Source organism: Gambusia affinis, linkage group LG21 (assembly GCF_019740435.1).
Source record: "Gambusia affinis linkage group LG21, SWU_Gaff_1.0, whole genome shotgun sequence".
Taxonomy (NCBI): Eukaryota; Metazoa; Chordata; class Actinopteri; order Cyprinodontiformes; family Poeciliidae; genus Gambusia; species Gambusia affinis.
Window position 1 is genome coordinate 15,298,949 of NC_057888.1, and position 125,955 is coordinate 15,424,903.

Here is a 125,955-nt window from a genome sequence, read left to right on the forward strand (position 1 = left end):
GGCATTAAAACCTGTAGTTGAGGTCGAAGCAGAACGAGGTGAAATATTTTTATCCTTTAAATCAATCTATTTGTACTTTGCTTTTACTACTCTATTTTTTGTGTGCTTTTGAAAGACACGCTATGAATCTTTCTAACTGCAGGCTTACACATTATATTTACCACAGCTGACCTTTTGACCTTAGCCACAAGCTATCATCTATTGTTGTAAATTGGTTAATTTGTGAAATGACAGACTTTACGAGTGAAGACCACTTAGACCTAATGGCGGACTCATCTACATGCTTACAGGAGGGCAAGAGCAGGGCAGCGGTGGCACCAGTCTACGCTGAAGCATACTGTATTTGCAAAATTAAGCCGCTTCAAATAAGCCAGACATCAGTCCCTCTCGCATCAATATGAATAGTTACGACTTTCCCTACTTCCATTAACTGGCCATTTGTTATCCCTGTGTGCTGTAGGCTTTTTCTCAATTATAGCCATTCATGGCTTTTGTAGTAATTACATTAAACTCGAGTTAGTTACCTGTGAGGTGTGTTCTACTGTAAATTAATTTGGAAGTTTCTGCCTTGCTTCGGTTTCATTTGAAAGTAATGGGTTCCTCTTGTTCTTGTGCGAGACAACCAGAGGGCTGAATGAATTTGGAGGCAGGAAACTGACCTCATAAGAGGAGGTATAGACTTCCAGGAGTTCACAGCAGTTTCAATTAAGGCTGAGAGCCTGAGCGTCATCTGAGAGAAATTATGTCATTCCAGACAGCTGTAATATGCCAAGCGGATAGGTACAGAAAAACAAAAAAAAAACAAAAAACATAATTCAAATATTTATTGAGTGAAATGTATAAATGATGTGTACCATAGTGTGCATCTTATTATTTTATTTTATTTATTTTTTTATGAACAAACAATGAAGTAATAACTTTAGTTACAAAATAGTTCTAACTGACATTAAACAGGAAATCCTTGGTTTGGTTTAATAGAGGGTGATTAAAAATAGGTTTCGTCTGTATATATGGGGATAACTGAAAACCTAAAGTATTCCTATACTGACTTGTCTGTTTTCTCCAATTTGTACATTGAATATTTTACTATCTCAGCTACCTTCAGCATATTTAGCCAGTCCTTCATTTGCACTCGTCGTTTAGGCTAACAGCTTATTCAGCCTGTTTATAGATGGCCCCTCAGAGCAAAATTAATAGAAGAGGCTTTGGGGACCAGAGAGGAAAGTCATAAGCAAGACTGTAATGCTCATTTGCAATGTAGAAGCTAATTACCAATTTGCCACTCTCCAATCTTGTTTCATAATATGTTCACGACTCAACTTCTTTTGTGTTTTGGTGCCTGCAAGCGATATATGACTTTTATACAACAGAGAATGCTTGCTCCTGTCTTCGCTGTGGCTTCATGTGCAGGAAATATTGAGCACTTACAATGTGCCCCACACAGACTCGCATTTACCATTTGGTCATGTGAGCGGGATGCTGGGACTTCCTTAGTCTTTAAGCGATCTCTTCTGTCTCTTTCAGTTCATGGTTAAAGGTTGAGTACAATTGAGTCTCATGTTCAAATAAACATCATGCACTTCTTACACTTGTTACCTCTGTCTATCCACTAGGACTCGGTGTTGGAAGTGGTCCACTGGGAAGGGAGCTTCATTAAGAAGTTAGAACTTCACCAGGTGTTGCCACTTCTTTGTGTGTCAAAAGATGCAATGTAAATTTGTCCATATATCACTAAAACCCAGTGGATGAATTTGACACACAACTGATTGTCTTTATATTTTTTGAGGATAAACAATAGCCTAATGTCAAATGTGGTACATCAGAATGCATGAAATGAGACATTCCAGTGGTCCTTGTGCATTTGGTGGTTTGAAAGTCATACATTTCTAATAGACAGATTTTGTCATTTCCCCAATTTTCTTCTTGGGCCGCAATCAAACAGAACTGCCTAAATTGGCAACTAGGATATCGTAAAAGTTGCCTTAGTTCCCTGAGCCTCAATCTACTTCACCATCTAATGGCTAAAGTGTCCAAGAATATTGTGTGCTCAGTTGCTCTGGTGGGGTTGGGGCTCACATCTTAAGCACCCTACAAGTAAAGTGGTGAGAAGGACTATGGAAGTGTTATTAGACAGCTGAAAAGATTTAAGATGTTTATTTTCCTTGAAACAGGAGGGTCAGTAATTAACAGAGAGTAGAAGAGAGTAGAAAGAAGACACACTAGCTACATCAGATGGTACAAGAGGAGATCAGTTTACAGGTGAGCGAACATCAACACTATTTTTCAGATTATTCTTGCTAATGATAGCTGACAATTTTGTTTCAGAACACCCAAAACTTCTTAAAGTCTTAATTTTTTAAAGGCTATAATGCTATTTTTCTCAACAGACATATTAAGCTGCTTTAAGAAAATCCAATATATTTTTTTGAAATTTCTTGGTATTCTAAATTTAACTTTCGTCTGTGATGATTTACCTAATGGGGAAAGCAACCACTGATACAAACATAGTCTTTTACTACTGTATCAGTGTGGCTCTACAAACACTTTTATATATTTTTTTTACCTTTTGCAGCAGCAGCACAAGTGCTTTATAGTGTCCATGCAACATATATTTTATGCGTTTTCTGTACAGCCCAATGTTTATTAACTACTAACAAAGTAATTCTTTCAGCATATACAAGAATGCGAAGTGTCTGTTCTTGACATTAAAGTGCTGTACCTGAAAGGTTTGAGCTAATGTGCAAAATACCTTGCCGCCAGTTAATATAATTATGTATCCCTAAGCTACTCTGAGAACGTACTTCAATAGCTCCAGTATTGACTCAGGCCTTTCGTGTACTTTTTATCTTTCGTTGAGCAACATTCACAAAGTGTCTCCTAATGCTGATTATCTCACTGCAAACCAAACATAGTCTGAGGATTATCAGGCTTTGGAGTTCGCATTATTTAAAGTCCCACAGTCAATGTTGTGGCTCTGGACCTTCAACTAGAGCTTTACATATACAAATTATGTGTCATCACATCTGTTCAAAAATATTTACTGAGAATTACTTTGTGCTGTATTCTTTCTTCCCCCCCCTTATCTAAACACAAATCACACTAAGTTTAGCAGCTTAACAAATAATTAATGAGAAAATAAAGAGAAAAAAAAAAGAAACAGGGAGAGACTCAATTCTATATTCTCAACACTTGGTTGAGAATATAGGTGGTTAATTACAGAAATAGTATTACCATAGCAAAAAAAGAAAAGAAAACATAAAACTAGGTAAATGATTTCCTCCTTCTGGTAAATACTGTATGTAGATAAAATGACTGCGGTGAAACAAACACCATCTTTAATTGGGGAAAGCTGTGCAGCATTTTGTGAAATGCTCTAGAAAATATGTGAAAAAAGACGACATGCTGAGGCTGTGTTGCTTTTTTGTTTGCTATGAAGGGCCTTCACTGTTTTAAAAGTTGTTTTGCAAGAGCACCAGCAAAATTAAGTAGTCTGCACTCAACAGGTAGAATTATACAACTTACTTAGCTGGACATTTTAATCTGAGTGTAATATTTTTCAAAGAAATATACAGAATGTACAGAATTATTTGTCTTGTAAACTTTTGTATTTGTATTGTAAATTGTATGTTTTGTCCATGTGACACTTGAGTTTCCCCACTGTGGGAAAATAGTACATTTCTATTCTATTCTATTCTATTCTATTCTATTCTATTCTATTCTATTCTATTCTATTCTATTCTATTCTATTCTATTCTATTCTATTAAAATACTGACATGAATGTGCATTTCAAAACACCCTGCAAATTATATGGCTGTGTAAATAAAAATGTACTGCATGAACCTATTTGAAAAATGACATGAGCACAGATTTACCTCATTTAACGTCTAAGTCCAGAAGTGTCCTTGCTTCGCTTGTGTGTTAATCAGTGCATACGCACAGTAGTAAACGGAGTGTTGAATCATTAACTGTAGGAAATAGATCATTAAAAGTTCAAACAGGATCTGGGTTAAACTCACAGAGTGAACATTATACCCTTTAAAAACTTAAAAGGTAAGAAGCAGAGGACACAAAGTCTATGAATACCCTAATGAGTTTGCTACTGCCTTAAGGGTCAGCGTTGCATGTCCACTGAAGAAAAGTTGAATTGAGTTGGTCATTGGACATTTACATTTCAAAGATTTGCCTGCATGTTTAGACAGCAATCTGGGTTAGGGACTGGCCTCTGAGAACATAGGTTCCAGCAATCAGCAGCTGTTTTCCTGGACTTCCTTTAGAGTATTACCAAATGGATACATTTGTATCCATTCAGAATGTATCATGCAAAATAAAAAAAAATAAAAAAGAGTTTTTAAGCTTTCTTGGGGAAAAACATATTTCTGACCCTATAAATGCAAACATTAATTGAGTTGTATTGATTCCTCGACTTATGTGAAATGCAGATATATAAGAAAAGAAGATGCAAGTTTCTGATTAAATCATTGGGCCCTTGGCTGGGCTATTGGTCTGCACTCTTACTGTGGGACTCTGTGCAGTTTGGCATGGCTGGTTGCCACTCTGGGTTGTTGGTACCTGAACCTCTAAATATACTGTAGTGTATCCATATACACTACAGTATATTTAGAGGTTCAGGTATTCTTGCTTATTCTTGCTAATGATAGCTGTGCAAGTACATCTATGGTACATCTATGGTGTCCTTTCTTGTGTGTCTTTGTGTTAGGTGTGTGGGTATAATAATCTGTATTTGTGCTCATGAGGGTGGGAAAGTGTGATTTTGGCTGTATGTGCCTGTTCATCTGTCAGATTGGGTGTCTGGTTCCTTCCTCTTCTAGATAATCTCATGGCCCCCACCAAATGTGGGGTCTATTACTCCCCCCCACATCCCCCCCATCACATTACCTGCTAGTGGGTGGTACCTCCCCCTGCCGGTGAGATGGTGGTTCTCGGTATCTGGGTCTGGGTGCTCGGGTATAGGCCAGCTCTCTCCTGGCTCACCCCAGGTGGTCCCTGCTGTGATTTTCCATGGGGCTCTTGTGCTCTGGGGGCCCTTTGGGGGTCTGTGGTTGTGATTTTCCCCATATCTGCCTCCAGTCCTGGGGTAGGTCTGTGGCTCTATTGAGCATGCATATGGAAAAATCTTTTATATGAATATTCACTCAGACAAACACACACCCACGGGTGTCTAGGTCCAGGTAGTTACAGACACAATATATACTAGAATGCAGTGTCCACTAACTACATCTTGTATTATATCATGCCGTGTACTTTACAGTTCTTCCTGTGGTTTATTGGTTCTCTGTTTTTTCTCTCTCTCTCTACAGGTGTAGAAGCAAACTTCTACGCTTATTGTTCTTATCTCCTTCTTTCCCTTTTATCAATTTGTCCCATCTCTTTTTTTTCTCTACTTCCATTTTTTTTCTGCCCATTACATTTGAAATAAACCCAAAATAAAGTTTTCTTTTACATATACCAAGATGAGAATGATGGATTTCAATATAATGGTGCACTTGTAAAAAGGAAATCTGTTGGGTGTCTCTCCAAAACTGATGCATGACATTTTTACAAATCTGAAATTCCTAATTTTTTTTTGATGTCTGACTCCATAAAAGTTTACTTGGTAAAAATCATCTGGCCATATATCAGAAAGTTTGAAACCAAAAGACAAAACATGATATTTTGCTACTACGCATCTATGTATTGATATCATTTCAGACATGTTAGATTTTGGATAATATTGCTACTATCGTTGATGACCACTACAGGAACAACAAACTTATATTATTATTTAACCACCACCATCAGATTTCAGCCTCCAAACTGGTACACAAACTGCAAATTTGTAAGCTAATTAGCTTAGTGCACAACCACTGTAGAACCTTTATATGACATTGAAAAAGGACATAAGAATGCAGTATCACTTTTGAATTATTTGAAATTAAAGTGCTGATGTGCACCCATTACACTCAGTATGTCTGAACTAAATGTACATTATATGTTGTTCATATATAACCTTTGAGCCACTGACACATTCCTGCCTCTGGTCACTTGCTCTTTAAAAAAAAAAAAAGTTCATGAGACCTTTATCGCACGATGACATCACCCCAGCTCAAACTAAATGACAAACTAAATAAACGAGTTCATTGTGTAAAGTTTAATTCCAACAATTGTCTAATTTCCCCAAGCATTTTATGCCTGAACTTTCAGTCAGTGTGCTCATCAGCTGAGAAGACGCTGCCTTTCAAAAAGTACATAACAAGGCTTTGTCATGAAGAGTCAGTGGCATGCAAAACAGCTCTTGTTGGTCAGGAAGATGTTTCTCAAACACTTCGCCCTTGCTCTCAATTTCTCTGAAATCATGTCCTAATGATGACCCAAGGCCCACTTTTAATCACTATTTGCATTGCCCTTTTTAACAATCATTCCACTTTGCTGCACAATTCTAACTGTGGAACGATGAGATCCACTGATGAAGTTCCTAGTAAACACAATAATTTGGGGTAATATTAGTTCTCCTCAGCGTATGACAAATTCTGATGAAATCGTGCAAAATTTTAACTGACCCTTCGATGACTTCCCCTTTCTTTTCTGCATCACATAAAGCAAGTTTATTTCTACAACATCTGTTCCCAAGTATGATGAAAGGAAAGTTTAAGCTTCACACAAACCGTTTTTGAATCTTGGAAAAAAAGAAAAAAAAGAAAACGCCACTCATTCCCACTGTTACGAGGCCTTACAAACTCTGTGGCCAAGGAGAAAGCAAAGCAAAAGGAATCCAGAAACAACACTGACTGACAAGTAGATACATACACTTTTTGACAAAATTAAACTAACACTTCATCCATCATCCAGTTTCTGTACTCATATTGGCCTGTTCAGGGTTATTAGTGAAGGTTAGAGCCTTTCCCAGCAAAGAGATAGGGTACACCCTAGTCAAAATGCCAGTCGATCACACCAAATTTCAATATGACACTAAAATATACTTTCTTAAGTGATATGGTGATTCATAAAATTCTTCCTGAAGTAAGTAGAAAGTCTGCCATTGTTTATTGATAAGAGTCGTGATAAAAAAAAAAGGGGGGTGCGTGATCTCTTCAGATTTTTAAAGGGGTAGTATAATGTATGTAACATCTCCCATTTGGAAAATATATTCTAAACTCAGCATAAACCAACTTGATGAATATTTTTATGCTCAGGTTAAAAAATAGGTTTCTACTGCTGCAAAGCTTCAATGGTGTTTGAATAATCTGCATGTGAATGATAAAGTAGCCTTCAAGGCTTATGTTTTTTTATTTATTTATTTTTTATTTATTTATTTATTTATTTTATGGGTCATGTTATTAATAGCCTAATCTTTCTTTTTTGCTTTAAATACAGGATGGAATATTTTGACAAGTCCACAAGGGGCCCCGGCCAAGTAAACATTTATTTTAATCAATCATTTGACAGTGAACTTAGTTAACAGTGCACATTTCTTGGTGACTCTGCGATCACCATGAGTGTGCTGCTGCTGTGAGTCCATCTGTATCTGTTTTGGATATTTATGGAGAATGATTTTTTTTTTTTTAACTATCAACAATAATTCTTGCGTCTGCCCTTGTGAGTGAACAACAAAAACTGAAGCGATCGATCGCTACCCTCTGAAGATTTTGTGTTTTGGAACAGGCAGTAGGGAAACAAATGGAAGCAAAGCCAGATGAACAGCTGTATTGAGATAAACCGTCACCCCATATGCTGAGGAAAAAAACATTCTCTGCGCATTATGGAAGCTGAAGATGAAAAAAAAAAATGCTTAATCAACTAACATTGATATTACTTCTGGCAATTAGGAGCATGCTGGTAATGATATGAGTTTTCAGCTGTAAATAATTATGCTGCCTGCGGGCCATGCTTTAATTCTCGGCTGTATCTATAAACAATAATCAAACCAACAGCAGCAGGGCTAAAAGTTGGAGATTTGCGATTTGCTGAGCAGAGATTTAGGAGCAGCTTATTGGAGCCCTGTGGTGATGCTACAAGTCGGGGTCACCTTTGGGTGCTGTTTCTTCTGTACACCAGCACACTAATGTTATTGATCAACCCAGATTTGTCAAAGTAAAACACACTCATGCATGCACAGGTCCTCAACAAAACATATTAAATCTTTCAAGCATGTATTGTTGTACAAATCGAGCTTCATTTATTCTTGAGGCTTAGAAAAATATCAATTTTTTAAATAGTCTCAAATCAATAAATCAAGTCTATTTTGATCAACAAACAGATGTCAAAGTATTCAAAGAAATCCAATAAAAGTAATTTCAATACTGATGCTTTTTTCATCTAAAAAAGTGCAAATTATTTCTGATAGAAAATTCTCTTGCCTCATTTTTACAAAACTGCAACTCCACGCAATGTACTTAGTCAGTTTCAACTTTATATCTTTATGTCAAAAAGGAAGTGTCAGCGTGCTGCTCTGTATAGACTTAGATGAAGTGCATAATTAAAGAAACATATGAAAGCCAGCAGTGGGCCTGAGATTAATTAGGTGCATGTCAATATCCTCATCAATATCCGATTAACCAATGACACATGGCCCAATGAAGGGTATTGATCTGTTCCAAGTGTGCGGCGTTAATAGGTTGAAGCCAAGAGTCAGTCACAGAGCTCATGGCAGAAAACTTAGTGAATTGTGGAAAGTGGTCTTCATAGCCAAATCGTAACGATCGTGTGGTGCAGACTCATGGGAATAAATTTATTGCTATGGCCACAACTGAACTTAGTCAGCTTTTGCTCGAATTTCCATCCTGTTACTGATAATTAAAAATGACCCCAAAGGATCATTCTCTCCCAAAAAGACTCAATCTAGATTAATGGTGGCGAAATGGCCAACATAAGTTAGTCCCTTTATGATAATGATTATAATGATAATAATGAGAGCTTGGATGAAGGATGAACAATCCCCTGTCCTGGAGTTGAATCCCTATACAGGTTAATTAGGTAAGATAACATCATTAGCCACTCTCATGCCTGCACTGAAAATTAATTGGATAAGATGGAGATTTAGGTCTCTGTTTAAATCACATAAACGATCAACGACAGCTTTGGCAGAAAATGGGAGGGCCAAATCAGCGAAAATCTTATTTAGATTGCATTAAACCAGCTTAATGAGGAAGAAAAAAATATCCCAGTGGTTTGTTAATATAGGTGCTGCAAGGGCCCTTTAGGATGCACTGAACAGATTAAAAAGTGCATTAATGATGTATTGTTGTGCCTTGTTAAATCCTGATTGTTTTCAGCTTTGTTTGATAATCAAGAGGAGATTGTGACACGGGTCACTAATCAAAACATTAAGATAAAGCTAACTAGTGTGCTGCAGCTGGTACATGTCAAAGAACAAATGAGCAATATTATTTGTCAATACTGTACCTTGCAAAACTATTCCTATCCAGTAACAGTTGCAACCATCCACATTTACCAACCCTTTACTCTGGCAACCTAAATAATACCCACAGTCCACCTGTGTGTTATTGATCTCAGTATAAACACATTATTAGAAGACCTTGGAGGTTTGTTTGAAGACAACACAAACACCACATAATTCAGGGATGACATAGTGAAGTAACATAAAAATTTCCAAAGCTTGGAACACACTCACAGAGCAACTTTCCATGTTTCCTCAATGTCTCTCATCTCACCATACAAACGCATGTATCTTCTAAAAATTAAAACACTATTGGACAACTGCAAAATCCACCAAGTTATGACTGAGAAGTGAGGGAAGGAAAAACAATCAAGACCCTTGAAGTCATCTCTGGGGGATGTGCAGAAATTCAAAGCTCAGGTGAGATATTCTGCTTAAAACTTAGCTAGTAATTCTGTATCCAATATTCTTCCATCATGTGGGAGAAAGGAAGCAATCACTGAAAGAAAAGAATGAGAAATCCCCCCTGCAGTTTGCCACAAACCCTGCAGGAGACCTGCAAAAATTTACAGCAATCAGTAAAATTTTTTGCTGATTGCTGGGTTTCAGACGGCGTAGCACCAGCTACACAGTGGTGTACAGTTGGTGGCGGTATGCACATTAAAGTTGCTTGCGATCCGTCATAATAGAAAAGAAGAAGAAGACTATCTCTGACATCACCCAATGCAGATGGAGGGCAAGAAGTTCTGTTGATCCAGCATCAAGATGTCTAAAGTCTGTGTCATGTATGGTTTTTCCAACTGTTCTAATAGAGAGAAAGATAAATGCTATTTTAGTAGGTCACGAGGGAGTTAATAATAATAAAAAAAGACTTATAAAAAAAAAAAAAGAGAAGAAAAATGGATCAACAAACAGGAGATGTGGAAACTAACAGTGCCAGAGTTTGCAGCGCCCACTTTCTAACAGGTAACTATCACATCATTTAAATTGTATTTTTAGATGTTTTATTGGACAGTAACTTAGAAGAGCAAGCATTCATGTGTAAGGTAAAATATATATTTTTTTACCCCCTAGCTTCTTGGTAGTCCCCAGAGAGCTAATGTTGGTAGCAGCTAACTCAGTGCCGAGTTCCAGACAGAAAAATATAATGTTTATTCAGTGGAACTTTCATCCGGGTCACGTGTCCAAAAATCAGCAATATGTAAAATTCAGTGAGACTTATGCAACATCTGTTAATTTTTTTCTTGGAAGTTGAGACTTGGAACAGAACATGGCTGAATGTAGAGAGGTTCAATATGTGTGAAACCATGTGCGATTCTCTCATATGAACAATCTCCCTTCCTTTTTCTAAAAGGCCACCAATGCCCTGATGACTTTGTAGTCATAAATAAGGCAGTCTGAATGTTTGTTGTAAGGGAACCTTTAGCTAGTAGCTCATGATTTCGTTCCAAGGGGGACATTAGTGTTATTAGTGCCAGGCCAATCCACTGGGCATTCTCTTACTATTCCTCACTGCAGCCCCAGAGCTTGTCGGCTGTCTTCAGCAAAGAATTATATTTGTGTGTACCTCTCCATTAATAATGCATGGTGCTACGTTTGTGTGAACTGTCATATACTACATAATAGATGCTAAAAAGGCACCGGGAAAACAGTTTAACTTCAGTTTGGGGAAGTTAACGGAGAGTGGGAGATCACAAAGCAATCAGTTATACCTTTGGTGTCTGTGTTTCTAGTGAAACACTAAGTAAACACCTGGTTAAAGGAGCATCCTGCCACAACTTCCATTAATAATTCAGCATAGCAAAGAACACAAACATTAATATAGTATTGCCATCTGGTAGATTAAACTTGTTCTTGCCAACTTGAATGTTGATGTTAACGTTTCTTTTCTTTTTTTTATTTTTATTGCCACCAATTGTTCTTTTTAAAATGTCTAATCAAATGAATCTAATTCCGAATATCTATCATTAAAGTTTATCCATGCATAATTAATTCAAGACTTTCCCTTGTTCTTGTATTTCAGTCAATGAGAGTGAGTGGGAGGAGGTTATCTGACACCATGTGTGTTGTGTGCCGCTTAGAAATGCCTGCCCACTGTTGGCCTGACGACTGAAGAGAAGCTGCCCATGAAAAGGCAAAAAGTCTGGCTTCATAAGGTAATATTCCGATTAATCCAAAGGGATACTGCATATACAATAAGCAATATAATGTGTTACTTTTTTTCATTGTAAGATACGTTGTTCATTTATTCTGACCAAAGTCTGAAAGAAGCTGGTTTAGAGAGGCAATACCTGTTGAAGGTTTTTACACCGCTAACAGCAAGAAAATACATTTTACATTTATTATCTTAATAACACACTAACCAAATGCAACACACTTTGAAATATTCACTTCAGTACAATTAATTCCCATTTACGTTACTAAATTAAAACGTATCTTTGAAAATTATGTTTAATGCTTGGGTAGTGTGTTTTTGAGTGCATATGGATTTAAACTGTTCAGCATGGAGGCAATGCAGCTTTTTGTACGGCTGAAATCGCTGATGTGAGGAGGATTAGGTGGTGTTGTACATTAAGAATGGACCTGCATTTGTTGCTGCACCATAGCTTGGTCTTATCGTGACTATTTAATTATTTACCTGATCTGTGTGCAAAAAAGAAAAAGACGGCCAAATGAGGATTTTAGGTTGAATCACACCATAAAAAACAGTAAGTTAGAAGTGGATGGAGCTAAATACAAGAAACTCCAGGTGGAAAACCAATGACAGGGTTCACCTTCCAGGTTAGCAAAAAACCCCAAACATACTACCAAAATCACAATGGTTTAGTTCAAAACATATTCATGTGTTAGAATGGTCCAGTCAAAGACCAAAACCTAAATCCAACTAATGATCTTTGGCAGGAGTTTAACACTGATTGAGCTTGGGCCGTTTTGGAATGAAGAATGGGCAAAAAGTTAAATATTTGGGTGAATAAGATTAATTTCCCAGAAGACTTTTATGGGAAAAAAAACAAGAAAACACTTGAGAGTTATTTGTGAACCTAAAAAAAAAAAAAAAAATCTGTTAAGAGACTTTAAATTTAGGGCATAAGGGGATGAAATATGCCAAAAGTGCAAGGGGTGTGACTGCATTTTGTTGATGGTCATTATTTATAGGGTTTATCATAGTTTATACAAATTTCTTCAAGCAACTGTCTGGTTTGCAAACAAACCAAATGCTGTGATATAAACAAAAGTCTGCTAAAAGTCATGAAGAGGAATCTTAGATACATTTTAGCTGCAAAATTCAACACAGCAATTAACTGAAAGAAAAGAGAGAGGCTGTGTTGTTGAACTCTGAGCAGAGCTGTTTTTTTTTCATATCTGAAAAATAAAACACCATTGTACAGGTCAAAAAACAAACACATTAACAGAAAACCCTTGTATGTATAATTTAAGTAGGCACACATTAAATAATTCAGTACACCACTGAACTCATACATGTTAATATTGCTTATCTGATTCTAACTCAGATGCAGCGAGCGCGCCGAATTCTCCTGGACCAGAGTTTTTTCCAGCGTAGCTGTTGTGTTCAATAACTACAAACCTTTAGCAGAAAAGTGAACCAGTCATTTATGTGGTTCACAACAGTGTTGGCAACCTCTTTGTTTAGAGAGTCAGTGTTTGGCAGGAGGCTTGCAGCTTTAACAATTAATAGACTTCTCACAGCATCACAATTTTACAACCTGTGTAAAACGTTCACACACGCAAAGGCACACACAACTCTTTAAATAACCCAGAAAAACAGTAAAACAAACCAAAAACAGGAAGGTTTTTGGCTTTTGGTGTCTAATTTAATATAATACACATGTAAAGGAAATGCTGCAAAACATCATCTGTGTCTTGAAGTATTACCCCTCTTCTGGTGATAAGTGCCACTGGGTACAAATAGAGACAGCTGGAAATATGGCTAAAGAGTTTTATTCTCCACATTTGTTTACATAATCAGCTTTTTTTTTTTGCCGGCCATGATAAGGCTATTTGGATATCCTAGTATTACCCCTCTTCTGGTGATAAGAGCCACTGGGTACAAATAGAGACAGCTGGAAATATGGCTAAAGAGTTTTATTCTCCACATTTGTTTACATAATCAGCTTTTTTTTTTTGCCGGCCATGATAAGGCTATTTGGATATCCTGTGGTCTTTGCCTGCTTAATGTGAGCGGACCGCACACTGGCTTTTGCTTTCTCTGAGTTATTACGTCGAGTGTAATTCGAAACAATTACAAAAAATAATTGTTACAAATGATATTATCAGATGTAAATGAACAAACAAACGGATTCAATAGCTTTACATGTTTTTCAATCACACCCAGTGGAGCAGTGTTCAGTGTGAAAAAGTGTAGCATTTCATCCTAGCTCGCATGGTATGGGATAATCTTTCACATTTTGCCCGGGGTTTGTTTTGCTATTTCAGCAGAAACTTGCACGAGCCATGCGAATTACCACGGGAAAAAAATGATAAAAATACCAAATGATATTGTATCAGATGTAAATGAACAAACAAACTTGAATAATCGGGGCAAATAATTTGTTATCTATGAAAATAAAGGGTGTTTATTATCCTTTCTTCTCAAAGATGCATTGCAGAGGTAATAGTTTTAAACATACAAGCAGAAAAGAGATAGTGTGGTATAGCTTGGAAGGAGTTTTTTTTTTTTTTTGCACAGTAAGCTCCTATGACACAGGGGAGAAGCAAAGCATTGAGGACATCCACTTTTTTTTTCAAAAGAAGGAATTGTAGTTAAGATGTTGACATGAAAACTGCACCAAATGTTACTAATCAAAAATAATCTGCACATACAAATTAGTTCATAAATTATGTGCAAAAAGCGAGATTTCACAGAGAGCAAGAATTGATTAAGAGACCTGAACATAGAGGAAAACCTTTGTTGGTGTTGTCAGCATCAGGGAGTCTCCTTCACGGTGAACCCAATCCCATCTATTAATCAAGAGGGATTTTTAGCCACATTCTCCAAACAAACTTACTTCAAATTTTGAAGATGCTGCTGGTCTCTTCTGTGCAGGCGCAGCATGGATTATATAGTCCTTTTAACTGACTGGGCCAGTCCAGCAGCTTTATTTTCTGTCCTTGGCTGTGTGTTTGTTTGGGATTATTGTCTTGCCAAACAAAAAGCGCTTCATGTTTTCAGATTTTTTTTTTTTTCATTTTTATCAAAAATTCATTTATATTTCAGTTGCATTATGTCTACCTGTACCAACAAAGAATCCACACAAGTGATGTTACTGTTTCTCATAACACTGTTGATGTGTTGTTTGTAGGTAAGGGTCATTTATGGCATCACATCCAAGGATTTTGGTCTAGTCTAAATAGATTATATCCTTCTAATGTTATATTAGCTTGTCAAAAAGTTCAGCTACAACTGTGAAACTCATTTCTGCATGCTTTTTCTTCAGCAGTGAAGTCTTGTGCAGCATGGATTATATAGTCCTTTATTTGGAATAGCTTTATCTGCTGTTTGCAACTCTTTGTAACACTGCATGTTACTCTTTGTAACATGCAGTAAGGTCTCCTTCATGCAGTAAGGAGACCTTACTGCATGAACATTTCGTCTGATTATTATTTTGTCTCCTTTGTCTGAAATCAGTTAGAGACACCTGGGATGGTTGATTTGTAATGAAAATCTATCTTTTCCACTTCTGAAACATGACTCTAATGGTTTCTAAACATTAGGATGTTTAGATCATTTGAAAATGGGAAGCACTTGAGTGAGCACTTTGCTTTTACTCATAAAATGTTTCTTCTGTAATACCCTGGTAAAAAGAAACATATATGTATATGCTATCCATGAGGACTAAGGTAGTTGAAAAATTTTCTTCAAATGTCCAAGACTTACTTCCTGTATCATTCTATTTTCTACTTACGAAATATCATTAAGTTTGGACTTGTTTTGATATGTTTTAATTTGTCAATTACTTGAATCAATATCCAAATCTGTTCAAAAATTTTATGACAATATATAGAATAGACATATGTAGTTGATAAAGCAGGACATGGACATATTCACTTCTTTGCAGTGGTATTTTTTTCTTTCTTTTTTGTTTTTGCATTTTTAACTATAATAACTGCAAGTGTTAAAACAATACCAGTCAGGCTCATGTGGTTAAGACTGATGTCTTTATTTCGGCTATTTATTTTGATTAATTTATGAGAATTATTCTTGTTTTTCAGTCCATGGCTTACCATTGCAGAGAGGTCACAGCCAGCCTGTCTTGATCTTTGGCCATTTGCGGAGATGGACGTCTTTGGCAACGTGAGTGCAGTTCCACTTCTGTTCCTCATAACAACATAGCTGAACTCGAGAAGGCCATACCTCATACCTCGGACCCTCCCTCTCTCTAAAGGTGCTGCTGCAGCCTGACCATTGACATTTAACATTCCTCTGCACTGCCTCTGCATTCTCAATGGGGGATTGAGGAGAGCAGAGGCCAATGCTCGGTTCTCAGGGGTAAAAACAAAAAGGCTCTTGAAAATCCCAAAGAGTTCCCATGATCCTAAGAAAGACCTTGATCTGACCTGTGTTAGATTTCCATTCCATGGATTAAGGGCAAACAAAAAAGGGGCATATTTGGGTGATTTAGTTTGTCCCTTGGCCTGGATTCTGATCAAGGAAGTATCAGAGTTCTGGCTGGTTTTAAAATATGTGGCATGGTAATTTGGCTAAAATAAGAATTCATGAAATCTTTTTTATTTATTTATTTATTTTTTTAATTCTGCCCACAAAGCTTTCATAGCCTTCACTGAAACAAAGTCCCTGCAAAACACTTGTAGTGACATTTAATGGTGGAAAGTTTTCAAAGTCATTTTTCAAGGTTTTTCCACTAACATACACAATCTGTTAGCATCAAAGGAGCACACATGCATAAATAATTGACTAATTCACTTAAAGGGGGCCAGCGTAGATTAATTAAGCTTGAATACTAATTATGTTTTTCTGTCTACACCAACTGACGCAGTTGTTGTTTAGAAGAAACTGTTTGGTGGGTCACAATTACCGTGCTCGTATAAGTCTGCTCTATAAATTAAGACGCTTGCATATTTTAATGGCAGGGCTGGCTTTTTCTTTGAAAGAAAATGCTAACCTTATCTTTAGTGACGACGAGGGGGCTTTGTAGAGGTTCTCATTGTTCTTATGACATTTCACATTTCATACAGCGTTTTTTTTTTCTACTTGTATTTAGAAAGAGACTTTGTATCATTAAAACATGACAATCATTTAGGCCTTTATCAATTTTTCAAGCTGTTTGGTTTAATCCTTGAAAAAAGTTTAACCTAAGTGTAAAGAAGCAACCAATGTAGGATGATTAAAAATCTTTCATATATCACGTCAGGCCAACAGTAGCAGAGGTCGATTGTAGAAAATCTAACATTACAGCAAGAGACAACATATGCGCAGAAGCGTTCATGACGAGCTTCTGAAAACTTCTATCACTTCCAGAAAATCTCACGCCCCTGACTCCTATGTGCAGTGTTACGATTGTTTGTCTGGAAATGGTAGCTCTAAAGTGTCCTAGGGAAGACGAGCTCTCGCTGTCGACTCTCCCCTGGCAAGCAGCGTGCGCAGTGACAGAGGAAGACAGCTCAAAGCTGGGGCCTTGTTTACAGCTGTGCGGGGAAGAAAACAGGCAGACGTAAATGAGGGTTGACGGTTTCATGAAGCACAATTGGTTGACGGCAGATTCAATGTGACTGGGCTGAACTGGGCGATGATCCGTACAGTATGCAAAATTCACTTCCTAGCTGGTCTGTGCCCACCAGCCCCTAGCGGCAAGCGGTCTTCCCCAAGCCCTTCTAGCTATGCCTTTGAATGCAACAAGAACTGAACAAGGCATTGTTGTGCTCTATTCATTTTGACAACAATCACATTTAAAAGGAAAGAAAGGAAATAAGTCATGAATTTCTTTTGACACCCCAAATAAACGACTTTTTTTTTTTCTGAAGCTGAATGCAGAATTCACATTTTGGAGAAAAATAAGCATGGGATTAAAAAGGCAAAATGACAGCGGGATATTTATGCTGAGTGTAATTGCAATGGTACAACAATAACTACTTCGCACTGGGGAAATGGATAATGGGACTAAGCAGTTGTGTTTTGAACCGTCATTTCATTCTCAAAACTTTTGAATTTATTTCATAAACCTCTATGACACTTTTTCCCCCTTAGGATTAAATTCTTGCTGTCATTTTGGAAGTGCAGCATCTGCATGTTACATCCACTTACGACATATCAAGCAACAGGCCTCGTATGGTCTGAGGATGTTGTCAATGTCTCCTGAAATGCCTCTCCTTCTAGCTAACAACAGAGAGGCTAAAATGTAGATCCGATTTCTAATGACAGTAGCCAGGATGTGTCATGCAGGGTCTTGGTTTGCAGCAGGAATCATTTTTTTTGTCTATGGAGTAAAATAAATAAAATAGAAGGGAGTATCAGTTTTTTTAATTAGCAAAATTTCTATTAACATTTCTATAATTGTTGCTTCAAATATTTTAATTATAATATTCTGCTCTTGCAGGGGAGTTAATTGCAAACACTCAACCCCATGCATGTATTCATAAGATACTTACCTCAAATTTAACTTTTCTGAAAGGTTCTCACCATTTTTAAATCAAGCACTTTTCCATGACGGGGCTTAAAGTGTTTTCTCAGAAGGACGAAACAAAATAACTTCCCTGGAAAACAGTAAGCCTTCCAAATATTTAAAATACTGAACATTTTGTTCTCTTAACACCTCACCACACTTCTTCACTCAGTAACAGAATTCACACCAAAAAGTGTTTGCGCTATCTGTGAGCATTTAGGTATCTCGCTTTTGCTGATTGGGAAAAGACTGAATTTGTTAGGATTCAAATGACAGATTAGTTGTGGTCAATGTGTCATTTGTCCTCTTCTGGTCACCTGATGATTAATTTTAATTTGACGATTAAGGAATATACGGAAAATCAAAAGCAAACACAAGAATACAGGGAGACAGTCATAACCAATGACAAAATGTTCTCTCATCTTTGCTACGACACAGTACGTACAAATCACAGACGATGATTGGTACCCAGTCGAAAGGAAAATGGTTTTTAAATAAGTTACAATTAGATAAGCATTAATCTCAGTGGTATAAATGAATGTCTTGCTGTAGGGCTTGTCGAATGTAAAAACAGATTTACAAAAACCCCTCTTTCCAGATTGGTCTGGAAGTCATCCTCTGCTATTTTAATTGCTCTGTCATTTAAAACTGAAAAAGCCCCCTCTGTGCCCCCCCCAACAACAGTCTGCCCCTTGATTTTGCCTTTGAAATTAAATATTGTATACAAATACATGCTGTTCATGGGCATGAGCACCGTTCATCACTGGAATCTGCATAAAATAATGCTTAAAGAGCTCCATACGCTTTAAGCAACGGAGCTCTTTCATATGGTACGTTCACATGTAAACATATCAGTAACACAAAAACACAACTACTTATTTTCTTTCCCTCCTGCCTCTGCATTGTTTTTTTCTGCTTTGCAGAAATGAGAGAAATGTGGGAATGTGGCTTGTTTCACATGTTTATAAATTCAAAGAAGACCATTCTGGCTTTTGAATATCTTTTTTTTTTTTTTTGCAATTGAAGACCACCTACAGGGGTACTTTAAACTTACGATTTCCCCACAGAAATGTATAGATCTCTTCCTGCAAATGTGTCACATTTTATTTAAATTTTATTTGGAGGCTCTAACATAAGTCGGGAGCGTTTAGGTAGATGTACAGTGACGCAAAGAGAAGTGCAGACCGTGTCTGCGCAGCCTCACCCTATTTGGTTAAGAATGCACAATTTTCCAGGAGATACTTTTGTTGCCTCGTCGTTTTAGAAACGCGCAGGAAGTATTTTAATGTGACCTTCATTACACATTCATGTCAACTTTTCTTATCTATTTATGATTAAATTCTTTTCCACTCCTGTTGTTCAATTAGTGCTTGACCCCTTTAGCGGCAATGTAAATTAAATGACATTTCAGTGTCGTCCCATATTTAAAATACTGCGTTAGTTGCGGATCATAAATGATGATCTTCATTCTGCAGCTAATTTATTCATTTAACAATTTCCCTCCAGAAGTTACAGCAGAAGGCTCTGCAGCAACCTAAGCAGAAGAAATCCAAGTCGGCTGAATTTCTGATGGGTGAGTCCTGCTTGATGAGTTATTGCTCATAATTTGTGTAAGGATTAATTAACTAATTACAGACAAATGGCTTTGGGCTAAATTTTGCTCTTGCTTGTCAGGGCGCAATTTGTAATTATTTTAATCATTTCTTCTCCTCTTTTTTTTATCCTCCTCCTGCAAGATTCTGATTTAATTTTAACCTAATTGTGTTTTAGTATCATTTGAGGAGGATGCGCCTGAACATTTTGAGGCATAGAAATCAGTAGTAGAATTGTTTTAATAATAAATATGTCTAATATTAAAAAAAAAAAAAAAAGTGGTGAGTCATTGTGACCTATAGCTGTTGTATTGGCCTGTGTGTCAATGCCTTTCAATTTGTGTTGCTGCTTATTTTATCAGAGAGCGAGGAGAGAGCTGCTGTTGTGGGCATAGAAAATCCTGCGTTCAATGGAGAAGGAAGCGCCGCGCTTTCCAATTCTCCGAGTTGGCTGGGGAGAAAAATGCGAGGTGACAGGCCAGATAGCACCCTTGCAGCTCACCAAAAAAAATTGGAGCTGCAAGCCCCTGCCAGTGAAAGAGGTGAAGCTTCAGTCTTCATTAGCCTCAAATCTGTTGACAGTAGATGTGTTCCTGATCTAACCTTTCTCTCGCTTCCTCCTTCTTTTCTCTTCTGCTCTCTCTCTCTTGCACTCTCTCTCTCTCTCCGTTCGAGGGGCCCTTGGTCCTGGCATTCCAAAGCAAGCGTGTCCAAACAAGCACGGTCATATAACTTCTTCCGCTGGAGATCGCTCTGCAGTAGTGGGTGTTCTATCTCTATCTAGAAGTACCCTCGACACAATCAGCCTTGACTCCCACTCTCGGCTACATGCCTTGTGGTGGGCTGGAGTCATAGGAGAGTGCATTTACATATGCTACTATGTTACCGAGCCGATCCGCTGTCTGTGTGGTGTACTCACAACACCCCCGAAACACGGCTTTAGGCCAGTCAGGCATACGAATATGCCCCTTTATAATTCAGTATGTCAGGGAGAACTCTTGAGGAATGGGATGGTAAATTAGGATGCGTTCAAGGTTGCGAGCGTGCCAGTTTTTCTCAGGGATGAGTCACATTTTAGATTCTTGATTTAATGTGGCTTATTTTGCTTTGGCTGGGATGGTTAATAATTATTTTACCCTTATTGTCATTATTAGTAATGCAATGGAAATAGAATCAGACTCATGTGGGCAGAAATATTTATTCCTGAGTTGTTCTCCTAAAAGTGCAAATCTTTTACTTTGTCTAGTGCTCCTATAAAATGCATCCTGGTGTAATATTAACAACATCACTGTTTTAAAATGTTTATTTTTTTATGTACAGTGTGTACACACACACACACATATATATATATATATATATATATATATATATATATATATATATATATATATATATATATATATATATCGCAACAAATTTTGATTTGAATGTTGAAGGCATGGAGTAATTGTTAAAGCAATCCTTTTCTTTCCGAACATATGTATTTTTATGGCCTTTCACCTACAGCTGTGTAAAAGTGTTATTAAACTGAAACAACATAAGATCAACTGCTTATAACAGGGAAAAACTATTGCAATTAAAAAAGTAACATTTGTAACAAAGTTTAAGATCAAATTATGTAAAAGGTTACATTGTTAACAGTGTTAACAAATTGTAGACAATAACAAAACAATTACTTGCAATGGTTTAAAGAAATACAATCTGCAAAAAAGAAATAATTTGCAAAAAGTTGCTGAATTATAACAATATAAAAGATAAGATTTATTTCACTGCTATCAAGTAACAAACTATATGGTACAAAATATTTGTAGCATAACTAACAATTACAAACTACTTAAAATAAATATTTGCAACACTGTTTTCACCATGCCACATCATTAAAAGGAAAATAGTTAAACTATATAAAAACAGGGCTCTCTTCTTAAAGATGCAAAGAAGGGAAAAGTCTATAGCAGCCCAATAAAATAGACATGTGACAAAGATGTATTCTGATGCATCAATTTAAAGATGTTTAGATGCTGAAGTACCTACCGAATTCACAGATTTGCAAGTTCTGTCTTAATGCTTTTCATAGAACTGTTAGACGAGATGCAATATTTAGCAATCGTATTTTAGCAACACATTAAGAAATGAATTTGTTTTTTAAATGTGGTCACACAATCACCACACCAGCATATTCGGATTAAATAAAAAACGTAGTATCTAGCTAAAAAATAACCTTAAAATAGTGGAGTACAAAATATAGCAATTATCGTAGCTTGTTGAATTCTGAAAGACTCAGTAGTATTTGTGTAAAATTTGTGTGACACTTTGACTTAAAAAAAACCAAAAACTCATTATATCGTTTTTGCTAACAGTGTCTCTGGCTTTCGAGAAATGTTAGTTTCAGATACTCTGTATGTAAGAACAGATAATTGAAATTTTCATTAGAGGGATGAATTGGAGGGGAGCCAGACTATTTAGGTAAATCACAGCTATGACTCAAAAGGCGATTCACGAAGCTACTACCATTATGCAAATTTGTGTTTGAAAAAAGGGTTTCATAACCTCAGAGCTATTTGCAGAGAAATTGTTCAAACTCGTTGCTAACAGTGTAGAGGGACTTAACGTGAATTTCACAGTCAATTTATGGCGCCATTGAAAAATCAGACTGCAGCTTCTCGGTTAATAAGTATTTCCGTCCGAGTGTTTAACTTCAGAGTACGGACAGCGCGTTCAAACCCATTGCAGAAATTTTAGATGAGCTTGAAAGGATCTCTGTGAACTCTGTCATGTTTGGGTGGTGGCGCTCCAATCCAAACCCACCTACTGACAACTTTTAAGCATCCAAGCTCCAACACATTCAGATTCCTATAAAGAGAGGCCTTGTCTCAAATAAGTGTCATGATTTAATGGACCATGCCCCTACAACTTGAGAAATACAAAGTAAAGCAATTTTGGATCAGAGTGAAAAATTCAAGACTTGTAAATGAGAATGATTTGTGGTTAAGGAAGCTGCTCGGCAGTGTGTACTCTCAATGGAACAAGCCCTGGAGTCATTTGATTCCCATAAACTGTGTGGTGCAGACTTGATACCCATAGGTCAGTGATTGCTAATAAGAAGTCAATGAGACAAGGGCTCGGGTTATTTTCCTTTGGATCAGGTCCCCCAAACTTGCCTGGTCCTCAAGGCCGCTGACCTCGGAGTATTTAGAAGGTATTGTCTTTGAAATTCCAGGTACTTTAAGGCTTGTAGACTTTCTCATTAGTTTCTTTTGAACATGGCAAACATATGGGAGCTGTATTTAAGAGATTGCCTGCCTTGACCTTTTGCGGCATGCTAATTAGGCCCCAGAGCACTGCAGGCCAAAGAGAGGTGCTCTGAGAAGCCCAGCAGTCTTTTTTCCCATTTCGCTCTCTCAGCCTCGGAACTTGTCTCGTCTTGGAGCTGCCTTATCTGCTAGTCCACCGCTGCCACTGCCCTTCTACAGTGTGCGTTTCAAAATTAAAATTTTGCTTCATGTGCTTCTAATAACCACTAACCTGAACCTGTACAACTCCCTCCTTCCCTTCTCATACGCTCCCCCCCCTCCACACCCCCTGTCTCCCTTTTCCCAACCCTTCCACTCTCCCTCCTCGCTTTCCAAAGGAAATGAACGTGTTCGAAATTACTTTGACCCGCCACCGCCAGAACAGACAGACCCAAGGCAATGCGAGACGGCTGGGGTCAGCGCCGAAGATGAGCTGGAATTAAGTATGCCATTCTCTGTCATAATGGTTCTCCTCGGTTCATTAAAGAGGGGTGAGAGAGATCACTGGTAGCAGGCTGCCATTTGTGACGGCGGGACATTTTATGTAAATACACCAAATGATGGCATCGCTAGATTGGCTACCCAACTCGTTGTCATTGATGAAGGTCACGAATCATTGGTCAGTTTTCATTTCACTGTAGAGTTTCCTCTCCCCAGTCAAAAAGACACATGTAGAGCCACATCAATAGTTTGCAGCCTTCTGCTAAAATGGGCCTATTAAAAGCAAGCTCTTGGGAGCCAAGCAATATGCATGTTATAATGAAACCTGGCTATTAATGGAGAAGCTATTTCACCTGTATCTTTTGGATATCACTGCCTTGTAATATCAAAGGATTCACCAAATCAAATCTCATCACATGATGACAGGCCAGCTAACAGGCATGTTAATGCTCCTATGTCATTACTCCCGTCTGCATTTTCACCCTCTTCCGCTGCAGCCAATGTCTTCAGTTTGCAGGCAAAGATGTGGTTTAGATTAACTTGTCTGATAAATTGAAATTAACCTTGAAGCTGATAAATGTATGAGATGTTATTTTTTTTTTCACAGAAGATGAAGTCATTTTCTGAATGTTTCGGTTTCTAGAAATACTGACGGCAGATGAAAACAGACTGTATGAAAGAATGACGGCATTGCTGAATGAAGATGAAACCTTTATAAACATACCTGGTATGTATCCCATTAGTACTCTGATACTTTATCTTAGTTAGCTTTAATATTCACCACATTGTTAGATTTCATTGGTGACTTATGCTATTGATCAAAACACCGTAGTGCGTAATTTTGATGTGCTCAAAAAATACTACATGTTTAATGAATAATTTCTAGAATTTTCAAAGAATTGGCACAGTTTTCTTCAGCCTCCCTTACTCTGATACATTTAAGTAAAATCAGTTTATTCAATAGCCATATGATGTTTCAAACTTACAGAACAAAGTTGACCTGTGTGTAGGTCTGCACAATTGCTATCCCCCTAAACTGAAAGGCCAAGTGAGGAGAATATTAATAAAAGAAGCAGCCAAGAGGGCCATGGTAAATCTGGAACTGGTACAGATTTCCAAAGCCCTGGTGACACTCAACTATCTGTTATCTCCACCAACCTGCTCTTTTGCCAAGTTGAAAGAAAGCAGTTTGGGACGAGCCATATGGAGGAGACTGCAAACTGGTCACATCGGAACAAATTTTAGGTTGCATCCAAATCCATGGGATGATGCTGGGTATTGGATACCTATACACAACACAGTTTTCAGATTTATCTCATGAAAAGTTTGAAAACTTTGCTTTCTTTTCCATCCTGTTCACAATTATACACTACCGTGAAGGGTTCTGTCACATTAAAGTGCCAATAAAATATGTAGAGTTTTGTGATTGTATCACAAATGTGAAAATGTTTAAAGGTTGTAAATACTTTTGCACGGCATTGCACCCTTCTAGATTATAGTAAGACTTAAATATTCAATTCTGTATGCACAACAAGCTATACAAGGATAGGATGTACATCCATAGCAGGACTACAGACAGAAAGAACAAAGTCAAAAGGGACCCTACCTTGTGCTTTCCATGGATGGCAATTGTTTTATAGCAGGTGTGCCTTTCCTAATTAAGTCACTTTCATTTCTTACTGTATTCATCAAGGCTACACACAGATGGTTAAAGCTTGGCATTGTTCTATACTTGAAGGCTTTTATACCAGATCCTTTTGCCATGACGCACACCTACTTTGTAATTCCAGCACACGAGCGATGGGTTTAGGCCCGCTTCAGCATGGTAGAATTTAGAAGGCTTGCATTATTCCCCATTGTTTCGGATTTAGCTGTACTACTGAGATTAGTGCCCCTATTCATTGTCTTGGGATGTTCATAAAAATCCCACCGGAGAACGTAAAGAGGATCTGGGATTAACAGTTCCACGCAATAGGCTGGGAGAAAGAAACGCAAAGAGTGACACCAAAGGAGAGGAAGAGAGCTTGCACTCCTGTGCTGACGTGAAACTGTGGCGACTGCCAGTTAACACTTTACCAAGCAAACAATAGACTTCAAAACAATTACCTTATGTAGTTGTATGGTTGCCTCCCACTGGTACAGACGGTACAGTGTTCTATGTGGCAGGAGGGCAGAAGGGGAGTATGTCTTCATAGCTGATCCTGGTATTTAGTGACTGCTTCTAAGGCTTTTGTTTTTGATTTCTCAGTCTGTCATAAAAAACATGAATTTCACAAGCCAGAGAATGGATAAAACAAAATATTAATAAAATGGACAGTGGCCAGTGCTGAGGATGTTTTTTTTTTTGTTAGTTTTTTTTCTTTTCTTTTTTTTATCAAACAGAGATCCTGCAAAAACCTCTTCTGTCTGTCTAGAAATAATCTTTTTTTTAATTTTTTTTATCTTGATGGATTCTTTTGCTTTGGCTCAGCGACGTACAAACACAGAATTGGCACTCTTTTCATTCCTGTTTTCTGCGAGGCGTGAAGCAATGATAGCAACTTCTTTACAAAAAAGCATTAGGCAACGACGACAGCTTTGGCTCCTACACATGTTGGACTGCACACGTTGAATACACTCTGTGCGCTCAAAGAATTGTCATGTTTTCTATCACTGAGGGAGGACAACAAAACTGCAAAGACACACAGCGAGAAGATTGTATCTAATTCTTGCGATTAGTTGTAAAGAAAGTGTGGTTCTGCAACACTAGAGCTGCAACTGTTGGCATCTGTATTCCACTCTTAGCAAACTAAGCTTTAGTTTATTTACAACTTTATGCTGTCTATCTAAATTTCAAAAGAACATTGTCTTAAAAAGTATTGTTCTGTTACTTTAGCACAAAGATTTGCAAATATATTGACATGCCTCAAACATTTTATTGTGGCTTCAGAAAGGCTAATTACAATTGCATGTCACACTTTTCAGATTTTCTTTGTGAAAAATGTTGAAATATTTTCCTTTCACAGATGTGCACAGCTTCCTGTTGTGTTCCATCCCAGTGGTGATGAAAAATGTTTTGCCCTGAGAATGAAAGCTGACAAGTTGAAAGTGCTTGTGGGTCATAAATAAATAATGAATGAGAAGGTTAAAGATTATATTTAGATTTTGATTTGTACACATCATTTTTTTTAGATGTAGTTTAAAATCTCATTTAAAAAATGCTTAAAAGTCACTATCTGCATCAATAGTCCCTGTTTACAGGCCAAATTTATACCATTCTTGAATTGTGACCAATTCACATAAAATTATTTGGACAGCCTTGATCTATCACACAAAGTTCCAATAAAATAGATTTAAGAGTGTAGTTAAAATGTGGGAACATATGGAAAAGTTCAAATTGTGTGACCACTTTTGGAAGTATATGCAGAGATTGTGAAAGTGCATGTGTGGATCTGCCTGGTTTTTTTGTTGTTGTTTTTATTATTATTATTATTCTGCATAAGTACATGACTGTCCACCTCCACGCTTTCTGTGCAAAAGCACACACATCAGCATGTGTGCGTGCGTGTGTGTGGAGGTGCGCTTTTCTGCTAAGTATGCTCATCCATCAGCATGCGAATGCATGTGCCGATGTTTATGAATGCCCATCCGCCTGTGCATCTGTGTGTGCCTGTTTGTATGCATGTGTCTGAGCGTACTCACCGATGCGTTATCTCTCCAGGTACGCTGCAAGCCTCGAGGGATGAGGAGGTGTTGGAGGTGAAGGCAGGTGATCTGGTGCTTCAGCGGCGACTGCTGCTCCACAGTGGTGGTGGTGGTGGTGATGCCTCGGGCCCCAGGCCCTCCCAGGCCCATACCATTGCCAAACCACAGGCAGAGAGTAGTGCTTGGCTGGGAGGAGAGGCTGGACTCCAAGCAGGGAGGATGGTAGCAGGCAGGGAAAGTGCTGTAAAAAGTAATGCTATTCTTTTATTTGTTTCAGAGGCTGATTTATTGTGTAGGAATACTGTTGGTATAAATAATAACACTTTTCTATGCAGTTTTATGGATTGTGCACCTTTAATGGTGGTATAGGATTTAATGCATGTTAATGTGAAAAAAATAATCTCTGTGATATTTGAAAACTCTGTAGTCTGTTGATAAAATGAATTAACTTAATTCACATCACTCAAGTAATATTCAAGACAATCTTTGGATTGTTTTATGTTTTTTTTTTTTTTTTTTTTCTTGCAGCAAGAGCAGCTGAGGAAGTGATCCCCTGCTACGCCCAGCAGCTGAGGGAGCATGTGCGGCCTGACATGATCACGCTTGGCAGCCTTTCACTGCAGCAGGTCAGTGCTACAAAGGGGAATATCTGTGTCATCATCCCATATTCACCAGCACATCAGCCGTGTCCATTATGCTGTGTATCAGAGGTTTGGCTAATGGACACAGTGTGCGTGTGTTTTTGTGTGTCTTAACACATGTTTGTCTGCTTTTGTCTCTCTGTTTGTAGACTGTATGCATAACTTGCTTTACTGATTCTTCTCTTTCCTGTTTCACCCTGGGTTGTGTGCTCTCTTGTTCTGTAATCTTTATTTTTTTCATTTGTTTCCACAGATTTCATAAAATCTCAGCTGTAATTTTTTTTTTTTTTTTTTTTTTTTTTTTTTTTTGCAAAACAAATACTCAAGGGTTTCTCCAAGGTTAGATTACTCATTCTTGTTAAGCCCAAAATTAGAACATGGATTTCAGCTTCATCCTTTATACCACATTCAATATTCTCACCTAATTCATTTATTCATGTTTTTTTTCTGTCTTTCAACTTTCAGCTATGTCTGTTGCTTTTGCTTGCTTCTTTACCCAGTCTTATGGTCTTTTCAGTAAAAATGGAGCATGACTACATATTATTTTACGACAGGGGATTTTACAAACTAGCATTTCAGATAAGATGCCTTTCTGAGAAAAAAAATCAAGTGTTTGCATGCTTATACTCCCCTAGTCAAAAGAGGAATGAGAGTAGATAGAAGAATGTCAGGGTTATATTGTCTTGGGAAATCCAGTTTGCAAAAGCATTGCAGACATTAATGCAGAAGTTCTATTCACTGTATTTTTAGTTCTAATCTCATTTGAAAAGACAGTGAGAATATTACATGAATAGCGAGCAAATGTAATATAGGAACAAAGGTACAAGCAGTGTTTCAATGTCACTTGGAAGTCACTGCAACAGTTGACTCATCTTCGCATAAGTGGATAATCAGTGGCATCCACTCTATCAGTGCTGGGATCAGTGTTATCTTATTCTGGTTAAAATATGCACGTGCTCCGTTACTGTTTGCACACCCACCTTCAAATGAAAGAACATTATCCACCAGAGATTTCACATCTATTTAAAAATTATAGCTTTTTTTTCTCTTCTCTTTCTTCGTCTGCAAGATGCTGTCACTTAGTAATGTCAATGTGTCTGAATTGGAGGGTGGGGTGGGGGGGGGGCTGTGAATGTGCTGACTGAATGTAAAACTGGCTGAAACACTCATCAAATGCTCCATGTCTTTAGGGTCTGGCTCAGTATTGATTCCCTGCAGATTGCATTACAGTTGCTCCTTGTGCTTAATTCTGCTATTATGGTGCACTGTACTGTTTCATAAGTCTGCATCCATAGAAAGTGTGTGTGTGTTTGTATTTGCATGTATTTTTAGCAACCAGATCAGAAGGGAACCCAGGAACAGAGTGAGTGGGCAAAGAGAAAAAAAAGGCTAATGGCTTTCTTCACTGGCAATGTCGAGGTAAATGCCCATGCATTGTATGGAAGCTGAATCAAGTGTATCTGTATTTTTAGCCTCCTGAGTTGTTTGCAATCTTCTTTACCTTCTTTGCTCTCTATTGTATTTGCCCTATTTATTAGCTTCAGTTTAACATTCTTTTCTGTAAGCTTAAATGCAATAACAGTCTTCTTAGCTCACCTAAAATCTTAAGCTATGTGCCTTGCAAAAAACATTCAGACTCCTTATTCTGTCACATGACAACAACACAAGATGTATTTTATATCTATCTTGTTCGATTAATCAACCCAAATGAGGACAGTGGCCCACACTGCCTATTTGCAGTTCAGCATTCACTGATTTTTCTGAGGAACATAACTCAGTATTATTCATAGCAATTTCACTTATTTGATGATTATTTATTTATTTATTTATTTATTTTTCATGAAATGCACGTGGCACTGAGAGAGAATACTATTTTACCTGCTACAGCCTGATATTTGCAAAGCAGCCAGTCCATGAGGGTGTTAAAATTTACCACGCTACTGATTGGTTGTTCCCCCAAGAGCGGATATAAGGAAGACTGTAGCTGTTAGCTTCTGCGCTACTGCTAACACTATTTCTAATGTGCGCATTAATGCATATTTAGACATATTTTGTGTTTGATTGATTATAATGGATGGTCACAAAGGTTTTCAGAGGGAATTTTAAGTAGTTGTAAATTTTAAATAATGGCTAGTGTATGAAACAGTACCAAAGAGCCCAGAGCCGTGGCTTACTGTTCATTGGAAAAGATGCAAAGAAACAGTCTAGAAGGCTAATTCAAAAGCTTCAAATTTTTTTCTATCTTTCTAATTTTTTATCAAATTTGAAGCAGACCTCAAGAAAAACCTTATCAAGATACATCAAATGAATGATCAAATTTAATCCTCCAGCAGGATAATGACCCTGAACAAACAGCTAGCACATCAAAAGTCTCATTCAGAATAATAAAAAAAAACAACTATGTTTTTGAGATAAAATGCCCTGGTAAATATCTAGACCTAAATTCTACAGAAAAAATATATTTCAAGGGTTAGATAAATAACTCAAGGAGTGAAAATATTCTGTAAAAGGCATTCTAATTTGTATCGTTACAGAATACAAACATTTTGATAAAACATTTAAACGAGATAAATCCCTTCAATTGATGTAATTTTTGAAGGAATCCAGTTCACAGAGAGACAGTGATGAAATGTTAAGACCCCAGCCCAGAGTGAACACATTGTTTCAGTGGTAAGTACAGCTCCTTTCATATCACCCCATCATATGTAAAACTGATGTCACGTGACTGTAATCATTAATTGTGTGAGAAGCATTTGTATTACCGATGACGCGCCAGATTCATATGTCCTCTGCAAGGCTTCTGCTGTCAGCAGGCATTGCATTGTGGGTAATATGGCTCAGGGGCACAGAAATCTGTCCATGTCATTGGGCTAGGAGGTGCATCAATTCTTGCTCCATCCACTTTGGTCAGGCTTCACATCTTGTGGCGAGAGCCCTGCGGGCAATCAAGCTTAGCATGTTTAAGTTTTCATTAATTACGGACTACCATGCTGGCTGAGATGATAAAAATCAAGAAACTGGTGTACGCGTCAGAACCGCGGCTTGTGCTGGCCCGCGTTATGGGTGGGTGGTAAGTCGGACACCAGCCCTGTCAGATGAATGTGATTTGGAGTTTAGCGTGATGACCTCCTCCAGACAGCCTTGAACACTGTAAATCCTTGCTGATATCAATAGTGGGTGGCTATTAGACATCGGAGACTTTCTACGCATCACCCAGGGCTACATCTGCCTGAAATGGAAAGAGAAATGATTTCACTTTTCTCTCCCTACATCTTTGAGAGAGAGAAAGAAAGAGAGAGAAAAAAAATAGAACAGACACAGAGCTGACTTGTGTTTTTGTAACAAATGTGTAATTCATTTGTTTCCACCGTTTCTGATTTAATGGAGGTTGAGTAATTGCATTAGGAAGCACATTGTGCCATGTTGTGAACTGATGAAAGCATGTGTAATACTTTTGATAGGCAAACAGAGGGGAGGGAGAGAAGGAGAGAAAAAGAAAGACCCAGCGCCCGCCTTTGATGCAGAGCGTTTATTTGCTGAATTATCCTTCCTTTAACAAGCATCTTATCCCCAGTCACAGGCAGGCCGGGGCCCCTGTGATATTGCTTTATTTTGAGGAATTAAGAGAGGTGGCGAGGAGACGAGCGAAGCAAGCGCTTATTACATTACCGCTGATAAGATTGAAAGGCAGAGAAAAGCAGGGAGAGAGAGAGAGACCCAGAGAGAAAATAGGAAAAACACAGAAGGAGAGAGCAATAGAGAGAGAGTGAGAGAGGGAGAAAGAGGGACCCAATGGAAAGTGTTTTGTTGTGCTGTTATTAGATTGAGCTGCTGTTGGCTACAGAGTGGAACAACAGAGGGCCCAAAATGCAGGTGGCTGTTAACAGGGTTAGCCCCTCGTACTGGTGTGTGTTACACACATATGTTTGTGCACTGCAGCAAAAACCTCGACAGCCTGTCGATCAGAGCGCTAGGCGAAGGCCGAGAAGAGGGGGCGCCCAAGGAGCTCCCACAATCCTCCTCTTCAGCATCACGGCCCTCGTGGCAGGTAAGGCGACAGTGGACTGAGAAACAGACATCAATTGGACTAAAAATAAGGGTGTGAAAATGGGAAGAAACACATTTCTTCATTTTTCTCTGGGTTCAATGGTCCCATTGGTTTTCACTTATATTCTCTGTAACCCGAGATTGGGACATGTTGCATTTCAAAAGCTAAAAGTAAGTCTATAAAAAGGCCTAAAAATGAGCAGATTTTTCATTATAGTTTGATTTCGTAATTAACTCTGGCTAGATATGAAATTTTGATGTTAGTTTACCCATTTCTTCTTATATTTTTTTATATTAGCAGGGATATTTTTAGGTTATTTTATGCAATCCATCAAGTCAAAAGAATCATAAGGGTCTTTATAAAGGTCATAAGAAGACCCTGATGATAAGACTCATCAGGGTCTTTTTACTTTATAAAGTAGGACCCTTAAGGGTCATAAATGTCCTACTTTATAAAGTCTGAGAAAGTTAAAATATAATTCTGTGCTGTGAGTAGCAGCTAGTAGGAAGAAACCATATTTGTCAGAATCAAAAGCCAGGCCAAGCACATGGAGTCCAAAAACCATTCAAAGTTTTCTAAGCACCATGTTTGAGACTTCTGAGCTACTTTTGCTTTCCATATGCCCAATTCGGACGATACAGCTGTAAACACACATTGCATTATTTAAAGTGGAATGCACATCAAGAGTGTTGCATCAATTGACACTTTTTTACGCATTTGATGCATTGTGTTGGAATGCACCGATTACTGGATTTCCTTTTTTAGAGCAAGTCTAAAAAAGTTAACTCAGTCCTCTGCCTTAGAGCATCGGCCACCAACAATACACACTTGATGTGATTGGTTTGATAGAATATAATAGTTGTAATTTAAAACACACACTTTAAAATACAAGTATTGTTACACCTTGGCAGGTCATCACTTAGAACAATTTCACTTTTTGTTTCACATTTACAAAACAAGTATAAATATATATATATACTTTTTATAGCATATTTAATGAATTAAGCTGATGGCTTTAATGGAGGGATGCTGAGAGAAATGGGTAAACTTTACCCAATGAGACTTTAGAGTAGGGTAGCATCAAACTTGGTCTCAATTAAGGAGAACAAAGAATTAGCAACTGCAGCGCAAAAGTATTGGAGCTGCCTTGTTGGAATCGCCCTAAGAGTGTGATGTCATGGGAAATATATTGATCCTATTTACAAATTACAAGAAGAAAACAGCTTTGTTTGTTAACCCCCCACCCCCGAAAAAATTGCTAAATGATGTAATTATATGCAATGAGGTAGTGAACAGTACGAGTGAGAGAAAGGGGAAATTAAGTGTTTCCATATGAGCATGTCTTATTCAAACAATTTGACTATTATTGAAAAGTTAATTTATTTTAGCAAAACAGTTCACTAAGTTAAAGACATTATGATGATTAATTACACTCTGATTGGTGTTTTCAAGCTTTTGTTTCTGTTAATTAAGATGATTTTTAATTTTTTTTTTTTTGCCTACGGCTAATGAAAACATGACATTTAAGATTACAATATTACATCGAACAAATAAAAAAAAGAACGTATTTTTTCTTTTTAATAAAGAAATGTGGGCTTAATTTAAAGTATGTTCAATACCTGCTGAAAGGTTGTTATTTTCAAAAGGTATTATTGTCACAAAAATAGGACTTTCCTAATTAATTGAATATAACTGTATATAGGTATTACATTACAATGAGCCAAAAGGAATCCCCCAGCCGATATGCTAACAATCCAGCTACGCTTTCTATGTCAACTTTTAAAGATTTGTTTTCTGTCGTTTTGGGAGTAGCGTCTCCCGTTTAAGGAAACATCAGTAGGTGGAAAATGCAATCTTGGAAGATGAAACCCAAGCAGCGAAAAGGGAGAGAAGAAATAAGGGGGAACCAATTGAGAAAAAGCGAGAAAGGGGACTGCAGTTGTAGCGGTAGCATCACCAGCTGTGGGAGTGAGTGTGCTGTTGTGTTGCATCTGGGGATGAGCCTGCTATGCCACCGTGCTGGCTTAAAGATGTAATGAATCTTCAGTCGGGGGCTTTCCTTCCAGGGTGACAACTGGCTTTGAGGAAGGTTGTAAATGCAGGGGAGATTGTGGTATAATTCCTCAGACTGGCGTTTGTGCCCCCCAGTCACCATTCGATTATCTCCCAAATTGCTGTGTTTCACTGAGATAAAGATTTTTTATGGCTTGCTGACTTGAAACAACTAGCGCAGGCAGAATAAGGGGGCAAAGCAGGGAGAGGCAAGACACAAAAAAAAAAAGATGGAAAGAGAGTAGCAATGGCCAAACCTGCCATGCATAGTAATTTCTTTTGGTAAATGACAAAATCTTTGTTTATATGACATTTCTTGAAAATTACTGCAGCGAGATGAATCTGAAATATAAAATGTCACATTTGGCATGCAAAACTATGAAAATATATTTCTGTGCAAAATTCATGGAGGCATTTAATTTAGAACGTGTTTAATAACTAAGGCAGCCTGCATCAGTAATCCTGCCCGGAGGTCCCAAAAAGATTGTCATATTTATTCTCTCTTTTCTTCACCCTCCTCCTTCATTCCAAAGCCAAAATATTTTAAGGGTAAATGTTCATTGTTAATTAAGATTTACTAATTAAAATGAAAATAATTAACAAGAAAGCTTAATCTCTGAATATTAGCCTATACTTAGAAAGAAAGGAAGTTTTTGTATGTGGCATTTCCTGTCTCCATTAAGAGTGCATTTTGTGTGATCAGTCAATGTGTGGAAAGCCCTGAAAAGATCTTTCAGCAAAGGAACGGCCGCTTGCCAGCAAAACCACAGAGGATCCCTCACTGGAGCCTTTGATCTCATCTGTAGGAGTGCTGTAATGTTATGGCACTTTAGGCACAACTCAGGCTCGGGGCAAACAAACCACCTCTGATATGGAAAATTGTCTCCCTTCACCTTTTACCTTCACCTTGCTGTCTCTGCTGTTTCCTATGATGCCTGCGCAATCATTTGAGCCAGGCAATAACAATGCTTCCACGACGCACACAGAAAATTAGACGCAGGTGTGATGTTATTATTTTTTATTCCTTTTTTTTTTTTCTTTTCTGCTCTCCTTCCCCACCTTCCTACTCCTTTTTCCGTCTCTTCTTCTGCCTGCCTCGTCTTCCTATGTGGGAGCTTGGAGGCCTTCCCCACCTCCTTCTAAATGTGAGACGTGTGGGCTAAACCGCTTTGCCACCAATTATACAAATTTTACTTCTGCCTGTATTGTTTTTGGTTGTTTTGGAATCCAAAGATGCTCACAGTGGGAAGATGGAGGGGATATCACTGAGAGAGTTCAGCTGCACACACCCTCCTCCTTGACTGACAGGCACTGTCATGGGTATTATGACCCTTTTCTAGCTGAAGTTGTATTGTGTCCTTTCAAAATATATATGCTTCATGATATTGGAAATCATAAGGAGAAAGTTTTAAAATCCATAAAAAAGTGTGTGTGAGACAGTGTGTATCATTGATCGGTACAGAGGGTTTTAATTGACAGACACTCAAACTATGCCCTCAGGTCCTGGTTAACATACTGTATACTTAAGCACATACAATAAATAGGAATAAGGAGATGTAATTTACAGTGGATGACATGACTGTCTTGAAGAATAGGATAGGATAATGCAATGTGATGATATAAATCTCGGTATATATGCACACTGTAAGAAACAATACATCATTATACAATGGAATAGGATGGCATTATAGAGAGAAAGGTAGTGTAGGATAGGATTGGAAAGAACGCTACATTTATTTTTTGTTTTTAATCCTACTCTTCACAGTGCAAATCAACCACCTGGTGTGGCAATAGGATTATGTTATAATTAAAATGATCAAGCCCCCTCGAAATACAAATAACTATATTTGGGGATTTTACTAATATATATATATATATATATATATATATATATATATATATATATATATATATATATACATATATATATATATATATATAAACCTGGAAAAAATAAATAGTTAATGACAAAAAGCTCCAACCTTTCTTTAGATATTGATGATTTAAATCCTGTTTAAGACTTTAAGATAAGGGATACTGTTTCCATTAACTGTTTTCTGGATGTCATACTTTATCATTTTTTTACTACCTACCCTACACTATAAAACAAGGCACATACAAGCAAAGAAAAAAAAGAACCCATCCAGTCCTTGAAAGTTCATTTTACCACCGCAGGGCTTGCATGTTGGAAATCTTCTCCTGAATGGGCAATCTAACTTTGACAGCAGTTAATGTTGATGTGCTTTGAATGAGGTTTAAAGGCTATAACCCAATGAAGCTCATTAAATGGAGAATATTAGGTGTAGTGGGATTTTTATCGATACACTTTTCGGTATTAGAGCGCCTTGTTACATTTTTCCATGAGTAAATTAAAGTTTTTGACTGATCAATCATTTTCTGACCGGTTCAAGCTTTATAATTATAATGTCAAAGTGAAAACATATTTTTCAAAAATTAATGAAAGATCAAAATTAAGTCATTACTTTGCAGAAGCCCCTTTGGCAGCAATTACAGCTTCTTGAGTAAGTCTCTGAAAGCCTTTTACACCTGGATTTAGACCGTTTACCCAAGTCTTCCTGGCAGATCCTCCCAAGCTTGGATACGCTGGATGCCATTTCAGGTATCTCAACAGATGATCGGCGGTTTAATACTGAGCCCTGGTTAGGTTTCCACATGACACATGTTTTCCTAAAAGGGAGCGTTGCCCTGTTTATTTGAACATCTCAAGATCATTGTCCTTGGTCTAGGAGAACTATAGTGCCAGGATTTGATTTTGTAACTTTTTTATGTATTTAATTGTTTATGAAAGAACTCCCAACATTTGGGTGGGTTGATCTCTGATCTCAATCAAACCCTCCCCCATCTCCACGTGACTTGCTCTGGTCCAAACCAATCATTTAAAAACATCTTCGACTGGATTAAGGCCCGATACACGAGATCGTCCCAAAAATCTTATTTTTTTGTATTTAAATGATAAACAAAGTGTTCGGTTTTTGGTGCAGTTCATGCCAAATTATATGTGTAACTTAACATTTTGTAGTAGGCCAATAACTGCTGTGGTTGCAATCCGGTGCTGGGATATCAATGTGTTCAAATAATGCAATTAACTTTGTAAGCAAATCTTATGTGGTAAGAACACAGATGATCTGTTGTCTCTATTAAAATGAAAAAAAAAAAAAAAGACATGCTTAAAAAAAGTGGAGATGAAATGTTTGCTCATCCTGGTTTTCTGCTATTTCTTCTTTATAGGGGGACCAGGGAGACCTTCCCCAATCTATAGAGGTGTCTGTATGTTGCCTGAGAGCGGCAAGAGACAAGCTACCTCGAGGTCTCTACTCTGTCAGAGTGGCACTTCAGAGCTCTTTAGGAGGTTCTTCTCTTCACCTGCGCAGTTTGAAAGAGCAAACCTGGTCGGCGTCTACTGAGCCAGTCGAGCACCGAGGCCGTTTCTACGACAATGAGCTGCATATTAACCAGAGCGTCTTCATGGTGCTGCACACTGACTTGTTTTATAACTCTATGTAACAGTGTTATAAATAGCAACATGGTGGGATTTGGTTGTAGAGAAAAACAACAACAACAAAAAAACAGTCCGAACTGTACGCCCGACTTCTTAGCTGTCTTTCTTCCTGATAGTTCTTTCAATAATGTTTGATTCATGGATCTAAGGGCTATCATCCCCGTTTACTTTAAATCTGATGTGTTCCTTGGTCATCATGATACGTTTTGTTCACTAAAGTTTACTTACAAACCTTTTAGGCTTTCACAGAACATCTGGAGCTGTATTTAGATAAAAGCGGATTTTACTTTAATTTTACTTTAAGCGAATTGGATAATATCTTACTGCAATTGTGGGCACTAAATATTTAAGGTCAAGGATGTAAAGATGGCTACATTCAAATTCATTCCTCACTTGTTTATTCTTTTTTATTGTAAAATACTCGAAAGCTAGCGTTCCGCAACACTTTGTGTTGGTTTATTCCACAGAATACTGTGACTGCGACGTTACAAGGTGAAAAAGTTCAAGCAACATCGATCTTTTTGCATGTTTATGTTAAGTTGTTAAAAATATGAAGCCCTCTTTTTCTTTTCCATAGCGGAAGAATCAGTGTGTTTTTCAATGTTGGGCCTTTTGAAGACGCGCAGCAGATTATATTAGATCAAATCTGAGCACATTTCACAATCACTTTCTTAAACCTCTTGAAAAGAAGCCATCCTCTGTATATGCATAAGCTGCTCTAATCTTAAAAAAAAAAAAAAAAAAAAAAAATACTACAGACTTATTCTGGATGGTTGATATTGACCAGTGGATTAGGTTCTGTTTATTCATTGATCGTATGTGTGCAGGACAAAAGATTCACATGCAAAAAAAAAAAAACACCCCTTAAAATAGACGCCTTTAAATTCAGTGTCCCTTCCGATCCTATATAGTCGTGTATGTATGCTCTGTTTTCTAATGGCATCTGTTGAAGGCCTATGTGGAGCATTCAGCACATGTGGACACTGTCAATGTGCTCGTGGGCGTATTCACTGAGCCCAAGCTCCCTGATAATATTGTCTCCAGCTTCCATCCAACATAAAGCATGGGGTAAAAGCTGGCATGAACTGAATGCAGACCTGGGATCTGACAAAAAAAAAAAAAGAAAGAAAAAAGAACGCTTAAGTACAGCATAGTATAAATGCCTTGTGTCACTCTTCTTCCCCTCCTCTACTCCCTAAACTGTGAGCTGTGCTTTATAGCACAACCAGCTGTTGTTATTCACATTGACAGCGGTGGAAATGCTGATCAGATTTGTATGAGACCACTAGCTTAAATGTTTTTTTTCTTCCCTTCCCTCCACTTGCCCACACTATAGCGTGCGATTTCAGGAGTACATGCAGTCCCTTCTAAGAGGAAATGAGGAATTAGTGATGGTAGAGGGAGGCCAGGAGCTTATTTTCCCTTCCTCCCTCTCTATCTTTCTTTCTGTCTCCCCCACTTTTCTTTCATTCACCACTTGTTTTGTCTGGCTGGGCCGGATTAAGGCGGAAACAGTTGAGTGTCAAGCTTTTGCAGGTGAGTGGGAACGCCTCGGTGGAATTGACAGAGTGTCTGAATTTCATTTTACGGCAAAGTGAGAATGACGTGGATGTGGTTTTAGTATTGAAGTAAACAAGCAGAGGAAAAAAGCAAATGAAAAAAAGAGCATCTTGTAGAAATCCATTCATTTGGTGTCTTCTTGTTTCCTGTGCTTTACTCAGTGAATGCAGGACTTGCGGGCAATTTATTTATTTATTTTTTTATGTATTGCCGTCATTACTGTGTTTCCATATGAGTGAACAAATGGCGTCATGAAGACCAAGGAACACACCAGAGAGGTCAGGGTTATAGGTGTACAGAAGTGCAAAGTAGCGTGATAATATGCAGCAATATCTCAAGTTTTAAACATCTCATGGGGCACTGTTTAATCAATCATCTGAAAAATGGGGGAAAAAATGATAGAATATAGACAAGAGTACTTAAAAAAAATGCAAGTAAATCAGGAGATTCTTCAGAAATACACACTGGGAGTTTTTTTTCCCAATAGAAAAACTATAAGACTACAAAACACGGTTGTGACAGTATGATGCTGTGTGGATGCTTTTTTTGGCAAGCACAGGGAAACTGGTCAAATGTCATAGAAAGCTGGAAAAAGGATCAGATTTCTGCAGCGGTTCATGTTTAATCTGTATTCACAGACTTTGATCCATCTGACTGAGATGGGGCTGTTTTGGAAAGAAAGTTAGCGGAAAATTGTTGCATCTAAACAGGTGAAGCTGACACACTGAAGACTTGCAGCTGTGATTACAGCAACGTCATCTTCTGAACCGTACTATTTTCCTTTCAGTTCACAATTATGCAGTACATCCAGATGAATTTCTTAAAGCCTGTGGTTTAAATGGTTCTTTATTCTACATGCATTCCAATATAACTGTGCAAAAGCAAGCACTTTAAGCACACATACCCACACACACTACAGAACACTTCTAGTTGAGGTCATATTTCCCACAGTAAATGAATTATATAAATATCCTCAATATTCTCAATATCTGTAATCCGTGATATTGTTCCATAAATTCATGTCTCGAGTCACACGCCACTAACCGTCGTTTCACCGGTGTGTCCCAGATTCGGTGCGTGCTACACATGATTTATGCGTTAAAACAAGTCCCCTGCATTTTCCATTACGACTAATAAAGGGATAAAATATTTCCTACTCAATGATGGATGAAGTGGGGCACACCTCACTGTCAGTTCATTTTTTAAGCAAACCCCTACCGTTCTCTGGGTAAATAAGCATGCGTGCACTTGCCGTTGACTGCTAACCACCAACACTTTTTGCTTTGTGCAAGACACCCGTAATATTATCAATTTGATTTATGGTGGCCTTACTGGATCTCTAATTCAGTAGCTGTCAGTTTGTACTACAGTGGCAATCTGAAGCTCCCCTTTCCACGCCGCCTGCATCTGTGAAACATATGCTTTTTGGCAAATTTGTTTTTGCCAGCGATTCCAGTTAGAAGGAGGCCGCTAAGAAAATTCTTAATATCCAAGACTGCCGTCCTTTCCGGGAATATTTACCTCCATTATTTTCTGTAGATAGTCTATTCGTTTAGCACAATACTGTAAGCCCATCTGTTACATTTAACTATTTAACAGTCAGGTGAAGGCTATTGGTTGCGCTGGCTTTTATTTTGAGGCATTTGGGAAATGGGAGAGCCGAATCCAAATTTGTCAAAACTTTGACAAAACATGTTTTATTTTCACATGACTATTATGTATTGTGTTAAAGCTACAGTATAAAACTTTTATTAAAATAAGAAATGTTTTTTTTTTTTTCTTTTTTGAAGCATGTGGTTGTAAAATTGCAAACTGAACGCAGAGTGTATTTGTTGCTCATGTTTCTGCAGAGCTTACCTGCCACCTCTGAAATCAACCCCTCCATGGTTTTGCTGTTCCAACTGATCAGCCTACCTGGACACAGCAGCCATTTTAGCTCTGTACTGGCCTGGGGAGTATTTCCTGTATGCAGCATGAGCCTGAGTCTGGTCCAAGGCAGGTAAGTCAATAAATAGTATGAAGTTTTCACAGTAAGTACCTTTAAGCTAACGTTTTAAGTACAGGACTGGTTAGAATTAGAAAGAGACTGGAGAACAGCACGTCCAAACTGTAAAAAAAAAAATATGCAGTTTTATTTATTTAATGCTTCAATCTAGTTGAACCATCAAAGTTTTTGGTTGCCAATAATGATGTGCTATCATCTTAGATTCAAAACTCCACTGATCAGGGGGGAGCCCAGCCCACAGCTGGACCAGTTTAAAAAAATTGAAGCTATCATCTCCTCCGATCTAGACCACTGGCTGTGCAACCTGTATTTTCAGGTGACTGATCTTTTCCCCTGGTTTGGTTCTTTAAAAGATCTACAGCTTGCTCGTTCATTTCATTATGCATTTTTATTCTTTTCATTATTCCATTGCACGTAAAACATTTAGGGCTGGTAGAATGCATGTGCGTGACGTTTAAAAATACAATCCCTGTTTCATTATTTAGGCTGTTTTGGAAAGTCCAGCAGGCGTTGGACGTTTAGATGTTTCCTATGAGAAAAAAAAGCATTTACAGAGAAATTGGAAATTGTCCCCAGACAGAAAACAAAATCCACATCTTTACCCAATAATTCCGGATGCATCTAAGCTGATGCATTGATTAGATTAGTAAACACTGTAATCAAATTAAAAAACCAGAACAATGCTCTCCCTCTTCTGTGTTTGCATCTTTATCCCTTTGACTTCGACATGCTGTTTGTATTACTCTATCATTACTGTGGTCTACTGTTGCTTTGACTCCTGCGGGTTATGTTTGCTTGTCTTTGCTAATGCAGGATACAGAAAAAAAAAGTATGCTTACAGACTTAACTTAGCAGTTATGTGGCCCACTGTCAAAAATATTAGCAATATCACATAAATTGATTGATTATAAAGGACAAAAGAAATGTGGATGAAGAGCAATGACATGTTTACTGAACTTATACTTAGAGTTCAGACAGTCTGATCATTCTGTGATTTTTTTATTTTATTCTATTTTATTTTATTTTTCTTGTGTGTATTAGGTAAAGAAAATTCCACTCGGAACATCCGGAGTGACAGAGCTATTTGTTGCACCATCGAGATCCCTCTCCAACCCTAAAATCTTATCCAAACCCGAGGATCACCATGACCTGACCCTTACCCAGCGACCCACATCCCAGTCTCAGATTTGCCCACATCCCCTTCTTCTCCAGTCCCAGCAGCATCTGCGCGTCGGCCCCGGCTGCAGAGCGGGAGACTCCACAGTCGGGCTCTCTCAACACGGTTCACCTCTCCACCTGTCAGCTGATTCCGCTTGCTCTTCAGCATCTCTGCCAGGTAGGAGTCCAAAACTGAACCTCGCGCCCCCAAACTATGCCACAGTGGGGGAGAAAATGCCACTCTAATGTCTCGAGCTGGGGGAAAAGAAGAATGGCAGTTCTTGCATACATCGACTCTGCTGGGGTGAACGTCCCTTGGGGTAAAGTTAAATAAAGAAAGGGAGCAGAGTTTGGATAAACAAATTATGTTTTCTTTGTATGATTACGTGACAAAACCCAACAGTTACAATGTGCACTTCTTTTGGGCACATATTTAGGCTGGATGCTCTGTACTGATTGTTAGTGATAGCATTCCGATGAATACCATTGCGGATTTCACCTGTGGACAAACCCTTAACACACTGACATTGAATGCCCTGGAAAAGAAGTCCATTTAGTAGTTGCTGGAAACTTACACTAAATAATAATTAGTCCGGCAGTGAGGCCAAGGGATTTATCCTTAAACACGACAACACGGAGAAGCAAACAAACAGATTAATTTCTGTTTATCGTGGATAAAAGACACTTACGGAATTTAACCAAGTATAACAAATGAAACTTTGACACTTAAACAACAAATAGGTTAGTGTCCATTCTAATACATTTTGTATTATTATGGTCCTCTCATGTAAGAAAAAGGAACAGCACGACAGCAATGTACATTGTAAATGTATTTTCAAAGGCTTTTCTCTGTGGAACAAAACTGAGATGTGCTGTACATTGTCAAAGACTGTCATAGTTTTTTAACCCTGAGAAGAAATGTGTTTGCTTGTGGCCTGCAAGCAAATTTGACTTCAGCATTGTTCTCTGACTGGTTAAATCTGGAGACAACCCTCTTAGATCTACTTTAACCTAACAGCTTAAGTTGTGTTGATCATTGGCATTGTCTGCCTCTGAGTTAGGAAGCTTATGTTGAATGCAAGTGTTAATTTTGTAACTAAACTATTTAAAGCTGAATACAAACTTTGTCACAGCAAATAGCTTTCTCTACCACACAGCTTAAACAAGTTCTTAACTTTTATTATGTTCAGCAGCTAAAAAAAAAAAAAAAAACCAAACAGAAATAAGTTAGTTTAAATTCTAACATTTGTTTTTAATATTTTAATTCCTGTCATGGTCCAAACTACCATGTTAAAAAGAAACAAAACAACTGGGATTTAATTCAGATAATAATAATAATAATAATAATAATAATCACTAACAACCACAGCTTAGATGTGCAGCTCATTAGCTGCAACTCCCTAAAGTCAGACTTTAGCTTCAGCACTGTTGCCAAATTAGTTACTTGAGGATTGAAACTTAAATTCTTGCTCCAACAACAAGAAAAACTTTTGCAACGGAAAATAATACAAACGTTTCTGACTTACCAGTAGATGATATTTGAATTCATAATAAAACAGAATAAAATTTTACTGAAGGTACATCTGATTCAAATGTTTGAGTAAATTTTATTTTGTTAACAACGCTAATATGTAAAGGTAATATGTAATACCCTTACGGTTGATCAAACTCTTTGTTGAGCAGGTCTGTGGAGGCGTCCTTTTTTCTCTTTCTTTCTCTTTTTCTCTTTCTCCTCTTTATTCACCTTTCTTTCATTCTTACTTTCTGTCTTTCTTTCTTTGTGCACGTACAGCTCATCTTTATTTAACAGTTCTCAAAAGTTTCTGGGGTGCTCTGCTTTAAACATCACACAGGCTTTTTAATTACAAATGAGTTGTGACAGGTCTGCTGGGTAGCACCCTGGCCCATTTTAAACGTGATGCCGGCTGACAGCTTGGCAGTGTTCTCCCAGCACTGAAACATGTGGAAGAAATTGGTCTTTTACATTTCACAGCTTGTCGCTTCCTCCGCTAGCTGACCTGTGACCCCCCACAGAGATCCTAACACCCACAAGGGAAGTGTCCCCAACGAACCGACTGCATTTCCGAAGAGAGAGAAGGAGAGCGAGAAACGCTCTTACTATGCGGGGATTTATGTTCAGCCACATAAGGCAAAATTCAGCAGATCTGCTCGCCGAGGAAAGCGTGCGTGCTCCCGCATGCGCACGCGCGCACCAAAACACACACATACACACCTCCTCGCAGTCAGGTGAAGAGGTTGCTTAAGAAGTGAACCCGATCCAGCGAGTGAAATAATGGATCAAAAGGTGTCCCGCACAACACCTCATCTGCGGCGCTCCCTAAGCCAATCTGACGTTTGGGCCTCATTTGCATACAGATCAGTTCAGGTTGCATTACCTCTGGAGTGAATTATGGCGTTCAGATGGGGCGATATGTCAAGGCTGAGCAGGGCGATTGGATGGACAACTTTAACCTAGCCAAAAATGGAAATCCAATTCAGTCAGGGAAAAGAAAAACGAATTATCCCCAGCTTCTCCAGTTCTTAGTCAAGTCGGGGGGTTTTCAGACGTTTCCTTTCTATTTCATGCTTCCCTGTTTCTGACGCTGATGTGTGCTGTGGTGGGATCGCTTTCCCGGCACATGTAATTCCTGGATTTTCCTTAATACCCGTTTGTCTCAGTCGGGACAAGTACATAGAGACCTCTTCCCATTTATAATGTCATAACGCACGAGGCTCGACAGTGAAACATTAAGTTTGTGATCCTGAGGCTTTAAGTTAATTAATCCCTCTTATTAAAAAAAAGAAAAAAAGAGAATCACTACACTTGTCATGTATCAACAGAACCAAACCTGACATTCCAATCTAGAATAATACTGCTGACAAGTTGTGATCAGAGAGTCAGAGCATTACTGCTGTTGTATGTGAACTCATCATTTCGTGTTGCAGGAGAACTTGTAGTTCCATAATCATAATCTGATTTACCTCAGATGACTTGCCAGAGCATAATGAAGTGTATTTAGTGTTTTGGTGATTTGCTAGAGGCACACTGGGTTAAGTGACCTTTCACATTAACGGAATGATCCAGTTACACTAGGTTTGTTTGAGCCCAAGTGACAAATTAGATCAGTGTCTCATTTCACGATGCCTGTAGTGGATCATTATGAGGATGCTGATGACGCTTTGTTGCTTTTTCAATGAATTTATCTTATCATCCAAGCCCCTCATCACTCAAGATGATATCAGGGACTCCCTTCAACTAAAGTCTTATTTGGAGCATTCCCATTTCAAGGTTCTCTCCCCTTTACTCCCAATTATCAGACTTTCAAATCTTATTGTCGTGTCGATCCGTTATTCTCTATGTGCCCCCGGCAAATCTAGTTTAAAAAAAAAAAATAAATAAGATTTTAAGGCTATTCTTGGAATCCCTTAATAAGATTATCACATTTCAAAACCTTTTTGTGATATATGCAAATAAAGCTGGAACACCTGTCATGGAAAACAAGATAAATGCTACCCCTAAAACTTTTTTCTTGCAATTTTTTTCCTCATTGCAGCCACACTCTGAACTCTTTTTCTCTAATGATAAATTGAATAATTGTTCATTTAAAGAAGAAGCAAAGATATTTGTTTGTTTTTTTAGATATATCTGCAGATTGTGGCGTGGACTTATTTTCAAGCCCCTGTTTGCTCTGATACAACTAATAAAGTTCAGTCCATACTGACTGATGCCACCAAATTAGTGGAGTCCTCTCTAACTTTTAATTAAATTGCTCATTCTACTTCCACCTGGTACTTCCTCTGTATGGAGTGCAACCACAGCTGTTCTGTGGGGGTTTGTTAGGGACTGTTGTTGAACAATTAACTTCTTGAAAATTCACGGACACTCCAGACAGGTCAGGAAGAAAGTTCTGGAGACGTTTAAAGTGGGTTTAGGTTATAAAACAACGGGAAAGTGGTGAAATGATAACCACCAGCGAAAGAAATCCCTAATAAATGCAGTTCAAAGTTTGCCAAAAGCCCTCTAGGAACCTGGCAAACATATGGAAAAGGTCCTTTGATCGGATGAGTAAAATGTTTATTTTTTTCCCTCCGTGCAACATGCTATATTCATATCACATCGCCACAAGCCTCTCATTACAGAGATACAACATGGTAGGTGTGCTGCTTTTCTTCTGCAGTCTCTCTCAATCCAGTTTCACTGTAGCTATGATACTTTGCAAAGAGATATGGACAAAAGGTGTCTCGATTTGCAAAGCTGATTTAACTTACTGCAGGTATACATAGAAATTAAATTGCAGCGAATTGGCATCAGAATATTGACTTGGAGGGGCTAAGAGTAAATGCACAGAACTATTTGTTGATTTTTATGTACAAAAAATGTCGGAAGCCATGTATCATCATCCTTCTAATTCACCAACATAACCTAGAAGAACATACTTCTGCAAAAACACTGAGCGAGAGAGCTTGAACACAAATGCACACCACACTTTTCAGATCATTTTTGTGTAAAATTTACACAAGTGAAAAATCAAATTTCACAATGCCTTTGCTTTGTGTGCGTCCTCTGAAGGTTTTTTTGTTGTTGTTGTGATGTGGCAACATTATGAAAACGTTGAAGGGGGTAAATACGAACTCAAGTGTTCAACTAGTGTCTGGCACCGTAATTAAATTCCAGTAGATTAAAAGTAAACGCATTCTTGCTCAACGCAACACCCAGCCCTTGCAGCCCTACAGCAAACTTTAGCACAAGATCCTGCTAGGGACTCCGCAGTTAATCTGCGAGTTGATAATCTTTGTTTCTCCAGCAAATCTTAGCCAGTCATCATATAAAATTATGGACCTAGGTGAGCAACGACTGGTATCTCACTCCGGTTCCATCTCACCGTTAACACAGTAATGGGGTCTCCACAGTGGTGCAGCCTTCAGGCTTTTCCTTCCCTCAACCTGACTTTGTTTGTAAGCTGTACACTCGTATATTTCTACCCTCGAAAATGTTTGTGCATATATGCAAGTGTCTACATTGATGTCTTTGCCTTTTTTGTGTGTGGGTGCATCGACGCAATGTGTTTGTGTGTGTGTGTGTGTAATGGACGAGCATGTGTACCAGTCTTAACATAGCTCAGAGCACTGGGGAAAGAACAAGGAGTTTGTTGTTGGCCTTGGGTGCCCAGAGAGGCTGGAGTTGTGGCAGCTTCAGTGCTCCGAGTTCACGGACGTAGCCCTTAGCTGTCAAGGCAGTCGATGCTGCCTCCGCACCGGTTTCGGTTCCACAGCATCTGACCATTAGCGAGCGCGGCCACGGTGTAATGAGTGTGTGCGTTCGGCTGCATGACTTTAGACGGCGTTCGAATCCGTGGGGGTCTGAGTCCGCGGAGGACGTGCATGGTTGTTGTTGATGCTGCTAATGGTGGCCGGGATTCCTGTGCGTGTTTGTGTGCGCCCATGCAAATGAAAGGTGGCGGCGGGTTGCATCACTCTTTCTCAGGTTGTCTGCACACGCACGGAGACTTTGCTGACTATAACGAAGTATAAATCAACCCAACAAAGCTCGGCGAGCATACTGAAACAGAGGATCAGGCTTTGCATGTCCCTTATTAAGGATTAATGACACCGTGTGTCTAATTTGATTCCATTCTTTTCTCAATGTGTTGTCCTCTTATAGTTTCTTTAACCTGTTTCATGGCTCTCTAAAATGTTTCAAAATTCCTTCACATCATTAAGGTATGTCTATGACAACACATAACTATGATATACTACAGGAGATGTTAAAATTGAGTATTATAACATAAGCAAAGCATAAAAACATAACTCTAAAAATAATATATATATATTTCTGTAATATGTGACTTTACAGTGCCTTCAAACTAAAAAAATTTTTGTTCTTTTTTTTTTTTATACTATTCACATGTACTACATTTCAGCTGTCAAAAAGATATTTAATGTTTAAGTCATTGTTACTGATATATTTAATCCTGTGGCAAAATAAGAAATGATATCTTCCCCGAGTTTTCCATATGTATTATATAGATGTGACTGGTTTCATGAGGGGGGCAAAAGTTTCACAGAGTGAGATTTTTACACGTATCAAGCGAAGGTTTACTTAATTACAACCTCCAGGCAAAGCAGGAACCCCTTTTTGAAATTCTGTGAATGTTAATATGCTAAATAATGCAGATCCTCGACTCTTCAAGCATGAGACACACATCTGGTGGCTTACCGTTTAAATTACAGCGAGAAAAAGTGAGACAGAAATCGAAAAAAAAGAAAAAGGGCGAGAGAATTAAAGAATGAAAAACACTGCAAATGTGATTTTTCCAAGAAAAGGAGAAAAGATAAAGGTTCGGAAACATTGTTAATTTCATTTTTTGGGGATTTCTCATCATTTCTAATTGCATATTTTAAGCATTAAATTACTTGAAGAGCTAGTCTCCGCAATATTAAACTATGATAAAATTCAAAAATAATAGCTTGTTTGTAATTTTAAGACTTCAAAACTTTTTATTTTATTTTATTTTGTTTTATATATTTTAATTATTTCCACTTGCTGGAACATCCAAAACAATGATGCAAAGTTTGGTAATCAGAGAGGATTTAAAAAAAAATAAAATCTTTAAGGTATAGGTTTTTATATTTGTAACATTTCTGGCAACTGTTGATAGGTAATCTACAGATTTTGCAGTATAAACTTTTTCATCTTATCGTCCACTTTGGAGATTTAGTATACATTCCTTTCCGTTTTGGGATACAGGGAAGAACGACTCCCCAGAAGTCTTTTCAGGAAGTGCAGTAGAGAAGACTGATCCGTGCCGGGAGAAAGCAGAAGTTGGCTTCCAGTACAAGGTACCGCTGTGATTTAAGGGGATGTGTTTGACCCTTTAAGATGAGCTGCTTCTCCCCTTTTTCCTTCCTCTACCACTTTCCTCCCTCTCCTTGCCCCCTCTCTCCACCCTTACTTGCACCTCCCCGGCTTATTATCTGAGATTTGTCAAAATACATTTCACACTAACAGGTATTTTTCAGCCTTCAAAGCCAGTTTTGATCTGCTTGACAAGCCAGAGCAGCTCAAATTCTGTGAAATCAGCAATGCCAGCCAGGCCTCCTTCCTTCCTTTTTTTTTTCTTCTTCATCTTCTTCTTCTTCTTCTCCAAAACCTTTCTTAACCTCCTTCTTCCTGTTCAACAGAAGACTTAAGATAAATTAATCAAAGCCTGCATGTTACCTGCTAAAACTTTGAAGTGGTAATTGCCAAATTACCGTGTGTGCTGATCCGGCGTCGCAGGCTCTCGGTCCGCCCCTGCCATTGTGCCTCTCTCGGCGGCCTTTTGTTTGTTGCCATGTTATTGTTGGGGCAGTAAGAAGTCTGTGAACGACATCAAGCTTGCCTTTCTCTCTCTCTCTCTTTCTCTCTCTTTTGCATTCGCATTTTTACCTCTGTCGGCTCCCTCCTCCGTGCCTTACAAGTCTTTATTGTTTCTAACCTCTTTTAGCCGATCTACCAGAGGCTCCTCAGAAGACCATTAATCAGCAATGTCCCGATAAATAAACGAGTTTGTTTATATGAGGTTTTTATTTCCCTGCGACCATTTTTTTTTCTTCTCTCTCTTTTCCGTACCACTCTTCCCCCCATCTTTAAAAACCTGGCTAGCTCCGTCAAACGTCGCGGTGTGGAACCCAGTTGTCTAATGATTAAGTGGAATGATCTCCAACCTGCCCCAGCCTGGGAGCACTAGGGATCAGATTTCAGCCCTTCAACCTGCAGTGCAGGCCTAATTAAAATGAATTTTCTCCAGGCAACCCTTTTGCCCACGGGGCAGGAATCCAACTATACACTGAATCCACTCTTAAGGTATTGCATTAAATTTATTGTGGGGAGACACTGGAGAACATTGTGGTTTATATATCTCCTGCATTTTTCTTTTCTTCTCGGCTCGCTCCTTTCCACCTTTTTATTGTGATCATCACTCTGGAATCCAAGCTTGCTTTGGCAAAGATTGCCCTATGAAAACGAATGGAGCTTTTATGGGACTCTGCCCATTTACTACTTCCTGGGCCTAGTATACAGAGACAGAGGGCAGGGAAAAAAAAAAAAAAAAGATGAAATGAAAGGTAGAATGAGGGAGGGGTGTTAGAGAAAGAGAGAGAGAGGTTTCTTATTCCAACTGTGGATCTCATTAACATACATCAGTGTGTATGTCACAACTTCAAGCAGAAAGGCACTAAGCCCACCCAAGGGCAACACAGACAGGCTTGACAGGGCCAGGGAACGCAAGCCGTTAACATGTTGGCGGCTTAAAAAAAATAATATCTGCTCCCAAGTACCTTGGTGAAAAATTTTAAATCCCACTTCCTGACTGTGTTTATGATGATGACAGTAAACGGCTTGTGTGCAGGGGAGAAGGGAGGGGGGGTGACAAAAACAAAACAAAAAAAAACTGTGCCAGCTGCTCTAACATCACGTATTTAACGCCGGCATAACTGTGCACACACTTCCCCAACGAACCCGACTTGAAGGATGGGGTGCTGTATGCAATTTCGCCGTCACTCTTGTCTCGTGTCAGTAGAGGCGCGGGTTGAGATTTAGGTGAAGCCCCCCAAAATGCCACACACACACACACACACACACACACACACGCAGGAACGCATTGTCACAGTCACCGTGTGCATCCTCCAAGATAAATTCAAAGGCCTGTTTCCTGCTTTGATTACAAATGACATCCGTATGTGTTCTCCCCGATTCCTGCTCCTCACAGAAGAAGCCAATCAAGAAGACAAATAGCTGCGGCCCCAGCATGAGCGGCAGAAGCGCGCCGCCTCTCCTGGCAGACAAACAGAAGATGCAACCAACAGTGGAGAACCTCTCCACGGAGGAGATGGAAGGATATACTTTCTTTTTACAGTAAGTCTCAATAGGTATCCATCCTTATGCTTGGAAAATCAAGATCACATCAACCAAACAAGATGATGATGAGAAAATGCACTGTGACTGGAAAAGAGAGAAAGAGAGAGAGAGAGAAAGAGAGAGAGAGAGAGATCACATCTATTTCTACTGCTGATAAAAAAATGGTTGAAACATCTTGATTAAAGTAGATTTACTCCAAGAAATGTCTGGTAAGAACATTGCAAAAACACAAAATCTTACCAAGATATTTTAGTTGAGTTTCTAGTGACAATTTTTTATAATGAAATAAGACCAAACTAACTTTCAAGTAACTTTTCAGCAAAAACAACAACAACAACAATAACAACAAAAACAACAACAATAATAATAATAATAATAATAATAATAATAATAATAATAATAATAATAATAATAATAATAATAATAATAATAATAATAATAATAATAATAATAATAACATTTAAAACACGCTATAGGATTCTTGTTCCAATAATCTGCCAACGAAAAAAGACATTTTTTTCCCGGTCATCAGTGAAAATGTCTTGTTCAACTTGCAGATTATTGAATTGTTTTTGTAGTATTTCAAGTGTACTATGATATTTGCACTAGAAACTTGAAGACAAATTTGTGGTTAGATTTTACAGTGAAATACTCTTTATTTTCTCTTTTCTCTTTCTTTTTAATCGGCGGTGAAGGAATCTTTTTAAACCCGACTATAAGTTATTGAAGACTAACGTAACTAATACATCAGAGTGTAAATAAACTTCCAGTTACATCAAACTAACTAGTAATTTCCTGTATCTGTGGCGTGTGAACATGAGGTGGCACAAAGGCCTATTTACCCTAACAACGCTTCATAATAGGAAACACAAGAGAACGTGAAATGTCAGTGAAACAGAGAGAGTTGTTGCTATAAGTCAGGAAATTACTCAAAAAGAAAACCGAGTACCTGTGAATATGTACAGTCAGAAAAACCTACAAAGATCAGATCTCCAGGAGATAATAATTATATTCCAACAGGTAGTTTGGAAGTGATACCAGAGGAAAATCTTTAATTGTCAAACAATCAGAGATGTCACAGGATTCTTGGTCATATTGCCATTTTGTTTTCTTGTGTTTTATCCTTCTGTATCATCTGCGGTCTCGGAAATGCTTCTTTGTCCCAGATAAACGCTACCAGAAAAACAGCTTAAATATATGCAACTGACAAAAACCCATGCTCTTGCTCACAGGACATTTTGCTCAAGCATCATAAACATCAGAAAATAAAATAAAAAACAATTAGGAATACATAAAATTTGAGGATTTTTATGACCCTTCCTGCATTCAATTAATTAATGGAATTAGTTTAATTGGTATAAAGTAGTCTATTTATGCTACTAACAAAATGGAAGCAGGAGGGGACTGAAAGATGTTGATGAAATGGGGTAGAAAAGGGGCAATTTTACTTGGAGTCATTTGTTAAATACTTCTATGACTTTAATTGGTATTGCATATTGGTCAGAAAGAAAGAAAGAAAGAAAGAAAAATAGAATCTGCTACAAATAACAAACAGGTGGATTTGTATCTGACCTGTATTATGATGATATAGAGAAGTACCCCACTGTACAGAGGATGATCTGAGATTTTGTGGGCCACATTGTGTTTCAAAGACCCTGGCAACCTTAAAAATAATCTTGTGGAGTGAAAATATCCAAATCACTCATTGCAAATCATAGCTATTTCAATTTCTTTCACAAAGATTCAAACTCATTTTAAGACAAGGTGAACACAATCCTTGTGTTGTATTTATTTTGTACATGAAGCTCTCGCTTCTGTCTTTGCATGTGTAGTATTTCCCTGCTCCCAAAGTACAACAAAGTAGTTTTGAAACTTCCAAGTGATTTTTTTTTTCTTTTTTTTTGTGGGGGGGTTGTCCTCAGTGTGGCTTTGAGCATTTCATTTTAATTTAAAAAATGAAAAACAAATAGACCAGAGAATTTCAAACAACTTTGGTCATGTTCATCTGAAGCAACAAGGCAAGGGCATCAAAACAGCCCAAAAGTGAAATAGTCAATTTCAACTCCAAAGTCACAGGTATTTGCTTTTCATTTGAACTCCAACTAAATTAAGGGGAGGAGAGGGAGACTCTGTATGTGCAAGAGGAACGTAAAGCAAATTCTCCCAGGAGATTTCAGAGTACCCTTGTTTCTGCATTTCTGGGCGTTTGTAATTTATAGCTGCTGGTCACATATTAAACAAGATCAGAGACTACTCCCTGACATCTTCTGAACATACTCAGGGAATTCGAATGATTACCAGCGCATCCTGCCAACAAATGACGACACAGGGACTGTCTTGCGGGGGTGTTGTGTCGGGAGGGGAGCGAGGGGGGCAAGAGCGAATACAAAACGAGCACAGAAGCCGAGCAGACTGCACACAAAGGGACACAATTAAATGGTTTTCAGGATTATTCATAGTGCGGCTTTTTACCTCTGAGCAGTCGTCGGCTGGGTGAGATGAGACATTGCTGTCAGTTATACACACGAGTTGTATTGAGTAAGAACTTCAGCTTTTCCCCTGACGCCCTGTGAAGGTGCTGGAGCTATTGATTTCATCTTTGCGAGCACTCACTTTACAGTAACTCTGAGCTAAAAGCTCCTCCTTGCCCTCACCTAATCAGACTATTAGAAAGGTACAGTGCAAGTGTTAAATTTTTACAACCAAGGCAGAGACACTGCAGTATGAAACTCAAACCATCTGACCATAATTCCCTGTGCTGCTTGAATTGCTGTGGGCTTCTTTGTGACTGTAGGGCTCACAGATACCTTGACAAAAGATTTTTGTATTTTTTTTTTTAATGGATTCATTTTATGTCTTTATTTGCTGTCATTTTATCACCGTTTATTTTGGCTTTGTCCACATGTGTATGCTTATTTTTTTTTTCTTTCTTTCTTTGAGCGTGCACATGAGAGTGTTTGCTTGTGTTTATGTGCTCTGTATATATTGTCTACATGAGTGCACAGGATACGCACATACACGTCTGCATATTCATGTGCTTTAAGTGCAAAGCGGATTCATACAGCAGTGATTGAGGGATCTTACTGCCATCTATTGAGCCGCACGAGGCTTAGCTCATCGAGATTTTTATGGGGCGTCCTGACACAAATGTGCAAATCAGGGGCTAATGCATAATTAAGCAAACACATGGAAACACGGAGATTCAGATCAGATAGCGCACAGATGACAGAAATGCGGTAAGATAATGCATTTCTATAAAAGTCAGACTGGGGACTTCATTCTGCTTGTAAAATAAATGTGCAGAGATGTATTGAGCTTAATATGCACTATAGAACCCCATGAAATATTTATGTAAGGGAATAATTTTATTGAAACTGGCCAAACAATAGTTCTAGTTTAGATAAGGAGACAAATACTTTATGAAAATAAAGACATATGACTCAAAACTGATAAAAGTGACTATCTCTGAGTAGTCATTTTCCTTTAAGAATTTTAAACTTCGACAACATATAGTATCATAATGTGTAATTGTGAACAGGAAGGAAAATTATATGTGGTTTTCAACACTTTTTCCAAATTAACATTTCAATTCCCCTTCATGATTTTTTCCCCCCTTAAATGCTATTCTGTGAAACCAACTGATTTATTAAAGAAACCAGATCACTACAAAGAGAGGCCCATGGTAATTCTGGAGAAGTTGCAGACAATCAGAGTTTAGCGTAGAAGCAGATTTATATCAAACCGACTTCATGGTTTGGAAAGGCCTAGATCTAAATCTAATGGAAATTTTTTGGCAAGACTTGGAAGCTTAAATTGACTTAGAAGTTCCTAGATGTGCAAATCTGGTAGAGCCAAACCAGACAAATGATCAGAGCTAGCTGCAGCAAAAAAAATGGCTCTACAAATTAGAACAAATGGGCCCGAATACAAATACAAGCCACGCTTTTTGGATTTTTATTTGAAAAAAAAAAAAAGAAAAGTGAAAACCGTCTATCATTTTTTTTCCACACGTTTCATAATTATGTGATGATTGGACAAATAAGATTCCAATTTTATTTACTGAATATTTTTGTATTGTCACAGCTGATCTGTGACGATACACAAAGAAAAGTTTAAGGGGTCTATTTGTGTCACTAAACAATGTTGTTCAAGATCAGCTTTTGTCAACTTTTGAATGCTTTTCATATTTCAAGGTCTAAGTTTCTTATCCGCAAGGCACAACAATTAGCCTTAAAAAAAAAGCTTGTTGTGGTGAAAGCCTAGATAACACATCTAATCCATTAAGTCCAACTTCAAAGAAAACCTTTACTGTGAGTATTGACACACACACAAAGTCAATTCTGGTCGGATGAAAAGGGTAAAAATATAAAAATAAGGATGATCCATTCTTAATGGTTAAAAATACCACGCCATTGTTATCCAATTGAACATGCGCGAGAGATTTCTGCAGACCTTCCAGCCTATTTGATGTTGGCATGTGTAACTTAACTGTCTTTTTTTTTTGTTTTTCCTGAATGTTGCCCAGAATAATCAAAGCACTTAGCTCAATACAGTTGGTGTTATTGATTTCAGCGTTTTGGTACTTTTGCAAGAATCTAAACATACTTAGACTCAGATCGTTTGCCAATTTATCAGGATTTTTTTTAACATTCTGAGTTTGACTAAAATGTATTAAAAGTAATTACCTGAAGAGATTCTGAGATATTGACTTTTTTCCCCTTTTGGTCCACTATACATCACTATATCTAATCTTCATCCATCAGAGCTTACAGTTGATTAGCTTTGCATTGTATCCCACCAATGTCACCCAACTATTTTTTTCCTTCTCTGGTTTGAGGAGAGAAAACCTGTTTTAATCAAAGTCATTCTCACATAGCAATTAGATCTAATTAGTCCAATTACCAAGATTCTAATTACATTAAAATATACCCCCTAAATCTCATATCAATTATAGTATGTGTGACGTGTCCTGGTCTGGAGACAGGAAAAGACAATGAGGAGAGACAAGAGCTCGGCGGAAGCTACAGAAAGAGGAGCATCCTTGTCCTCCAGAGGACACATGAAAGCAGGCTCCATTAATCCCAAAAACGTGAATTAGAAGACAACGTGGCCAAATGGGGATAAAAGTCACGTAACCTTTATTCAACTGTTGCCTATTCTGAACAATTTTATCACTGACTGTGATGCTATGATTAGTTACATCCTTGTTTTCCCATCTCAGTTGGATTGGTTGTGAATCGCAAGGAAAAGTTTTGGAATTCAATCGGAGTGACGCTGCAGAAGTTCAGTGGCATCAGAGTACCTTGCAGCATGCACCGGTACGCACACAAAGTCCGACAGATCAACACAGCACGTCTGCTCTGGTGCGGTGTGACTCTTTAGTTTTACCAGCAAGAACACACACATTATACACATGCGTGTTCTTGCTGTGGAGTCACAAGGAACACACTGACCTAATTTCCCCCCACTTAGCTCGCCTCGTTGGGGACCAGCGTTCCTCTCCACCCGTTTCCCCCGACTGAGCCTATCAGAGCGCTCCCCTCAGTCTGTGTCTCTGGCTCTCTGTCACTCTGTGCCCTCCATCTGTTTTAGTCTGTATCCATGCACACATACAAGATAAGAAATAAAGTGAGCAGTCACTATGCTTGGAGGTGCTTGCATTGTACTTTTAGTGGATTGGCATCATGTGCCTTGTATTGAATCTGCATTTTATTATTTTTTTTCTCTGATGAAAAATCCAAAACACTTCAAGAGAAAGTGAGGAAGGAATCACCAAATCCATGCTGTCAATCTGCTCTGGTTCACAGCTCAGAGGCAAGGGTCAAGTATTTCCACTGTAACGCTGGTAGGAGAGGTGGATAAAGACAATATAAAGACAATCTTGGTCACCTCCAAGGCTCCACTGCTTCCCAGTGCTGTTTCCTTTGCTGAGAGGGCAGAAACTCCTGCGCTTGTCTGCACGTCCAGCTACATGTGCATATGTGTGAAACCGTGGCCGCTGGCTACCTCGGCCTGGGTGCACATGTCAGGGTTTTTTTTTTTGTTTTTTTTTTCTTGTGGCCAGACTTGCCCTGGGTCAACTCAGGTCTCTCAGACATACACACACATACAAAGTCTACATGCTGTTTCCTTTATGGAAAGTAGGACTGTCAGCTCCCTGACAAACCAACGCCAAATGATTGGTTAATCTGCTGCAAGGTGGGTGTCTGCTGAGAGCTGGCTCCGGTCCCGTTGGTGGTCTGGGTCAAATAAATGTGTTTCCCACTGACATGTAAGAATGAGTGAAAGACATCGGATGGAGAATGATGACAGAAACTATTTGTAGGGATGCCTGATTAACAATAAATCACTTGAAAAAATCCAAAGGATGGATACAAATGCATTCTGTCTTCTCCAAAAAATGTGAACCTTCTTGAAAATGTGGTGATATTATCTGATAGGTGGCTTTCATGACATAATGAACAAATTATGGAATCATGTGTAATCAAGATGTGACATAGCAATTTCAGCTTATAGATTCAAAACAGAAATACAATTGAGTTCAAATTGCTCCAACAGTAATGAATATTTAATATTTTTCCACCAAAAAAATTTTTATAAACTCAAAAAATGGAAGATCATTTTGAAGTGTTCAAAGAAAAATCTTAAAACTGTGGGTAGTGTATTATTTTAGCTCCCTATAAGCTGAAGAAACAACCCTAAAAGATAAAGCTATGGAGAGGCAGGGTTATGTTATGTCATGGTCCGACCTACAAATTGGACGAGCCCCCACTTTAAGGTTTGAGTTCTTACAAAGCATTTCTTATGGGAGGACAAGTTTTTTTAGTAGGGAGTGATATCAAGGTGTTCAAAGCATATGAAGCTTTGAACATTTCTTAGAGAGGAGTTCATCATCTAACAGAGGACACAGATTAACACAGCTGCAAATAAACCAAAAAATGGTTGCCACATAAACTGAGTGCCAGCGAATGACAGTATTGATCCCATGGTTATGCTGACAGCGCAGTAGAGATCCACAGTGTGGATGATAATCTGTTGACAGTGGAACTGGTGGCCACATGCTCTAAAAGTCTAGACTAAGTAAGAGTGGCAAGAAGACATCCATTACTGTAATAAAATTCTCATGAGCCCAATTTTAATTTTAAAGGCACCTGGAAGGAGGTGCTGTGTCCAGATGAAGCCAAAAAGAAAGGTTTTTGTCCTGTGTGGCAGAAAACTAAGGCAACCGTTCCCAGCTCAAAACATACAGACAACAGCATGATGTTGTGCGGATGCTTACTGTAAGCACAGACACCTTACAGTAAGAAGGTTCTGGTTTCTTCAGGTATTTTGACTTTCATAGACATCCTAACTGCATGCATTATAGCTTAAATGCATATAGTTCTGAAGGAATTTTGAGTGTGTATGATAACTTGTCCTGTGTGTCTCGTGTGATGGACTAATGATCTGACCTGTCTCGCAAGTTTAAGCTGGATGCTGTTACATGATAAAAATCTTCACACATCACTCAGCAACCATTCAGCTATTTCCACACAATCTTAAGGATATTTTTAAAAATGACTGAACATCCTAATTATTTTTTCTTTTCCCATCTCAGCGCCACCCTGTTAATCCCAACTTTATCTCGCCGTCTCTGCCTCTAATTTTCTCAAATTTTCTCTCTCCATCTTTCCTCTATTTCTCTGGTGACAAAGTCCTGCAGTTATGAGGCAAGGTCAGAGGAGTGAAATCCATTTAAATACTGATGCAACTCTCAGGTGGCCAATACTCAGCCTCTGCAGCATCCCTCCCTGAGCACCTCACCCGATTTGATAAATGAATAGATTTCTGTAAAAGAAAATATGTATATATTTGTTTTTTTCTTTACCATTTACAATTCATTTGACGTTATACCCATCGACTGACATCATTATTCGTGTATTTTCTTTAAAAAGGTTTATGTAGAGGATTTTACTGCTAGCTTTAGTAGCCGATCACATGAGGAGTGCTTCGGATGTTCCAGCGTGTTTGTTGATCCCAGGTGCATCTGCTCCAGAAATGTTTCCTCCCTCATTTATAGCACACTAAGGGACCTGGCATTTCCACGGTTTAATTCCCTCTCATTCTAGGTCGGGGGCTCAATAAAAACACCACATGTTGCTCGGCAATGAAACAGCTACTTCATGAGCGGTTCCAAGGTGTCTGAGGAGGGCCAAAACATGTTTTCAAGGAAATTTATTGCAAAACAGTCACAACTTTTAAACATTTAATCATGATGAAGACTATTTTATATGGAGCTATATCAGAGGAACGACGCAGGACTGAGCTGAGGCTGAACTCGTGGCTTGACTCAACTTCCCCTTACAAGCTTGTCCGGATATGAAATCAACTTTTTCATTGCCAGTGTTGTAGAAAAACTAAACTGTGGAAACATGATTGTAAAAATGGCAGCCTCATTATTGAGCAGGTTAACAGTTAAGTGAATATAATGCATACTGCCAGCAAAAAAGTTTGGAAAGTAGAAAAAAAAACTAATTTAGTTTCATTGTTATGTTTCTTAGGATTAGTTCAGCTCTTTTACTTCATTTTATTGCTTTCTGCATTATATTGCTCCACTGTGACTATGCCATCTATCATGCATGTGTAGAGTAAATACAAGCTCTATGTGTGACTGGTTATTTGTGTCAATTCACTTATTGCTTTCTGAATTGCATGCTGAAAAGGTTACTTATAAAAATACTAAATATTCCAATACCAGAATGGAAAGATGCCTCTGCAACCATATATGTTAAAATGGCTTCTTCTCAAATTTTCTCTCTTAAAATGTACCTGTAATAAGCTTTACAATCAGTGTGAAACTGTGTGAAATTTGCCATTTCTGGTCTTCATAACACATTAAAATGTTATTCCCTCGTGAAGAACATACAGTGATTGCCTAAATGGCTGTTTCAGGATTCTGTGAATCTCCCATTTCAGCCATTCAAGCCAATTAAATGTTTGCTCTCACAATGTGCCGCTTATTTCCACAAACTCAGCCAAAACTACAGTCTCCAAGCCGAGCTTCCTCCTAACAGGACAACCCTCCTTGTGCCTTCACCGCTAAGCCCCACCAGACCAGTGGCAGCAGCAATTAGCAAGCACCTGGTGGGACCGCAAGTCTGGGTCCTGAATTGGACCTTTTCAGTCCAATTCTCCCAAGAATTGTTGTCAAACGTATAATGGAGGAGCACGGTTGTGATGATGTGCTGAATGCCGAGTGTTGGGAAGAGTTGAATCTTCTTGTAGAGTCAGAGGCCCAAATTCAAGCTGCAATCAAACTGCAAAGTCCAACTTCTTTTAAGTTATCTTTTAAATATACAGCATTTTTATTGCAAATGAAGGAAACATAGTTGGTTGATTTTGCTACAAAATGGCACTATGTGTGGCAAATACATAATACTGCCTATTTGAAGTACCTAGGGAACTAAGTCATTCATCAGCAGTTTTAAACGTTTAATGTCTGACCTACTTGTCAGTCATGCTGTGTGTCAAGTCTTACAGCAAAATAAAAGCTGAGACGTTTTAAGCGACTCTGGCTGAACCAAACCAAAGCATCAGTGTTACTTCCAGTCAGATTAGCCATGTAAGTAAATCCACAAAAGAAAAACCTGTATAGTGGCTGATGGAAAGCAACAACTCACTGTGAATGTTCACACACAATTCAGAAAGAACCAGATTGTGTAACCACCAGAGGACAGATGAAATAAACACTTTATCAGTATTTTTGTTTAATGAAATAAAAAAAAAAATGCCATTGTATCTTCAGTCCTATCTACTGATGACTAAGATAATCGGACTTGTATTAATCACCACAATGCTTATGCATCTGGGCTACTTTGAAAACAATTCAGTTATCTATTATTTTTTTAAGTCTTTTTAATCACCTTAAATTTTTTATTATTATTATAACATTTCTCAGTTTCCCCAACAGCAAGACATCATTCAGTTGTGTGCGAAAGGTCGGATCGCTTTTGGTACATTTATTACCGTCACTGGCTAAAACAGGAAAGTGCCGGAACAATCCCGGACCTCAAAATAAAGGGATGAGTTTAATACTTTAAGTGGTCCTTCACTGAAAGGTTTAGCTCAGAAGAGATCTGCAGGTTACCTTCACTTACCCTCAGGCTTAACTGTGCAATTTAAAAAGTAACTCTACTGTATTCTTCCAGTTCCCCACCCTTCCTTCTATTATTACCCATGCCATTTAAGACTTGTCCATACTTGCAATTCACTTAGTGCTATTTTTAAAGGTACTGCTCCACTTTGTTGTCTTGCCATTCAACCATTAGGGGTGGAACCTGAGAGAACCAGTTCAAGGGGCGCTCTGCTTCTTCGGAAGCTTACAGATTCACACAAAATAAATCTAATTTACATGCCTTGACACATTCAGGAGAGAATGACTCCTTTTTGAAATGACATGGGAAGAAACAACATTGATAAGAGAACAAGGAAACACCGTTTAGCCTCAATTTCACAGAAGCACCTAGAGTTAAAAAAACAAACAAAAAAAACTGCATTATACACCGGTCAATGCCAATTTAAGCGTTTTGTTTCATCAGTGGGTCTGTATGTCATTCATAGGACAAGCTGTTATGTTTCAGTGAAACGTCCTTTATTCCCACAAAATGAAATTCCTACACATCCGCCATCCAATCCTGTTTTTTTTTCTGTATGATATTTTGTAACTGAAGCCACAATTGTGAACAAAATTTAGAGGACGTAACAGATTTCCATCATCCCACCAGCTTCCTTTGGAGGATGCCACAGCACAAACGTGTCTAAAAATATTTCTCTTTCACTCACCACCGATGTCTTTATTATGTGAACGATGGACGTCAGGTTGTGTTTGGTGTCTGTATTTAATGACAGTTGACAGGGTAGCATCTTGCCTGTGTCTGAGGCAAACACTGCTTCTTTGTTTTTTGCCCACATTGTAATTCCACTTTTATCGACATGGAGAAAGTAGTTGTAAGCCACGCTCGCGGTGCACTGTCGAAACCATTACAGAGCAGCAAGGGCCACAAATTTAAACCGCCTGTGTCCTCTTTTCTGGTGGTATTATTTATTGCTAACTTGTATGAAAACACACTTAACTTTAGGTTTGTGCAGCAAAAGTTTTCTGCAATACTAATTTCTGTTTGTTTTTTTTTATTCTGAGAAGTATTAAATATAGAAAAAAAGTCTAGGTGGTAGTGATGTTGGTTTCTTTTGAAAGCAGAGCAGTTTCAAAGCCTATATCTGGGTCCTTCATCTAATTCTTCATTAATGAAAAGAATTAATATATAAAATAAATAACCAAATAAGGTCAGGCTTTTGTGTGATCCAAGTTAGACTAAGTTTACATTTAATGCATGTTTCAGTATGTAAATCAGACACAGTCGAGCGGAAAACTGGCATATTTTGATTTCTTTAGGATTTATTGTTATTAGCAAAGCACAAAAAATTCCCTTCTTTATAAAATAACTAATATCATTTATGCAATTTTTGATTCTGTAAAGGAAGGCACAGTTTTAGGTGAACCAATTAAAATCTCGACAGGTCTGTGCTGTTGTGAAACGTCTGCATCATCTCTGTGCTTGTTTGTTTCGGCCAACCTGTGAATATTTATTAGCCCAAACCGTTGACGAAGCGTTTTGTGAATAAACCTCCACTTCTCCCACATGGACTGCATGTTACGCCGCTGCTGTTGTAAGCATGCTTGGAGGAACTTCAACTCCAAGTAATTTAACACTTCAGAAAGTGTGCACATCTCACAGAAGAGCATATTTAAAAAAAAAAAAAAAGGAAGAAAAAGGAGTAGCTTGTTTGAGAGTTGGCATTCTTGCACCGATTCGAGCAGGAAATAAAATGCAGCGCCTCATTTTGATGTAAGCCTAGCCTAATTATTTGGTAAAGGGGGGGTGTGGGAGCAACACAATTGATTCTGTTTTTCGTCTTAAGGCGGTGTGTGATTTTCCCAAGATGAGCACTACAAAGTGAATTCCAACTGTGCTCTGGGAGACAGTAGTGAGACACAGGGATGTCCACAGGCACAGACCCGGAGCCACATTCTGCAGTGCTAACCATGGCTGCACTGTAAACAAGCATTTTCTTGCAGTATTATAACTATTGTTAGTCAGATGATAAAGGTTGCACACAGCCTCTTGTATTGGCTGATTTACAGTAATAATTAATATTTAAACTAACAGTAAAAACTCAAGTTTTCTGAATTAAGAGCAAAGTTAATTCCCTCCCCCTTTCAGCTTTTGGTGATTTGTTTTCTCTTTATATATATATATATATGCATATATATATATATATATATATATATATATATATATATATATATATATATATATATATCTTTTTATTTAATTGCTGTATAACGTTTCCTTTCCTTGTCTTTCCTGTCCTTTCCTTATCTCCTGTCTCCATTTCTCTCCTCCTCTTGCTTCACAGTGCTCCATCTGGGCCCTCTGTATGAAAGGGAATAGTTGAGCAGGCTTGACAAAGGGCGGCACAGAGGTGCTGAGGAAAGCTGAACATTGCTGGAAGGGATTCCTATCTGTTTGTGTATGTGTGTGTTGTGCGTGAGGGAGCGATAGAGAGACTGCACCATTGTGTACATGCTTGAATGTGTGTCAATTTGAATACCAGACTTCCCTACCCTTAATGAAAGCTACAAAAAAAGACTTTGGATATTCAATGAATGGCAAAAACAATGAAGTGTGTTATACACAAATTCACATGTGTAGATCAAACTGATAACTCAGTGCAATGTATACAGAGAATACAGCTCAATTGTTCTTTGTGCATCTGTTGCCATCAAATGCCAACATTAGGAACATGGAAATAAAGGGACTTTTTATGAATCCTGTTTGCTTTCTAATAATTATCTCTTGTAACAAAAATAGGTGATGCTGATTTTTTTATTTATTTATTTTGCCTTACAAAATTTTTCTTTTAGAAAATCCTCTTATGCCCAAGTATGAATTGGATCTGTCATGGTGAAGGTCTGTTTTTCTTCCAAAGGTCTTGGGAGCCTATTTCAGAGCATCTCCGATAAAAAATAATGTATATCTTCCAAAACATATGGAAGAAATGGTAAAGCCGACACAAAAAACACTTCCGTGTTCTACTTAGCACACAGTTTTAAATCTTGTAGAAAACATGTGGAGTTAGCTTTGTAAAGGAAGACTAACGGTTCCCAGGAGTTTGGATGATACAGAAACACTGTGGAGTGTGCAGGGGTTCCAATCATTGGGATTGTGCTAAAAGTAAATATTCATCCCCCTACCCTCCTCACTGAATAAATGCACTTGGATTCCATATGCATGCGTCTTTTATGCACATTTAACAGGTTTATAACAGTTGTAATTCATGGTTAAAACAACATGTTCCCACATATTGATAAAGAAGAAATTGTGTTTTTTCATCACATCAGATCATCACCAATTACACCGAGATCACGTCCCCCACGACTGTCGGATCGAGCCCGACTCGCCCTGCGCATGCTGCCATCCGAGCTGGGCCTGCCGTTGTCGTGGCAACAGCAACAACCGCACAGACGCTGGCATGACTCCGTTCAACAGCTCGCCCTCATTATTCTGCTGCTGGCTTTGATGTGGTTTGTGAGGCTTTACCTGCATTACTGCAGCCAGTGGCTCTACCTTCAGGCCATTGCTGTTCCTGTCAACAAGTGAGTTTGCCTCCTTTGATATGATCCTGCACACACACGTTGCACACACACGCACACACACGCAGCGTGCAGACACACAAGGAGACGCATAGCCTCACCAACACGGAGTGTGCCCCTGAAAATAAATTAGTAAAAAGGGGAAGACGATACAGTATGTACAGTAGATTACTGCAGAATACTGTAGCCTAATGGCCAATCACAAATTCACACACGCACGGCATGGAAGCTCAGTAAAAAGCATGAAAACATGCTTGCAAAAGATGGCTGTGAAGTGGATAACAAAATGAGAAGAGACTGAAAAACGTACCATGATTGCGTCTGGGTTTGTGAGTGTGCATATGTTGGCAAACCTGCACGCTGGATACACCCAAATCATCTGTTTGGAATCCCCCTATTAACATTTTAACAAGACTCTGTCAATATTAACATCCATTGCTGTGGGACTTAGCTCATTGCACAGCTTCAAGTCCCAAAAGACTTTATTTAGAAGGAATTTATTGTTATTATTTGGTGTACAGCATTGATAATAAACAGCAATAAGACACCACAGAGCTGTTAAATCACACTGCAATAACATATGGCCCTGATTTAGTTTATCACAATAAAAAGAACGCTGCCTGCAAACAAGTATACAAGAAGGTTTTTATTACAATAACATGTTAGGGAAGGCATCATGTGTTAAATCATGGAAACTGACTGGAGAAGCAGAGAGAGGGTATAAAAAAAAAAAAAAAACAGAAAAAAAACCACATGGCTGAGTGAAAAAAGAATAGACTGAGGGGGCAGATAGGAGGACTAGAAAAAAAATGTGAAAACAGAGGGGGTCGACACTGGATGACAACTTCCACATGTCCAAATCAGCCACTCTACCTCCGAGCATGTTTCACTCCATGCAATGGCCGGAGCTGGTAGTGGCCACTGAGAGGGAGAGACACCAAGTGACAGTCGGCGTGGGCAGCGTGGTGACAGGAAACTCTCCCTTCACCGACGTGTCTCTGGTGTCTTTGGAATCTCTTTTCTGTTTTCTTTTTCTGCCAAGATGCACTCATGCGAATTGGTGCGCAGCTCGTACCGCGGTGTGCTGTGTTCAACCTCATCGTTCAAAACGCAATTTTATGTGAGGGAATCGAAACCTGCTTGTCCTGCTTTTTATATCTCCACAGGTTGACAGGAAAACAAACAACAACTTTCTCCTGCGCTCTGATTAAGTGAATTTCATAACAGGATTTATTCATGTTTATTAAATCTTAGAAGTGACTGCGTAACAAGGATCCTTAGCTTGCCAAACTCACCACAGACACCCACACACTCACACAGGCACAGTTGGGTAATAATGACTATACCTCATAATGCCAGAGTCACAGCTTCAGTGTGATATCAGTCTGCAACGTTGCAAAATTCAGCTTTGCTCAAGGTCACTTCATTATGACAACCCCTTATTTTAAATTCTATATATATTTTCTAAACAATTGGATTTTCAGAGTTTTGAGACAAAAGAGCAACAGGAATGACCCTAAACGTTGGAAACTAGACTGAGAATATCATAGGTTTCCAAGCAACCCTGAATTCATTATCTAGTTTATCTGCAAGCTGCCATCAATGACCTTTGCACTTTGGTTGTGCTCTGGCCTGTTTCGGAACCACAGGCTTCGTCCACTTCCAACCTAAACCTGCAAATCCACAAGAAAGCATCTAAAGGCCAGGTGAAATTGGACCTTTTGGGAGCTACAGTAAAATGCTTTTTGGAGGTGAAGGACTGTAATATATAGACTATGTGATCAGCATAGTAACTACTAACAGACACAGTGTAAATCTTTATGATTTAGAGTTGTAAAGAGTGACACCTACCTCTAAAAGCCTGACATTTCCTGTTCTCGGTGGGCGTGGCTAACTTGAGATCAGAAACTTACCAACCTGATACGTTCCAACCCTACAGGCACAGTAGGTCTTTGTAGCCTGGGAAATGTCTTACAACATCTTCGTTTACTATTTGTAATTTTTTGGGATAAATTATTCCTCGGATCTAATGTGAAACTCCCAAGGCAAATAAAAAACACGCCGTGCAATTAAACATTAAAGGATATAAGCAGGCCATTTAAGACTGAAGTCAATCTGTAACACAAGCAGCAACATTTCAATTCATGTAGTTTTATTAGAAAGACAGAATTCCTTTCAGATGTCTAAAATAAATATACATTTATCATACAAAGATACATTTATGAGATAAGTGCAGGTGATTTCTGAAAATGAAAACAGAAAGAAAGATGTGATTTAGTAATCCCCCAAGCTATGAACCACACTTTCCAAAAGGATACTTACGTTAAAAAAAAGAATTACAACACCTCATAATAGAAATACATGCATACCTGTGTAAATATAAATTAACTAACATTTCCTACATGCATCTCTGTCTGCATTACATTTTTAATTCAAAATGCAATTTCCTAAGATAGATATTGTCTATTTAAATAATGGCAATAGTCTCGTTCCACTTTCACAGTAAGATTCAAATTCATCTGAAAATTGCATGGGTTTTTTTCCCCCTCTTCCCTCTTCCTCGTCATCCTGTTAACTATGCATAGGCCTCCTTATTAAATTTTAAGATTTGACTCTGCATAAAGATTTGCCAAAAAAAATAGAAAGGGGAAAAAAAAAAACAATGGAGCTCTTCTTCAGATTAATGGACAGAATCTGAGAGATGCTTGACTCTTGAAGCAAATCGGATGGAAATTAATGAGGAAAACTGGACCTGTCCCCGGCCACCACCGCTTTACCTCCTCCTGGCTGATGGGAAGATTAAGAAGCTCATGAGGCTTGCTGTAAATGGGGAGTCCAACTTTTCAAACGGGAACTTTTTAAAAGCCCCATCTTTTTGTCTGCAAACACATCAGGTGACTTTGACATATATCTGAGCAACTTGAATATAATTTGATCGGAAGGAAATTGATTAACGTCCAAGGCAATCAGTGACCAGCGAGGCTAACAGCTAATAATAATTATTGTCATCAGACTAATTAAGAATGATTGAATCAACCGCAAACAATGTAATGCAGAGCTTGAGTTGCCAGAACCAGCTGGCCCTCAGCTGCAAAGCATCACAAACACTATTATGGTACATGCATATTGACACTTTCCTCTCTCTTCAGATTTCACTTCCATGCACACACAGTGGATCTCATCTACCAGAGCTCTTTGCTCCACACCCGAGAGGAGCTGGCAATGGTGGTGGTGGGTCCCCTGACCTTGAACGCTGTAACGTTCCTGCTGGTTCTGATCAGATGGGGCTGTCAGCTGATATTTGGCTCACTCCCTTCCTTCACGTCAAATTTTATCATGGCTCAGGGAGTGTGGACAGTCCTCGACCCCCTGGCGGTCTTTGCTGTGGACGCCGTCCTCGGGGTAAGTCACTTAAAAATAACTTGGACACTTGTGCACTTTAAATAGGAGTTCACTTTATCCTGGCAAAGTGACTTTAAATTATATAAAAAGGGAGGTAGGGGAAGAAATCTGTGCAAGGTTAGATGGGTGTCTTTCTTTTTTTTTTTTTTTTTTACTTGTAAGGCTGGTATACCTCATTTGAGTTTAAACAATATGTAGTATCGCAAATCACATGTTAAATACTGTTTTGCACTGAGAACATAAATCCAAGATGTCTGATTTCACAGTCTACTCTATAAATCTGTGAAGATCCATTGCATTCTGTGATCTGTAGTCTGAACAAGGGCTCATTGGTCTTGTAAATGTCCAGTCTAATCATCTGGCATCCTTAATTTAGTTTGCCGTTTTCTTCAAAATGTCGACTCTCAAGCATTTGGCCTACAGTCCGGACACACCAGTAGGAGATGCAGCCAAGCTTTACTGGCACTTCTATAGAGCGGATGGATCCGGTGCAGCAGGAGTGGTCATCACTCTGTTCCTCTACGCGGTCCACGTCCTTCTCTCCATCACTATTCTCACTATTTACCTTCTCAGGTGAGACATGGTAAAAAAATAAAAATAAATGTACAAAAGAAGCATTTCAAAACATCTCTTGGTATTCATCTGAGGACTGTTCTTTCCACATTCATGTGTGAGAGAAAACACTATTAGGAATTTAACATGAAAGGAAATCCTTTTACTTTTCCAAGTAAATCATTTGGCGATTTGTGGCTGTGGTGCCGTCTAATTTCCGTAGGCAGGAGGCTTATCTGGGATCCAGCTAAATGGGTCAGTTAATTACATTTAGGTTGTGTTTAGCCACTCTTTGATAAAAATAATTCATCTTTCATCTATGTTTTCTGTAAAACTTCATGAACGCTGATAAGACAGACCAGATTCATGCGTTAATGTTTAAGGAAAAGGAAATGTCAGTCACTAAGTCTTCAAATTCCACACGAAGTAGCCTCACTTTTGACTTTACGAGTTTATTACAGTTAACTTGAACGCAAAGTAGGAAGGCAGCTGTACGCAGCATGAGAGATATTGTTACTTATTGTTTTGGAATTTTGGAAACTTTGAAGCATCCAGAGTGGCTTTTAATGTCACATGGTGAGAGGAAGGTGATGGCACCAGAGCAGAAACACAAGTTGGTTCTGGAAAAAAAAAAAAATAAGTGCATCCACTGATCCGGTACAACCTTCATTATAAAATTCTGGTGCAGGAAACTGATGGATCAAAGATGTCTGAATCTGCAGCTTTCCCTTACGGTTATGTCAGACATTTAGAACCCCAAAATATCCTCAAAGTTAAAGGAAGAATGATGTTTGATAAACTTAGAGCGGTAAAACTTGTTTGTTTATGACGTGTCATTTATGGCACTGTCATAAACGCGACATAACACCTGTTATGAACATTTCATGAATGTTTATGACTGTTGTCACAAAGTGTCATTTGGAAAATAATGACACTTTTAATGCAAAGTTGTACTAAAAGTTGTTTATAAAGTCCATTCCATTAAAATTGCCATCTTTACAGTATTCGGTAAATAATAACACTTTTATTGCAAAATTGTACTAAAACTTCCATTAAAAGTGCATTAAAAGTGTCAGCTTTGCATTAAAAGTGCAAACAACAGTCATAAACATTCACAAAGACTCATTCATGCTCATAACAGAGGTTATGTAATTTTATGACAGTATTATGCCAGTTTTATGCACATCCCTTCAAATAAAGTGTTAACCTTGGAGCTTTAATTAACTGATTCTTTTGCTTCCTCTAGATTTCTTTTTTAAGTAGATGCTAGTTTCATTATTTGTTCATGTTGTTTTGTTTTTAACTAAATTAATCATCATTCAAATCTCAATATTGTATCCATAAATTTATTTTAATCTCAATAACACATCAATTTGACTGTTTATTTTTCTCCAAGAAATGTGCAAAAAGCTGTTTCCCTGATGAAGGAATATTGATACTGATAATTTATGTTTAATAAGACTCATACAGATCTTTAATGCTTCCATACAATTAGATTGATCAATTGCGGACACATAAAGCAATCTTTGAAACAGCTGTTTTATGCTTATTCACAAATGTGATCTAAACTGTATTCCAAAATATAACATACACATGTCCTATGGTGACTTTTACACTTGACCTTCATCACCTAGGTCAGACCCACACATTTAAGAACACTGGAGTGAAGTTCAGGGCTTCTCCACCACAGCGAAATTAATCTGTTTTGAGGAGCACGGAAGAAAAGACTGTGAGAGAGATAATCAAGAGAGCGACCGCATAAATGAATGAGAAGCAAAATACAAGTGTAGGATGAAAATGATTGTATGCTATTCCTGGTGTCTGAGGTCAAGCTTCTACAAACATTCCTCTCCCAAGAGCGATGGGGAATAATGCTGAGTTCAAAGCTCTGTAGCAGCTCCTTGTGTAAAGCCTTGTCTCCTTGATGTTGTTTTTATTTGAGAGCTGATTACCCTTTGACAGACTAGAATCTCTGTGGAAGGGCACAAGGTCTCCCAGTTTTGATGGTCGGCCAAAGCATTTGTTTACAGACATGGTGTTTCTTTTTTAGAGGTTGGCTGCATGCAACCCGTGTGTGTGGCGAAACAAAAATAACACTTTGGTTGTGTGCATTCATCTGGAGGTATCAATCAATATGCCTTCTGCTCTGCAGAACATTTTCTTGTGACTCAAGCCAGCCTCTCCAGACGCATGTACAATCGCTGCAACTGGAATCTTTAAAGCTCGGCATTAACACCGAAGAACATCCCAGGATCTGACTCCCACACGTTAAAAAGATGTAATACCACGCAGACACCCAGCCAAGCCTGGACGCAGCAACAGTCGGCTTGTGTTAACAAAGCACTTCCTACTCAGAGGCCATTTTGTTTGATTCCTTTTGCTGCTTCTCTTGATGTATTAGACTTTAAAGAGCATCACCCATATGTGCTCTGCAATCAATAAAGATTTCATGTGTTTTTGGGTGGTTTTTGTTTTGTTTTTTTCAGTGAGAAACCCGGTCAGTCAGTCTGTTTTGGCAAAGTTGCCTTTTCTGCTTTGACTAGGATTCCTATAGCATACGAGCTTTCGGAGGCCAAGTTTGGTAAATTGGAATGACGTTATCTCGTTCTTCACTTCTTTCTCAACACACCTTGCAGATTCCACAACGATGGTCGCATGCTGGATGTGTACCAGCGACTCACCGCCAAAGAGGGCATGTATTTTCTACCTGAAGACCTTGAGTTGTCAAATCAAGAACTCAGCTACATTGTCAAAAAGGCAGAGCAGTGGAGAGGCTTCAATGGAGAGAGACGTAAGGTAAAATCATCACCAAGTGGGCTTTCCGCATTTTTTATTTATTTATTTTTTGTCAAATAAAATCCTTGGAGATAACCTGGATAAAAAACTGTTTTCTTAAAGTTATAATGATCTTTAAGGTCTTTAAAACTAGGATGATTGATTAGTTTGTGCAAAGCGAGTAATCTTAGGCTCAGTGGGATAGAAGATCTGTGATCCAAATGGAAATTTGAAGGCAGCTTAGAACTACGGTTACCGTAGCTCTAACAGTTACGGTAGTTCAGTTTTCACTAGTAACTTTATAGGAGAAATTCCACATACCAGGATGTATAGCATGGACTGATTTCATGTCATTTCTTTAGTTACATGTGAGAATACTGAGATTCATCTCAGAGGTCTTTAGTTTCATTCTAATTAGTACAAGATAATTACCAAAACAGAAACTCGACTTGCGCGCTGCCTGATTAGTCTATAAAAGCCAATTTTGGAAGATATTCCATTAGAGAAAGACCGCTCAATCAAAACACAATGTGAACTTCGTGGATGTGTTACACCGGGCATGTCTTCATGTCAGGCAGGGCCACTTCCCAGGATGTATATTCACTTGAAATTATAGCTGTCAGATGTTTGACAGCCCGGTAAAGGTCTGCTGTAGTGTCATTGTGGTGTGTAGTGGTGCCGAGCGTACAGATGATGTCAAATCTTTACAAGACTGAAAATGTGACTTAGAGAGATAAGGGAGCTGGGATGAAGTGACCACACTGTACACACTTTTCAGTGTAATCTATGATATTTATATAGAGTTATAGTGGCTAAGGCTCAGCATGCTCATGGCATTTGCAAAATTTGAATGTAACAATGATTTTTTTGATCAAAGGAACCAACACTGAGTCTGTTAGACATTTGACTACCTATTAACCCAACCCAAGAGTAAACACAGGCTAGAATCTACAGTATGAGGCTCTTAGACAAACCCTCAGTATTTCAAGGTGATGTTAGTAGTGCTATTTTTGTAGTGGTCACTTGTTGATAACATGTATGCCTGTCTATACTTTGAACTGTACTCTGAGGTGTGTACACCTGTTACACCCCATACAAAGATGCTTCAGAGTCTGCCTGGATTTCACAAGCAGAAGGATAAAACAAAGTCAGGAATGAGGTCTTTGTTAAGTTTATTCAACTCGAGATCTGTGAACATGAATTTCTGTAGTTTGAACTGAACTTTAAGCTAGTTCAATAAAAGTCCAAAATACTCTCATCATAAGCGAGAAATCCAATTGAAGATCACAATTTTGATGTAAGTTTGCTATTTATATACGTTTAAAATTCAGTTTTAGTTAACTCCTTGTATGCTTCAACTGTACGGAAAAAACTGTGGAACCAAGCTGTTTCTTGAAAGCCGACTAAACTTATAGTGTGTCAGACCTGTTTTTCTTTTTTTTTTGTGCATGTGTTTGTTTAATAAGAGGCTTTAACATAATAAAACATCCCATTTAGCATCAGGGAAAGGCTTGCTGCGGTACACTTCTTTATTATCCTTCCATTACTGTATTCTTCCCTCCAAAGCAACAATTCCACCATTTGTCATATTGCACCTAATTTGCTGTTATTACTCTGATAAAATGCTAACGCATTCTGTGCCATGATGAAAATTTAGGTTTATTACAGCTTAACATTTTCATATTGTATAACTAGACAATATTTCATCAAAATAAGATAGGCCTTGCCATTATTTTATAATTATTGTCACAATTTCTTCTGTGCAAAAGGGTCACTTTCCTAACTCAGCAAAGACATATCCCTATTAAACTAATTTGCCTACATGCAAATTTCTGCCATTTTTCCCTCATTAACTATTTATCATAGACAGGGGAAAAAAATATATTCATGAAAGCAACGAAAGGAGAAGCCCGACAGAGCCGAAACTAATATTTTGCAACTCTAATGATTTTTTGCATTCTTAATTAGATAGAATAAGGTTGATATGATTAGGTCAGGATGTAGTGTTTTTCATTAAAAATACATTTCAGAAACTGTATTCCAAGTGTGCCCTTGCAATTAAATAATGAATTTGGTGCATTCCTTATTACGGACCCAATTAATATCAGAGGCAAGGGCGTAATTTTAATAACAGTGGGCTACAAGGCCTTCATTAGCTCATTAAGAGAAAGGAGGGATGAGGAGGAGGAAAACAAGGTGCTCTCAGGAACAGCTGCAATCTGCAGCAGTGCATTTTTTATTTTATTTTTTTTAGTTATTAACACTGCATTCCCAAAAGTGTATCATATGACATTTTTCACATCTGCAATCTTAGGCAAACAAGCTCAAATATGGTCTGTTTTGGCTAATTTGAGGACTGCTGTTAACTCAGAACAACTAAAAAGACTGATAGATTTGAAATTAAAACTATTTTAAGGCTGGACTGTTGAGCTTAAAAATTATTCCAATTTAATACTGGGATATCACCATTAAAAAATTGATTATGACACATGAGCATATCTATTCCAAATTAATTAGTAAAGTGTAATTTAACAATCAATTATATTATAAAGGCAAAATGCTGTGAGCTTGCTGCAAATATCATCTATAGATGATATTTGATGATAGGCACATTACTGGTTTAGAGGGCATGACTGAAAAGGCTCTATTTCACATTAGAAAGTCAACATATTCACTTTGAGAAACCAAGTATTTCCAAGGTCAACCAAGTTTTTTTTTTTTGATTTTCCTTTTTCTTTTGGCTCTGGAGTTTGATAGCATTTGACATTTAAAACTGTGACAAAAGCACAAAAACTGTGCCTGCTGCCTTTTTTGTGGCAAAAGGCCACAAAATTTTGTTGATACTGTGACAAATTTTATATCTTCATATAATTCAGTAAGTCAAAATAAAACTTATATTCAGTGTGCACAGCCACATGTTTTTCATCACGGAGCTAGTCTTACTTTTAACACTGTATTGCTTTTTTTTAATATATATATTTTGCTAGCACATAATTAAACTCTGCCAGACAACATAAGAGGCAATTATAATCAGATAAAACCTCACTTCCTGAATGTGCTGTTTTAAAACAAAGAACTCAGCAAAATCTCAGCATTTCTATATTTCCCTCCAGCTCTGGAACAACAAAAGGGGGGAAAAAATTCATCCAATTACCAACTTTAAAATGTCTTGTTATTATCAAACTTGTTATTTTCACAAAGCAACTCTGACATTTTTATTCTTATATCCTACAAATTATCTCAATATCAGATATTTTCCCACACTTTTGGGTCATTAAGGTTCCTTTAATATGCACATATTTCTGACAGAGGTAGAAAGAAAATCAAAAACTCTCAGTGGTGCATGAAAGTGATTACACCGTGGATTACAGCTGATCATGAGATTGCGTCAAACTCAAAATGTCGCCCAACTTAAATTCTGGATAAGATACTTTTGCTTGAAATTTTAAAATATCTTTTTTATGTTGAAATAAGCAGAAATAATTAAGTTCAGTGTTTGTCACTGCTTTAAAAACTTAAACTTTAAAACAGATATATTTATGTAAGAAGAAAATTTGGAAAAACTGTAAAACCTAGGACTTTTTTTTTTTTTTTACGCTTCTATACTACCCAGGCTCTGTGGATGTAAGTGGTTCAGTTCAGCTTGGTAATGAGCCCCATTAATTATGTAAAGGCAGTGATGCAGATGGACCTAATTAATTGTCTCCTGTCACCCCGTTGATTACTGTACCTGCAAGGGAGGTGTTAATTTCTGTAATACTTAGCCAGGTATGCAAACTGTTTTGTTGGAGACACTGCTTTGACAATGACAGAGTGCAGCCCCATCAGCTTACCTGCTGCAAATATCTTTGTGCTATTAATTCAAAGTTTCCTTTCGGTGGTGGTGATATTTTTATAATTGAAGGAGAAAGGGAGAGAGGGTGGCTGCATGGGAGGCCCTGGAGATGTTTTCTCAACTTGATTGCATCAACATTTTGAGTACGTTTGCGCCGTTTGTCACTCTGTGTCTGGGTAATGGGGCACCAGCGGGCAAGTTAGGGAACACCCAAGGTGCTTTGCAACTGCAGCGTGGTTGGAGGCGCGTAAACCTGTTGAGAGTCAAACAACACATGTTGGAATAGCAGTGATGAATTTACAGCACCCCCGCTGCACCTTTTGGCAGCCCTGGTAAAGATGTGCCAAAAAACTAAAGTAAATACATTTTCTAATGGATAAGGATAATGTCACAAAGATCAGTTAAAAATACCCAGCATTTAATTTTAATTTAGGTACTTTCAGTTCAGTCAGGAGAAAAATTACATGTGGATATATTTCAAAAAGTCCATTATTCAAGGTCCTGGATCTTGTTTTCTTTTTTTTTTGTGTGTACTTGACTTCACGTTTTTTTATCACTTTTGTGCCAAAACATCCAAATATTCTTACAGATGCTGCCAGAATTTCACTCAAAATCTAGAGTTTTTTTCTTGCAACAATCTCAAACACTGTGAGTCTTTAGAATAAACACACTGTGCTCAATATCGGACATGAGGTGCAGAGTGAAAAGCTAATTTGTAGTTTTGTCTGACCAAAGCCTAAGCTTTTATTCAAGTGTCCGTCTCTGTTTAAAAACCACACTGCAATTAAATGTGTGGTAGTAGGAAAAAAGGCCTTTTTCTGTTTTTTTGTTTTTTTTTCCTTGGGGCAGTGTGACGCAAAGATGCCACTCTCCAACAGTGAAATTTGGCAATTTATTTTTTTAACTTCCTTTTCCTCACCGTGCATGGTGGTAAGTTAAACTGACTTCAACTAAATTTATTTTATGGGATTTGTTAGGTATGCCAACTGTAGCAATTGAATTAAGGATTGCATTTTTTTTTTCTGTGAGCTTAAATCTAATTTCACGATTTTCATATGTATTTATCAGAGCTACCAGGGGAGTTGCCATTCACGAAATGGTTCATCTAGGCAGAAACTAAGCATGGAGAAGTATAACAAAAATACATTCTCAATTAAGAAACAGCTGGGCTTTAACCAAATTTAATATTAGCAAAATGTCTGCACAGCTATATGATCCAAGAACCCCTAAATTGAGATTTTCATTAAAATGGTTATACTCCAATATTAGTTTCTAAGTCTTTTCCTGTGGATAAAAGTACTCAGCGCACCTGAATACAGACCACCTGAGATGCTTAGCTGAAACTTAAGTAATGGATGAAGAAGCACTGAGGAAGAAGGCAGGTGGACAAATTAGTGGCCTGTGAAAGGATACACAGGAACCGCTGTCATGTAACAAAAGAGGCCCCAGCTCCTGAGCAGGAACCCATAACAGCAACACAGGAAAACAGTCAGAGAAAGAGCCAAGTGTTTCATTTGCGCTGTGCCGGTTTCCTATGTCTAAAGACAGCTAGTTTTGCGGTCAGTGTGCATGTAAGTGTGTGTTAGTAGGAGACGGTTTGTGAGTAATTATTGGGTTGAACATTGTCTCCCCAACCCTGGTAACCCCTACCACAGAGCAATGTGGGCAGTGTGTGGGCATTTAAATGTACGAGTGTTTCTTTTTATTTTTTTTTTTTTTATTTTTTTTTTATTTTTTTTTTTGCATTGTTGTGCTTGGCTGCATGCGTGTTGATGCAAACCTGCTCATGCACTCAGTTTGTGGATTCACCGAGTGCGTCTGTAGTCAAAATGAATATTCGTATGTGTGATTATCTACATGCATACCTCTCTTCTGTCCTGCATGCGAATGTCACATTTGGGCTGCGTCTTCAATTACATTGCAATGGAGATTTGTGTGTGTGTGTGTGTGGGTGGTGTGGTGGACACTGCTGAGGGCCCAAAGTGCCTGGGGGAATTGCAGGCGGGCAGCAGGCAGCGACAGGAGCGACACAGCAGCAAGCACAGCAGCCACACTCAGAGCATTAGAGAGCTCAATATGAGATATGACTGCAAAGACTACATGCCAGTGTTCCTGAAAAGGTCATAGACTTTCCTAGGCACTAATGTGTGAAAGGGGTGCACAGTGGTTTTAAAAAAAGAGAAAGAAATGGGAAAAAAACAGAAAAAAAAACAGATCAAGTTCAAAAGCATTTGCTTCTGTTGAAAGTTTTTATTGACAAAAATATGTTTGCGTGAGTTTTGATAGATTATCTCAGTCTGCACTGTGAGCCAACCTGACATGGCTCAAAAAAGTGCCAGAATTAAAAAGAGTTACAGTTAAGCCTCAAAATTATTCATACCTCTGGTTGATTCAGATTAAGAATTTAATTATTTTCATTTAAACTTGATTTTTTCTTTCTACAAGGGAATGAGGTATTTATCAAAAAATTAAAAGAACTTGTTTGTACCTTTGATTCATTTATGGAGTCAATATAGTGTTTACTTGTAATTTTTGTTTGGCAATGGTGGGAAATATCTTTGTCATCAGTACAACATTGTGAGTTTTGGGTTAAACCTTAGCCTATTTGTACTTTGTTCCCAATTTGGGAGCATTGTCTCTGTGGTTTAATATCCAGGAGACATAGTCAAACCTCTCAATTTGTCGTTTCCAATTCATCTTTGATGCAGATCATTTTCTACCACTGCCTGGTCTTTCTGTACCTTCTGTCAGAAGCAGGAGACAAAAGATTTAAAAAGAGTCAGCCTAAATAAGGAAATATTTGTTTGGCAGTCCATAACGTATTCAATCTCTGAGTCAAAAAAAGGATTCAGTATTATGTGTGACCATTTCAAGCGCTTATGGATCCATTAGTGCTGATCCATAGTATAGGAGATCTCTCCTATAATTTCTTTATTAAAGGAGGCTTTGCCCATCAGCCATCAAAATGCAAGCAGCTGGAGGAGGTAAATTGACACCCGGTTTGGACCACTTTCAGGCACTTTTCCCTTTCTCACTCCTCTTCCTCCTTTTCCCAAACAATCTAAGTGCAGAAGAATTCTTACTTATCTTTTTGCCATCCCATTATATGACAGAATGTGACACAGATGGCCACAAATTGAACTGTTGAAGGGAAAAAAATTTAGGAAAGAAACAACACAGTCAACAATGCCTGTAACAATTCCAGAGTTTTAGCAGCTAAATCACCTGGGTATGATCAGTGCAGTTCGCATGGAATGCTGTTAAGCCAAACATTTGGATGGATTATTGAAGTAAAGTAGTTGATTTTATCACTTAAGAAATCTTATAGAGGATGCAGCCCACTTGCTTAGATAAATACTTTGTGTACACATTCCCCAACATCCAAGAAGTTGTACAAACAGCCTCTGGCTCCAAACAGGCTTTATTTTGATTTGACAGATCTGATGCTTTGTGACTGTCTGTCGTTAGTCAGTTCTTTTCTACTCATTCCCTTCCTTTTCTTTAAAGAGCTTGACCTTGGCCGCTTCCTGTGGGCCCGAGGGGCTGAAGAAGTCCTGGCGATCATGACAGGTGTCGCGCCTTAACAGCCCCTCGTGACATCTCAAGGACGGGATAGATATTTGGAGATTTCTTATTTTTCTATAAGGGTTTTTTTACATTTTTTTTTTTACTTAGAACCTTAAAGGGGGTGGCCCGGGGTGTGTGGATATGTGTACGCACTTGCACAAGTAATGCATGAGAGAGTGAGAGAGAAAAAGCATGCGAATGAAGGCATGCCCCTGACTCCCAGCCCTCATTCGGGTTATTGGCTTGGATACTTATCACCTCAAGCCTCCGAGGCTTGATTAGGTTGAAGCTACTCCAAACTCAAATTCTGGATATCAAAGGCAACCCTCAACTTTGGCATCTGTCTGCAGCATCTTAATATGAATCCCGTCCCTTTAAAATTTAAAGAATTAAACATGGCATCCTGAGATACATGCGCGGAGCAGTTTGAGTGAGGGGAAACATGTTTTTGCGCCACAATAGGATTACCTGAAGGAGGCATGCCACTAATGTTGAATTAGTTCAGTGGAAAGCACCGGGGATGATATTGGCTTGGCTCTGGCAATACTAAATATTACAACCCAAATTCACAGTGGCTTAATGCATGAGTGCACATGCGTGCATGAACTTGTGTGAATTTGGCTTGGGCACACTGTGGCAGATCTGAACTTACATATTTGCATATGGATTGCACTCAAAATTTAAATTAGCCCTTTGAATGTTTATCACTTGAAGAAACTTGACAACATAATACCTTACTGTCAGTCATTTATGATCTAAGCAAAGGTTTAAATGAGGACGTACCCTGTTGTTTCATCAAAGTTGCCAGTAAACTTCAGCATGCCCCAAAACAAACCTGGAGAAGTGATCACCTTAGGGTCTGGTGTGAGTCAGAATTTGCATGGAAGAAAAAGCTGAGCTGCTATCTGAATTGTTTACTGTAGGTTAGGAGTTAGCTTTTTTCTTTTTTTTTTTCTTTTTTTTTGCAAAGGAGATTAGTAACAGCAATTTATGCATATCTTATTTTCTGGATTATCTTAGGCACTGGGAGATGCTATCTCAATGCATAATCTCTTTAAAGTCGTCTAAAGTTGTCTGGTCTATTCTGACTGTAAATACAGTTATTTTTTGCTTGTTTATTTTTTTCTCAGAGTCCAGTTTGGTGTGTACTACTTTTGGCTAGGGTTTTCTTTTTTTATGGCATCTTAATTGTGACTATCCAGGTCAAAACACTGAAGAGGAGGCAGAGTAACTAGTGGAGAGTGGTTGAAAACTCCCGTAGCATTCAAGCTATTTGTCAATGTCTACATATGTGTGTGCATTGGACAAGATATATATATATATATATATATATATATATATATATATATATATATATATATATATATATATACTCAGTATGAGCGTGGGTGTGTGTGTGTGTCCCTTCATGCAAATATGAATGGGTGGCCTGTCTTGTCCGATGGTGCGTTTCACCAGACACAGACCTTTGCTTCAGCCAAATCAGGCCCAACACAGACCGTGTGCATCCAAGCCATTTTCAAGCTGCTCCAATTATATTTGCCGACCGGCCACATACTGGCCAATTTTACAATAATAGCATATCTATTTCTGTTCTAATGGCTGACATTGCTTGGCCTATCCATGCATATATGTCATTGGTCCATTATGCTTTATGGTCTTGGCCTGTTCCCAGCCATGTGCAATGTGCTCTGGCCTGTCTTGGCTTTGCATTTGTATGTGGTGCATGAACCCCATGTATAACCAAGTAAGAATGGGCAGCGGAACTTTACTTCACCTTACCCGTTTGCATGGTTACTTATTTCTGTAAATGGTAGCATAATGAAACTGACAAATGCTGTTATAGTTATTTATTTAAGTGATGCTTTCTTCTAAAGTGAGGTTTGTGCTTCTTTAATAGTAGTTCCCTTGGAGATTGTAAGCCTGGTGTCTCTACTCTTCCTGGAGTGTATCTCCAAAAGTGTTTGTTGGGAGAATAGTGCCTTTTTTGGGGGGGTTGAGGGGGGCAATAAAATATCTACTCTGCTGTAATTTGAACATGTAGCACATCAAGAGGGACGTTATCCCACATCCCTTGGCTGTAACCAGTAATAACTGTAACCAGAAACAGAAGTTCCTGACACCAATGACCATGCTGTGAAATAAATCTCTTAAATTTTCTTTCCTTGTCATTCTACTTGGTTGGATGCCTAATGCTCATTTGGATGTTTAATTGCATTATGTTGTCTTATGATTGGCAGATTTGCTTTAAGGTATACAACAGGTGTTCCCTATAAGGTGGCTAATGTAACTGTATATGGTGTGTATAGTGTTTTCTTAGATAGATTTTAATTCAGTCCATGACTCAAAATGTTTGTCCTATCCTTGTGCTTAGTAGTTAGTATCAGACATCATGTGTTGGTTGGTGTTTCTTGATCTATCAGACCATGCATTGTGTTTCTGCGTGTTTCTATGTGCCACAGATGTTTCTGTGGCATCAAACCTGTGATCAGGCCTTAAACCCAGACAAGGTCTTATTGAAATGATGGTTTGGTCAGGGAGTCAGGGGATTGACCCTCTATAGCTTTAACTGCCTCAGTGCACAGTACCCTCAACCCCCTACCCCTGCATCCCTCCAACACACACGCACACACGCCAACCATGCTACTCCCCCCCTACACACACACACACCCTTTCTATCACCCCACAGCCCTCTACACTCCCCCTTCCCCCTATCCCTGCTCTGCAGCTTCAAGCGCCCGCAGGCAATGGAGATGCACGCATGCGTAGGCTCACTGTGTCTGTTTTGTCTGTTTTGTGGGCTTAGATATATGTGTGTTAGCATGTGTTACTGTGCTACTTTCCCTGCGTGTGCGTGCGTGCGTGTGTGTGTGTGTGTGTGTGTGCATATATCTGCGGACAAAAGAAGTAACTCAGCCTACCTCTTCACGCACTTCACAACAATCACTGATGCTCCTTTTGGAGCTTTTTGTTCTTTATGTCTGTGGAAATGTCCCGGTGGGACACCTTTCGTTTTGTGATTTGTAGAAACATTGGCATATTATTGCACTTTATAGGCATAGTTGTAAACCTTAAATGCTTTTATTAAAGTTAGAGGATAATCGTGGAAGAAAACCTGTTAGAGGTTGTAAAAGACTTGATACAGGAGCAGAGGTCCATCTTTTCGTGTTAGAATAACCATAAAAATACAGCAATGGTAATAATTATAATGGGAAAGTTTATGCCAAAGTGGTTTTTATAAAGTTCTTTACATTCTGTTAGAATTCATAAAGCTCAGTAAGATACATTTTAAGCACAACCACAAGATTTTCCTAGTTTTTGCACCTCAAATAACTTAATTAGTAAGAGTATTTATATACATAATTTCATAATATATATTTCTTTTCATCACAAGATGTCTTGTCACGACAACAGTAAATCACACAGCCAAAACTACATTTCTTACTTAATTTCCTACCTTTTCCTTTTGCCTTCATCTGCCTGCCAAGGGGAATAGCCCTGCTGTAACCTTCCAGTTCAGAACCTCGCAGCATTCCCTATATTCTCCCAAATCTAAACCCACTGAACAGAGTTTCAACCCCTTCCACAGTGTCAGTCCCAACTCCAGCCGCAGCCGGGGCTTTCATGTGCGACTGACACATAAATAACCAAGTCTGTCCGCCACCCAGGCAAATTCAAATGCACCTGTCAAAGTGATGAAGCACCCGCCCGCAGGGAAGCATTGTTTACATTTTCACTCCACTCTTTGCAAAAGTGAGATTCTAATTATTTTCCCACTGTAAATTAAAGCCAAGTGGGACAGAACTACAAACCAAAAGGATCATGTCAGTGGAGAAAACCCCTGCCTTCTCACAGCATAAATTTGCGAGGGCTGGGAAATAGCTGGAAAAGATGCAGGTGGCAGGACCCAGGAAAGGTCAGCAACTTCGTTTTCAAGTGCTCAACGGAAAGGCAGAGAAAGTTGGGAGGCAGGAAGACATGTACAGTACAAGTCACACACTGGTTGAGTTGCTAGACAAGCTCTGTTTGGCTGATTACCATTGAGAGCTAGATAAATAATAACATGCCATAATTGTATGTTACAACTGACACACATTGCAAACTATTCTTAGCAGAAAACCTGTTTTTTATGGTTGTTCTTATCTTACAATCCCAGATGACAGAGTGCCAAGTTGTTATGCTTGGGAATCAAAACATCTGAAACATGAGGAATATGTAAATAGTTGAAATCAAACACGGCAAGGTATATCTTGGAAAGAAAATGCATAAACTGATTATGACAGCTATCAAGTTTGGATCAATCATTAAACAATCAGAGGGGTTGACAAGCCTGTTGTTGTCGGTGCCTTAGGCTCCTGTTCTGGACAGTAGCCAGCTCGCCTGCTGGTACAGACTCCTCCATCTTGCCTCCTTTCAGTACCAACCAGGCAAACATAATTTACACCATAGACTGTGTGTGCAAACATGTGTCTTAAAACATAAACACCGGTTGACATGTGCCAAGACTTTTCTCAATAAAATGTTAATATTTAGTTCACAAAATTAACTCTACCTAGGGCTGTGTTTGTTTGTGTTTATTAATCACTGATTGGTCCATGTCAGTATTCCAAAAGGTAGATTAATAATTGCATCTCTTAACGGTGAATGTTTTTCTAATTTGCCTGAAGGTCCTTTCCCTTTTTTGACACACTGTTTTGAGCACTGAAGAATAGCGAGGCTTACAACAAGGTCCTTAGGTTGAGGTTGAACTGCTTTGGTTGTCAGCAGGGTAAGCCAGATGGATTCGCTGTGAAAAAAAAAAAAAAAGAATGCTGTTCCATGAGAGTCAATAGCAGACATGCACTTAAGAACTGGCATGACACAGAGTGTCAGACAATTTGCCTCGTAAAAGTAGCTTAACTGCCCCGAATTACAACTGAAAACATGAATGTATTTTGTGCTATACAACAATCCGATGCAGCACTTTTTTTTTTCAAGTGGAACGATGAGAATATGAAAAAATAGAAAAATATTTTTCACAATAAAAATCTGAAAAGTATGGAGTGAATTAGTATTCATCTCTCTTTGCCTTATAACACCTAAAATAATTCCCCTCATTAGTCACATAACTGAGTTCAAACATTTGCTGGGTAATGTAAGTAAAATTTCAGCTGTTCTGTGAAAGTCTTTGGTAGACAAAATTATTGAACTTATAGCATTGCAAGGACCAAATAGCACACAAGACAGACCAGTGAAGGTAAAGGCCAGGTTTGGGGAAAAAAAAATCTAAAACCTTTGGCACATCATAGTCACTGTTTAGTCCATCGTTTGAGAATGAAAAGGGGATGGGGCAATAGCAAATCTACAAAAATAGTGCTTCACTTAAACGGACTGTCTGGGAAATATTTGTCCACACTCAAATCGAATGGTGGATGTGAAATTGCATCTTCCACCAGAAAAAAAAAAAAAAAACAGACTATATGGTGAACCATGGAGTCAAGCAGCAGATGCACTATCCCCACTTCCTGATCCTGTGTCTCTCCTTCTCTTCCAATGTTGATTTGTGGTAATGTCTGCAAATTTCAAAATTTATGTCCCTGCTGGAAAGCATGGTTTGCCGTTTATAGTCTTCCACTAAAAGAAAACAAGACCCGTCTTCCCTGATACAAGTCAAATGACTGATGTAGACTCTATCAGATTTCTAAATACAGACCTCAACAATAAATCCTGACTTGATTGGGTTTGAATTGGGTTAACTCACTTGAATGCTATCTGCTTAACCCACAGCTGGCCTGTCTGCTCCATGCAGGCATTGAACCTAAATCAGTCACTTAGTGCTATCAAATGGAACAATGGTGGAGTGGAGAGAGCACTCAAGCTGGGGCTAGAAGCCAGACTAGCACCATAACGTAACACAACAGACCAGAACAGAGTAGTGCTGAGCAGACAGGCCTCTTCTAATGCTCTTTCCTTTTTGTGTCTCAGCAGTGATGCTTCCTGAGAGCCATGGTGCATTGCATGAAATGGCATCATCCAAACAGAACACACAAACACCTTTTCAAGCTTTTGTCTAATCTTGTCAACTTGATTTCACGTGCTAATTAGTGTAGGATGGTAGCATGGCTAACATAAAACAAACCTATTTTCATGCAAGCCAAAATACATACTCTTGCTCAATCACAACAGAGAATTTGAGCAGGTGTGTTTAACCAAAGTGACGTATAGCATAGACTCGGAATGCATAGTGTTTCTATCATCACTGTACAGCTTGGTTTTCAGAACTCTGGTGAAGGGCCATAACTGAGTCACAAACACACATGTGGCCAGTGGAGGGGAAAGATGTTTCATTTACAATTTGCTTAGATAACTTAAGAATCTAATGACATCCTCAGCCAGAAAACTAGTACTGTATGTATGTACTGTATCAGACCTTTATATTACGTAACTCTAACAATTCGTTGCACTATAAATGCAAGGTAAGTTGTGAGAAGAGACCATTTCAATTTGAAGGTTCATGTATCAGAGCATTTTCTTTTTCAAAGTTGGACCCCTGGACCAATAGAAAAACATTGCTGCTAAGTAGATTCTCTGCAAAGTAAGTCTCACATGATATGCACATGGTAGAGAGATGATATCACATTGTTTTTAACTTCCATAATACCAGAACTCGCGTGACTATTTCTTGATGAATATTGTAACGATCACATGTTTTCTTGTTAGGGACAGGTCTGGTTTAGTTAAATATATAAAATATATATATGTTAGTTTCCAGGTATTAGCTGGGTTTTTAAACTGATATTGAGAAAAGCAGCTCAAACTGGACAATGCATCTAACCCCATGCCATTCCATCTTTGCAACCAATTTTGTGTCCTTTTGGTACCAATAGGTAAATGTTGGTTGGATGTGACTTCAATAATTCAAGCTTTATTTATATGATTTTTTGCAAGGCCAAAAATGCTATGTAGTAACTTTTGCATCAAAACGGTCATGCAATTGTCATACCACACACACTGGCACGAAAATCATAATTTACAGCAGCAAGGTCATTCACCTTAATGCCACTTAATGCTAGTTTATATGTATACCACAAGATTTTGTTGTAATGTAACCAGATCAAATTTCTTCACAACCTGATACCTGACATGTTAAGACAGGTGTCAGGTCTTAATGATATATTGCCAGATACCTGTGAATCAGGTATTTGGACAATCTTTCAAAAAAAATATTGTACACGCTCCTACACAAATAAGAACATGACTGTATTGGAAGAAATCCAACTTTCTCACTCTCTGAGAGAGTGTGAGAGAGAGAAAAAGAAAACATCAACATACACATGCTATCCAAACAGACTGATTACTGCCTTGCAGAGGTGCTGATTACTTAAGAAATTCAAGTAATCAGTTACCACTAGTGTGGGCTGAGGCCAAGCTTGAAGCAAAGCACAGTTGAGGCGATTTCTCTAATGAGAGTCTAAATTAGAACGGAAGAGATGCATTCCTGTATCCCTAGAACAAACATACTCTCTCTCTCTTTCTCTCTTTCTCTCTTACATAGTATGCTTCAGTCTTTTTTTCTTATTTGCTTTTGTGCCTCTTTGACACTTTGACAATGAGGGCCTTTCTACTTACTGGAGTGTCTGCCTTGCTCTTTATGCTATGTCTCTAATTACAGCTTTGGTAATGGCTTCCACTGTTTTCTCAGCGAAGTGCCTAGAGTTGTGTTTGCGTTTAAAAGTATGAGGGTGACATTGATACGCCTCCCCTCCTTCAGTTTGACCCTGCCACTCATGGCCCACTGAATGAGTTTACCTTTTTTTTTCTTTCTCCGTATTTTTAAACGAATCATAATTACACAGCCAATTAGGGGGTCACCTTGAAGAACTTTCTTCTCTTTATGACTCTGACTGCGTGTGGGTGTGTGAGAGTGTGTGCATGTGTGTAGGATTCACTACTGTGAGCCTGCTGCTTGGTTGAAATTCACTTCATGGCTTTGACAGTGGATTGCAAAAGTACCCATATCTCTTGAGCATTATCATATCACAACCACAAACTTCAATGTTTTTATTATTATTATTATTATTGGGATTTCATGTGATGATCTTTTATCTTGTGCTTTCTCTTTGTTTTGTGTTTTTCATACTCATGTTATTCCTTAGTTATAAGTTCCCTTGTAGTTTTGTTTTGAAAGTTTGTTCATTTTATTCCCTCAGATGACCCTAAACAAACAACCACAGCTGCAATACGTGGTCTTGATGGCTCATACAAAGTTCTACCAAACTCCAGTTGATAACAGGGTGGTCATACAATTTTGACCACACAATCTGAAACCTTTTGAGCTTATCTTCAACCAAGAATTTGCAAAAAATAAAAGTTTTTAGATATAAAAACTAGTAAAGACTGCGACAGACTGGAGATCTGTCCAGGGAGAACCCTGCCTCTCGCCCGGAACGTTAGCTGGAGATAGACACCAGCACCTCCTGACCCCACTAGGAACAAGGGTGTAAGAAAATGGAGGGATGGAAGGAAACTAGTAAAGAGTTGTTCAATGTTCAAAAGGACCTGCAGTTTTAGTTGTTCTACAACGTTTTGACTCAAACAGGCTGAGTGGAAACATATGCAATACATATTAGATTTTTACTTTCAAAATATTTGAAAAATGTTGCTAAATATCTTCTTTCCACTTAAAAATGATGTGTACCTTTACATTGGTTTATCATATAAAGTCCCTCTAACATTCTTTAAAAGTTGTGGTTGTGATGATGTAAAACAATTAGAGGGATAGGAATGTTTTGCAAAGGCACTACAAGTCTTAAGATGTGAAAACGCAGAGCGCACTTACTTTTCTTTCTAGTTGGATATTGTACATTTTCTTTTGTAAATGTATATTTTGCTAATTCTTTGATTTGATGTATAAGAGATCTGATAAATCAACATTCCAGCCTTCAGTCATAAACACTTTCACAGAGGGGAATGAGCTTCCATGATCTTCACACATGGATGACTTCGAGTTACATGACCTATATAACATGTTACATGCCCCGCTGGCTCCCATGTCTCACCCTGATATGGAAGAGCAGCACATTACAGGTGTGTAAGCCCCGCACATGAACACACAGAGAGGAGTCATGAACAAAGCGGCAATCTGGATTATACCGCTCATATGATCACAAACGCAGCCTGTCCCTATACCTGCTACCATTCAGTTCCCTTAGGACTCCCTTATTGTGTGCTTTGTTTTTTTTAACCGTTTCATTTCTTTATTGTAATAATACAAAAAACAAAACGCTTATCAGTATCTGACTTGAACAATGCCATCCATATTTCTCTCATTTCTCCTGTGGTGAGCAGGTGGCGGTTTATGACTCTATCTGGACAGCAGAGGACTCTCTCTCCAGCCCCGTTGCCCCCGGTGATGAGCCCCACACCGAGGATGGTTTGCCACCGGAGAGCGAGACCAGCACTCATGTCGTAATCCAAACTCTGTACCTGAGTGGGCTAAAACAAAGATACAGACACTTCCTCCGACAACCTGATGGGGCTATCATTGAGGTGAGATTAAAGAAGAGGGTTTTTATAATGGCTCAATGAGCACCTTATCCATTTTTCAAGCAGAATTATTTGAATGTCTGGTGCTCATTGGAAAAAAAAAAAAAAAAAAGATGCCCTTAATTCAGTTTTTTGTATTATTAAGACTTCTGCCTTTTATTATTCTGGTTTTATTTATCCGTTAAAATTATTGAGTTCTTGATTTGGGTAAGAAGAAATGGGGAAAAAAAGTACAAACATAACAACGCTAATAGAGGAACAAAAGAAAAAAAAATCATACATGGAAATCATAAGCAGCTCCATGGATCAGAAACTTCACATCATTTGCAATGAATTATTGAGAGGACAGAGTCTGTGGTAAACTACAGTAAAAATTATGAGTTTGGGTTTGCTTATGTTCAGAAGAAGGTGAAATGTGGAGAAGGCATATTGAAGATAGATGAATATTAATATTAAAGTGTACAGAGTTCCAATAGATTTGTATAAAATATTGTCATCAGCATATAAATTGATTAAAGAACTTCCAGCAGTATGGACAGTATTACGAATGTAGATGTTGGATAGGGTTAGACCTGGTATACACTCCAGAGGAACACCTGTATACAATTGCATAGGGGGTCTACCCAATGTAATTGATTTTGGAATAAATTATGGTACAATGATTTTAGAGTATCAATTTTAGCAGTTGGACACTAAAAAAAGGTTCTTATTTCCTTTATGAAGCCATCATACCTTATCTGATCTGGGTTGTGGTAACAACAAAACTCTATGCTCTACTTCGTTACAATGGGAAAAAGAGTCAAAGTGAATGTTTATGCAGTGAGGTATCATTAAATTAAGACAATGATGAGTATCAGACATCTAAACTATGCAGCAGCAGAAATAGCTCAAATTTTGCAGCATGCTGTGACACAAACCTTGATGGTTTATGCAGCGCTGTGTTTTCTACACGCACACAAAAAACATAACAGATCTCTCATTTTGATGAATGGGTCTGCATGGTGGCACAGTTATTAGCACTGTTGCCTTTCAGCATGAAGCTACCTGGATTTGAAACCTGTCTGCATGGAGTTTGACCAACCACCCATGCATGTGTGTGTACTCTCTGGGTACTCCAGCTACCTCCCACGGTTCCAAAATGTGCAAGTAATGTTTTTTGGCTACTTGATGCCCTTGAGTCTGCGTGTATATGTCTATGTTTTTTTTGTCATGTGTGGCTCTGTGTTGCCCTGCAGTGGACTGGTTGCCTATTCCTGTCTCTCTTCCAATGTCCCTACAATGTTGGGACAACAAAAGATGCTAAACTTCTTCTGATCGAGTTCAACATTTAATTTCTTAGGAGGATTTCTTTTTAAAGACTTTTAGGTAATTAGGATACTACTCCATTCTCTTCGCTCTTCCTTATTTTATTATGTTTTTTTAACTGTCATTGTATGTGGTGTTTTGTGCTTTATAATATACTGCAAAGCACTTTTTGGTATTTGTCTGAGAAAAGGGCTACGCAAATAATAAATACAATTTACTTACATACTCGAAAGTTGCTCAAGATCTGTGGAAAGAGCTGCCGCTGAAGCAGGAATGTATTATTCAGTCTTCAATCATTCTGTCACACCCCAAGCAACCAGGATCATCTCAACAAAATTAATATTTTAAAGTTGAAATGTCAAAGAAGTGAGGAGAGAAAATGCTTGATGTGCCAACAATTAGCTCTGAGGCTCTGTTATGTCCTAATGGTCCTCAATCATAAACCACCAGATAAATGAGCTTATTTAACAAAACATGATGGTAGTATATCTGTTTCTGGTGTCTCGATGCTGGTCTGTTTATGTGTGTGTAGCCTATAGACTCGTGCAAGGTAAATGACATAACAAGGAGGATTGTTCATCACTGAAAATAGACACATTGCCAAAACAAACAAAATGGTAAAAGCAATTAATTTTCTGCCAGCACACAAACAGATGTTCCCACTAATTTCTAGCAATAAAAACATTGATCACAGCATCTTTTCTTTGTGAGAGGAAGAAAGTTTATGACAATGGACTCCTGCATTCAAACAGCAACAGAGAATTCACAGAAGCCACACGTAGATCTCACCGTCCATGGAAAATTATTTCACGCTCTTTATGTTGCTTATCTTTCTCTCCTTTCTGGTGGACTTCATATCGCTTTGGTCTGCGCTTTTCACCTGTTCGGAGGCAAAGGCCTTTAGGTAGCAAGTGATGCTGATGGCATTGTTTTTCACCTGCTGGTAGAGAAGAGCGATAACGCCGCCAAACAGCACGTGACATAAAACTGATCCCTTCCGCCTGAAAGCACAGATCTTCACTTTGCATATTCAAAAGTAATCTAGTCCTAAATGTAGAGACGGGGTTTATGCAGGGCATTGTAAGAACTGTTCAGCTGATTTTATTGGTGGTCTATGCTTAGTTCTGGCAGCAGCATGCACATCAAACAAAAGGTTATTATTAATCAAGCGGACACGATAGATACAAAAAAGTAGGCAGGTGAGAACAAATAGAAATTTGTGTGAAGACTTTCACAGGACAGCATATATTCTAAGTGGACTGTGCAGATAATATGACCGAAATTCTCTATCTTAGAAGTTAAATAATCATCTCGCCTTTTCAGTAACTCAGCAAATATTTAGAAATGAATTAATTCCTTGAATGAGTTCTATTTGTTTGGACAGAGGTGCCCTGAAAAATTTGTTTCACTGAGTCTAACATGACCAGAGCTTTTAAGGCCAGCAGGTTTCCAAATCGCACCCAAATCTGCACTTTAAGTGAACACTGTAAAAAAATAAAAATTAAAAAAATTAAAAAAAGACAGGTTCTTAGTACCCGGAGCTAGTGAAATGAAGGCAGATCAAAAACTGTTCATTTGGCAGTGAAAGACAACAAAAGTCGGAAGTCGGTAAAAATCAAAATCTTTTGTTTATTCAGCAGTTGTGAAGCATTTCATGTTGACTGAAAGTTGTTTGTGCTGCATCCTTTGCAATTAGTTGAAATATAGTAAAGTTGCCGTTGAGAATGTTTAGTCAAAACTATAACAATAATGAACTCTTTATTGACTTGCATGTTGAATTCTGCTTTAAAAAGTTAATATTAATGATCCATCGTGTGCCTTCACAGTCTGTAGCCAGAGGCAGGTGCGTGTGTATGGCGTGTGTGTGTGTGTTTCTGACCCTACTGAGAGAATCTTCTCGCTGAATCCCAACAAAACAAGAAGTTAAAGCTCCTTTCCCATCAGTGCGCTCCAATAAAAGCCATTAAAGGTAAAGTGAGGTGTAGCTTTCCAAATACTCATTACCTATAAACAGATGTTCCACAGCTGCCGACTCGCAAAATGCGCTGTCGACAACAACTGTTAGGGCCAAAATTATGCATGGAAAGGCATCCATATAAGCTAGGACCTTCAGAGAAGGACTCATAACCACTCTGTCTGTAGAAACAAGATGGCTGATGAAGAAATTAATGCAGGCAAAGTCATTATCTTCCCTCCTAAAACCACAGTGGGTTTATGTCCCCCTGTGCCGCTTTTTCTCTGAGGCTAGCATTTAAGTGTCGGCGGACTTATAAAAAGATAGGACAAGCCAACTGTGCTCCTTTTGTCTCCTTTTCCTCCATATGGGTGACAGCAGCATATGCAAGAACTGGCTCAGCTTCTGTAAAACTTCCATTAAAGATGCACAACTAAGGCTCTCCCAGCTTGAATATTACCTCTCTCTGCAAATTATTTATGGCTCGGAAAAAGCGCTGATGATGAGCATCTCCAGCGACTTGAATAAATAAAAGAACTTTTCTCTGCAATTTTTCTGGTGCTTTTTTTTTTTTTTTCTCCCCACGTCTCCTTCTTGTGGATGTGCTCAGTCGCAGAAACAAAAGGTGTGCAGTTTATTTAACAGTAAGATTTTATTAGCTGACATGTAATTATCTTAGCTTCAGCAGGGGTGAAAGTGTTGCGGTGCTATTAGGAGAGGTTATCGCCCATGTAGGTAGCAGATTTTTAAGACTACAAAGAAAACAAATCTGTTGAGGATCTTTATGCAGTAGGAATATTTTAGAAAAAAAAAAAACAATCTATAGAAGAGTAACTTAGATTTCTTCATGATATTCCATTAAATCTGTCAATATTGTTTTCTTGTTTTGTTTTGTTTCTTTAAAAAAAATGGCATGAGTCAGCCTACTGTCCATCTTCAAATGACGACGCCTCTTCACTGGACCAATATTGACCTAATTTAGCATGCAGAGAATATGAAGAAGTTAACCTTTCGCAGAAACACCTTGCAGCAACATTAATTGACAAACTGCATCAATTCTCCGTCTTCCCTCCTCTTCTTGTAATTACTCTGCTGCATGTTTGATTGCCACTGTGGAGCTCAGGGCCGATGCTTCATTGCCGTGAGGTCGACAGTGACCGTCAGAAATATGAATTTGATTCGCACAGGAAGTTAGTCTGCTCTGTATTCTCTCTCTCTGTGTGGGGGTGCGCGTGCGTGTGTGTGTGTTATGAAAAGACACTTTTGGAAAGAGATAAAGGAATGTCCCTGGCTCATCGCAGTATGTTGCATCAGGAGACTGATGCCTCCCTAGCAGCCATGTCTGTTTGACAGAAAAACTTCTCGGAAGCATAAGACGTGTAATTATCAGACAAGTTTATGCTGGTTTAACATCACAGAGAAATTGGTGAAACCTTTTCTTATAGCCCTCTTTTTCTCCTATAGTTGACTGTTTATATTACATGTAGCCAAGATGGGTTACGTATGTATTAATAAAGTAAAATCTTAAACAAAATGCTGTAAAAAGACGTTTTTATAAGGGCTACCAGAGAGGTTTCAGTGGGATTTCCGATATCTGTACCCAAGTAGATCTTGTAGCAGTTCCTGAGTAAAATACAGTATATTGTCTTCATTGAGTCACCCATAAAATTGATTAAGATCAAGCGTTTTAATCACTTCCTTTCCTTAAATCAGCAAGTGCGGTGTAAAGCACCAGATGCAGTGGTCTGAGCGACGCCACCAATACATTCTCAAGCATAGAATACGAGTCCTCTAAAGTAATGAGTCCCTTTTGTGGTCTGGCAATTTAACATCTGCTCCCAGTAGAGATTGCACTATAGCTCAGCTTTATATAAATGTATTCCCAATGCTGCAAAAGACGTTTTTGAGATTTCTTTTGATCAAGACATCTGGATCAGGGGTGGACACTCCTGGTCCTTGAGAGCCAGAGTCCTGCAACCTTTAGATGTATCTCTACTTCAACACACCTGAGTCAAATAATGAGGATATTAGCAGGATTCTGGAGAACCTGACTGCACTTGGGAGGTGATTCAGCTGTTGGATTCAGGTGTGTTGGACCACATCTAAGAGTTGCAGGACACCGGCCCTGGAGGACCAGGAGTGCCCACCCCTGGTCTAGATGATCATAAGAAGCAGTATAGATAGCTGTAGTCCTTTTTTGTTCTGAAGGTGATTGGTGAACTACATGGATTGGAAAATGCAACCAAGGAGGTGCCTTCTTGCCTGGATCAGAGCTCATCCCGTCAAAGAGAGGACAAGGCGGGTGCCAGCATCTCCCTTCAGCTACGGAAACGCAAAAAACTGTTTGGCCGTAAGTCTTACTTTCGTACTTTTCCTGACATGTAAACTTTATTGTTAAACTGATACAGTTCATTTAAATGAAAGTCTTAGTCATATTGCTTTAAATGTTCTCTTCCCTCTAGGGTCCAATCGTGTGGAGCCAATAGCAGGAAGTGAATGTGGCTCGAGTTTTGCGAGACTGCCAGACCTCACTCAGTAACAACGAAGACCACGTAAAGATTTGATTGTGTTCTAACACATTAGTCAATGAGATTTTTGACACAGCAATTTCAGTGTTTCTAGACAGCAACAGCTGTTGATTACAAAAAATATTTCTTTATGCTAACTATAATGCTAGGCTAATAATAAACAGTCATGTAAAAAACTGTTTACTCAGTTTTTTTACATGACTTGCTGATTGTTTGGGTTGTAGTCGTTTGGATGACAATTTTGTGGTAACAAGGAAAAATGTTTCACAACCGTTTTACTTTAATTTGAACTTTGTGACATTTAATGACAATTGTTTGACCACCTTACATGACAGCAACACAAAGGTGGTAATATAAATGTTAAGGAATTCTTAAAGATTGTTTGGAAAAATCAATACTTTTTGTATTAACAAAATTTTGTTCAGTAATAGTCATGAAAAACAGGCCTGTGCAAATTGTGACTGCATTCTGCTGACGAAATCAAAACAGTCGGTACGTGTAGATGCGTCCAGGCAGGGATGCCAGTCGAGATCCTGGATCCAGTTTCGGATCAAATGTAGAAATCTCCACTGAAAAACATGTAACACTTTCCTGAGTACATTTCGTGGTGCTGTGGGTTGCAACATTTTGTCTCCGAGATCCGATGCAGGCAAACCCAACTGACAAGTCATCTGTGACCTAACAACGTCAATAAGCACTTCCACAACTCTCTAACAATCGCAGGTTGTCAGCTATCGCACACTGCCTCAGCTGGATGAAATATGAGGATTCCTAAAGTCACTAATCAGAAGACAAGTGATAAAATATCAATTTTGGCCTCACATTAAACAGGATAATTTTCAGGCCAGCTTGATTTGTATTGAATATGTGTCTGCTGGCCGGTGCTTAGTGTAATGAACTGGCTCACAAATCAGGCTGTAATGGCCGCCTACTTACACATATTGCTTAATTAAAGGTTGTGAGCTTATTAGCATGTGTCTCTGGCGCAGGGTGCAGGATGATGGGGAGCACGACTTATGTCGTTCAGAGCTTTTTATGGATGGCTAACCTATCATACTAAAGCCATCGCCCCTCTAAAATCTGATCTTAATAACCTGTCATTTTCATTGATGATGATTTCCCCTTTATGGCTGGCCATTACAGATCAAGTTCGGGGTCTTGCCGAATGGTCATAGCGGCCATTTGGGCTCATCATTATCAAGAATATGCCTTACTTTGGCCTTGAAGTTGCTGCTCACCTCCATGTTTAAACCATCATAGCTGTGGCCCTGGGGTGCCGGGGACAGTGCATATGGACACACAAAGCACAGCACACTCGCATATATTCAATATCCACTCAGCTCCAAAAAGCAGTTAGGCCTTCACAGTCTTAAAGTAGAGAGAACAAAACCAAAACAATGTGTTAAATTGAAGTAAATTCATATATTTTTTTCTCTCTTTTATATAACAACTGGATTTAAGTCTGGAATTTGAGTAGGTGCTGACACATGGCCATACGAGGATCTGAAACATCCAAAAATAGCTCTGGTTGTACGTGCTGGGTCACTGCTCTGCTTGAAGGTGAACCTCTGCCCAGCCTACGTTCCAGGACGAAGATTGTGCTTTAATTCGCATCCCAGGTTGAACAAAAGCATCCCGACATCTTAATGCTGCCAAAGCCATGTGTCACCGTGGAGATGGTGGATTGAGATTGACACGGACTGTAATTTTTTTTAGCCACATATAATCTTGTATTCCTGTTTCTTGTAAAAACAGAGCAGAATATATTAAAATTGTAACATGGAAAAATATGGTCAAATTGAATGAATGCTTGCACACGGCACGTTACAGAATAAAGGAAATGCTTTGTATTGGCTACAATCGCTATGCAATTGAAATATATTATGATCACACCTCTAAGATGCTTGTGAAATCATTAAGCTTAGCTAATTCTAGAGATCATTTGGCATTAAATACTGTATATATTTTTTTCATCTTGCCCTCTTGTTTGTGTGACACTAGCCAGAGCCAGTTAGGCTAGTTAGGAATGACTATTAACAGTGACAGCACTACACCCCCAATTCAATCAATCCTCTAATGAACATTAAGCAGAAATCCTCCCTTTCAGAGTTGACAGGAAGCTTTGCCTTTCTCTAAATACTCTACCTTCGTGATTTTACGAATTTACTCAAACGGTTTATTTTTACTTGCACTCTTCTTCTATTTAAAAGGGCAACATGATAGTTTTTTTTTAATTATTCAACACAACAAAAATATTGGATTGTTGTGTTCATTCCTTTCATGTGTGTCTTTGATGTTATTTCCCCTCTGCCGTCTTTCTCATTTTATATTTTGTGAGAGAATCGCCATCTTTCTTTATTCACCATCATCAAAACAATGCCCCATGCAATTTGTTCCAAACTGAGGGAAGCGCAGGTACAGAGGGGGGAGGAGGGGGCCAAAGGTAATTCACAGGTTCAAATATTTGATTGTTAATGACAAACACCACTTCGGTGCAATTTAAATTTCAAATTGATCCCTGGGAGAAATTATTTCTGAGGGAGAAAAACATGCCGCTAGGTCTGCGCGGCACACATTTGCTGATTTAAGTTAAAAGAAAACCTTTTTGCAGAGCTATCATATGGGAGCTGCAACTTTTTGAAGTAGGTGCCCACATATGCTCGAAGCCAGCCCGAACCTGGGGATCTTTCTGGAGAGTGAGGAAAGAAGGGGTGGGGGTAAAATAAAACATAAAAAGAAGAAAAAAAAATAACACTTTGACTAATTCTATATTTATGTAGCCCTCAGCTCGAGGTGTTCACATAAAACAGTTTGTATTCAGAAGTGCTACGGTGATCGTTACGCTTCTCGTTGAGATCGGCGACTCTCCGGGCAAGGATGGCGGCTCTGGCTCAGACTGATTCAGTCGAATTAGTTGCCCAACTTACTAGATGGAATTTCAACTCATACTTTTCATCCTGTGTGTGTTTTTTTAAATTTTTTTATTATTAATAATTTCAAACCTTCTATGATTGTTTTAAGGGCAAACACTTCTGTATTTCTTTTGATGGGGAATGCTATTGCACTTTTTGCTAACATGTCAGTCTTTTTTATTTGAAGCTGAAATATAACTATGTGTTTTGGCAACTTTTTGATCAATAAAAGACCCTCAAGGAATTGGTTCATGCATAAAAAAACCTTTAAAAAACATGGTAGTATGTAGTATATGTCAACATCATTTTTTAATATAGTTATAAAAATAATATTTTTAGCTGTAGCCTACTTAATGCAAGTTGGGCCAAATTAATTTACTGAAAAAGGTCAACAATCCTTTCTTTGCACCAGAATATGAATATCATAGCGACATACCATTCAATAAAAATCGAAGCAAATCTAAATTCTCTACTGGGTTTATCTGTCAAACCTGTATTCCTCTCCACTGACCCTGAACTTGATTTCCTGGTGCTTAAGCCAAAGAAAACACGCACGGCTGCAGCGAGCGACGACATCGACACTGTGCCATATTTTTGTGGCATCTGGATAGAGACGCTATGTTTACACACATATTTATTTATGTTTTTCTCTACCAGAGCTTGGTCAGGGGAGGCAGATGTCCTGCTCACAGAAAAAAAAATAATAATAATAATAATTTGCAGTGAAAAGGGGTGATGGGGGTGAGGGGAAAGAAAAATATGAATATGCAAATCTTGTCACAGTGTGGAACCTTGTAATGAGTGGGAAATGTTTTCGCCATCTTTCATTATGCAGAGGTCATTGCTTAATGCCAGGCAGCTGGGCCGAGCTTCGTCTCTCTGAGCCTCCCCCAATCCCGCCCCCCACCGACCCACCCTTACCCACAAACTCTCCTGTTGTCTTCAAAAAATACTTGAACCAAATATTCTTAGCAACAACTCTTCATGTTGCTCTTCTTGGAAGAAAAGCTCGTAGTTACAACTGATATTTGAGAAGACTTCATGAATAAAACGGTTGTGCTATTGAAACATACTTACCCGTTAAATAAAATATCTACAAATAGGTATTTTAGTCGTATATCCACAGGTAAAGTATGACCCTTCACACACCATTTACCTTCTTATAGCGACTACTCCTTTAAATGGTATACTGCTCACTAGAAACTATTCCAGGGCACATCTGTCTCAGCAGAGATTTTATTGGTCAATCCAACAAAAGCTTCTCTGAGTAACTTTGAGATTGCCATGTGTTGCTTATTTAGCAGGTTACTTGTACTAGTGACAATGCTAATAGTTTCAGCTGAAAAAACACAATGGTGCACGGTGGAGGCAGCATCATGCTATGATCCCGCTCCACCATAGGTAGGGATATAAGCAAATAATGTTGAGTTTAATGTAGCTGCCCGAGAAACTCAACACTAGTATCAGACAGGACATAAAATATGATGAAACCCAACTGACTTTATCATAAAAATCCATTTATGTTAAATGTGGGCCCGCAGACTATATATTAAATGGTGTAAAGTGAAAATGATTTTTTTTTTTAATGAAGGATGTATTTTGTAGCATCTTTTAATATGGGTTAGTTTCTAAAATAACGTCATTCTTTTTGAACCGCTTTATGTAGACAAGTGATTTTTATTCATTTGGAAATCTGTGTACACCTCCATAAAGCGTCCAGCAAAGAAGCCATTTCTTCTCCACTTGTGCTGAATTCTTAGTCCAAATCAACAAATACAAAATGGTTCTGAGAAAATACAAACGTTTCCATCAAATTGATCAAGTGGGAATCATGAGTAGCCCCTCTGAGCTGAAAGCTAAAAGAGAAAACAGCTAGTTGTTATAATTCTTTGCTTACCTTTTGATCTCATTTTCTCTTGCGTGTTGCAGATTGCTAAGACAGCCCTCTGTTCTGTTGCCTCCTCTCGTACAAAACGTTCCTTATATTTCCGTTGGCATCTGCCCGACTTTGAGCTATAGTTCTGATCATTAGGCAAACCCATCTTCCTCTCCTCTCATGCAGTCTTCAAATAATCCTGGGTCTGAATGCTAAAAATGTAATGAACTTCACGGTTCATTGTGTCTGACATTGCTTAATTAATGGGTGCATTTAAAGTACATAGGGCCTCTGTAATTGATTTATATGCATGATTTGCACATACAGCTGTTGTTTCCTGTAGGAGACTCATCACTCAAGAAATGTTTGGCCTGATAATAGATTTCATAGGTGAGATCAAGACGTTCTGTCAGTCCTTTCATGTAAATGTTCACGAAGGAACATTTACAGCTTTTAGATTATGAACAACTAGTTAGGAAATCTGAATTTTGTTCAAACAATCTAGAACATTTGAATTATTGTTTAACCATTGCTTCAATGGGAATATTTTTGTCTAATTTTGCATTAATGGATAAATTAGATTTTTGTTTCTCCTCATATAAGGGACAAAAATGGACGCTAGCACAACCAATAAGTTGCCAGGGGGATTTTTGTGGAAGCGAAAACTCGGAAAATCACGTTTTATTTATTATATATATATATATATATATATATATATATATATATATATATAATATATATATATAATATATATATATATATATATATATATATATATATATGTATATATATATATATATATATATATATATATATATATATATATATATATATATATATAAACTGTGACATTGAACTTTCAAGTCTTTAAATGAAGACTGTAGAATATTTACAAATCATAAAGTTTCCTTTGTTTGGTAGTAGGTAACCAAAGGCATCTCAGTATATTTACAATGTGTCCACAATAAGACTTCTCCTCAGAGAATTATAATAAGCTGTGCTTATACTGAAAGAGTATTTATGTACTTGTTCAAGTGTGAGCAGTTTTTTTCATGGCTATGTAAACTGAAGGAAGTATCAGTAATGAAAAGGATTGAGATTTCCCCACAGTAAGCAGAAATGCAAGTGGTTATTTTGGAAGGAGAAGTAAAAACTAAGAACTCAATAGAGCTTCATCCATGTCAAAGTATACCAAATTCTCACAGGATTTCTTGTCTCTTGTACATTTACATTTAACGTAATCTTTTAATTTTATGTGTTTCAACATGTTTTTTTTTTTCTCATGTGAAATAATACAAATATTTTGAAGTGTCCTGAATCATGAATCTGTGAGAGGAGGTAAAGATTAGGATCTGCATCCTCTATAACTTGTGGTTTACCACCAAAAAATGTAATAGTCAAAATATTATCGGAAACACACTAAAAGCTGGTCAGCAATGGCAGTAAGAGAAGGATATTAGAGCTGCAATGCCAATAAACCTAAATCTATAGATTATTAAAGAGCATATAAATACTTTTCAAGCATACTTTGCGATTGAATTGTACATGAAGAACAATAGGCATATGTTTCTTCATGTCACACACATATCAAATAGACTGAACAATAAAAAGAACAGTGAACAATAAGTAAACACATAATAGTGCAAATAGAGGAGTGACCGGTAAACTAGTGAAATTGTCTAGTAAACAGAGGGAAGGTCTTTTCTTAAACAAACAAAGACAAAAGCTGAAACACAGTGTAAACATAATTGTTAAAAGCTTCTCACACTCTCTCTCTCTCTCTCTCTCTCTCTCTTTCCACTCATATTGAAACACAACCTTTGCTATGTTAGCATTTAGCCTTCATTGACTCTGGCCTTAATATGCTTAGTGTGGGCTCACACAGTGTGGTTCTAATTATTGTTTTCTGTGGAGATCTGGAGGTCGCTGGCCCTTAACCATTATTTGGTTTTGGACAAATTCTCTGTAGAGCTCAGATCAATCTCTCACCTAGAGAACATTCAAGCATATTTCTATCACCATCATATTGATTTTTCCATGAGTGGGCCCTTGTTGTGTGTGCGTATGTGTGTGTGCATGAAGTGTTTTCATGCTGGGGTTGCAGCCCGCAGCAGGCACACAGACACAAACACCAACACACACACACACTCTCTCTCTCTCTTGCGTGCACAGGCTGTACACTGACACAGACACACACAGTGTACTTGTTCTTTTATTCATTTCTGTAGACACCCCTTGGCATTTCAGTGAGTAAAATGCAGGCATTGGCATATTTAATGGCTTTAGATCTCATACACACACATGCACGCACACACGTATCCACATACAAATGCATTCCTTGTTAAAACAGACGCCAAGAGAGCCGCGTCCTCTCAGGAGCCAGGTCTCTCGCTTTCTTTATTACGCGCGCTAATCAATACTAACTGGCCTGGTGTGTTGAGGTGTGCCATCGTTCCATTTTACCACTGTTGCCCACCCAGCCGCCCTCACTCTGCCACCCCACCGTCCAGCCCTCCTTTTCCTTCCTTCATTTGCATTTCCGCACCTGAATCCCATTCATCTCCTCATGAATCTATTATTCCTTATCCCGTCGTCACATGATCCCACCATCAGTCTGTCGACAACTTTTTCATGGTCCCCATCAATCCTTAGATTCATTGTTGTAGCTACAGTGAGCAAGTGAACATGAGCTGAAGAAATGGAAGATCAAATCTGTGGTGTGTGTGTGTGTGTGGAACCTGGGCAGCATTATTGTCATCTATAACATAGTTGGACAGGGCAGGGTGATTTAGATTTAAATAATGTATTAGATTTTCAAGGGAGCTATTCACAATGTCTTACAACACGGGGAAACATTAACTCAAAGGTGGGCATGAATTGATGAAAGAAAGCGAAGAGATAACGGATTTGAAACTGTATCTTTTTAAAGGCAAACCGAGTTACATATATATATATAACACTTTGACGCGAGTTGATTGGATCAACTCGGATGATTTTAGATGACTAGCAAGTGAGGTGAGTTTTTTTTATTTTTTTATTTTTATTATTTTTGTCGTTCAAGTGGGTTGTGAACATATAAGGTCTGGCTGTAGAGGGGAAGTGGAGCTGAGGGCTTTTTGCAACAGCGCTCTGAGACAAAAGAGGCAGCTGGGCTGAGAGGGAGGGTGAAATAAAATATTGCAATGGAATTTGTCAAAAGCCAATAATCATTCTGGTGCGCGAGAGGAGTACTATATCAGAGCGCGAATCAATATCACATTACGTTGAGTATGGGAGTATATACAAGACTCATCAAATTGATTATTTTTGATGCTACAATGGCAGTTTCATTTGCTGGGGCCCTCAACAACTACTGTTCAATTACTGGGGCTAAGAGTGAATTCGGAGGAGGGGGAACAAAAAAAAAAAAAGAAGTAGAGCAAGAAAAATGGATTTTTATTTGACTAAAGTAAAGCCTCCCCTGGAATGGACATGAGAAATGATATGTCACAGTCAAAGCTCTGTTTAAAAGATGACTGGTTTCGTCGGACATTGAGATTTCATGAATATATTTTCCAGTGGCCTTGGAAAAAAGCAGAATTCATCATTAAGTTTATACACGGGCCGTAATGTCACAACAAAGATTAGTCAATTCTAATGTTGTTGCACGGTTAAACATATGCCGTGTCTGACTTGGTTACACATTGTGATGCTTGAAGGCAATAAGCATGGATTTCTGTTTTGTTTTTCGAAAAAGTGTACTTATATTCATTTATGTTTATACATTAGGCTACATATTTCTAAACAAAAAAAAATAAAATAAAAAAAAAAAAATCAAATCAACATTAAGTAGTTTCTCAGTGTAATCCCAAATCCTAACCGTTATTGCTCAGGTCAAACTTTTAAAAAAATGGCCAGAGGTGAATTTCCTTTCCAACAGCTTCACAAATACAGTAGAAACACAGAATGGCATTAAATTACAATTTTCACAAACTTATGGATTTCCAAAATAAGCAAATAAGTATAAATTGTGTTGTGACATAGAGAAAATCCAGATCACTCATGTCACTGCAGATTAAAACTACAGAGTGACGACAGAAGGAAGAGACAAGAAGGAAAAAGACCGAAATTTCAAGGCTATTTTCTGGTTTTAATGAACACTGCTGAACAATCTTACAGCGGAGTTCAGCTGTTCTAGCTGCGTTCCCTCCATTGCAGCTGGAAAACAGGAAATATTCCAGCTGGAAAGGGTACCTGTTATTTGTCTCCACCACAAATTGACCGACAATCCAATAGATGGATGCTGACGTGAGATTAAAGAATCTTGTTAACTTGTTAAAATCTCTCTTTTTTTTCTTTCTTTTTTTTACGTTTTTCATGTGATTGTTTCCCCAGCACCTGCCCAGGCACACCCCTCGTTCCATGACCAAGTTCTGCAGGATAAGGGAGTATTGAAAACGGATGGACCAATTGATGTTTTCCACTCGCTTGGCACTCCCTAATGTCTAATGTAGCTGTTATTGCTTTAGATTCAACTTATTTTCATTCAATCAAGTTTGTTACTGCTAGAGGATAAGACAAGAATCTTCCAAATTTGTCCAAAGATGAGTGTTATTCTTAAAAGAAAGAAAAAAAAAAGGAATTATCCAGTTACTTTCAAGAACCTAGCACTTTTCATAATTCCTGAGAAGATTAATGTAGGTTTCAATAAAAAAAAAAAAAATGTTTGGATGTGCTCTAAGTTTTTGAGGTTGGAAGGTGTCTTTGGCCTCCCCCTAATGTTTAATTCCTTCCACAGACTCCAAACTTCAGTATTGGTAGCCAAAAGAAATAGGTTGATAAAAACTGAAAAATAATGTTAAATGTGCCATGGGGAGTGAATGCGTTTGGTCTGATCTGTATGTGAATTGCCCTGAACAACAAATATGAATCGAAAATACCAAAAATCACACATCAAGAGCATTAACTGCACTGAGCAAAAATCCGAAAACGAGTTCCTCCTGTGATGTCCGCCAAACCTTGTCCAGATTTACAACAAAACATGAAGACAAACTGAAAAACGGACTGTGGCACTTTGCTTTACGGGGGTAATCTACACATCACGAGGGTATTATCAATATTAAAACAAAGTCTGGCCAGTAAGTTTTGATTCTCACACTGTTGGCTCTCCATTAGTAAAGTCCTACTCCTGATGTCTCTAAGTCTTCAATATGGTGCCATCAGGAAAGACAAGACGCAGAGGCTCCTTGGATGATTAAAAAGTCATTTCCTTAACTGTCCTCCCAGGATTTGAGGGCTTTTTCCTTTTTTTTTGGAGTGAAAACATTAAATTGCTCCAATCAAGCATAAACGTCTCCTGCTTGTGGTGTAATTTGTACTGCTGTTCGCGTGGTGGGTGCTTATTTGTCATCCTTTTCCTTTGGCGCTTTTCCCAACCGTCTTGATCAACAATTAATGGTTGAAATTGCTTCCCTGTTACTTATGGCTGTGGAGACAGATGCAGCAGTGGGGAGAAAGAGGAGAAAAAAAAGAAAAGAAAAGAAAAGAGAGAGTTCAACAGAACAACAAAAATGAGATTTATTAAACTTATTGAACAAGTTTAATAAATCTCTTTTTTTATGAATCCTGTAGTCCTGCTGTCATCTTACTGCACTTGCATGTTCCATTACTGCAGAAGTACAAAACAGGAATGGTCAACTTTCTCTTTTCTCCCCAGATATTCCCTTCCTCCTTTCACCTCTTTGCTCTTCTGTCTCTCTCCCTCATTCTATCCCTTTACACAATGACCTTTACTGCTCTTTCCTTCATTGCAGGGACAGGCCGGGGCCTGGCATCTGATAGAATCAATATTCTATTATGATAGTGCGTGGAGCGTGTGGGGCTTTACAACTCTGCTGTAATAGTCTCTCTATTTCATCCCGTGGCAGCCATGGCCTGAGGGATCATCCAGGCTTCTCCAGGCTCTATGCTCCCAGCGTCGCCCCATTTCCATTAACGTCACCGGCCCTCTGCCTGCCAGGGGACAATCTGCGTGACCGATGGATGGCGTTGAAAGAGTCCAGCCTGGGTGCAATGTATGTCAATAGGCTGTGTAATAGCTGAGCCCGGGTGAAATGTTTGTTAAATGGCTCTCCGATTTTAAAAGAAACAAAAAGGAAATGTCTGTTTGTTGTTTGTTTTTTTCCCCCCCCACAATATTTCTTTTTTGTTTTTACAATTAAAAACGTCTGACAGTGGAATCACAGTCAATTACTGGATGTGAGAACATATGTCTAATACATGGGAAACACTTTATATCAGTGGGATTGACCAAGAAATAATATATATATATATATATGTTTGCTGCTTTTTGGGGAGAAACAAAGCAGGGGTTTCAAAGAAAACAGTTCCCCATGAAGAGTCTTTCTAAAACAGCTGCTAATGGGATTCCTGGGCTGCACACAATTATTAGCAGTAATAGATTTTCTAAATGCCATTTTCCTATTAGTTTGTAAAAAAGGTTAGTAAAGTCAGAGAGCAGTAGGAGACTACTTATCAGACAACACGACAACCCCACGATGCAATGCTTCATTACATGAACATCTACACTTTCTTAAATTCCTCACTACTTCCTTAGCCAAACAATATCAGTGTTTGTACACTAAAGTTGAGTTGGTTGATTCTGGCAGTTGAATGAATCTGCCTCACAACCTGTGACTTCTCAGTATGCTCAAAGCTTGGCCAAATTTGACTACACTTGTAGATTCAGGTATCAGATTGTCCAGCTCTTGTAATTGTCCTAAAGCGATCCTGTTGAACTCGGTCAGGAAAATGAACTGACTGATAGGACCAGTATCCTTGGTAAACACAGACGTCGACTAGCAAAAGTAACTTTGCCGATAGCCTCTGGAAAATGTTGAAGTTTAATATCCTCTAATATAGAATTGCATGGATGGAAGTTTTGATTTTCTTTTTATAAAATCATCTCTCAAGTTGTTAGCATAGCCTGGCTCAGAGGAGTTATTCATATTTTTTTCAAATTTTAATTTATATGGCAATTTTCGATTACAGGTGAAGCATTTATTACTTACAATAACATGAGACAAAGTCATTTAAAAGATCTAAACTAATCCGAATCATCCATTTTAAGGGAGGCATTACTAAAGTGAAATGGCAAGCTAATGCCAGTTTGTAGCACGCAGCAGATCGCAGTAAAAGATTCATGCTGGACATTTCCGCTTTCTCAAATAATTAACTGAGTATTTTTTTCAGTCAAATCTGCAAAGGGGTAAGAAAAAAAATGGAATATAAATGTAAACTTGAAAGGCCACATAGTGTCATTTAGCAGGAGCTTTATCAAACATGCTTTCCAACCCATGTGGTCATAAATACCAGAATATATAGGAAAATAAAATACTTTTTGTTTAATCCATTGTGGATTAAACAAAAAGCCTCTTCCAGATGTTTCACATTCCAGTGTTTGAAAGACAACTTGTAACTTAACTTTGCGTCCTCATTCCTCCTCCAGTCCCATTAACTACTGATGTATGCATCTTTTTCCCGGGTTAGAGTCTTTCCTGACAGCATACGTGTTCCACACACTCCCCTTCTGTCCCCCAAACGCTGCCCCCGCCTCCCCCTTTGATTGAGTTGGGTGACTAGAGGTACAAGATGAGCCCCTTCTTGTCTCATATTCATCATGATGTAACCGTGAGCAACCCGGATCTAAATTACCTTCGTCTGGCATCATTCCAGCACACGCTATAAATGAGGTAATCGTCCTTGACTATAAAATTTGCATTTTCAAGACTTAATTGCCATCATTACATTTTTTGCGTAATTCTATTAATTTAAAAGAATGGGGGATCTGAGGCTCTTTTATGGTTATAATTTGCAGTAAAACGATGCATTTTCAAAGTAGGAAAAGTCTTCAGTAGGAAAGGTTGTGTGAAGAGTCAATGCTAGTCTGGCCACCTATGAATTAGCATTTATTCATTTGCATGTTTCCAAAAATAAATAAATAATAATAATAACAATAAGGTAAATAAAACTAAACAAAAACACTTTTATGCCCTCAGACACAAGTGTGCATGTCTGGGTAGTCCAGAAAAAAAAGAAGCTTTTTTCCAGGAAGAAAACAGAAAATGCATCAATTATATTCCACCATCACATTGTGTGGGCTAACTGAAGCTTGTGTCTTAATAATGTTAAGCTGAGCTCTATTTTTGTCATGCTTTTTGCAACGCTGCCCGCCTCCTTTGTGCACATTCGTACATTATGTCAGCTGCACTCAGCAGCACCGTCCCCAAATACTATGGTGTGGCGCACGGCGGATGACACGGAACAACGGAGCCATCATCTCCCATTTATGCTTCCTGCAGTGACCTTGCCACAGACGTCTGCGAGGTTCAGAAGTGCGGCGAGCTAAGTGCCAGCAACATTCTGCAACCCGCTGCACTTCGTCGTACTCTGCTGACCTTAAAAGTGTGGCCTCAATTTGGGGGAAGGATAAAAACACATACAAGCATTTTGCTTCTGCTTGGCTTTTTGCACTCGCACAACATCGTCCTACTTTCAGAGTAACTGTTTGCAAAGTGCACGTCCATAATAACTAAAAAGTTTTGGTGGGAAACAAAAGTTTCGACTTAAGTAAAGTAAGGATCTACTTCCCGACAATCAATAAATATGGACTACCTTGTTTAATATTCATATATCCAACTTTCTTAGCTACCAGTGAAGGAAAAAAGTGACAGCTCTTTATTTTTGGGTGAATGCCATTTGCAGAGAATTGGAACAATTTAGGACAGATTCATGTGGTTTGAAATCTGTGCAGAAATATTTACATGCATCGTATATAAACCAATTTAACATCTTTCTTGCTTCCATATAATTTTGACCCGGTCACAATTTTTAAATACTAATTTACTGGTATTGTGGTCTATGTATGTTGTAACTGTGTAACCATCTTTCTTATACACCCTTTACAATGAGATCAAGGATTTTGTTATTGCTATTCCAAATCATAAAATTTGCACACACACACACACACATATATATATATATATATACATATATATATATATATATATATATATATTGCTTGATCATTATAACTGATCTAAAAAAGCCTAATTTGATGCTGTCAGGCATTTCTATATAGTGTATCCAAACATCTGGTTATAGCTTAGTTCTTGCTTGCGTTTGAATTATGACTGATTTGCAGCACATGCAAGAATTCAATAAAAGACAGACTTTACAATGTGTGTAATAAGTACAAAGGTCATTGGGTCTAACAGCACAGCATGGTCGTTCACAAAATAATAATAAAACAAACAGTTTACCACAGTAATTCATATTTGTGAAAATCAGCATCAGTTTCCTAAAGCAGTGCCGCTGGAGGATCTGATGTTGCTGTATGCTACCGAAGGTTTTCCAGTTACTTTACCTCCACTGAAGTGTTCACACTGACTCCTGCTGACACCGAGCAGGTGGCGTCGTCACTGTGTGTTTCCATGGCGCCTGCCGTCAGGAAGCAGGTAAGGCCTGACACGTCGGCCTTCATGCCCAACGTGGCGATGAGGAAACACAGAGCTCTGTTTTGACCGTGTCAAGTGACATCAGCTCAAGCACGAGGCTGCTTCCTGCTTTGGGTTCGGGCGTCTGGGGAGGTGAATCTACGCAGCGTCTTCATTGCAGACGCGGTCGGGAGAAGCTGTCAGGTGGATACGTGCTGGTGGTCCTCAAAGCGCTACTGACGTGGGTCCTTAGGTCCACGTCTGTACTTGAAATTGAGAAGGCCTTACCTCTGTAGAAGAATCAGACCATATCAGATATATAGTGAAGAAAATATTTATTGCCCTTACTTTTTTTTTCTACATTTTGTTGTTTTGTTACAGCCTCAACATTGACATATTTTTTTGGAATTTTATGTGCTAGATCAATATAAAGTGGAGAGAACACATTTATGCACACTTCCTGTGAAAGTGAAATATTTCTGAAAATTTTGCATCTGCTTTATGTCTCACAAACAGTTTAAATACAGAAGACTGAAGTTTGTGAAAAAGATCACATTGTTTTCATAGGCATTGTATTTGTTTTTGCTTTCCATTTTTTAGTCTTTGTTATTTAGGATTTATATAATGTCAACAAACCTCTGACTGGAAAACGTCCCTCATTTGACTTGACAAACCATCGCAAACACACTTAAACCAGAAATTACACTCTATGCTTACTTTGTTTGAGCTTGGATTTAAACCTCTCATTGAGGCATTGACAGGAAGACCTCCTCGTCACCACATCATCTCCGTCTATCAACGCGTTAAGCTTGGTGTTATAAAAAGTTCTGTCTGCAGTGCTTTTCAATAAAGACTCAGCACTTTGAATTCTGTCAGGCAAATCACAGAGATTTTCACTGATTCAACACAGGGAAATGGTTTCTTGAAGACAGCCAAAAGACACATTCGTATAAACATTTTGGAAAAACGATCTCTAATTTACTTTCCAGAAAAGCATGGAGGGTGTTGAAAAGGGAAAAGCTGTGCAAACTTTGTAGAGCTTAGTACGCGATTTGTCAGCACACATTGTTAGGACTGGTAATGCCAAAACTCCAAAGCTCATTCACCTTGGTAAAAGCCCCTCTTTGGGCGTGCTGAAACAAAGAGGCATTCCGTTGATAAAGCGCCGTACTTGACATTCATCTGTTGTGCAAATTATCGTTTAATAGCCATACACATTTGAATATGGTTTTTCTTGACACAGTGAGAAACCCACAACGACAACTACGTACACAACAGAAAGGAGGACGGGGAGATGGCCGCGAGCACTTTTGCCCACCACAAGCAACATTAATTGTTTCACGAAAGCTAACTGTGGTGCCCATTTGTCAGTGCTGTTTCTTGTTTTTGCTCCTCCTGTAAACAACTTCTGCTGCACAATTTGTTCATCATAACCCGTTTCTGGATGGAAGCAAAAAAGAAAAAAAAAATGATATTTTTGTTTCCTTCTTTTGTGCCCTGGAGTAAAGACCTTGGAAAAAAAAAAGGCATAATAAAACTACAAGTGGGAGGATGATGAAGGCAAATGATGCTTTTGCTTCTGTCAAATTACTGAATTAAAGAGACACTTGCTGAGATATTGTTGCAGAGATGACCAGCAGAGAATGCCAATGTGAGTCTCTGTTATGCACATGAGCCGTCTTTCCTCAGCCCATCTCCTAAAATCTATCAGAATCCTAACAGGTGCACACTGGCACGAGGTTTACTGCTCTTAAAATCAAAAGACATATTCTCAAACTTCTTCAGACACAGTTTCTGTAGCGGCTGTTACACCGCAACTGGCAACCCCTATTATTTGGCAGTGCTTCCCTCGTGCTTCAGTTCAACCGTGTGACACCATCTGTCGACTGGGTGCTGTTTATTTGGTGCTGCATGACTTCAGCTTGAGAGGAATTCACTCTAGCACTCCTCAGGTGGTATACACAGTGTTCTGGAGGAGTTGTCATGAAGTGTGGCAAAAAGCCAAGATAATATGACCAAGAGCAACAAAAAGAGAGTGAGAGAGAGGGGGAGAGAGATGCCCAGGATATTGGATCAGCATGTCCCTCCATAGTGGATAGCCTTCTTCTTCTTCTTCTTCTGTGACAGAGGTGACAGCGGAGTCAGGACAGTATTTAGCACCTGGAGGTCTGGTGGAGTTAGACTCAGAAAATCCTCTCTCATGGTCAGGATCAGGTGCTGTCCTTGGGAATAAGTGATGTGGAAACTCTGCTTCCAGTCTTGACTGTGTGTGTGTGTGTGTTTTAGTATTCCTCACTTTGTAAGGCCAATCTTTCCAATAAATACCATGTTGTGAGGACAGGTTAAAAACCGTGGACCCCATAAGAAGAAGTGCTGTTTTTGAGTTGGGGTCAGGTTTAGGACTAAGGTGTGAATTGAGTTCAGGTTACTGGTAATGGTGAGCTGTGGGGTTTTTGTTTTAACCGCCTCTTTGGTAACCTTTACTCTACACATTAGTCACTTCAACTCATTATTATTTTTTTTTTATTTGGTTTGGACATAACCAAGAAGGCTGGGTCAAACACAAAGCCTAATTCTGTTCTGTTAAATCAAAATTGGACTGGATTATTTGTAACACATCAGGTTTTTAGGAGGCACTAATTTGTTAGAACAAGGAAATAATCCTGAAGTTCAAGCTACATTTTGTTTTCATACACACCATTTTGAGACTGTAGGCAGGGAGAAACAACCCATGGGGTCAATGCTGGGAGCGATGCCACTTTTAGCACACAGTTTTAGCACAGAGCCTGCTGTCTCCAGATAGACACAACACACATGCTACCTGTGAGAGGGACACCTCAGATATGCTCTGGCAGGTGGCTGAATGAACCTTGCTTTCCTTTATCTATTCATGCCAATCATTTTCAGCCCTGTGTTTTCTATTAACACCAGCTTGCCCTTCCTGTCATCTTTTTTTAGTTCTTAGTTTCCAGCATAAATCCCTGTTAACTCCTCGCTTTGCTTTTTGCTCTCGTCTTTCTTTGGAATAATTTTGAATGACGGAAATGAGACATGTCAAACCCGTGATGTGAAAGCAACACTGATCGGTTAAAGACAACGCTTTTCTGGAATGCACAGAGAAATTTTAAAAGAGCTAATGAAAAAAAAAACAACTAACTATAAGTATGCCTAAACTAGATTGGCAATTACGAGGGTGTGCACTCTTCGACTTATCTTCAACTTCAACTTACAGCACATCAGTTGAATAATGTGATACAGGCTTCTAGCACAGAAGCCTGCTAGTGTTTGATCTGGGCTCCATCTATCCCCCTTTACCCCTCCATGAGAACTCTCCTAATCCAGTGCATCCCAGTTTAGGAGCACGTAGCCAAAACACAGAAGCTCCATTCATTAGAGACATTAGTTACAACCAAAGGAACTCTATTTCACGCACATCTCCCCGACTGACTAAATGAAGCCTTGCAAATCCTCCACAGCTTTTAATAGCTGCCGCTAATATCACAGGTCACAAGCGATTGCACCCTCAGACACAGATTTGGCTGATCAAACAGAGCCCGAGATTATCAGTGTTATTTACGCTTGTGCACCACTCTGGCATAAACACGTGTTTATGAAAATGCCTCCCTCTGTGGTAATACACTTTTTAATGATTTATGGTAGAAGAATTCAGGAAAGATGTGACAACGCTAGCAGCAGCGTCCTACAGTCCCGACTCGAACCCTTTCTTTTCCTATTCAGTTTTATGTGGTTTTAGCCATATAGATGGTATCAGAAAGGCTCAGCTGTGCGTTTTACACACAAAGGTCTGAACCAGAGTAGCATAGTTCCACTTTAACAAATGATTTGTAACATATGGGGGTAAATAATGTAATGCGTGCTTAATTACCCAACAATCCAGAAGCTATTTTAGGCTTTGCCAAAAAACATTTAAAAAAACATACATACGTAAATACGGACCAACACCTTGACTACACACAACTAAAAAAAAAACATCAAGTCACTCATACTCAATGTATCAACCAATTAAAATAAGGGATTATTATGTTGCTGCATGTTGGCCTCTGAGTGCAAATGTGCGCTGTGCGTGTGTGCATGTGTGTGTGGGCCCTGCTGCCACGCGCGCAGGCAAGCAGGCAGGCCTCGTATTGCCCACAGCTACTCGGTAAGGATTCCCGATAAGGAGAATTAGTCAAAACTTGGGAGCTGCCAGTCAGCGCCAATTAAACTTTAATCTTGGGCTGAAACAGGCACAAATAAATTAAACCCTTGTGAGCGGCAATGTGCGCTCTCCTGATAATGGGGAGTTGGGGATTGAAGTCGTCTCGGAGCGAGGCTGCATGTTCCCAAGTTCAGCCATGGCAGGCGGTGTTGCAGAGCGAGAGAACGGGGGGGGTAAAGGCAGGCGACGGAGGCAACCAAGGGAAACTCACAAAGTTAACAGAACATGGACATGGATGCATAAAAGAAAGTGATGATTAAAAATGTAATTGATGAAGGGGGAAAAAAAAAGTTCATCATGGCACTTATTTTCCTTTCGAGTGCGCATGTTAGAAAAAACTGTTACAGGTCTTTATGTGGCTGATAAAAGCGCCGTGAAAAGAAACTGAGGAACTTGGTAAGGGAGGAGTCAAATAGACTTGATTAATTATGCGTCTATTCATAAACTGTAAAGGATTTCAAAATGTTTTGGGCTAAACTTTTGTTGGAGAACTTCTTCACATATTGTCAAGTTACTTCTCCACTATTATTTGCCTTACTCCTTTGCCGTGTTGTTTGGTCTTAATGATGCTGTTCATTTAAATCAAGACTTGTTTGCAGAAATGATGCATTTATACTAAAAACACCTCTAAAAGCAATTGATTACTTGGGATTTTTATTTAGAGGAATCGGGTTGAACATGCATATACCACAATTTAATTAGACTTAAATCTGTAAAAAAAAAAAAAAATTTTAGTAAATTAAAATTCTATGTATTATATATTTAAAATAATATCAGTAGTAAAGCTCAAGGGGAATACATTTGCATGGCATTACATAATCTTTTTTCTTTTTTTACAGTCCTCACATAAATGCATCATGTTATTATAAATGCCAGCCAGACATACAATTGAACTCCATAGGTCCCACATAATGCATAAAGCCTGTAACACTTTTTTGTTGCTGTTGTTGTAAATATCTTTGGACAGACTTGGGGTGGAATCATATTGGGCATTGTAGCATGTGACGGAATTTAATAACAACACCAGCCGTGATGCTTCCAGTGGCAAATGGAAATAATATTTTCAATCATGCTCAGGCATGGAAAACAGGGTAAAAGTATCAACCAGTGTGATATTAATAATAAAGAAAAATCTACCCTTCATATCAGCCAGAGGAAAGGCTTTTAATGTTGCAATATTCAAAAGTATGGTTGCCTTTATGTGCACTGTGTTGAAGGGGATATTTCATTAATATTTTTAATGAATTAGTGCCCTTATCTCTACTTCCGATGCCCGACCTGTGCAGGCCTGGTGTTTAATTTCAGAGTAATTTTCTTGCTATATGAGTATGCTGTTTGTGTATTAATGTCATGGGCCTTGTCAGCCAATGCCATGATTTATTCCAGAGTAGCGGTCACATACATCCTAATATCTTCAAAATAAGCCCCAGAGAAATGCTGTAATGAGAAAACAATAACATTAACAATATTAGCAACAATAATGAAAATAATTGCCGGTGAAGCAACAATGGTAATCACACATGGAGAAATACCTTTGTATTTGACCGAATCGTACACAATTATCATGCATGTGTATATAATATAATTAATTCTATGTCTGAGCCTCTTAGCCCGAGGCAATCAGCATAGAATCAGTTTTGTATGTATAATAGATCAGAGTGCAGTTCATGAATAAAACAAATGTGGGGACTGTGCAGCAATGACTGTGAATGTTTGTCTTTGGACAGCAGAATCAAAGTGAACATGTAATATTGTGATAATCCATACTTGATGAATTCAAGGGGCTGACTTGCCTTAGCTAAGTTCAGTTAATTTCCAGACATGGCTTGCCTCCGTAATTGAGTTTCCAATAACATTATGATTATTCCAGCCCACGAGATAATTGAATTCAAGGTATTTTTTTTTTCCTTAAAACTGCAATATTGTAGATGTGTGATTATTATGCATTTGCATGTAGATTTTAGTGCCTTCCTGAAGCTCATCACTTTTCTTCTAACTGGATTTCCCATATTGTAGCATACATTTGGCTCATAACAAATGATGGGATTCCCCCTCTCCTTATGAGCACAGAGTCAATTATGCCAAAAAGTTCATTTTTATATCAATTTTTCCCTCCCCTCATAATGATATTTCATAAAAGATTTCCCCCTAAAAAGTCAACTCAAAGAGTCTACCCTGCGCCAACCTGTTTGTCATTCTCATTATACGTGAAAAGGGGAATATTTTTACTGTTGAACTCATCAAATTCACATCACTGCCAGCGCTGCTCCCATGCTTCTAGTTTGATCCTACTTAAGGAATGTTACCAAACTTTGACACCGTGGCCCCAGTGCTCATCTGTTGCATAATGTAGACCGTATAGACAGATAGGCAAGAACTGCGAGGGTGTAAATGTAATTTTCATCAGGCCTTTAGAACCCCCACAGCTGCAGCATGTGCATAGAAGGGGCACAAAGCGAAGCAGTGAGTTGGCTGGTGAACATGGGAGCACCGCTGCGTTATTTTCACAGACACAGTGAGAAGCAATCTCTTCTCGCACCTCTAGGTGAGCTAGTTGGAATCTTCTGTGCCCCCTGCATGAAATAAATCTTTGACAGTGAGAAGTCAAAACATTCATGCATACATACACGAGCAGCATAGATTTAGCAGAGTCTCATATAAGCCCCAAAAAGTGGGAAATTATTTAACACGTCGCCTCCGGCCAAAGTTACCCTGAAAAGCAGAGCAACTTTCTCTGTGGTGCATAGCATCATGGCATTAGCAGCTCGGTCTGACTTGTGCTGCCCTGCACACGGGGGGATCGCTGGGCAACTGGTTGACGCTTTAAGCGAATGGGAACTCATGGTGATTGTGAATGGAAGCTCTATTCATTCTCATCACTTAGAGTAGCCAAGGGGCCTGTACACTGAGGATGGCACCAGCCAAAACATTATGCCAGAGTTTAGCTGTTGTTTTGCATAAATGTTGAATCATGCCAGATTCCTTTTAGAGTGTAACAACAGTGTGCATTGATATTGATTTAATGCTCACTAATATTTAAACTGCCCTGAGGGATCAATGCTGTTGAACATGATTTAATATGGCCTACAAGTACAGTTATAAAAACAGTCACAACACACAAATCGATTACTTGCGGTCTGATTTCGTTTGTTTTTTCTTTTTTAGTATATAGGCTTCAAACTCGAACATTGAATCATTCCTACAAAATAAGTAAAATAAGTAATGCATTAATAAAAGAAAAGGAGAACGGAATATATTTAACTTTTAAATGCACGGAATATTACTTAGTGGAAATACTTTGCTATTTGTTTTGGTACTGGATATTTATCACTTTGGGTTGAATCTCTGCCGACGAGGAGAAATGGGCAGAGAAAAGCGAGAAATAAGGAGCAAAGAAAGGTTGCAACAACTTTTAACAAAACATGACATGCGAATGAGCACTGAGTCCTCATTTACATATGCTGACATTTTGCAGAGAATATTTCAACGTTAGGCTGAGCTGTAATGAACTCCTGCCAGGGAGCAGTCAAGGAATAATGTTTCCATAAAGGTAACCTGTCCACATCCCCTCCAAGAGAAAGATGTGGAGGAGGAAAAATAGACATTTTTTTTTTCTCACTCGCTCTCTTCTTTCCATGTTGGCTGTTTGGCAACAAAGGGGGCATTTTTCTTTCACTGCACTTCATCCATCTTGAGCCGATACTGATTTAGTGTATTTTTCCAGCCTTTTTACAGGCTAATTGCACACGGCAATGGTGAATTTGTTAGTGGTGACACCTTGCCTACCCATTGGGAATGCATCTCATTACTGGACGCAATGTCCAGGAACATCAGATATTATTAGCTGTCATTAATCTGCCATACATGGTGGAGGGGAGAAGAGAAGGGCAACAAAGGAGACAAAGACAAAAAAAAAAGAGAATGACTGGAAAGACCTGCATGGTGAGGTCAAAGTTCAGAAAGGTTAGAAAGAATGCAGGTGGGCTTCCGGGGGTGTTGAGCACAGGAAAGGTAGTGTTTGTAGTAGTCTCAAACTGTAAATAGAAAACTTTACTCTAACTTTTTAGGTTTCGAAAAGGTTGAGTTATTTATTTCTTCATTTTTTTTTGTTTAATATTGCTTACAACTAAGAATTAATGATAAATGAATTCACAAATCAATAGAATTTCATCACAGGGTCCCATTATTAAATTTATTGCGACATTTTAAATTACTTTTTAGTCATAGTCATATCATGGAGGTAATTTTATGTAGTGTAATTTTAGTTATAACTTGATCATCATAGTTTTAGTTTAGTTTTAGTCAACTAAGCTTGATTACATTTTAGTCTTTAGTCCTAATCAAAGGATGTTGTGGAATTACACAAAAAATGTCAAAACTCAGAGAAACGCTAATATATTTGAAACTATTTTAATTTTCTTTGATTGTCCAATGCAATCTAACACAAAAAACAAACCAAAAAAAAATTCTAGTCTGAATGGATACTGTATACAAATAACACACTTTGCATTGTAAAATGAATGCACAAAGCAGCCTTTAGGTTTGTATCATTGTAAACACCATCCATATAAAAATTCATTTCAGCAATTTGTCTTGTATTATTTTAATCATGGCCTGCTTTCTTATGTCTCTTAACGTTTGTTATGCTTTATGAATTATGTACATTAATTTAGCACCAGCAACAAAACTTTTCTTACTGGTTTTGTTCCACTGCAAAACTGCGTTCTAAAGCAGATTTGGTAGATTAATTACACACAGGCTGATGTTTTCAACCCTTTACTTCTGTTAATTATATTATAGCTAAAAAAACAACAAAAAACCCCCTGACATTTAGGGTATGTATATAATTATACATCAGAGCAAAGAATAAGAAAACAATACAGATATCAGGGTTTAAACCGGATAGGTTTAATATCCGGTTAGGATTGTGGTTTTCACAAAGCACTTTTACTCTGACAAATGAGCCTCATTGGAAAACATATTTTAAAGTATTAAATAATTTATGACTATATACAGTATTTTATGAAAATGTTTACAAAGTTTCTTAGTACAAAAATATTTGTGAAATCTAGTACTTTGAATTTCTCTCACAAAACTACATAGATTTTTTTATTTGTCTCATCCAGTGTGTTACATTGTATTACTGTTTTTATATAAGCCGCAGTGGACCTGCTACCATTAAAGCTCGCATATTGCATGAGACATCTTTCTTTTTTTTTTTTTTTTTTTTTTTTTGTTAACAGATCAACTATTGGGTCTGTTTTTGTCACGTTTCAAACTGTGTTTTGTTCTTAAATCCTACTTGACTGAAATGAACATGACAACCCTAAACTAGATTTTCAGTACAAATTCAGTCCCTTTCAAAGCAGTCTGATTGTTGCCCAAAAAGAGTGTGCTTTTTTTTTTTTCTTTCTTTCTTTTTTTCTTCTCCACACATATGTTTGATTTGATACAGCATCTTTGGCTGTTTTTCCCTGCACAGCCCTGCCTGAAGACTGCTACATGCATAGTAGATAGGATTACACCTTCTAAGCAGATTTTGTTGTGGAAGGGTTAACACAGATCCCCCTGCTTTGCTGAACAAACAGGACACCATCTGAAGACACAGGAACTAGCTGGGCTCTCATTAGGAGATTTTTTTCACCCAACCCTCCCGTCTCTGGAGTTTTTTTTTTTCGTTTATTTTTTTTTTCTTTCCTCCTCTCTTTTTTGAAGAAGAAGCACGTTGTGGCCTCCTACAGTGTTGCTGGGCTCTTTGAGTGCGATGGAGTATGTGGCCTAATGACTAAAAGTTCCTCTATAAAAAGTATACAGCACAGCTCCCTGCAAATTGAGTTTCCTCTTTGTGCCAATTGAGGGTGGTTTATGTAGGCTGCGGGGAGTTCCTTTGAACTCTCATTCCAAAAAAAAAAAAAAAAAACCTCCAGATTCCTTGGTCAATCCCCCCGCTCAGCTCCCACCAGTGGCTCTGACAGAGGGGAAGGTGGCTGCTGCCTCAGACGCCTAAATTCATGCCACATTGCACAGAAGGACTCTCCAGACAAGATGTGTGTGAGAAAGGAAAACATATCTCAAAACAAGGTTATGGTGGCACGAAGCAGGTGTTCCTCTTCATCTTTATTGGTAATAAGTTGGTTTGTAAATTGAACTTTATTGGATGAAGCCTTCTACTAGTGTTTACACAAGACTGAAACTCCATACCGCCATTAAACACAGTACGAGTGGCTTTATTTTAATTGCAGCGTTATAGGTCAGACAGGACACAATAAAGCTCTCGTGAATAATAATAATAAAAAAAAAAACAATTTAATACTTTCTTGCCTTTAAATTTCACTCTTAATGAAACTTTTCTTCCACCATGGCAGCTCGTGTTTTCCAGAAGAATAAGTGTAGATTAGGAGCTCCGGCTTCCAAATACGAGTTTGCCAAGTGGTACTTGCTCTCCGTCTTTTGTCTTCAGCTATCTTTATTGCCAAAAGCGAATGTTGGCGGGATCCCATGTCGTAGCAATGGGGGCCTGGACGAGAAGGCCTCAGCCAAGTGGCAGTGATTGTTTTCCATGTCAGGGGCATGAAAGCTGTGCTCGTTCTACAATAATCAAAACCCCCCAAAAAGTCTCTGTATAAATCCCAAAACCTCTTCTTATTTTTCTCCTTCCTCTCCTTCTTCTCCTTTCCCCCCACCCCACCATTTTCACAATTATGCACACACATTGCCATAAATCTAATGCGCTTTCATGATCTGTGGGAGCGGAGTACATAAAGCGTGCTTGCCGGATTTGCATACAAACATACTTATTCTAAATCCCCCTCAGAAGTTGTAAATGATTGTCTTTTCCTGAAATACATCTCAGCAAATTGTATTTGGGCATGTTTATGAATCCTATTATGGCATGGGTTTTATCATATTTTGTGGACAGTGATGGCTTCTCAGCATAGCTGTTAAGAAGAGGAAGAGAGGGGCCTTGGGCAATAGACTTTGTCATTTGTTTCAGACGGGCTCTGGATTCCCCTTCATTGCTCCATGACAGGTCCGCGGTACCAAGATGAATCTGTGCTGGCTGCTAGATGAGCGATTCAGTAACTACTGTCTACTGGGTGAATAGGACCTCATTTAGCGTTCCGCTTTGCTCTTTGATGCGACACTGTTCGATGCATTATTTGAATCCGACAGTAAAGCAGTACCAAGAAAAGATCTACCTTTGATCGGGGCATTTTTGGATAAACTTTGGCCATATCAATTTGCATGAAATAGATGCAGTTATATCAAATATTGTGTTAGGTCAACTTTTCAGGTCCCAGTACATTCTACATTGAAGAAGATGAACATTTTACAAGATTTCCTTATACTTTGCCACCTTATAGCAACTGAAGTAACAGGGTGGAATACTGACGGCAACTGGAAATATACATGCTTATACAGCTCTGGAAAAAATTCAGAGACCACTGCACCATACCCCATTGAAAACCTCATGGTTATTTCTCCAAATATTGGTTTCTGAACTCTTCCTCAGTTAAAACATTAGCATTGTTGTTTCTAAATGAACATGAACTTGTTTGCTTTTTTCTTACTTTGACCATTTCTCATTTTCTGCAAGTAAATACTACATCTGTGCTTGGAGTTTTGGAGACATGTCGTCAGCAGTTCATATAATAAAAGAACAATGTTCTTATTACTCAAACATCTACCTATAAAAGAAAAATCAGAGAAACTCCTAAGTTTAAGATGTTTAGTAAAATTGTTTTCCAAAGCTGACTGTATAAGTGTAAAAAAAAATAAGGGTGATATCGGATAAACTTGATAGTTTTATAAGGGTAAACCAATCAGAGAGAATTAGATATGTAATCTTTGTCGAATTTTATCTGATTCAAAATTCATTACAAAGTTACAATCATACTGTCTTGACATGTGCCCTTGTTTGTAGGAAAAAAAAACCGTTACGTGGGTCTAAACAATCAAGAAACGTAGGGAATTTTGTGGAACATCAATTCTTATTACTTCTTTGAAGCATGACACTTTTAATGTGCTCCCACTCTGAATTGTGCAGTATATTCTGAATTTACAGAGTTCTGCTGTGTCAGATCTGAGTGTGTTACTTTTACTGCAATATCAAAGCCTCACCTTTTTGATCTATACTGATTAACTGGCTGATTTGCCTCTTCATGGACAGATGGTCATGGACGAATTCATTTGAAATTAAGGCGAACTGTCAGTTTTTCTTTCTGTTTCAAGCCAATTGAAACATATGATTGTTTTTATGCAAGTGTCACATGCATAGTAAAGGCAATGTTGGAGTGTTGTTTTCCTATGGCAAGATGTTCTTTTAGACCATTGAAGCAAAAAAAAAAAAAACGTAAATTCAAGAGTGTGGTGAATCTATAAGAACTATAATATTAACCTTCTTTCCTCATTATAATAAGTTGGGTTGACATCACTAGTGAGAGAGGAAAATGTTTTACCAATTTAAACAAAAACTGTTTTGTTATCAATAAACGTTTGATCATAAAGTCAGTGAGCATAAAACTAATAGAAATTTCAGCTGTCAGTTTCATTACATTTACTTGTCTTTTTGGTACATTGGCATTATTATTATTATTATTTTTAAATCAGATTAAGCACATCTCACTAATGTATTAAAATATGTCTAAGCATTATATTGTTTTAACTTATATTGCCAGGGAAAACCAGGTGGGTGCTCATGGGTGCTTGTCAGAATCAGCCATTAATTGGTACAACAAGCTGCTGAGTGAGAAGGTCATAAACATTTCAAGAGTTATAAAACTTTCATTAAGTTCTCACGATATTGCACCAGCAAATGACCCTCTTGCTCCCTCTCTCTCCCTCTTTTTGTCTGGGCGGTGTTGAAGAGGGGAACGACTGCGAACAAGCAGCCTCTTTGTGACGGCGGGAGCCTTTTTCAAACTGTCTCGGCCTCTTGACTCGTCCTAAGCCAGAGATCAGAGCTTGGAAAGTGGCAAAACAAAGGGCCGATTTAATGAGATTGTAAAACAGGCTGAGGGAGAAGGAAGGGAGGGTGGGTACCAAATAGCCAGACTGCTAGCTCTGGTCCATTTCAAAAGGTCTTTTCAGGATCTGCTCTAAGCCGTCTCAATATGAGAAAAAGAAGTAGAAAAAAAAAAATCAAAGGAATCCAAATGCTTTAACAGATTTTGACATGAAGAACATGTGGATATTTGTCTGCTGTTTTCCACAAAAAGAAGAGCTGCATTCCTGACAAAAAAATAACGTGTTCCACATTTCACATGTCAGAAAAGTATTTTTACCCCTTGGGAGAAAATTTCTTTTGAGCGCAATCTTCAAATAAGAGACGTCAGTCAGCAATTTTCATTTGACATCTTCCTTGAATCAGGCTGATTGAAAATGTGTAAATCAATTCGGAGATTTTCTCGCACTGACAATCCGTGCAGCGGCTTTAAACCTTTGGTTGTCGAAGGAGGAAGTTGAGAGATGGAAAAGGGGCTAATGTGATCGAGTGTGTGATTGGCAAAAACATAACAAAGCTACTAATTATAATGGGGCTTCTCGCTGTTTACTCGCGCTATAAATAGCACTGGCATAGATCACAAAGAAAACATTGCCATTCATGTCGCTGCCTACTGACTTGCTCTTTTCTAGCAACGCCAGCATCGTGTTTATCGCAATACGTCTGTCACGTATCTTCTCTTAAAAAAAAAAAAAAAAAAAAAAAGGCTCTCTGTGGAATTAGACCATTTAACCCCTCCTCAGTCGCCATTAGAGGGGGTGGAGAAGACGAAGGGATGGAAGGAGGGGCAGAGGAGGACAGGAATGAAAACAAGCCAGAGTTGAGGAGATAACCATCAGGGTCCTAAACCCATTATCTGGCCTCTGTCCACTGTTGAGTGTCAGGAGTCACACCCAGGCCCGAGTTAGCCTGGAGCTGTTGACCTGATGCTCTCTGCTGACATTTCCATTCAGACGAATGGCTCTTTGCTGCATGCTAGGAAGTGTCCAGTTTGACCCTCACCTGCCCCAAGATTCCCTCCCGTCTTAACTGGGCAGAAGCCCTCTGTCTAACCTGTATACTGTTTCTATCACTCCCCGCCCTTCAGCTCTTCTGGCTTGGCTTTCTTCAGTAATAATGGAGGACAAATGAAGCCAGCCAACCCTAATGGCGGCGGCGGCAGCGGTTTTAAATGGCGTTGGCCTTCTGTGGTTCTTTCATTTGGACAAGCAGTGAGCGAAGGTAAGGCGAGCGGCCACAGTGCCACAATAGTAGAAAAAAAAAAAAAACTCTGGTGACCGCACTCTCTCATGTTAAGATTATAGGATACAGTCAAGCTCTTTTAGAGGGACAGACAGTTATAGGCTCGTCAGGGGCGCCACATCGTACACAGCTGTTTCTTTTATGTTCTTTAATTTGCTCGGAGGCGAAAATAAAGCACGCGAATGGGCCCATTTTAGGAGGGCCCTAGACTTGAGACACCAAATATCAAAAGGACCATCATAGGTGCACTGTAGTTAACAAATGTGATTAGCAGGAACACAAGTAATCAGTTCAGGAAAGTGTGTCATTAAGTTGCGCTCCCTCACCGCACCCCTCCCTCATTCTGTGATTAATTTGCCGCTCATAATGACAGAATGGCCCTTCTCCGTGTCCTTAATGACCCTGGTTAATCTTTTAAAGAAATAAGACTGGTGAATAGACATATAGCACAACATAGACAGAGGGAATCTGAGAGCAAGGACAGAGGGACTAGATTTTAACTGCTCACATCAAATATAGGACTTTTACCCGTTGCAGAACTGAGCCATCATGCAGTGTCACTTTGAGAGCGTTAGAGAATGGATAAGTAGCGACAGACACTTAACAGATAATGCACACACTGATCTGCATTGTGGGATAAATCCCCTCTTTTAGAGAGAACAGAGGCAACACATGGTGCCCAGCATCTGACACTATGCTCTCTCTAAAGTGGAGGTGGCAAGGAGATTAGCGTTGGGGAAAAGATCCCCCTATTATACACCCTGTTGCATAATTAAACACACTTCCACATAATTCATTCATCAGTGGAGTACATATTTGTCTTGGTTATTTATTTATTTTTTTTTCATAAGCCATGATAAGGTAGAATTACCCATTTGAATTAATCATGGGAATTAATGCTTTGATACCAGGCTGAGTCCCTTGCATCCGGCCAGCTGCACCGGCCAGAGCCTGCCTGCTTAACACCAGAATTGCCAAGCATATGCTAGTTGGAAAAGAGGAGGGCAGATAGGGAGGCCTGTGTGGGCAGGGAGGAGGTCCCTGTGGAGCCCTTCACAATGAAACACAATATCCTCCTCCTCAGACGCGTGCAATGACTTAAACACTCCATTGTATTAAATATGAATGAGGTTCCCCATTGTCCGCAAGCGGGCAAGCGGGGAGACAGTGTTGTCGATTAGCCACATGATTAAGCAGATGACACGGTAGGGGCCGCAGAGGTAAATAAAGGCCGCCTTCTGTCATTTCCTTGTCCCAAAGGGGAGGCCCCCCCATAAAACAGCTCCTCACAAAACTTAGCACTGCCAAAGCCGATTGACGGGAAAAGTGATAATGTATGACTGTGAAAACAGCTGAGTGACGGGAGGGTGGGAGTGACAGCCAGGGAGATTAACAGGCTTGGTAGTGAGGAAAGGATGGAGTACGTAAAGAGTGAGGAAAGAGAATAATTAAAATGGAAGCTAAGTGTAATATTACAAAAAGAGAAAACAAAAAAATATGCAGGAGGAGGTAAGGAAATCTTTTAAGAGCAGATAAGGAAATAAAAAAAATTATACAAAGTGAAGCAACAATAGCCTTGGAGCCAAAGGATGGAGTGTGTTTGATTAAACAGGCAGGACAATTCAGTCACGCTCTATGTCAGGTGTTTATTATCACAGTGTAGTATTTGCATGTGAAAAAAGACTCCCAATGCTTGCCTCCCTCCGCCTTTTTCCCTGCCTTCTGATTGGCTGAAGGGGCATCTGTGCCACATTGTTGCAAAGCCCTCCTGTTAGGAGTCCATGAACCCGGTCATGGTTATTTGCAGTGGGTCCAATATGTCAAACGGTTATTATCGGCAGCCTTAGCCCGGGAAACAAATAGAGGCAAAGAGACTCACGATGAAAGGAAATTAATTGTTTCAATCAATTCTCCTCAACAATCACTCTGAAGTAATATATTAAAGTCACTATTTTAGTTGATATCACTGATCACTTTGAGTAATAAAGGCCTTAAACAGTTGCAACTGGTTTACCTCTTAAGCAATTGTCCGTCATTTTGATGATGTTTTCCACAGATTTCTGTTGACTAAATAGAACATTGGAAAAGAACACGAGTACTTAAACAATTAAGGGGGGAAACAACCTATTTAATTCTAAATTAAACAGGTTAAATACTAACCGTTTGCTCCTCGTATTCATCTTTGCTCTGCTTTCCCTTAAATTCCGAAGTGATTGAAAAGTTTGTTGGCAAGCTTTAATATGCCGCTGTTAACTCTAATTTCTCCCATTTTAATAATTTCAAGCAGTTACCCTTAACAGACTCTTCTGTTGGAGTGTCACCCTCCCCATACCCACAAAACCGTCTCATCCCCCTCCACAGCCCCTCCACCAATTCCACACCGGGACATTCAGGTAACTAATCTGCCTTTAAATATGTCTCGAAGGAAGCTTGGCTAATTAGTATCGGAATTTACTGCCTTCACTTTTATTGACTTGTCCTACTTCTCCGATAATTAAGTAATGCGTAAGGTAATGAGCTATGTCATTCAGTCTTGCTGTTCAATTAGGGTGTAGAATCAATTATTGAAAATAGTTTCTTATGCCAACGTCTGGCATGGTGACTACAAGTCTTGGCCTGAATGTGGTAACTTTGTAATGTTTTGTTCTTGGAAAGCAAACTAACACAGTGTGGAAACAAACCTTAGCCATGCTACAGGGCTGCAGTAAACACAGGAAACTGCTGCAGAATACAATAACCATACCTTAGTCTTTATTTGCATGTTTTCTAAATTGTATAATTTCATATTAAACATGCCGGCATAGGGATTATAATAAAAACCCATTGGAAATTTGTCTTGAAGACTCTTTGTGAATCTGAATACAATATTATAAAGGTATTTCCAATCTTAACAAAAACATGAAGTTCATTATAAAGAATGTAATTAGAGTTACACTTTCCCCAGTGGATTGCCAGATAATGAACTCTTTATCTTGTCAGGCCAATTTAGTCTGATGCTCCTATAATTATGTTTACATCAAAATCAATGTTCCTTCTGATGAAATTTATTCAAAGTGATTATGTGGTATTATATCATCTGAGAGCAACAAAAGTGTTGTAAAAATCTTGGCTAATGCAAAATTTCAAAATCCCTTTTTTGCCGCCTTGACGTTCCTTGAAGTTGACAAGA

General features: G+C 38.5%; 1 protein-coding gene across 1 annotated transcript; it reads left to right on the plus strand.

Annotated features, from left to right (window-relative positions):
* Window positions 1–10,276: 10,276 nt before the first annotated feature.
* On the plus strand, window positions 10,277–94,134 carry ofcc1 (orofacial cleft 1 candidate 1). Its single transcript, XM_044104453.1, has 25 exons — window positions 10,277–10,361; window positions 11,419–11,551; window positions 15,627–15,708; window positions 19,541–19,607; window positions 19,989–20,168; window positions 23,255–23,359; window positions 24,001–24,084; window positions 27,058–27,291; window positions 27,570–27,667; window positions 29,015–29,101; window positions 30,282–30,352; window positions 31,622–31,730; window positions 37,032–37,271; window positions 40,713–40,861; window positions 41,069–41,183; window positions 41,909–42,203; window positions 48,774–48,865; window positions 50,776–50,921; window positions 64,366–64,620; window positions 67,767–68,019; window positions 68,429–68,592; window positions 71,208–71,367; window positions 88,076–88,276; window positions 93,741–93,882; window positions 93,995–94,134. Exons 3-25 carry the CDS (start codon window positions 15,691–15,693, stop codon window positions 94,069–94,071), a joined length of 3,342 nt encoding a protein of 1,113 aa, XP_043960388.1. The 5' UTR covers window positions 10,277–10,361; window positions 11,419–11,551; window positions 15,627–15,690; the 3' UTR covers window positions 94,072–94,134.
* Window positions 94,135–125,955: the final 31,821 nt, after the last annotated feature.

Bases quoted from the DNA above. Each gene is read 5' to 3' on its own strand.
- ofcc1 (XM_044104453.1), top strand. The intron at 23,360-24,000 runs GTATGCCATTCT...TTCGGTTTCTAG, and splicing joins CGAAGATGAGCTGGAATTAA to AAATACTGACGGCAGATGAA. The intron at 24,085-27,057 runs GTATGTATCCCA...TTATCTCTCCAG, and splicing joins AACCTTTATAAACATACCTG to GTACGCTGCAAGCCTCGAGG.